Source organism: Chamaea fasciata, unplaced genomic scaffold (genome assembly GCF_029207755.1).
Source record: "Chamaea fasciata isolate MVZ Bird 193981 ecotype frontalis unplaced genomic scaffold, bChaFas1.0.hap1 SCAF_104, whole genome shotgun sequence".
In the NCBI taxonomy this organism is placed as follows: domain Eukaryota; kingdom Metazoa; phylum Chordata; class Aves; order Passeriformes; family Sylviidae; genus Chamaea; species Chamaea fasciata.
The window spans coordinates 73,865-191,940 of record NW_027094189.1 but is presented as its reverse complement, the minus strand read 5'-3'; the positions used below and the strand labels follow the sequence as shown (position 1 = coordinate 191,940).

Genomic DNA, 118,076 nt, shown 5'->3' with positions numbered 1-118,076 from the left:
ACATTATAACGAACTTTTACACCATAACTAACTTTTACACCATACCCAACTTTTACACCATAACCAGCTCAGGGAATGCCGTTGTCTCAGTTTGAAAGCCAGGTGCGTGCCAGGGAAAAGCCGGAGCCTCCCTTGGAATGCGGAATTCAAACCCCGTCCCTCCGAATTGTTGTAATTCATAAAATTAATGAGCTCTCAGGCAGAGACACGGGGCTGGGAATACCGGTTCTTTACCGGTGTGTGTAACCAGGGAAATCACAACAACAACCCCGGCATTCATAATAAACCGGAGCAGGAGCCCAGTAAGAGCTGCCCTCCCCAGCGCCGGCTCCCGGTCCCCCCCGGGATGACCCCGGTCCCCCCCGGGATGTTCCCAATCGCTCCCGGGAGGATCCCGGTTGTCCCCAGCACGGTCCCGGTGGCTCCCGGTCGTGCCCTGTACGGCCCCTTTCACTCCCAGTCACTCCCAGTAAGAGCCCAGGGTGGCCCCAGTCGGTTCCAGTATGAGCCCAGTCACACCTTCTGTGATCCATTCGCTCCCACTGTGGTCCCGGCTGCTCCCAGTGCAAGTCCAGTCACCTCCAGTATGATCCCAGTAACCTCCAGTCACTCCCAGTATGAGTCTGGTTAATCCCAGTCACTCCCAGTATGATCCCAGTCACTCCCAGTATGAGTTTGATTAATCCCAGTCACCCCCAGTAGGATCCCAGGAACCTCCAGTCACTCCCAGTATGAGTCTGGTTAATCCCAGTCACTCCCAGTATAATCCCAGTAACCCCCAGTCACTCCCAGTATGAGTCTGGTTAATCCCAGTCACTCCCAGTATGATCCCAGTCACTCCCAGTATGATCCCAGTAACCTCCAGTCACTCCCAGTATGAGTCTGGTTAATCCCAGTCACTCTCAGTATGATCCCAGTAAGTGCCAGTCACTCCCAGTATGAGTCTGGTTAATCCCAGTCACTCCCAGTATAATCCCAGTAACCCCCAGTCACTCCCAGTATGAGTCTGGTTAATCCCAGTCACCCCCAGTATGATCCCAGTCACTCCCAGTATGATCCCAGTAACCTCCAGTCACTCCCAGTATGAGTCTGGTTAATCCCAGTCACTCCCAGAATGATCCCAGTAAGTCCCAATCACTCCCAGTATGAGTCTGGTTAATCCCAGTGACTCCCAGTATGATCCCAGTAAGTCCCAGTCACTCCCAGTATGAGTTTGGTTAATCCCAGTCACTCCCAGTATGATCCCAGTCACTCCCAGTATGATCCCAGTAACCTCCAGTCACTCCCAGTATGAGTCTGGTTAATCCCAGTCACTCCCAGTATGATCCCAGTAAGTCCCAGTATGAGTTTGATTAATCCCAGTCACCCCCAGTAGGATCCCAGGAACCCCCAGTCACTCCCAGTATGAGTCTGGTTAATCCCAGTCACTCCCAGAATGATCCCAGTAAGTCCCAATCACTCCCAGTATGAGTCTGGTTAATCCCAGTGACTCCCAGTATGATCCCAGTAAGTCCCAGTCACTCCCAGTATGAGTCTGGTTAATCCCAGTCACTCCCAGTATGATCCCAGTAAATCCCAGTATGAGTTTGGTTAATCCCAGTCACTCCCAGTATGAGTCTGGTTAATCCCAGTCACTCCCAGTATGATCCCAGTAAGTCCCAATCACTCCCAGTATGAGTCTGGTTAATCCCAGTGACTCCCAGTATGATCCCAGTAAGTCCCAGTCACTCCCAGTATGAGTTTGGTTAATCCCAGTCACTCCCAGTATGATCCCAGTCACTCCCAGTATGATCCCAGTAACCTCCAGTCACTCCCAGTATGAGTCTGGTTCGATCCCAGTCACTCCCAGTATGATCCCAGTAACCCCCAGTCACTCCCAGTATGAGTTTGGTTAATCCCAGTCACTCCCAGTATGAGTCTGGTTAATCCCAGTCACTCCCAGTATGATCCCAGTAACTCCCAGTATGATCCCAGTAAGCCCCAGTCACTCCCAGTATGAGTCTGGTTAATCCCAGTCACTCCCAGTATGATCCCAGTAAGTCCCAGTATGAGTTTGATTAATCCCAGTCACCCCCAGTAGGATCCCAGGAACCCCCAGTCACTCCCAGTATGATCCCAGTAACCTCCAGTCACTCCCAGTATGAGTCTGGTTTGATCCCAGTCACTCCCAGTATGATCCCACTAAGCCCCAGTCACTCCCAGTATGAGTCCAGTTAATCCCAGTCACCCCCAGTATGATCCCAGTGACTCCCAGATCCTCCCAGTATTACTCCAGTCACTCCAGGTATGACCCTGTCAGTCCCAGTATGATCCCAGTATGATCCCAGTATGATCCCAGTATGATCCCAGTATGGGTCCAGCTGCTCCCAGTACAATCCCAGTTGCCCCCTGCTTTGTTCCAGTTCCTCCTATTCACCCCTATGACGGATCTGGTCACTCCCAGTTTGATTCCAGTCAGTCCCAGGATGATCCAAACCACTCCCAGTGTCTCCCAGTACAACTCAGTTGTCCCCAGCATGCTCCCAGTAACCCTCAGAGTGGTCCCAGTATATCCCAGTATGATCCCTGGTGCCCCAGTTCTGCTCCCAGTGGGTTCTGCTCCCAGTCTGGCCCAGTCCGTCCCAGTCCATCCTAACCTGTCCCAGTCCATCCCAGTCCATCCCAGTCCATCCCAGCCTGTCCCAGTCCATCCCAGTCTATCCCAGTCCATCCCAGTCTGTCCCAGTCCATCCCAGTCCATCCCGGCCTGTCCCAGTCCCTTCCCAGCAGCCGCCGCCGTTTCCCAGATCCTGCCCCCCCGCTCCATTCCCATTCCCTGGGACCCCCCTGCACCCCCCGATCCCCCCGGACACCCCCCGGAGCCCCATTCCCGGGGATCCTCCTCTCCCGGCCCCGGATCCCGTGTCTGTGTCACCCCGGGACCCCCGGAGCCCCATTCCCGGGGATCCTCCTCTCCCGGGCCTGGATCCCGTGTCTGTGTCACCCCGGGACCCCCGGAGCCCCATTCCCGGGGATCCTCCTCTCCCGGCCCCGGATCCCGTGTCTGTGTCAACCCGGGACCCCCGGAGCCCCATTCCCGGGGATCCTCCTCTCCTGGGCCCGGATCCCGTGTCTGTGTCACCCCGGGACCCCCGGAGCCCCATTCCCGGGAATCCTCCTCTCCCGGGCCCGGATCCCGTGTCTGTGTCACCCCGGGACCCCCGGAGCCCCATTCCCGGGGATCCTCCTCTCCTGGCCCCGGATCCCGTGTCTGTGTCACCCCGGGACCCCCGGAGCCCCATTCTCGGGAATCCTCCTCTCCCGGGCCCGGATCCCGTGTCTGTGTCACCCCGGGACCCCCGGAGCCCCATTCCCGGGGATCCTCCTCTCCTGGGCCCGGATCCCGTGTCTGTGTCACCCCGGGACCCCCGGAGCCCCATTCTCGGGAATCCTCCTCTCCCGGGCCCGGATCCCGTGTCTGTGTCACCCTGGGACCCCCGGAGCCCCATTCCCGGGGATCCTCCTCTCCCGGCCCCGGATCCCGTGTCTGTGTCACCCCGGGACCCCCGGAGCCCCATTCCCGGGGATCCTCCTCTCCCGGGCCCGGATCCCGTGTCTGTGTCACCCCGGGACCCCCAGAGCCCCATTCCCGGGGATCCTCCTCTCCCGGGCCCGGATCCCGTGTCTGTCACCCCGGGACCCCCGGAGCCCCATTCCCGGGGATCCTCCTCTCCCGGCCCCGGATCCCGTTTCTGTGTCACCCCGGGACCCCCGGAGCCCCATTCCCGGCCAGCCCGGGGCTCCTCACTCCCAGGCCTCCCTTTCCTGGGAAATCTAAACTGGGCACGGCGCTCTCCGGCCGCTCCGGGATCGGTGATCACTCCGTGAAAAACGCGCCTCGCTTCCCGGCACAATTTTAAAATTTTAACAATAATAAAAATAAGACAATTAGAGACATTAAAAGTTTACAGAGGTCGGGGTGCCCGGCACTCCGCCCGAGGGCACAAAGGATCATCCCGGAAAACACACGGCCTGTTGCGTGTTCATGAATCCCACCCGTGATCCAAACATTCCTTTCGACTTCGGGTGTTTCTGCTTCACTCCAGCTCCTCCCGCCCCTCCTAAACCATCCCGTCCCGCAAATCCATCCTCCCGTGGCCCCACGGAGCCCCGAACTCCCCGAGAACGGAGGAAAGGAATTCTTCCTTTGGGGTTTCGGGGCTCCGTGGCTGTTATCTCTATCCAGACAGGATAACGGGAGGAGTTTGTGGATTCTCTTTCCCTTTCCTCGAGCCAGTTACAAAAAGCATTTTAAATCACAAAGTTTCTAGTTTAGTTTTATCCCGAAGCCTAAAAAGTATAATTAGCACACAAATAAAAGAGAGGATATTAACAGAGCACAGGTTTCCAACACAACACAGAGAGTAATTCCCTTTAAAATGTGATTCGTATTGATCACACCCCGAAGGAACGGGAGAGGAGCCCGGGGGTCCCGCAGGGCGCGGCCCTGGAGGGTCCCAGACGGATCCCCGAGGGATCCCGAGGGGTTCCAGGAGAGGATCCCGGTGACTTCCCTGGAATTCCCCTTCTCCCCTCCCCCCTCCCCGCGCGCCCTCGGCCACTTTCGCTTTCGCGTCCCTGAAACTGCGACACAGCCGCCACCGGGGACGGCGGCGATGGCTGCAGCGCTGGGGCTGGGGGGGCTCCTGGCGACCCTGGCGATCCTGGGGGGCCCTGGGGGCGCCACGAGAGGTGAGTGGGACCCCCCGAAACCGGGACCGCCCCGAACCGCAATTCCCGGGCACCGGGACATCTCTGAACTTCCATTGCCGGGCACGGGAACAGCCCCTGAGCCCCGGTTGGGGTCCTGTGACCCCCCTTGAACCCCTTCCCCGGCACCGGGACCCCCCTGAACCCCGTTATCCGACACCGGGACCCTCCTGAACCCCGTTATCCGACACCGGGACCCCCCTGCACCCCGTTATCCGGGACCGGGACTCCCCTGAACCCCGTTATCCGACACCGGGACCCCCCTGCACCCCGTTATCCGGGACCGGGACCCCCCTGAACCCCGTTATCCGACACCGGGACCCCCCTGAACCCCGTTATCCGACACCGGGACCCCCCTGCACCCCGTTATCCGGGACCGGGACCCCCCTGAACCCCGTTATCCGACACCGGGACCCCCCTGAACCCCGTTATCCGGGACCGGGACCCCCCTGAACCCCCATTTCTGGGCACCAGGACCCCCCTGAACCCCGAATTCCGAGAAGGAAACTCCCCCTGAACCCCCATTCCAGGGCACGGGGACCCCCCTGTTCTCCCTTCTCCAGCACCGGGACCCCCCCGCACCCCGTTATCCGACACCGGAACCCCCCCGCACCCCGTTATCCGACACCGGAATCCCCCCGCACCCCGTTATCCGACACCGGGACGCCCCCGCAGCCCCGTCAGTGCTCTGGGACCCCCCGCAGCCCCTTTTCCGCCATCCCGCATTTCCCAGACCCCCCACCCGCCCTTTTCCTCGGCTTTGGGACCCCCCAGAACTCCCAAATTTCCGTGTCCCCCCAGTTCTCCATTCCCGGCATTTCCTGGAAGGGCATTCCAGGGGCTCCCAGGGGGTCTCAGCGGGGATCCAGATGAATTCCCTGGAATTCCCCTTTCCTCCCGTTTCGCTTTCGCGTCTCCCAAACCGCGATCCCGGGACCCGCCCGCCGCTCCCAGCCCCAGCCCCCCCTTTCCCGTGATCCCGGCCCCCCTGGAGCCCCATTCCCGCCTTTCCCAGCTCCCAGACCCCACTTCCCTCAGCCCCGGGGACCCCCGGAGCCCCTTTGGTGGGCGCAGGGACCCCCTGGATCCCCCGTCCCGCCTCTCCCAGTCCCTTCCTTGAACCTCGGACCCTTCCCGGCTCTCCCGGTTCCGTTTCCCGACCCTCGGACGCCCCCAGACCCCCAATCTCTGCGTCCCCCCAGTTCTCCACCCCCTGTGTGTCCTGCGGGGGGTCCTGGGAGGTCCCGGGGGGTTCAGGGGAGTTCCCAGGGTTTCCTCTGTCCCCTCCCCGCGCTCCCCCCGGTCACTTTCGCGTCTCCCGAGCTGCGGCTCCGGGACCGGCCCGGGGAGCGGTGACTGCCCCCGGCACCGGGACCCCCCTGACCCGCAATTCCTGGGCACGGGGACCCCCCGAGCTTCCATTTCTGGGCGAGCCCCCCGTTCCTGGGCACCGGGACCCCCCTGAACGTTCATTTCGGGGCACCGGGACCCCCCTGAACCTCCGTTTTCAGGGACCGGGAGCCCTTGAACCCGGGAACTCGGGAAGGGACCCCCTGGACCCCAATTCCCGGGGACCGGGACCCCCTGAACCCCCATTCCTGGGCACCGGGACCCCCTGAACCCCCATTCCTGGGCACCGGGACCCCCTGAACCCCATTTCCCGGACACCGGGAGCCCCTGGACCCTGATTTCCCTGCACCAGGACCCCCCCGAGCCCCCCATTCCTGTGAACGGGACCCCCCTGCACCCCCTTACCCGGCACTGGGACCCCCTGCCCCCCTTCCCGCCATCCCGCCCTTCCCAGACCCCAGACCCGCCCTTGTCCTTCACCTTCGCACCCCCGGATCCCCCAAATTTCCGTGTCCCCCCCAGTTCTCCACTCCCGCCGCTGTTAGGGGGGGTCCCGGGGGGGTCCCAGGCGGTTCTCAGAGGGCTCCAGGGGGTCGCAGCGGGGATCCAGAGGGATCCAGAGGAATTCCCAGGAATTCCCCGTCCCCTCCCCCCCCGCGCTCCCTCTTTCCCGCCTCTTCCGCGTCCCAACCTGCGAGACCGGGATCTGCCCGGCGACCGGTGACGTCACTGACAGTGCTGGTCACCATTGGCTAGCCTGGAATAGGGGAGCCAATGGCGGGGCCGCAGGCGGGGCTGGGGGCGGGGCCGGGGCTGGGGCGTGGCCAGATTTCCGAGCAGTGTCCCAGCGGAGCGGAGCGATGGCTGCAGCGCTGGGGCTGGGGGGGCTCCTGGCGATCCTGGCGATCCTGGGGGGCCCTGGGGGCGCCACGAGAGGTGAGTGGGACCCCCCGAAACCGGGACCGCCCCGAACCGCAATTCCCGGGCACCGGGACGTCTCTGAACTTCCATTGCCGGGCACGGGAACAGCCCCTGAGCCCCGGTTGGGGTCCGGTGACCCCCCTTGAACCCCTTCCCCGGCACCGGGACCCCCCTGAACCCCGTTATCCGACACCGGGACCCCCCTGAACCCCGTTATCCGGGACTGGGACCCCCCTGAACCCCGTTATCCGGGACCGGGACCCCCCTGAACCCCGTTATCCGGCACCGGGACCCCCCTGCACCCCGTTATCCGGGACCGGGACCCTCCTGAACCCCGTTATCCGGGACCGGGACCCCCCTTCACCCCGTTATCCGGGACCGGGACCCCCCTGAACTCCGTTATCCGGGACCGGGACCCTCCTGAACCCCCATTTCTGGGCACCAGGACCCTCCTGCACCCCGAATTCCGAGAAGGAAACTCCCCCTGACCCCCCATTCCAGGGCACGGGGACCCCCCTGTTCTCCCTTCTCCAGCACCGGAACCCCCCCGCACCCCGTTATCCGACACCGGAACCCCCCTGAACCCCGTTATCCGGCACCGGGACCCCCCTGAACCCCGTTATCCGGCACCGGGACCCCCCTGAACCCCGTTATCCGGCACCGGGACCCCCCTGAACCACCTTATCTGGCACAGAGACCCCCCTGTACCCCATTTCTGGGCACCGGCCCCCCCTGAACCGCCGTTTTCGGGCCCCGGAACTCCCTTGAACCCCGAATTTTGGGAAGGAAAGTTTTTGGGCACTGGAACGCTCTTAAATCTGAATTTCCGGGCACCGGGATCCCCCCGCACCCCGTTATCCGGCACCGGGACCCCCCCGCAGCCCCTTTTCCGCCTTCCCGCATTTCCCAGACCCCACACCCGCCCTTTTCCTCGGCTTTTGGACCCCCCAGATCTCCCAAATTTCCGTGTCCCCCCAGTTCTCCATTCCCGGCATTTCCTGGAAGGGCATTCCAGGGGCTCCCAGGGGGTCTCAGCGGGGATCCAGATGAATTCCCTGGAATTCCCCTTTCCTCCCGTTTCGCTTTCGCGTCTCCCAAACCGCGATCCCGGGACCCGCCCGCCGCTCCCAGCCCCAGCCCCCCCTTTGCCGTGACCCCGGGCCCCCCTGGAGCCCCATTCCCGCCTTTCCCAGCTCCCAGACCCCACTTTCCTCAGCCGCGGGGACCCCCGGAGCCCCTTTGGTGGGCGCAGGGACCCCCTGGATCCCCCGTCCCGCCTCTCCCGGTCCCTTCCTTGAACCTCGGACCCTTCCCGGCTCTCCCGGTTCCGTTTCCCGACCCTCGGACGCCCCCAGACCCCCCAATCTCTGCGTCCCCCCAGTTCCCCACCCTGTGCCTGGGGGGTCCCAGGGGGTCTGGGAGGTTCCTGGGGCTCGTGGGGGATCCCTGGGGGGATTCTGGGCGCTGGGACCCCCCTGAATTTCCATCCCTGGGCACGGGGACCCCCCTGCACCTCCTTCTGCTCTACACCCCCTTTCCCATCCATCCCACCTTCCCCGATCCCCCTTTTCCTTCACACTGAGACCCCCTGGACCCCCATTCCTGCTTTTCTCGGCCCCCAGCCCCCCTTTCCTCTGCATCACGGACCCCCAAGCCTCCTATTCCCAGGTCTCCCCACCTTGTGACCCGTCTTTCCTTGGCACTGGGGACCCCTGGACCCCATTCGTTCCCCTTTCATTGATCCATGAGCCCTCAACCCCCCAAATCTCCGTGTCCCCCCAGTTCTCCACTCCCTGCGTTACCTGCATGTGGCAGTGTCGGAGCCCGGCCCGGGGGTCCCCCAGTTCATGTCTGTTGGGTTTGTGGATGGGATCCCCATCACACGGTACGACAGCGAGTGGGGCCAGGTGGTGCCACTGACACAGTGGATGAAGGACGGAGCCGAGCCGGGATATTGGGATAGAGAGACCCAGACTGGTGTGCAGAACCAGCACTGGTATGCCACGAACCTGGAGATACTGCGGGACCGGTACAACCAGAGCAGGGGTGAGTGGGGGATCTGTGGGGCTGGGATGGGATCCCTGGGGCTGGGATGGGATCTGTGGGGCTGGGATGGGATCCATGGGGCTGGGATGGCATCCATGGGGCTGGGATGGGATCCATGGGGCTGGGATGGGATCCGTAGGGCTGGGATGGCATCCATGGGGCTGGGATGGGATCCGTGGGGCTGGGATGGGATCTGTGGGGCTGGAATGGGATCCATAAGGCTGGAATGGGATCCATAAGGCTGGAATGGGATCCTTGGGGCTGGGATGGGATCCATGGGGCTGGGATGGGATCCATAAGGCTGGAATGGGATCCATGGGGCTGGGATGGGATCCACGGGGCTGGGATGGGATCGATGGGGCTGGGATGGGATCTGTGGGGCTGGAATGGGATCCATGGGGCTGGGATGGGATCCATGGGGCTGGGATGGGATCTGTGGGGCTGGGATGGGATCCGTGGGACTGGGATGGGATCTGTGGGACTGGAATGGGATCCATAGGGCTGGGATGGGATCTGTGGGGCTGGAATGGGATCCATGGGGCTGGGATGGGATCCATAGGGCTGGGATGGGATCCATGGGGCTGGGATGGGATCTGTGGGGCTGGGATGGGATCCATAGGGCTGGGATGGGATCCATGGGGCTGGAATGGGATCCATGGGGCTGGGATGGGATCCATGGGGCTGGGATGGGATCCATGGGGCTGGGATGGGATCCATGGAGCTGGGATGGGATCCATGGGGCTGGGATGGGATCCGTAGGGCTGGGATGGGATCCGTGGGGCTGGGATGGGATCCGTGGGGCTGGGATGGGATCCGTAGGGCTTGGATGGGATCTGTGGGGCCGGAATGGGATCCATGGGGCTGGGATGGGATCCGTGGGGCTGGGATGGGATCCGTGGGGCTGGGATGGGATCCATGGGGCTCGGATGGGATCTGTGGGGCTGGAATGGGATCCATGGGGCTGGGATGGGATCCATGGGGCTGGAATGGGATCCATGGGGCTGGGATGGGATCTGTGGGGCTGGGATGGGATCTGTGGGGCTGGGATGGGATCCATGGGGCCAGGTTTGGATCCATGGGGCTGGGATGGGATCCCTGGGGGGCTGGGATGGGATCCCTGGGGGGCTGGGATGGGATCTGTGGGGCTGGGATGGGATCCATGGGGCTGGGATGGGATCCATGGGGCTGGGATGGGATCTGTGGGGCTGGAATGGGATCCATAGGGCTGGGATGGGGTCTGTGGGGCTGGGATGGGATCCATGGGGCCAGGTTTGGATCCATGGGGCTGGGATGGGATCCATGGGGCGGGGATGGGATCCATGGGGCTGTGATGGGATCTCTAGGTTTTGGATGTGGATTCACAGGGCTCCAGGAGGCTGAGATGGGGATCCATTAGGATGGTGTGGGGTTTCTTGTGACCCATGGGCTTGCAACGTGGACCCGTGGGGCTGAGATGGGATCCGTGGGGCCAGGTGGGGATCCATGGGGTTGGGATGTGGATCCATGGGGTCCATGGGGCTGGGATTTGGCTCTGGGGGTCTCCATTAGACTCTGGGGCTTCACGGGGCTGGGATGGGATCTGTGGGGCTGGGATGGGATCTGTGGGGCCAGGTTGAGATCCATCCTGTGGGGCTGGAATGTGCATCCATGGGGTCCATGGAGCTGGGATGAGGCTCTGTGGGGCTGGGACACAATTCCATGGGTCTTTGTGGGTACAATCCCCACAGGTCTCCACACATGGTTGCGAGTTAGTGGCTGTGACCTCATGTCTGATGGGAGCGTCCATGGATCCTCCCATTATGGCTACGACGGGCGGGATTTCATCTCCTTTGATCTGGGATCCGGGAGATTCGTGGCGGCCGACAGCGGTGCTGAGATCACCAGGAGGCGCTGGGAACAGGACGGGACCGAGGCTGAGAGACTGACAAATTACCTGGAGAACATCTGCCCAGAATGGCTCCAGAAATACGTCGGATACGGGCAGAAGGAGCTGGAGCGCAAAGGTGGGTGGGAATTTGGGATTTGGGAAGGGTGGATTGGAGAACACGGTAACTCCTGTCAGAATTCCATGGGCAGATCTCACCCCCATCAAATTCCAGTGGGAAATCATGGGTAGACCTCCCCCCCATCCCATTCCAGTGGGAATTCCATGGGAATATGTCATCTCCATCCCATTCGTGAGGGAATTCCACGATCAGATCTCCCCCCCATCAAATTCCAGTGGGAAATCCATGGGTAGACCTCCCCCGTATCCCATTCCCATGGAATTCCACGGGTAGATGTCCTTTTCGTCCCATTCCGGTGGGAATTCCACGGGCAGATCTCACCCCCATCCCATTCCCATGGAATTCCATAGGCAGATCTCACCCCCATCCCATTCCAGTGGGAATTCCATGGGCAGATCTCACCCCCATCCCATTCCCATGGAATTCCACGGATGCACCTCACCGTTATCCCATTCCAGAGCCCCCTGATGTCCATGTGTCCGGAAAAGAGGAACACGGGACGCTGATCTTGTCCTGCCACGCGTACGGATTCTATCCCAAGACCATCGCAGTCAACTGGATGAAGGGGGAGGAAATGTGGGATCAGGAGACGGAGTGGGGCGGGATCGTTCCCAACAGCGACGGCACCTTCCACACCTGGGCCAGGATCGAGGTGTTGCCGCAGGAGCGGGAGCAGTACCGGTGCCGGGTGGAGCATCCTGGAATGCTGGAGCCCGGGATCTTCGCTTGGGGTGAGGCTGGGAATGTGGGGATTGGGAATTGGGAATTCCCAGATGGGGATTCCCCTTCCCCTCCTCACCATCCCGCGTTTCCCAGAGCCGACACCTGGCGGGAATCTCACCGTGGTGGTCGCCGTGTCCGTCATCGCTGTCATCCTCATCCTCATCCTCACTGTCCTCATTGGATTCTTCGTCTGGAAGCGCCAATCCGGTAACACACGGGATGGGGGTCGGGAAGGGGCACGGATCCACCCGGCACCGTCCAGGAATCCTGTGCCGCTGACCCTGATCCCACTGTTTTTCCACAGGGAAGAGGGAGAAGAAGGGATACAACATGGCAGCCGGTGAGTCCCAGTGGCGGATCCAGCTCTGGATCCCCTCTGTGCGGATCCCAGCATGGATCCTGGGGTTAATCCTGGTGTGTGATCCGTGCTGGAATCTCATGGATCTTCTCTTTCTGCAGGAAAAGATTTGGAAACCAAAGGCTTGACCGCAGGTGTGGAGCGGGATCAGGGTGGGATTCCAGAGGGGGATCGGGGCAGGATGGACGGACTGGGATCAGGGAGGGATTCTGGATCAGAGCAGGGGTCCGGAGCGGGATCAGATGGAATTGGAGAGTGGGATCAGGGCTGGATTCTGGAGCGGGATCAGGTGGGATGGATGGGGCACGATTGGTGTGGGATGGGTGGAGCGGGATCAGGGCTGGATTCCGGAAAAGAATCAGGTGGGATGGATGGAGCGGGGTTGGAGCAGGATGGATGGGGCGGGATCAGATTAGAATTCCAGAGAGGGATTGAGGCAGGATTGGGGTGGGATCAGGTGGGATTCGGGATCATCTCCCACTCTCCATGGGCTCCAGCCAGGTCCATCCTTTGCGATGGGGACGGGGACAGGGTGACACCGTGACCCTCTCTCATCCCGGCAGGAATCACCGCCTGAGCGATCCACAGAGCTGGATCCAGCCCCTCCCTCTTCCAAGGAAAACTCAGAGCTGCCGACAGAGCTCATCCCGCTGCTCCCACCCACCCCACAGCTCCTGCCAACGGATCAATTTCCCATTTTCCAATGTTTTAAAGCCAAGAACGACGATTGTTCCCAATGCTTTATTTCTGGTGTGAAATTATCCTGCTTTGGGCAATAAATCCTGCTTGGGCAATTGCGGAATCCCTGGAACCCCTCAGGGGAAAATCCCGGGTCTCGCCTTGGAGGAATACACCGCAGAGTCTGGAAGAGAAGTCTTCTCCCCGCGGTGCCCTGTGACACGGTGTGACCTGCCCCAGGCTGGTCTCCCCTGTGCTCCCAATTCCCGCGGTTTCTCCTTTCCCTGGCCATGGTGCCCCTGGTGACCGTCCCGTTGTCCCCAAAGGTCTCTGCCCTTTGCCCTGCCCTTTGCCCTGTCCCCGTGCCCTCAAACCCTTGGTTCCTGACCTCTGTTCAGGCCTGTGCACAGCTCGTGGCCCGACCTTTGTTCCCGATCTCCCTTCGGCGTGCTGGAATGAACCTTTGCCGGAATTAATCCTGCCAAGGCCCTTCGGCCTCTCCTTGCTGAGCTCAGCCGTGGCGTGTGCGGGGCGTGGGCTTGACCGCCTCGCCTGAATTCCCCCCAGGTGGCTTTTCCACAGGAGATGGTTACTGGGAACCGGGCGGCAGCGACCGCCATCTAAGCCCACAGTGCTACAGGCAATAAATCCCCGTTCCCTCCTCCAGTGTCCGGCAGTTCCTCTCTGGGAGTCAGGAGTGGGAATGGGGATGGTGGGGACAGTGGGGACGGGGATGGGGACACCAGGAGCAGGGTGGGGACACCAGGAGCAGGTTGGGGACACCAAAATCAGGGTGGGGACACCAGGAGCAGAGTGGGGAGAGCAAAATCAGGTTGGGGACACCAGGAGCAGGTTGGGGACACCAAAATCAGGTTCGGGATACCAGGACTGTGATGGGAACACCAGGAACAGGGGTGGGGACACGTGAAGGGGTCAGGGGACACCAGGAACAGGATAAGGACACCAGGAATAAGGGTGGGGACACATGAAGGGGAATGGGGATGCCAGGAGCAGGATGGGGACACCAGGAGCAGGGTGGGGACACCAGGAGCAGGGTGGGGACACATGAAGGGGAATGGGGACACCAGGAGCAGGGTGGGGACACCAAAATCAGGTTGTGGACACCAGGAGCAGGGTGGGGACACCAGGACTGGGATGGGAACACCAGGAGCAGTGTGGGGACACATGAAGGGCAATGGGGACGCCAGGAGCAGGGTGGGGACACCAGGAGCAGTGTGGGGACACCAAAATCAGGCTGGGGACACCGGGACTGGGATGGGAACACCAGGAACAGGGGTGGGGACACATGAAGGGGACAGGGGACGCCAGGAGCAGGGTGGGGACACCAGGAGCAGAGTGGGGACACCAGGGGCAGGGTGGGGACACATGAAGGGGACAGGGGACACCAGGAGCAGGGTGGGGACACCAGGAGCAGGGTGGGGACACATGAAGGGGAGCGGGGACACCAGGAGCAGGATGGGGACACATGGAGGGGAGCGGGGACACCAGGAGCAGGATGGGGACACATGGAGGGGAGCGGGGACACCAGGAGCAGGGTGGGGACACATGGAGGGGAACGGGGACACCAGGAGCAGGGTGGGGACACCAGGAGCAGTGTGGGGATACCAGGAGCAGGATGGGGACACCAGGAGCAGTGTGGGGACACCAGGAGCAGTGTGGGGATACCAGGAGCAGGATGGGGACACCAGGAGCAGGATGGGGACACTAGGAGCAGGGTGGGGACACCAGGAGCAGGGTGGGGACACCAGGAGCAGGATGGGGACACATGGAGGGGAGCGGGGACACCAGGAGCAGGGTGGGGACACCAGGAGCAGGGTGGGGATACCAGGAGCAGGGTGGGGACACCAGGAGCAGGGTGGGGATACCAGGAGCAGGATGGGGACACCAGGAGCAGGGTGGGGACACCAGGAGCAGGATGGGGACACCAGGAGCAGGGTGGGGACACCAGGAGCAGGGTGGGGATACCAGGAGCAGGATGGGGACACCAGGAGCAGGATGGGGACACCAGGAGCAGGGTGGGGACTTGCCGGTCACACCCAGCTCCATCCTCCGGGATTCATTTCCCGCTCTGTGTCCCATCCCCGGGGTGTCCCCAGGAGGGTTTGGCTGTGTCGGGCTCCTGGAGGGGCAGTGGGATGGGGAGTGGGACCTCGTTGTCCCCAAAGGTCCTTGAGTGTCCCGAAATCGGGGCTCGGGATCTCAGAGAGGTTCCCTGGCCGTGAGAGGAGAGTGACCGTGACCCTGCCCGGGTTTGTGTTTTCGGGTCGATTTGTGGCGGTTTTTGGTTGATAAAAAACTGATAAAAAGCCACCCGGGGGTGTGGCCAAGGCTACGTGGGGCGGGGCCTTGGGAGGGGCGGGGCCAGAACGCGGAACTGAAAGGTTGAAAGGGGAGGAGCAATGAGAGGAGAGCGCAGTGGGCGTGTCCAGGAATAAGGGGCGGTGCCTAAAAGGGGGCGTGGTCAACCTCTGGGGTTCATCCTTTCCCCCTCCCACCCAAACCGCACCTGGGCCCCCCAAACCCCACCTGGGACCCCCCAAACCCCACCCGGGACCCCCCAAACCCCACCTGGGACCCCCCAAACCCCACCCGGGACCCCCCCAAACTCCACCTGGGACCCCCCAAACCCCACCTGGGACCCCCAAACCCCACCCGGGACCCCCCAAACCCCACCCGGGACCCCCCCAAACCCCACCTGGGACCCCCCAAACCTCACCTGGGACCCCCCCAAACCGCACCCGGGACCCCCCAAACTCCACCTGGGACCCCCCAAACCTCACCTGGGACCCCCCAAACCCCACCTGGGACCCCTCAACCCCCCCCCCCCCCCGGGACCCTCTAAACCCCCCTGGGATCTTCCCAAAAAACCCAAAACACTGGGGACACGGGGATGGGGACTGGTGGCACTGGGACAGGACTGGGGACACTGGGAGAGGACACTGGGATGGGACTGGGGACACTGGGACAGGACTGGGGACACTGGGATGGCACTGGGGACACTGGGACGGGATTGGGGACACTGGGATGGCACTGGGGACACTGGGAGGGGACACTGGGATGGGACTGGGGGCAGTGGGCTGGAACCGGGTTGGTGACACCGGGACAGAACTGGGGACACTGGGTTGGTGGCACTGGGCTGGAAGTGGTGACACTGGGATGGGACTGGGGACACTGGGACAGCACTGGGGACACTGGGATGGGACTGGGGACACTGGGATGGGACTGGAGACGCTGGGACGGGATTGGGGACACTGGGACGGGGACACTGGGATGGGACTGGGGACACTGGGATGACACTGGGGACACTGGGACAGCACTGGGGACACTGGGATGGCACTGGGGACACTGGGACAGCACTGGGGACGCTGGGATGGCACTGGGGACACTGGGACAGCACTGGGGACGCTGGGATGGCACTGGGGACACTGGGATGGCACTGGGGACACTGGGATGACACTGAGGACAGCGGGCTGGCACCGGGCTGGTGGCACTGGGCTGGAAGCGGTGGCACTGCCGCGTCCCCGGTGCCACCTGCGCGCTGTCCCCGTGTCCCCGCAGTGTCGCTGGGCGTGGCCGTGACCCGGCGGAGGGGGCGGGGCGATGACATCACAACACCACGCCCATTCCCGTGCCGCGACACTTCCCGGTGTGTCGCCGAGTGCCGCTCCAGGCGTGTCCGCACCCCGCCAGTGTCCCCAGAGTGTCCCCAGAGTGTCCCCGGAATGTCCCCGGCGGCCCAGGAGCCCCGCGGGGTGCGACAATCCCGGCGCGGGGGGGGGCGGGAGGGGACGGGGGGGGACACGGCGGGTGGCAGAGGGGATGAGGAGGGTGGCAGGGGGTCCTGGGGGGGGGTTGGACGGTCCTGGAGGGGTTTGGGGGTCCCAGGTGGAGTTTGGGGGGTCCCAGGTGGCGTTTCGGGGCTCCTAGGGGGGTTTTGGGGAGTCCCAGGTGGGATTTGGGGGGATCTCAGGTGGGGTTTGGGGGTCCCAGGTGGGGTTTGGGGGGTCCCAGGTGGAGTTTGGGGGGATCTCAGGTGGGGTTTGGGGGTCCCAGGTGGGGTTTGGGGGGTCCCAGGTGGGGTTTTGGGGGGTCCCAGGTGGAGTTTGGGGGGATCTCAGGTGGGGTTTGGGGGTCCCAGGTGGGTTTTGGGGGGTTCCGGTGGGGTTCTGGGGTCGTGGAGGCGTTTGGGGGGTCCCAGGTGGGGTTTTGGGGGGTCCCAAGTTTGGTTTGGAGGGTCCCGGTGGGGTTTTGGGAGTTCTGGAGGTGTTTGGGGGTCCCAGGTGGCGTTTCGGGGCTCCTAGGGGGGTTTTGGGGAGTCCCAGGTGGGGTTTGGGGGTCCCAGGTGGGGTTTTGGGGAGTCCCAGGTGGGGTTTGGGGGTCCCAGGTGGAGTTTGGAGGTCCCAGGTGGGGTTTTGGGCGTCCTGGTGGTGTTTGGGGGTCCCGGGTGGGGTTTGGGGGTCCCAGGTGGGGTGCGGGGGGTCCTGGGAGGATTGGGGTCAAAGGGGACAGCAGGGGGGTGGCAGGAGTGGAGAGCAGGGGGTGGCAGAGTGGACAAGGGGGTGACAAAGGGACTGAGGGGACAGCAGAGCCCTGCAGGGAGGGGACAAAGGGGACCCCAGGCAGGCACAGGGGCCACCCCAGGAGACCACGATGTCCCCGCCACCTCCCCTGTCCCCTCCCCAGGTGCTGCAGGCCCAGGTGGACGTGGCGGCCGCCCTGGGCGAGCTGGTGGCCGTTGTGACCGCGCCGCGCAGCGACGTGCGGCTGTCCGTGTCCCCGGAATCCCTGCACGCAGCCCTGAGCGAGTTCACCTGGACCCTCCGGGACGCCCTGGAGCACGGCGCGTTCACCTGTGTGGCCCTGCCCGCCCTCGCGGCCACACCGAGGCTCACCTGGGCCGGCGTGAGAGCCGCGCTGCGCGCCTGGCGGGCGTCCGCGTCGCTGCTCTTGAAGAGCTCCGTCCGCCTCATTAAGGAGGTCACCGGGCTCCTGATCACCTGGAAGGTGACGGCCGTGGTGGTGGCCACCGGGCGGGCGGGGGCGGCCACCAGGAGGGGACGCTGGCTGGAGGAGGCCCTGAGGCTGCTGGGGCGCGTGGTGGCCGCGTGCGAGAAACTCAGCGCGTTCCCCTGGGAGCTGCTGTACCGGCTGGGGTACGTCGAGGGCCTCCTGAAGGGGACACAGGAGGCGTCCCCCGCGTCCATCAAGGCCCTGGTGGCGGCAGTGGCCGAGGTGGAGCGGCTTTGTGAGGCCAGCCGCTGCCTGGCCACGCGTGACCTGCCGGCGACACTTTGGGACGTCTACAACCTCCTCTCGAGGCCTGGCCCTGCTGGCCCCAGTGGCCCTGGTGGCCCCGTTAGCTCTGGTGGCCCCATTAGCTCTGGTGGCTCTGTTATCTCTGGTGGCCCCATTAGCTCTGGTGGCCCCGTTATCCCTGGTGGCCCCATTATCCCTGGTGGCCCCATTATCCCTGGTGGCCCTGTTATCCCTGGTGGCCCCGTTATCCCTGGTGGCCCCGTTCGCCCTGGTGGCCCCGTTATCCCTGGTGGCCCCATTATCTCTGGTGGCCCCATTATCTCTGGTGGCCCCATTAGCTCTGGTGGCCCCGTTATCCCTGGTGGCCCCATTATCCCTGGTGGCCCCGTTATCCCTGGTGGCCCCGTTATCTCTGGTGGCCCCGTTATCCCTGGTGGCCCCGTTATCCCTGGTGGCCCCGTTATCTCTGGTGGCCCCGTTATCCCTGGTGGCCCCGTTATCTCTGGTGGCCCCGTTATCTCTGGTGGCCCCGTTATCCCTGGTGGCCCCATTAGCTCTGGTGGCCCCGTTATCTCTGGTGGCCCCGTTCGCCCTGGTGGCCCCGTTATCCCTGGTGGCCCCGTTATCTCTGGTGGCCCCGTTATCTCTGGTGGCCCCGTTATCCCTGGTGGCCCCGTTATCTCTGGTGGCCCCGTTATCCCTGGTGGCCCCGTTATCTCTGGTGGCCTCGTTATCCCTGGTGGCCCCATTAGCTCTGTTGGCCCCATTAGCTCTGGTGGCCCCAGTAGCCCTGGTGACCCCGGTGGCCGCTCGGTGGCCAAGCGGCGACAAGAAGCCATTGAGGACACCCCAGGCCCGTGTAAAAAACAGCGCACAGCGCCATCGTGTGGCGAAACAAGTAACAGCATCTCAATGACAGGAACACCTGAACAACCTGAGGATACCTGGGGAAAACCCGAGCCCTGTGCCGTTTGTGACACCGCCGGCCGCCTCGTAATCCGCCCCCACTTCTTACCCCCAGGGACACGGTGCGAACTGGCGACTTCCAAACTGACATATTCTTTCAAAAACTCTTGCCACAGAGGCATCGCCGTAGGGGTCACTGGTGTTTCAAAAAAAAGACAGGACTTTCTGATTATAGGCAAGGACAGGAAGAGAACTCTTGGACTCACATTATTCCAGCCGTCGTTTCAGCAAATTTTAACGAAGAGCTGAGAGTCTTCGCTCTTGTTCGCAAGGCCCCGGTGGTAATTCAACCAAAAACACCAATAGCTGTTGCTATTGCACTGCCAATGAATAGAAATGAGCGAGCTGGATACGGAGAAATGCCTTCTGAGGGCTTTAGCCCTCATGTCCGTTGGGTAAAACGTGTCACCGGTGAACGGATAGAGCTGACGTGCAGTCTGACACACGTGGGGTCCGGCGAAACGGTGGAGGTTACAGGCATGCTGGACACGGGGGCGTGTGTCACCGTGGTTTCTCCTGAGGTCTGGCCGAGCAACTGGAAGCTGATGGCAGAGGAGCGTCGCCTCAAAGGGTTTGGAGGAACTGCAGTGTGTCATCCGAGTGAATCCGTGATTACTGTCACAGGTCCCACAGGAAAGGCGGCGACCACCCGTCCCTTGGTGGGGAAGGAGCTCTGGGACAGTGTGGGGGAGAGACGTGTTGTGCCAGTGGGAAACTAAAGTAGAAATGGGTTTGTGATGGAAACCACAGCGACGCCTGCCGCTCGTTGTTAGGCTATCAGTATTGGGTTATCGGTATTAGGTTATCAGTATTAAGTTATTATGGAAAACCAATCGGCCCGTCTGGATGGATCAGTGGCGCCTCGAACAGAAAAAATGGAATGCGCTCAAAAAATTAGCGAACGGCTACAAAAAAAAGGCCACATCAAACCCACGGACAGTCCCTGGAATTCCCCAGTTGTTTTCATTCAGAAGAAGACTCGCGTGATTCCTGGAGATCGCTTCACGACTTGAGGAAGATCAACAAAGCGGTAGAGGACGTGAGGCATTTACGACCTGGATTTCCTTCTCTCTCAGTGATTCCGAGAGACTGGCCTCTTGTTGTCATCGGCTTCAAAGTTTGGGGGTTTTTTATCATTCCGGTGGATCCAGAGGATGCTCCTGGATTTTCCTTTTCGGTTCCAGCCATCGACAGAGGAGAACCACTGCAAAGGTACCGCTGGGTGTTTTTGCCGCAAGAGATGAGAAACCGTCCCACAGTTTGCCAATATTTCGTGGCACGAGCTTTGATTCCAGCCCTGACAAAAACACCCGTGGCTTTTGGAGCCGTTCACCTTTAAAAATGACGCCCCATGAGTTTGCAGGAGTCCACGGCCCGTTTGCAGTTGTGGGAAAAGCTGCCAATGGGAACGACTTCACGGTTTGCAGAATTCCCCGGGCGGCTGCGGATCCGTGACGTGGGACTTGTGTCAGTGTCTCCATGGGAGTTCTGAGAGCGGCTCCTCTCCCTGAGAACCGATGAAAGATTATTTTAGAGTGGTGAAACTGACTGAAAATCCCAGGGTTTGTCTCTTTATGGTGTCAGTGGGGAAAGCGAACAGTTGTGGCGGGAGGAGAAGTGTTTTAAAGGTTTCATTTTCATTCGCGTTCCTTTCTTTTAGTGTTTTTTAATTAAACTTTTATACTTTTAAAGATGTGGGCCTGCTTTGCTTTTCTCCTAATCTTATCTCACAGCAGAAGAGAGTAAATGATTCTGGTGGACACTCAAACCACTGCGCCAAAACTGGGAAACAAAAATCCGCGAACGTGAAACCACTACCGTGTGAAAAGAAGAGATCACCTTGACTGGGCTTTGCAAAATTCACAGGATTTGCAGAACGCGTTGTTAAATCACTCAAGTGTTTGTTCCATTCATCGCCCAGGCCGCAAATTCTTGCACGCAAAACCGGATTTAGAGAAAAACCCTTGTCTGAGTGAAGAGCCTTTGAGTGCTGTAACTCTCTTCACGGACGGATCGGGAAAAGCGCACGAATCAGTCCGAGCGTGGCAAAACCAAGCAAATAAAATTTGGGGAATCAGATGATATTCAAACCGTAGAGGGCTCTCCTCAGGTCGTTGAATTGGCCACAACCCCTCCAACCTGCCCCCATTTTACCCGTTTAGCATTTCATTACTCCTTGTAGATTAAATTTCCTTGGTGGCGCCTCATGTCCCATTCTCTGATTACAGAAGGATCGATAAATTCTTCCTTTGGAGCTCTGGGGTCTGTCGCCGTTATCTTCATCCCGATAATCCAAGAATGTGGGGAATTTCCCGATGATAATTCCCGTTCTTTCTGGGTTAGCCACAAAAAGCATCTTGCATCACACGGTTTCTATTTGAATATTGTGCTGCAACCTAGAAATACATGTTCATCACATCACTAAGCCCTGTTAATAGCAGACAATTAAAGAAATTATATTAATACAGCAAAACCTTCCCCCGTTATACACACAGCATTCATTTTAGTTTGTGCGAGAAGCCAATTTTATAATACGCGTTTGTAACACGGTGAATCCTCCTCGCAGCCAGCAACAGCTCCAATTAAGCAACAATTAAGCAATTAAGTCCTCTCCTGATGCCGGAAACGAGAGAGAGCGCATCGGCCCCCAGCCCTGTCGTTTACCTGCCCCCAAGACTCTCGGTATCTTCCCGCTCCGAGAGAAAACTCCCCGAGACAAAAGAATTGTAGCCAGGTGCTACAACTCCTCTCCTTCGGCCACTTTGCCCTTTTGAAGGACCCACAAGTAGCCAGTAGTTAGGTTCCTAGAAACTTATGGGCAAAAACTCTGTAAGTAAAAGAGAAACAAATGTAACCGCCAGCGGCAGAAAAGTGCAGGGAGCCGCCATTTTGTTGTATGGAAAAGTGCAGGGAGCCGCCATTTTGTTGTATGGAAAGGCACAGGGAGCCGCCATTTTGTTGTACAGAAGGTAAAACAATGACATCACACATGACATCATCCAAGTGTTCCTTATCCCCTCTGGGGGATATCTGCTGTTAATGGGCCACCAAGGCACACCAATGACATCACGCATTACATCATCCCAGTGTCCCTTATCTGCTGTAAATGGGCCCTTAAGGCTCACCAATGACATCACGCATTACATCATCCCAGTGTTCCTTATCCCCTCTGGGGGATATCTGTTGTTAATGGGCCACCAAGGCTCACCAATGACATCACGCATTACATCATCCCAGTGTTCCTTATCCCCTCTGGGGGATATCTGCTGTTAATGGGCCACCAAGGCACACCAATGACATCACGCATTACATCATCCCAGTGTTCCTTATCCCCTCTGGGGGATATCTGCTGTTAATGGGCCACCAAGGCTCACCAATGACATCACGCATTACATCATCCCAGTGTTCCTTATCCCCTCCGGGGGATATCTTCTGTTAATGGGCCACCAAGGCTCACCAATGACATCACGCATTACATCATCCCAGTGTTCCTTATCCCCTCTGGGGGATATCTGCTGTTAATGGGCCACCAAGGCTCACCAATGACATCACGCATTACATCATCCCAGTGTTCCTTATCCCCTCTGGGGGATATCTGCTGTTAATGGGCCACCAAGGCTCATCAATGACATCATATGTTACATCATCCCAGTGTCCCTTATCTCCTGTAAATGGGCCCTTAAGGCTCACCAATGACATCACACATTACATCATCCCAGTGTCCCTTATCCCCTCTGGGGGATATCTGCTGTTAATGGGCCACCAAGGCTCACCAATGACATCACGCATTACATCATCCCAGTGTCCCTTATCCCCTCTGGGGGATATCTGCTGTTAATGGGCCACCAAGGTTCACCAATGACATCGCACATTACATCATCCCAATGTTCCTTATCTCCCCTGGGGGTTATCTTCTGTTAATGGGCCATTAAGGCTCACCAATGACATCACACATTACATCATCCCAGTGTCCCTTATCCCCATCCGGGGGTGTATCTTCTGTTAATGGGCCACCAAGGCTCACCAGTGACATCACACATTACATCATCCCACTGGGAGATGCTCCACCCAGTGGGAGGAGCCAAACCGTTCCTACCCAGATAAAAACTGAGACGTAGGAACACCAGGAACCCTGTTTTTCCACTGGATTCCCGAAGGAAGACCGGCCCCATCTCGCCATTACTGGACCCATTTTTAACAGGACCATCTCTACTCACACAGAACCACCTCTGCCACTCCACGAGGGCTCACTGTGGACAGCACCCAACACCCCGACCAACACCTGACTCTGTCAGGGAGTCTACGATTTTTCTGTTCGTTTTGTTTGCTTGTTTTTTGTACTCCTACATTTGTTTTTTTAATACTCCTAGTAAAGAAGTGCTACTCCTATTGCCAAATCGTTGCCTGAAAATCCTTTGAAGGCAAAATTAAAATAATTTGGAACGGGGGCGGGTTACATTCTCCATTCCGAGGGAAACTCCAGCTTTCCCTGGCAGACACCTGTTTAGCCAAACCAAGACACGGTCATCTCATGGTCATGTCATTGTCACCTCATGGCCACCATCATATCAGGGCCACCTCAAGGCCGTGGTTGTGCCATGGCCAACCCATGGTCGTCTCTTGGTCCAAATAATCTCGTGGTCAGGGTTGTGGTTGTGTCGTGGTCATCTCATGGTCATGGTCATCTCATGGTCATGGTCATCTCAAGGCCTTCATCAATTCATGGCCATGGTGGTGTCATGGTCATCTCGCGGTCATCTCATTGTCACAATCATCTTATGGTCATCTCATGGTGACGGCCATTTCCTAATCTACACCATCACATGCTCATGGTCATCTCACTGTAACGGTCATCTCAAGATCATGTCATTGTCACCTCATGGTCATCTCATCACATCACATCAGGGCCACCTCAAGGCCATGGTTGTGCCATGGCCAGCCCATGGTCGTCCCTTGGTGCAAATCATCTCATGGTCAAGGTTGTGGTTGTATCATGGTCATCCCATGGTCATGGTCACAGTTACGGCCATCCCATGTTCATGGTCATCTCAGGGTTGTGCCACTCATGGTCACCCTCATCTCACGGCCATGGGTTGTGTCATGGCCGCGGTCACGGCCAGGGAACCTCTCTGAGATCCCGAGCCCCGATTTCGGGACACTCAAGGACCTTTGGGGACAACGAGGTCCCACTCCCCATCCCACTGCCCCTCCAGGAGCCCGACGCAGCCAAACCCTCCTGGGGACACCTCGGGGATGGGACACAGAGCGGGAAATGAATCCCGGGGGATGGAGCTGGGTGTGACCGGCAAGTCCCCACCCTGCTCCTGGTGTCCCCACCCTGCTCCTGGTGTCCCCATCCTGCTCCTGGTGTCCCCACCCTGCTCCTGGTGTCCCCATTCCCCTTCATGTGTCCCCACCCTGCTCCTGGTGTCCCCAACTTGATTTTGGTGTCCCCAACCTGATATTGGTGTCCCCAATCTGCTCCTGGTGTCCCCACCCTGATTTTGGTGTCCCCACCCTGCTCCTGGTGTCCCCAACCTGATTTTGCTGTCCCCACTCTGCTCCTGGTGTCCCCAACCTGATTTTGGTGTCCCCACCCTGCTCCTGCTGTCCCCATCCCTGTCCCCACTGTCCCCACCATCCCCATTCCCACTCCTGACTCCCAGAGAGGAACTGCCGGACACTGGAGGAGGGAACGGGGATTTATTGCCTGTAGCACTGTGGGCTTAGATGGCGGTCGCTGCCGCCCGGTTCCCAGTAACCATCTCCTGTGGAAAAGCCACCTGGGGGGAATTCAGGCGAGGCGGTCAAGCCCACGCCCCGCACACGCCACGGCTGAGCTCAGCGAGGAGAGGCCGAAGGGCCTTGGCAGGATTAATTCCGGCAAAGGTTCATTCCAGCGCGCCGAAGGGAGATCGGGAACAAAGGTCGGGCCACGAGCTGTGCACAGGCCTGAACAGAGGTCAGGAACCAAGGGTTTGAGGGCACGGGGACAGGGCAAAGGGCAGGGCAAAGGGCAGAGACCTTTGGGGACAACGGGACGGTCACCAGGGGCACCATGGCCAGGGAAAGGAGAAACCGCGGGAATTGGGAGCACAGGGGAGACCAGCCTGGGGCAGGTCACACCGTGTCACAGGGCACTGCGGGGAGAAGACTTCTCTTCCAGACTCTGCGGTGTATTCCTCCGAGGCGAGGCCCGGGATTTTCCCCTGAGGGGTTCCAGGGATTCCGCAATTGCCCAAGCAGGATTTATTGCCCAAAGCAGGATAATTTCACACCAGAAATAAAGCATTGGGAACAATCGTCGTTCTTGGCCTTAAAACATTGGAAAATGGGAAATTGATCCGTTGGCAGGAGCTGTGGGGTGGGTGGGAGCAGCGGGATGAGCTCTGTCGGCAGCTCTGAGTTTTCCTTGGAAGAGGGAGGGGCTGGATCCAGCTCTGTGGATCGCTCAGGCGGTGATTCCTGCCGGGATGAGAGAGGGTCACGGTGTCACCCTGTCCCTGTCCCCATCGCAAAGGATGGACCTGGCTGGAGCCCATGGAGAGCGGGAGATGATCCCGAATCCCACCTGATCCCACCCCAATCCTGCCTCAATCCCTCTCTGGAATGCTAATCTGATCCCACACCATCCATCCTGCTCTATCCCTGCTCCATCCCATCCCAACTGACCCCACACTGGAATCCTGCCTTGATCCAGAATCCCATCAGAACCCACCCCAATCCTGCCCCAATCCTGCTCCATCCATCCCAACGGAACCCATCCCATCCATCCTGCCCCAATTCCTGTCTGGAATCCCAAACTGATCCTGCTCCATCCATCCCACATGATCCCGCTCTATCCTTCCCAACTGATCCCACATTGGAATCCTGCCTTGATCCAGAATCCCATCAGATCCCGCCCCATCCATCCTGCTCTATCCCTGCTCCATCCATCCCACCTGATTCTTTTCCGGAATCCAGCCCTGATCCCGCTCCATCCATCCCACACCAATCCTGCCCCACCCATCCCACCTGATCCCGCTCCAGAATCCAGCCCTGATCCCACCCTCCAATTCCATCTGGTCCCGCTCTGGACCCCTGCTCTGATCCAGAATCCCTCCCTGATCCCAGTCCGTCCATCCTGCCCCGATCCCCCTCTGGAATCCCACCCTGATCCCGCTCCACACCTGCGGTCGAGCCGTTGTTTCCCAAATCGTTTCCTGCAGAAAGAGAAGATCCATGAGAGAGATTCCAACAGGAATCACACACCAGGATCCATGCTGGGATCCGCACAGAGGGGATCCAGAGCTGGATCCGCCACTGGGACTCACCGGCTGCCACGTTGTATCCCTTCTTCTCCCTCTTCCCTGTGGAAAAACAGTGGGATCAGGGTCAGCGGCACAGGATTCCTGGACGGTGCCGGGTGGATCCGTGCCCCTTCCCGACCCCCATCCCGTGTGTTACCGGATTGGCGCATCCAGCCGGGGAATCCAATCAGGACAGTGAGGATGAGGATGGCAGCGATGACGGACACGGCGACCACCACGGTGAGATTCCCACCAGGTGTCGGCTCTGGGAAACGCGGGATGGTGAGGAGGGGAAGGGGAATCCCCATCTGGGAATTCCCAATTCCCAATCCCCACATTCCCAGCCTCACCCCAAGCGAAGATCCCGGGCTCCAGCATTCCGGGATGCTCCACCCGGCACCGGTACTGCTCCCGCTCCTGCGGCAACACCTGGATCCTGGCCCAGGTGTGGAAGGTGCCGTCGCTGTTGGGAACGATCCCGCCCCACTCCGTCTCCTGATCCCACATTTCCTCCCCCTTCATCCAGTTGACTGCGATGGTCTTGGGATAGAATCCGTACGCGTGGCAGGACAAGATCAGCGTCCCGTGTTCCTCTTTTCCGGACACGTGGACATCAGGGGGCTCTGGAATGGGATAACGGTGAGGTGCATCCATGGAATTCCATGGGAATGGGATGGGGGTGAGATCTGCCCATGGAATTCCCACTGGAATGGGATGGGGGTGAGATCTGCCCATGGAATTCCCATTGGCACGGGATGATAGTGACATCTGCCTATGGAATTCCCACAGGAATGGCACAAAAATGACATCTACCCATGGACTTCCATGGGAATGGGATGGGGGTGAGATCTGACCACGAAATTCCCACTGGAATGGGATGGGGGTGAGATCTGCCCATGGAATTCTGACAGGAGTTACCGTGTTCTCCAATCCTCCATTCCCAAATCCCAAATTCCCACCCACCTTTGCGCTCCAGCTCCTTCTGCCCGTATCCGACATATTTCTGGAGCCATTCTGGGCAGATGTTCTCCAGGTAATTTGTCCATTGTTCAGCCTCGGTCCCGTCCTGTTCCCAGCGCCTCCTGGTGACCTCAGCACCGCTGTCGGCCGCCACGAATCTCCCGGATCCCAGATCAAAGGAGATGAAATCCCGCCCGTCGTAGCCATACCGTTCGGATCCACGGACGCTCCCGTCAGACATGAGATCACAGCCATAAACTCGCAACCATGTGTGGAGACCTGTGGGGATTGTAGCCACAGAGACCCATGGAATTGTGTCCCAGCCCCACAGAGCCCCATTCCAGCCCCATGGAACCCCAGAGTCTGATGGAGACACACAGAACTTCATCCCAGCCCCCGGGACCCATGGATCCACATCCCAACCCCACGGATCCCCACCTGGCCCCACAGATCCCATCTCAGCCCCATGGGTCCACGTTGCAAGCCCATGGGTCACAAGAAACCCCACACCATCCTAATGGATCCCCATCTCAGCCTCCTGGAGCCCTGTGAATCCACATCCAAAACCTAGAGATCCCATCCCAGCTCCAAGGATTCCATTCCAGCCCCATGGATCCCATTCCAGCCCCAGAGATCCCATCCCAGCCCCACAGATCCCATCCCAGCCCCAGAGATCCCATCCCAGCCCCACAGATCCCCCACTCACCCCTGCTCTGGTTGTACCGGTCCCGCAGTGTCTCCAGGCCACTGGCAGCCACGTGCTGGCTCTGCACACCGCTCTGGGTCTCTCTATCCCAATATCCCGGCTCAGCTCCGTCCTTCATCCACTGTGTCAGCGGCTCCATCCGGCCCCGCTCGCTGTCGTAGCGCACGAAGGGGATCCCATCCACAAACCCTATTGCCATGAACTGGGGGACCCCCGGGCTGGGCTCCGACACTGCCACATCCAGGTAATGCAGGGAGTGGAGAACTGGGGGGACACGGAGATTTGGAGGGTTGAAGGCTCATGGATCAATGAAAGGGGAATGAATGGGGTCCAGGGGTCCCCAGTGCCAAGGAAAGACGGGTCACAAGGTGGGGAGACCTGGGAATAGGAGGCTCGGAGGTCCGTGATGCAGAGGGAAGGGGGGCTGGGGGCCGAGAAAAGCAGGAATGGGGGTCCAGGGGGTCTCAGAGTCAAAGAAAAAGAGAGATTGGGGAAGGTGAGATGGATGGGAAAGGGGGTGTAGAGAGGAATTAGAGCAAGATAAGGGGGTGCAGGGGGTTCCCAGAGCTCTGACGGGGGTGAGGGGGGGTCCCAGTCCCGGTTAACGGGGTGCAGGGGGGTCCCGGATAACGGGGTGCAGGGGGGTCCCGGTCCCGTATAACGGGGTTCAGGGGGGTCCCGGATAACGGGGTTCAGGGGGGTCCCGGTCCCGTATAACGGGGTTCAGGGGGGTCCCGGTGTCGGCTAACGGGGTGCAGGGGGGTCCCAGTCCGGGATAACGGGGTTCAGGGGGGTCCCGGATAACGGGGTGCAGGGGGGTCCCGGTGTCGGATAACGGGGTTCAGGGGGGTCCCGGATAACGGGGTCCAGGGGGGCCCCGGTCCCGGATAACGGGGTGCAGGGGGGTCCCGGTGTCGGCTAACGGGGTGCAGGGGGGTCCCGGTCCGGGATAACGGGGTTCAGGGGGGTCCCGGATAACGGGGTGCAGGGGGGTCCCGGTGTCGGATAACGGGGTTCAGGGGGGTCCCGGTTTTGGATAACGGGGTTCAGGGGGGTCCCGGTGTCGGATAACGGGGCGCAGGGGGGTCCCGGTGTCGGATAACGGGGTGCAGGGGGGTCCCGGTGCCGGGGAAGGGGTTCAAGGGGAGTCACCGGACCCCAACCGGGGCTCAGGGGCTGTTCCCGTGCCCGGCAATGGAAGTTCAGAGACGTCCCGGTGCCCGGGAATTGCGGTTCGGGGCGGTCCCGGTTTCGGGGGGTCCCACTCACCTCTCGTGGCGCCCCCAGGGCCCCCCAGGATCGCCAGGATCGCCAGGAGCCCCCCCAGCCCCAGCGCTGCAGCCATCGCGCCGCTCCGCTGCGGCCCCGCCCCCACACCCGTTTTCGGCCCCGCCATTGGCTCCCTTATTCCGTGCTGGCCAATGGCGACCCGCATCGTCAGTGACGTCATCGGTCGCCGGGCAGATCCCGGTCTCGCAGGTTGGAACGCGGAAGAGGCGGGACCGAGGGAGGACGGGGAGAGGGGACGGGGAATTCCAGGGAATTCCTCTGGATCCCTCTGGATCCCCGCTGCGACCCCCCTGGAGCCCTCTGAGAGCCGCCTGGGACCCCCCCGGGACCCCCCTTAACAGCGGCGGGAGTGGAGAACTGGGGGGGACACGGAAATTTGGGGGATCCGGGGGTGCGAAGGTGAAGGACAAGGGCGGGTCTGGGGTCTGGGAAGGGCGGGATGGCGGGAAGGGGGGCAGGGGGTCCCAGTGCCGGGTAAGGGGGTGCAGGGGGGTCCCGTTCACAGGAATGGGGGGCTCGGGGGGGTCCTGGTGCAGCGGAATCGGGATTTAAGGGGTCCCGGCCCCTGAAAACGGAGGTTCAGGGGGGTCCCGATGCCCCAAAATGAACGTTCAGGGGGGTCTCCGTGCCCAGGAATGGGGGGCTTGCCCAGAAATGGAAGCGCGGTGGGGTCCCCGTGCAAAGTCGCAGGGGAACCCTGAAATAATGAAAGGAGCCGGGAGAGCAAACGCAGCTCCAATCAATATGATCACTGCTACGTTTCTCCTTTATTCCGTGTAAGGTGGCAGGTTTTATACACTCTATATTGTTTACACTTCCAGACACATTCTCATTGGTACAAGGCCCAGGAAAGAATACAAACACCTATTGTTTATTAAACTGTTTAAGGCAGCTACTATGTCCACACCAATTACTATACTTGTTAACTACTATGAAACCCTTTGACCCTTGCAACACCGTAAGTGAATATTTTTACTGCGACACACACTTGGCGCTAATTTCTATCTGCGCCACAACCTCCCAGGCCTCAGTGCCACGGCCTAGAGGCCTAGCGTATTGCTCAGTCTGGATGATTCAAGTACAGCTCATCTCCTACTGTCAAGCAGTCCTGGAACGGGCAAATCAGACTCTGAAAACCAAGCTGGAAGCGTTGGCTAAAGCAGAAGGTTTTACTAATGCCATTCCCCCAGCAGACCAAGGTCGCCTATTAGCCACGGCCATGTTGGCCCCGAATCAATTCTCCAGGGGAGACGAGGTGAAGAGCCCAATCCAGAAGCACTGGGCAGTGCAGGCACTGGAAGAAGGTCCACCCGTCGTAATCAGGAACCAACTAGGTGACTGGGAGCATGGGTGGAGACTGGTCCTGACAGGGCGAGGCTACGCGGCAGTCAAAAAAGATGGCAAAATTAAGTGGTGTCCCCTTGAATCCGTCAAACCCGAGCCGCACAGTAAATCTAAAGAGAATTGTGAGTTTCTCTTCACAGGAGTGGGTATGTGGGCGTCGCCGTAACCCGTACGTTCCAGCAGCAGAAGAGGAAGACCAGCCGCCGGACACTCCATTGGCATCCAGAACCTCCACGTCGGTAAAACCTAAATGTCGCAGATGCCTCTGTGTGATTTTGATCCTAGGGCTAATGATAACGGTGCAAGCTGAGCCAGAGTCTCATCCTTATCAGCCATTTAGGTGGCTTCTCCGAAACCCTATGCATGGCAGCATTGTTAGAGAGACCATCTCGGTTGGCAGCCCGACCTTTGAAATTACAATTGGAACGGTATTCCCTGAGATAATGGGACCCAAGTCCAGGTCGGTGTGGGGAAGTTATTGGTGTCCCAGCTCGAACCCTGGGAAAAGCTCCTGCAATTACCCAGCATACTGGTTCTGTGGGTACTGGGGATGCGAGACCATCGTGGTGAGTGGCCGATGGAAACCACCCAAAAAAGATGAGTTTTTGAAAGTCGAGTGGGCACCGCAATCATGCCGGCATCCCAAATTCGCACCCGATGCGATACCTTACGAGAGGGGTACATGTACCCACCGGAGAATGGAGATCCTACGGCCAAACCGTACTAGTTGGGCTGTGGGGAAGATGTGGTCGGCGTTCCTTCGCAAGTTCGGCACGGACGTTGGGAAAGTAATACAGATTACTAGACTCCCACCCCAACATCCCACGGTGGTCGGACCAAACAAGGCCCTGGGAGAAAAGGGCGGATGGCAAAACCCTCGGACTGCAGTCGCCAAGAGCCTTACTCCTACCTCGACCCCACCGGGTCGCTTTCCGGCTTACCAACCCCTTTCTCAAAATCTACACGAAGCAACCCCCTTCGGCTTGTTTTACCGTGTAATAAAAGCTACCTTCTCATCCCTAAACCAGACGAAGCCGAACCTCACAGATTCCTGCTGCCTATGCTTTGACTCCAAACCTCCTTTTTACGAAGGTGTTGCCCTCAACGCTTCCTCTTACCTCTCAGATGACCCGAACCCAGCTCACTGCAGATGGGACGCTCCTCGGAGAGGGATCACCCTCACGGATGTTTCAGGGCAAGGAACGTGCATAAGGTAGCGTAGCACTCGCGGGACGGAACAAAACACCGCGCACAGTCACCGCCCACATTGATAAATCAAAAAAATGGGCAATTCCATCTGTCGCAGGAACACGGGTTTGCCGTCGTACAGGAGTCAGTCCTTGTGCGTACCTCAGAGATTCTGATGCCGCTAACGACCTTTGCGTGTTAGTCACTATTGTCCCTAGGGTCCTGTATCACTCGGACGAAGAAACCCGACAGCTCACAGAAGTGCCCACCCGACTTCAAAAGAGAGAGGTAATATCCGGCATCACCATCGCGATGCTGCTCGCGTTGGGAACGACCGGCACCGCCACCGGCGTCGCAGCCCTTGCGACCCAGCGACAAAGTCTGTCCCAGCTGCAGCTGACCATCGACGAAGACCTACAGAGGAGCGAGAGATCCATTTCCTACCTGGAGAAGTCGCTTTCCTCACTTTCGGAAGTAGTCCCGCAGAACAGACGCGGGCTGGGCCTTTTACTAACGCAACCAGGAGGCCTTTGCGCCGCTCTGAAAGAGGAATGTTGCTTTTACGCAGACCATACCGGAGTGGTCAGAGACTATGACAGAGCTCAGAGAGAGACTGACCCAAAGGCAAAAAGACAGACTTACAGCGGGATGGTTCGAGTCATTGTTTACTTCATCTCCCTGGCTAACCGCTCTAATCTCTGCTTTGGTAGGACCGCTTGTTATAATGCTGTTAGCATTGGTTTTCGGTCCGTGCGTTTTGAGTAAGTTGGTTTCCTTTGTTGAAAGTCGCTCGCAAAAAGTTGATGTCCTCCTCGTGGAGCACCAACAGTTAACTTAGACCGCAGTTGCACTAATCGTTTGGAGTTCTCAAATTCTGAGCAGTGTTAATAAGCTTTTACGTGGTTTGAAAAGCTGCAATTAACACAGTTCCCTTCTGACACAGTTCACTCGGTGGCGCACTGAATTTCCCATAAAGGGCGGGGGGAAATGTGGGGATCCAGGCAGGGAGCGGCCGGAAGATCTCGCGGTGTACGGGCAAGATAGGATTCCCCTCCCCCGGAGCACAACCAGTTGTAGCTGCCCAGATCGATTACGTAAGCGGACAGGGCCAATGGCAGGGCAAAGGGCAGAGACCTTTGGGGACAACGGGACGGTCACCAGGGGCACCACGGCCAGGGAAAGGAGAAACCGCGGGAATTGGGAGCACAGGGGAGACCAGCCTGGGGCAGGTCACACCGTGTCACAGGGCACCGCGAGGAGAAGACTTCTCTTCCAGACTCTGCGGTGTATTCCTCCAAGGCGAGGCCCGGGATTTTCCCCTGAGGGGTTCCCGGGATTCCGCAATTGCCCAAGCAGGATTTACTGCCCAAAGCAGGATAATTTCACACCAGAAATAAAGCATTGGGAACAATCGTCGTTCTTGGCTTTAAAACATTGGAAAATGGGAAATTGATCCGTTGGCAGGAGCTGTGGGGTGGGTGGGAGCAGCGGGATGAGCTCTGTCGGCAGCTCTGAGTTTTCCTTGGAAGAGGGAGGGGCTGGATCCAGCTCTGTGGATCGCTCAGGCGGTGATTCCTGCCGGGATGAGAGAGGGTCACGGTGTCACCCTGTCCCCGTCCCCATTGCAAAGGATGGACCTGGCTGGAACCCATCGAGAGCGGGAGATGATCCCGAATCCCACCTGATCCTGCCTTAATCCTGCTCCATCCATCCCAATGGATCCCATCCCATTCATCCTGTCCCAATCCCTGTCTGGAATCCCAAACTGATCCTGCTCCATCCATCCCACATGATCCTGCTCCATCCTTCCCAACTGATCCCACACTGGAATCCTGCCTTGATCCAGAATCCCATCAGATCCCGCCCCATCCCTCCTGCCCCTGTCCCGCTCCATCCATCCCACCTGATCCCATTCCATCCATCCTGCTCCAACCCCGCTCCATCCATCCTGCTCCAACCCCGCTCCATCCATCCCACCTGATTCTTTTCCGGAATCCAGCCCTGATCCCGCTCCACCCATCCCACACCAATCCTGCCCCATCCATCCCACCTGATCCCGCTCCAGAATCCAGCCCTGATCCCACTCTCCAATTCCATCTGATCCCACTCCGGACCCCTGCTCTGATCCAGAATCCCTCCCTGATCCAAGTCCGTCCATCCTGCCCCGATCCCCCTCTGGAATCCCACCCTGATCCCGCTCCACACCTGCGGTCGAGCCGTTGTTTCCCAAATCGTTTCCTGCAGAAAGAGAAGATCCATGAGAGAGATTCCAACAGGAATCACACACCAGGATCCATCCTGGGATCCGCACAGAGGGGATCCAGAGCTGGATCCGCCATTGGGACTCACCGGCTGCCACGTTGTATCCCTTCCTCTCCCTCTTCCCTGTGGAAAAACAGTGGGATCAGGGTCAGCGGCACAGGATTCCTGGACGGTGCCGGGTGGATCCGTGCCCCTTCCCGACCCCCATCCCGTGTGTTACCGGATTGGCGCATCCAGACGAGGAATCCAATGAGGACAGTGAGGATGAGGATGAGGATGACAGCGATGACGGACACGGCGACCACCACGGTGAGATTCCCGCCAGGTGTCGGCTCTGGGAAACGCGGGATGGTGAGGAGGGGAAGGGGAATCCCCATCTGGGAATTCCCAATTCCCAGTTCCCACATTCCCAGCCTCACCCCAAGCAAAGATCCCGGGCTCCAGCATTCCGGGATGCTCCACCCGGCACCGGTACTGCTCCCGCTCCTGCGGCAACACCTGGATCCTGGCCCAGGTGTGGAAGGTGCCGTCGCTGTTGGGAACGATCCCGCCCCACTCCGTCTCCTGATCCCACATTTCCTCCCCCTTCATCCAGTTGACTGCGATGGTCTTGGGATAGAATCCGTACGCGTGGCAGGACAAGATCAGCGTCCCGTGTTCCTCTTTTCCGGACACATGGACATCAGGGGGCTCTGGAATGGGATAACGGTGAGGTGCATCCGTGGAATTCCATGGGAATGGGGTGGGGGGAGATCTGCCCATGGAATTCCCACTGGAATGGGATGGGGGTGAGATCTGCCCATGGAATTCCCACAGGAATGGCACAAAAATGACATCTACCCATGGAATTCCATGGGAATGGGATGGGGGGGGAGGTCTACCCATGAATTTCCCACTGGAATTTGATGGGGGGGAGATCTGACCACGAAATTCCCACTGGAATGGGATGGGGGTGACATATTCCCATGGAATTCTGACAGGAGTTACCGTGTTCTCCAATCCTCCCTTCCCAAATCCCAAATTCCCACCCACCTTTGCGCTCCAGCTCCTTCTGCCCATATCTGACGTATTTCCGGAGCCATTCTGGGCAGATGTGCTTCAGATAATTTGTCTCCCTCTCCGCCACGGTCCTGTCCTGTTCCCAGCGCCTCCTGGTGACCTCAGCACCGCTGTCGGCCGGCACGAATCTCCCGGATCCCAGATCAAGGGAGATGAAATCCCGCCCGTCGTAGCCATACCGGACAGACCCACGGACACTCCCATCGGACAGGAGGTCACAGCCGTAAACATGCAACCATGTGTGGAGACCTGTGGGGATTGTAGCCACAGAGACCCATGGAATTGTGTCCCAGCCCCACAGAGCCCCATTCCAGCCCCATGGAGCCCCAGAGTCTGATGGAGACACACAGAGCCAAATCCCAGCCCCTCAGACCCCATGGATCAACATCCCAACTCCATGGGATGGAACTGTAGAGATCCCAACCTGGCCCCACAGATCCCATCCCAGGCCCACAGATCGCATGCCAGACCTAAGGAAATCCAGAATCTGATGGAGACTCACAGAGCTTCATCCCAGCCCCCTGGACCCCATGGATACAGATCCCAACCTCAGGGATCCCAACCTGGCCCCACAGATCCCATCTCAGCCCCATGGACCCCTGCCCCAACCCAATGGATCACAAGAAATTCCATTCCATCCTAACGGATCCCCATCTCAGCCCCTTGGAGGCCTGTGAATCCACATCCAAGACCTATAAATCCCATTCCAACCCCACAGATCCCATTCCAGCCCCATAGATCCCATCCCACCTCTACAGATCCCCCACTCACCCCTGCTCTGGTTGTACCGGTCCCGCAGTATCTCCAGGCCACTGGCATACACGTGCTGGCTCCTCTCACTGATCTGTGTCACGCTATCCCAATATCCCTGCTCGGCTCCGTCCTTCATCCACTGTGTCAGTGGCTCTGCCCGGCCCCGCTCGCTGTCGTACCGTGTGATGGGGATCCCATCCACAAACCCAACAGACATGAACTGGGGGACCCCCGGGCCGGGCTCCGACACTGCCACTTGCAGGTAACGCAGGGAGTGGAGAACTGGGGGGACACGGAGATTTGGGGGGTTGAGGGCTCATGGATCAATGAAAGGGGAACGAATGGGGTCCAGGGGTCCCCAGTGCCAAGGAAAGACGGGTCACAAGGTGGGGAGACCTGGGAATAGGAGGCTCGGGGATCCGTGATGCAGAGGAAAGGGGGGCTGGGGGCCGAGAAAAGCAGGAATGGGGGTCCAGGGGGTCTCAGTGTGAAGGAAAAGGGGGATCGGGGGATTGGGGAAGGTGGGATAGATGAGAAAGGGGGTGCAGACGGGGATTGGTGCAGGACAAGAGAGTGCAGGAGAGTCCCAGTGCCCAGGAATGGAAATTTGCGGAGAACTCAGAATCTCCCCCAGGGATCCTCCAGGAGCCCCAGGGACCCTCCTGGACGCCCTGGGATCCCCCATGAACAGGGCTGAGAACTGGGGGACGCAGAGATTGGGGGGTCTGGGGGCGTCCGAGGGTCGGGAAACGGAACCGGGAGAGCCGGGAAGGGTCCGAGGTTCAAGGAAGGGACTGGGAGAGGCGGGACGGGGGATCCAGGGGGTCCCTGCGCCCACCAAAGGGGCTCCGGGGGTCCCCGGGGCTGAGGGAAGTGGGGTCTGGGAGCTGGGAAAGGCGGGAATGGCGCTCCAGGGGGGCCCGGGGTCACGGGAAAGGGGGGGCTGGGGCTGGGAGCGGCGGGCGGGTCCCGGGATCGCGGTTGGGGAGACGCGAAAGCGAAACGGGAGGAAAGGGGAATTCCAGGGAATTCATCTGGATCCCCGCTGAGACCCCCTGGGACACCCGGGACCCTCTGGCACCCCGTTTGGGGGAGCGGCGGGAACAGAAAACGGGGGAGACACGGAAATTTGGGAGATCTGGGGGTCCCAAAGCCGAGGAAAAGGGCGGGTGTGGGGTCTGGGAAATGCGGGAAGGCGGAAAAGGGGCTGCGGGGGGGTCCCGGTGCCGGGAAACGGCGTGCAGGGGGGTCCCAGTCCCGGAAATTCAGATTTAAGAGCGTTCCAGTGCCCAAAAACTTTCCTTCCCAAAATTCGGGGTTCAAGGGGGTTCCGGGGCCCGAAAGCGGCGGTTCAGGGGGGGGCGGTGCCCAGAAATGGGGTACAGGGGGGGTCTCTGTGCCAGATAAGGTGGTTCAGGGGGGTCCCGGTGCCGGATAACGGGGTTCAGGGGGGTCCCGGTGCCGGATAACGGGGTGCGGGGGGATTCCGGTGTCGGATAACGGGGTTCAGGGGGGTCCCGGTGCTGGAGAAGGGAGAACAGGGGGGTCCCCGTGCCCAGGAATGGGGGTTCAGGGGGAGTTTCCTTCTCGGAATTCGGGGTGCAGGAGGGTCCTGGTGCCCAGAAATGGGGGTTCAGGAGGGTCCCGGTGTCGGATAACGGGGTTCAGGGGGGTCCCGGTGTCGGATAAGGGGGTTCAGGGGGGTCCCGGTCCCGGATAACGGGGTTCAGGGGGGTCTCGGTGCCGGGGAAGGGGATGGAGGGGGGTCACAGGACCCCAACCGGGGTTCAGGGGCTGTTCCCGTGCCCGGCAATGGAAGTTCAGAGATGTCCCGGTGCCCGGGAATTGCGGTTCGGGGCGGTCCCGGTTTCGGGGGGTCCCACTCACCTCTCGTGGCGCCCCCAGGGCCCCCCAGGATCGCCAGGATCGCCAGGAGCCCCCCCAGCCCCAGCGCTGCAGCCATCGCGCCGCTCCGCTGCGGCCCCGCCCCCACAGCCGTTTTCGGCCCCGCCATTGGCTCCCTTATTCCGTGCTGGCCAATGGTAACCAGCATCGTCAGTGACGTCACCGGTCGCCGGGCAGATCCCGGTCTCGCAGGTTGGGACGCGGAAGAGGCGGGAAAGAGGGAGCGCGGGGGGGAGGGGACGGGGAATTCCAGGGAATTCCTCTGGATCCCTCTGGATCCCCGCTGCGACCCCCCCGGAGCCCTCTGAGAACCGCCTGGGACCCCCCCGGGACCCCCCTTAACAGCGGCGGGAGTGGAGAACTGGGGGGGACACGGAAATTTGGGGGATCCGGGGGTGCGAAGGTGAAGGACAAGGGCGGGTCTGGGGTCTGGGAAGGGCGGGATGGCGGGAAGGGGGGCAGGGGGTCCCAGTGCCGGGTAAGGGGGTCCAGGGGGGTCCTGGTGCAGCGAAATCGGGGTCCAGGGGGTCCCGGTGCCCGGGAAATGGGGTTCAGGGGGTCCCGGTGCCCAGGAATGGGGGTTCAGGGGGTCCCGGTGCCCAGGAATGGGGGTTCAGGGGGTCCCTTCCCGAGTTCCCGGGTTCAAGGGCTCCCGGTCCCTGAAAACGGAGGTTCAGGGGGGTCCCGGTGCCCCGAAATGAACGTTCAGGGGGGTCCCGGTGCCCAGGAACGGGGGGCTCGCCCAGAAATGGAAGCTCGGGGGGTCCCCGTGCCCAGGAATTGCGGGTCAGGGGGGGTCCCGGTGCCGGGGGCAGTCACCGCTCCCCGGGCCGGTCCCGGAGCCGCAGCTCGGGAGACGCGAAAGTGACCGGGGGGAGCGCGGGGAGGGGACAGAGGAAACCCTGGGAACTCCCCTGAACCCCCCGGGACCTCCCAGGACCCCCCGCAGGACACACAGGGGGTGGAGAACTGGGGGGACGCAGAGATTGGGGGTCTGGGGGCGTCCGAGGGTCGGGAAACGGAACCGGGAGAGCCGGGAAGGGTCCGAGGTTCAAGGAAGGGACTGGGAGAGGCGGGACGGGGGATCCAGGGGGTCCCTGCGCCCACCAAAGGGGCTCCGGGGGTCCCCGGGGCTGAGGGAAGTGGGGTCTGGGAGCTGGGAAAGGCGGGAATGGCGCTCCAGGGGGGCCCGGGGTCACGGGAAAGGGGGGGCTGGGGCTGGGAGCGGCGGGCGGGTCCCGGGATCGCGGTTTGGGAGACGCGAAAGCGAAACGGGAGGAAAGGGGAATTCCAGGGAATTCATCTGGATCCCCGCTGAGACCCCCTGGGAGCCCCTGGAATGCCCTTCCAGGAAGCGCCGGGAATGGAGAACAGGGGGGACACGGAAATTTGGGAGATCTGGGGGGTCCAAAAGCCGAGGAAAAGGGCGGGTGTGGGGTCTGGGAAATGCGGGATGGCGGAAAAGGGGCTGCGGGGGGGTCCCAGAGCACTGACGGGGCTGCGGGGGGGTCCCGGTGTCGGATAACGGGGTGCGGGGGGATTCCGGTGTCGGATAACGGGGTGCGGGGGGGTTCCGGTGTCGGATAACGGGGTGTGGGGGGGTTCCGGTGCTGGAGAAGGGAGAACAGGGGGGTCCCCGTGCCCTGGAATGGGGGTTCAGGGGGAGTTTCCTTCTCGGAATTCGGGGTTCAGGGGGGTCCTGGTGCCCAGAAATGGGGGTTCAGGGGGGTCCCAGTCCCGGATAACGGGGCGCAGGGGGGTCCCGGTGTCGGATAACGGGGTGCAGGGGGGTCCCGGTCCCGGATAACGGGGTGCAGGGGGGTCCCGGTGTCGGATAACGGGGTGCAGGGGGGTCCCGGTCCCGGATAACGGGGTTCAGGGGGGTCCCGGTGTCGGATAACGGGGTGCAGGGGGCTCCCGGTGTCGGATAACGGGGTTCAGGCGGGTCCCGGTGCCGGATAAGGGGGTTCAGGGGGGTCCCGGTGTCGGATAACGGGGCGCAGGGGGGTCCCAGTCCCGGATAAAGGGGTTCAGGGGGGTCCCGGTGTCGGATAACGGGGTTCAGGGGGGTCCCGGTGCCGGATAACGGGGTTCAGGGGGGTCCCGGTGCCGGGGAAGGGGTTCAAGGGGGGTCACAGGACCCCAACCGGGGCTCAGGGGCTGTTCCCGTGCCCGGCAATGGAAGTTCAGAGATGTCCCGGTGCCCGGGAATTGCGGTTCGGGGCGGTCCCGGTTTCGGGGGGTCCCACTCACCTCTCGTGGCGCCCCCAGGGCCCCCCAGGATCGCCAGGATCGCCAGGAGCCCCCCCAGCCCCAGGGCGGGAACCATCGCGCCGCTCCGCTGCGGCCCCGCCCCCACAGCCGTTTTCGGCCCCGCCATTGGCTCCCCTATTCCGTGCTGGCCAATGGTGACCAGCACTGTCAGTGACGTCACCGGACGCCGGGCAGATCCCGGTCTCGCAGGTTGGGACGCGGAAGAGGCGGGAAAGAGGGAGCGCGGGGGAGAGGGGACGGGGAATTCCGGGGAATTCCTCTGGATCCCCGCTGCGACCCCCCTGGAGCCCTCTGAGAACCGCCTGGGACCCCCCCGGGACCACCCTTAACAGCGGCGGGAGTGGAGAACTGGGGGGGACACGGAAATTTGGGGGATCCGGGGGTGCGAAGGTGAAGGACAAGGGCGGGTCTGGGGTCTGGGAAGGGCGGGATGGCGGGAAGGGGGGCAGGGGGTCCCAGTGCCGGGTAAGGGGGTCCAGGGGGGTCCCGTTCACAGGAATGGGGGGCTCGGGGGGGTCCTGGTGCAGCGAAATCAGGGTCCAGGGGCTCCCGGTGCCCGGGAAATGGGGTTCAGGGGGTCCCGGTGCCCAGGAATGGGGGTTCAGGGGGTCCCGGTGTCCGGGAAATGGGGTCCAGGGGGTCCCTTCCCGAGTTCCCGGGTTCAAGGGCTCCCGGCCCCTGAAAACGGAGGTTCAGGGGGGTCCCGGTGCCCCGAAATGAACGTTCAGGGGGGTCCCGGTGCCCAGGAACGGGGGGCTCGCCCAGAAATGGAAGCTCGGGGGGTCCCCGTGCCCAGGAATTGCGGGTCAGGGGGGTCCCGGTGCCGGGGGCAGTCACCGCTCCCCGGGCCGGTCCCGGAGCCGCAGCTCGGGAGACGCGAAAGTGACCGGGGGGAGCGCGGGGAGGGGACAGAGAAAACCCTGGGAACTCCCCTGAACCCCCCGGGACCTCCCAGGACCCCCCGCAGGACACACAGGGGGTGGAGAACTGGGGGGACGCAGAGATTGGGGGGTCTGGGGGCGTCCGAGGGTCGGGAAACGGAACCGGGAGAGCCGGGAAGGGTCCGAGGTTCAAGGAAGGGACTGGGAGAGGCGGGACGGGGGATCCAGGGGGTCCCTGCGCCCACCAAAGGGGCTCCGGGGGTCCCCGCGGCTGAGGGAAGTGGGGTCTGGGAGTTGGGAAAGGCGGGAATGGGGCTCCAGGGGGGCCCGGGGTCACGGGAAAGGGGGGGCTGGGGCTGGGAGCGGCGGGCGGGTCCCGGGATCGCGGTTTGGGAGACGCGAAAGCGAAACGGGAGGAAAGGGGAATTCCAGGGAATTCATCTGGATCCCCGCTGAGACCCCCTGGGAGCCCCTGGAATGCCCTTCCAGGAAATGCCGGGAATGGAGAACTGGGGGGACACGGAAATTTGGGAGATCTGGGGGTCCCAAAGCCGAGGAAAAGGGCGGGTGTGGGGTCTGGGAATAGCGCCGTGCCCAGCCCTGATATCCCAGGAAAGGGAGGCCTGGGGGTGAGGAGCCCCGGGCTGGCCGGGAATGGGGCTCCGGGGGTCCCGGGGTGACAGACACGGGATCCGGGCCCGGGAGAGGAGGATTCCCGGGAATGGGGCTCCGGGGGTCCCGGGGTGACAGACACGGGATCCGGGCCCGGGATAGGAGGATCCCCGGGAATGGGGCTCCGGGGGGTGTCCGGGGGGATCGGGGGGTGCAGGGGGGTCCCAGGGAATGGGAATGGAGCGGGGGGGGCAGGATCTGGGAAACGGTGGCGGCTGCTGGGAAGGGACTGGGACAGGCTGGGATGGACTGGGATGGACTGGGACGGACTGGGATGGACTGGGACGGACTGGGATAGACTGGGACAGACTGGGATGGACTGGGATGAACTGGGACAGACTGGGATGGACTGGGACGGACTGGGATGGACTGGGACAGGCTGGGATGGACTGGGATGGACTGGGACAGGTTAGGATGGACTGGGATGGACTGGGCCAGACTGGGAGCAGAACCCACTGGGAGCAGAACTGGGGCACCAGGGATCAGACTGGGATATACTGGGACCACTCTGAGGGTTACTGGGAGCATGCTGGGGACAACTGAGCTATACTGGGAGACACTGGGAGTGGTTTGGATCATCCTGGGACTGACTGGAATCAAACTGGGAGTGACCAGATCCGTAGTAGGGGTGAATAGGAGGAACTGGAACAAAGCAGGGGGCAACTGGGATTGTACTGGGAGCAGCTGGACCCATACTGGGATCATACTGGGATCATACTGGGATCATACTGGGACTGACAGGGTCATACCTGGAGTGACTGGAGTAATACTGGGAGGATCGGGGAGTCACTGGGATCATACTGGGGGTGACTGGGATTAACTGGACTCATACTGGGAGTGACTGGGGCTTAGTGGGATCATACTGGGAGTGACTGGGATCAAACCAGACTCATACTGGGAGTGACTGGAGGTTACTGGGATCATACTGGGAGTGACTGGGATCGAACCAGACTCATACTGGGAGTGACTAGGGCTTACTGGGATCATACCGGGAGTGACTGGGATCGAACCAGACTCATACTGGGAGTGACTGGGATTAACCAAACTCATACTGGGAGTGACTGGGGGTTACTGGGATCATTCTGGGAGTGACTGGGATTAACCAGACTCATACTGGGAGTGACTGGGGGTTCCTGGGATCCTACTGGGGGTGACTGGGATTAATCAAACTCATACTGGGACTTACTGGGATCATACTGGGAGTGACTGGGATTAACCAGACTCATACTGGGAGTGACTGGGGCTTACTGGGATCATACTGGGAGTCACTGGGATTAACCAGACTCATACTGGGAGTGACTGGGGCTTACTGGGATCATACTGGGAGTCACTGGGATTAACCAGACTCATACTGGGAGTGACTGGAGGTTACTGGGATCATACTGGAGGTGACTGGACTTGCACTGGGAGCAGCCGGGACCACAGTGGGGGCGAATGGATCACAGAAGGTGTGACTGGGCTCATACTGGAACCGACTGGGGCCACCCTGGGCTCTTACTGGGAGTGACTGGGAGTGAAAGGGGCCGTACAGGGCACGACCAGGAGCCACCGGGACCGTGCTGGGGACAACCGGGATCCTCCCGGGAGCGATTGGGAACATCCCGGGGGGGACCGGGGTCATCCCGGGGGGGACCGGGAGCCGGCGCTGGGGAGGGCAGCTCTTACTGGGCTCCTGCTCCGGTTTATTATGAATGCCGGGGTTGTTGTTGTGATTTCCCTGGTTACACACACCGGTAAAGAACCGGTATTCCCAGCCCCGTGTCTCTGCCTGAGAGCTCATTAATTTTATGAATTATAACAATTCGGAGGGACGGGGTTTGAATTCCGCATTCCAAGGGAGGCTCCGGCTTTTCCCTGGCACGCACCTGGCTTTCAAACTGAGACAACGGCATTCCCTGAGCTGGTTATGGTGTAAAAGTTGGGTATAGTGTAAAAGTTAGTTATGGTGTAAAAGTTCGTTATAATGTAAAAGTTCGTTATAATGTAAAAGTTAGTTATAATATAAAAGTTAGTTATAATGTAAGAGTTCATTATAATGTAAAAGTTATTTATAATGTAAAAGTTAGTTGTGGTGTAAAAGTTAGTTATAATATAAAAGTCAGTTATAATGTAAAAGTTCGTTATAATATAAAAGTTAGTTATAGTGTTAAAGCAGGTTATAATATAAAAGCTCGTTATAATAAAGAAGAAATAGTTGCGACAGTTATAATATAAAAGCATTTCAGCGTTGCGCAGTCTCTACTTTAATATTTCGCTAAGGCCTGGGGTATAAAATGGATTTATTACGGTGCCATTGCTGTCGGCCATACGGTGCACACATAAACTGAGAGATGATGTCATGCCGAAAAGCCGCCGAGAGGAATTATAAATTGCACCGTATCAAAATCCTTGTCATCAATAACGACGTGCAAAAGGTGACGCATGAATGCGAAAGCCGATATTGAATTGTCGTTGGTATTTTCATTTCTGTTGTCATTTCTAACGCGGGTCTGCTGCTTCTCCTGCAGGCACTGAGGGGGCTCATTCACCCCCCGCGTCCCTGAGTGTCCCCAAGTGTCCCCGTGCGTCCCTGAGTGTCCCCAGTGATGTCACCCCAGGAATTCCCACCGGGATTTGCGACAGCTGCCATGAAAATTTCCAGAAAATTCCCCAAATTTGTCTCCAATCCCACACGGTGAGGGGTGCGGGGACAAGCGACACCAGCGATTTTCCCGATGACCTCACTGCCCCTACGATGTCACAGCAGTGACCTCACTGTTCCCCCAGCAGCCTCGGGATGTCCTCGATGGCTCTTTGGGACTGCCTGGCCACCGCGCGGCCAAAGGGGCCACCAGGGCCACCACAGGGCCTCGAGAGGAGGTCATGGATGTCCCCAAGTGTCCCCAGCAGGTGATCCTTGGCCAGGCGGGCGCTGGCCTCCCACAGCCATTCTGTCCCACACAGGAGCTTGGCCTCGGCCAGCGCGGCCTCGGGGTCATCGGAGGACAACCTCCTCTGTCCACTCCTCGCTGCCCTCAAGCCAGTCCTCCAGGTCCCAGGGGAACCTGGTGCCTTTGTCACACGCCACCAAGAAGCGCCTCAGCAGCTCCCGGGCCTCCATCACCCTCTGTCCCCTACTGGTGGCCACCTCCACCTGTCCTGTGGCCACCACGGTCCCTTCCCTGGCCTCGGGGCGTCGTGTGCGGCCACCGCCGAGGGCAGGGACACTGACGGCCGCGGGGTTGCGGCCACCAGGCTGTCCCCAGCTGTCCCCTGGCCAGGGCGGGTCTTGTCCCGCAGGTCCCCGGCCAGGCCGGTGGCGGTGGCCTTGGCAGGGTCCTCGTTGGTGGCCCTGGCAGTGTCCTCGCCCTCCGAGGTGCTGAAGATTTCCACTGCGTCCCAGTACAGCTGGCCCCAACTCTCTTGGAGCATGTTCACCGGCTCCCGCCAGGCTCTGTGCGCGGTTGTCACATCGGCCCGGGTGGGCCTCGGGGTGACCTCGAGGGTGGCGCAGGAAGGTGACAGCGACGTTGTCCAGGGTGTCCCGCAGGGTGCAGGCCAATCCCCACAGGTCTGCGTGCAGGGACTCTGGGTACAGGAGCGGCCACGCGTCCTCGTGTGACGCGGTCACGGTGGCCGCCAGCTCGCCCGGGATGGCCACCACGGCCACCAGCGCCTCCAGATCCTGGGGAGGGAACAGGGACCTCGTGGCTTCCTGGGGTGGCCCCTTTGCCCTGCCAGGGTCCCCTTTGTCCCCTCCCTGGAGGGCTCAGCTGTCCCCTCTGTCCCTTTGTCACCCCCTCATCCACTCCTGCCACTTCCCTGCCACCCCCTGCTGTCCCCTCCTGCCACCCTCGGTGCCCTTCACCCCTGTGTCACCTCCCATGCCGTCCTGTCCCCTCCTGCCACCACGTGTCTCCCCCCTTGTCCCCTCCTGCCCTCCTGGGAGGGGATTGTGGCAGCGTGCGTGGGTCGGTGTGTGCTGGGCACAGTCTGGGGACACTCTGGGGACACTCCGGGGGGTGAACAGGACCCGGTGACAGTCGCAGACACGCGGGGATGTGGCGCGGCCGGGAGCAAACAGGAAGAGGAAACCGGAATAAGGGATATTATCGGCCCAGTGTCACCACAGCGATGTCACCAGCCCCGTGTCCCCAGTGTCATCCCAGTGTCCCCAGTGCCACCCATGGCATTACCCAGTGTCCCCAGTCTCCTCCCAGTGTCCCCATCCCGGGGCAGGGGAAGGTCTGAAATGGTCTGAACTGGTTCATACTGGTCTATACTGGTCTGAACTGGTTTATACCACTCCATACTGGTCCATACTGGTCCATACTGTTTTAAACTCGCACACAGCCTCACACAGCACCATCAGCCCCACGGCCAGCCCGTGCCCGGCCCAGAGCCCAACTCATCCAAACTGTTCTGTACTGGTTTATACTGGTCTGTACTGGTCCATACTGGCCTATACTGGTCCATACTGGTCTATACTGGTTCATACTGTTCCATAGTGATCCATACTGGTTTATACTGGTCTATACTGGTCCATACAGATCTCTACCAGTTTTTACACAGACCATCCAATCCCATAGTTTCCTTTCAGGCCCCGCCCCTTTCCACGCCCCATTCCTTCCTGCCACTCCCAGGCCACGCCCTCTCCTCTCCCCATTGGCCGCCGCTCCTGCAGCCCCGCCTTTTTCCTCACGCTCCCATTCCCAACTCCCGCCCCCTCTCCTCTCTGCTGCTCACCATAGGCCGCTTTGTGCGGTCCCGCCCCTCCGTGGGCGTGGCCACAACAGCAATCGGCGTTCATTGAAAGGCGGCTGGCAGCGGCGACCCCGGGGGGTGGAGCCAGCCCGGCCCCGGCGGGGGGACTCGGGGGGTCCGGGGGGGTCCCTGGGGTCCCGGAGCACGAGGATGATGATGATGATGGCCGAGGGTCCCGGTGCTTGGGGGAGGGGCTGGTCCTGGTGCAGGGGGGTCCCGGTGCCCGGGGGGGTCCCCGGTGGGTGCCCGAGGGTGGCGTGTGACACGGAGAGAGACACTGGGGACACCAGGGACCCTTGCACGGGGGCGGGGCCGGTCCCGGTGACACACGAGGGGTGCTTGGTGGCTCGAGGGGCGGGGACACTCGAGTGTCCTCAAGTCTCCCCGGTGTCACCACTGCCCCCGTGACATCACATCGGTGACATCACTGTCCTCCAGCAGCCTTGGGATGTCCTCAACGGCTCTTTGGCATCGCTCGGTCACCACGCGGCCATGGGGGCCACCAGGGCCACCGGAGCCGCCATAACGACTCGAGAGGAGGTCATGGATTTCCCCAAGCGTCACCAACAGGTGACACGTGGTCAGGCGGGCGCTGGCCTCAGACAGCAGCTTGGCCTTGGCCACTATGTCCGCCAAGGCCTTGGGGACATCGGGGGACATCTCCTCCAGGGCGGCCTCGATGTGCCCAAGCCCATCCAGCAGCTCCAAGGGGAGCACCCTGACTTTATAACACGCGACCTCCAAGTGCCACAGCAGCTCCCGGGCCTCCTCCACCCGCTTTTCCTTCCTGGTGGCCATCCCCGCCTGCCCGGTGGCCACCACGGCCCCTTCCCTGGCCTCGGTGGCCGCCGCCACGGGGGGGTCATGTGCGGCCACCGCCGAGGGCGGGGACACAGACGGCCGCGGGGGCCGCGGCCACCAGGCCGTCCCCAGCTGTCCCCCGGCCGGGTGGGGCCTCGTCCCGCAGTTCCCCAGCCTGGGTGGTGGTGGCGGTGGCCGCGCCGGTGGCCGCGATCTCCCAGGTATTGCGGAGCTCATTGGCCTTCCACTGCAGCACGTACCAGTTCGCCTCGAGCTGGCGCAATGAGCTGCGCCAGGCTCTGACCGTGGCTGCCGCATCGGCCCGGGTGGCCCCCGAGGTGGCCTCGAGAGCGGCCACGGCCTGGGGCAGGGAGGTGACACCGCGCTGGCCCAAGAGGTTGGCACTGTGGTGGTCCAGGTTGTCCCGGAGGGTCCAGGTGAATTCCCTCAGATTTTTGTGCAGGGACTCTGGGTACAGGAGCGGCCACGCGCGCCTGCGTGGCGCGGTCACGGTGGCCGCCAGCTCACCCAGGGTGGCCACCACGGCCACCAGAGCCTCCAGCGCCTGGGGAGGGGACACCTAGGGAGGGGACGGGGGAGGTGGCGGGTCCTCATGGTACTTGTGGTTGCCTGCGGTGGCCCCTGTGCCCTCCCAGGGTCCCCCTTGTCCCCTCCTTGGAGGGCTCAGCTGTCGCCTCTGTCCCTTTGTCACGCCCTTGTCCCCCCTGCCACACCCCGCTGTCCCTCCCCGCCACCACCCTCGCTTCCCTCCACCCCTCTGCTGCCTCCTCCCTTCCTCCCTCGCCTTCCTGTCCCCTTTGCGGCCCCCTGTCCCCCCTGGCCCCTTCCACGCCCCAGCGCCCCTGGGATTGTCTCACCTGTCGAGTGCTCATGGCTGCTGGGGACATTCTGGGGACACTCCCGGGACACTCCAGGCAGCAAACAGGACCCGGTGACAGTCGCAGACACGCGGGGATGTGGCGCGGCCGGGAGCAAACAGGAAGAGGAAACAGGAAGAAGAGATATTATCGGCCCAGTGTCACCACAGTGATGTCACCAGCCCAGTGTCCCCAGTGTCACCCCGGTGTCCTCACCCCCACTGTCACTGTGCCAGTGCCACCACCTCAGTGAGTCCCAGGGTCATCCCAGTGTCCCCAGTGCCACCCATGGCATCACCCAGTGTCCCCAGTCCCCTCCCAGTGTCCCCATCCTGGGGCAGGGGAAGGTCTGAACTGGCCTGAACTGGTTCATACTGGTCTAAACTGGTTCAATACTGGTCCATACTGCTCTAGAGTGGGTCATACTGGCCCATACTGGTTTATACTGGTCTATACTGGTCCATACGGATCTCTACCGGTTTTTACACCGACCGTTCAAACCTTTCGTTTCCTGTAAGGCCCCGCCCCTTTCCACGCCCCGTTCCTTCCCACCACACCAGGCCACGCCCCTTCATCTCCCCATTGGCCGGCGCTCCTGAGGCCCCGCCTTCTTCCTCACGCTCCCATTCCCAACTCCCGCCCCCTCCCCTCTCTGCCGCTCACCATAGGCCGCTCTGTGCGGTCCCGCCCCTCCATGAGCGTGGCCACAACAGCAATCGGCGTTCATTGAAAGGCGGCTGGCAGCGGCGACCCCGGGGGGTGGAGCCAGCCCGGCCCCACCGGGGGGACTCGGGGGGTCCGGGGGGGTCCCATGGATTGAGGGGGCCTGGTGAGTGGGGGAGCCCGGTAAATTGGGGGGATCCCTGGTGATAACGGGGGGTCCCGGCTGATAACGGGGGACGGGGACACAGGACGGAGCCCCAAGAGACCCCCCGGTGCTGCGGACCCCCCTGTGCCCCCCAGTCCCGCCCGGGCCCCCCCAGTCCCGGCGCTGTTCCCGGGGGGTGAAAGGGAAGGGGCCGAACCCCCGGCATGGGTGGGGGGCCCCGCCTCACTTGGCTTTGGTTTCTTCTTCCCGACTCTGGGGAAAAACCACTTTGGGAGTTTTCTGCCAGGAATCTCCCCCCTCCTCCACTCAGCCCAAGGGCCTGGGGGGTTTTCCCTTTTGGGGAGAAATCAAAGCCATGCACTTCATGCTCATAATTAGGGCCAGGAGAACTCACGGCTTTCCTCGGAGCCGGTCCCGGGAACACGCGGGGCTGGGAAAGGCGGGCCGGGAGGTGCGGAGAAGTTGTTTGTGTTTCCAGCTCAACCCCGACTCGGGCCCGGGCCCGTCCCAGCGCTGCTCCTCATCTGCGGCTTTCCCCTCACACAGCCCGGGGGCGGGGCCTGAGAGCGCGGGGCGGGTGCGGGCCGTGTGCAGAGCCCGCCCCTAGCTCGCTGCCATTGGCGGATTGTGCCGTCACTCCAAAATCTCGCGCGCCGATTGGGCCGAGCGGGGCCAAGCCCGGCCCTGGGGCCGCCCCCCGGGCAGCCGTTGACCGGCAGAGGCGCCATTGGCGGAGCGTGTGTGCGGGCCCGGGAGCGGCGGCAGCGGCCGGAGCCCGGTGAGGCGGCGGCGGAGCTCGGAGGCGGCCCCAGCGCGGGTGGGAGCCGCGCTCGGTTCTGCCGGGGCTCGGGGCCGGCTGCGGGCGGAGGGGGCGGCAGGGGGCTCTGGCGGGTTCCTTGTGCCGTGTCGGCGCCGTGTTCCCCGTGGCCTGAGGGCGCTGCGGGAGCGGCTGCCCGCGGTCTCCTTCCCGCCGCTGCCTCGGCAGGAGCCGGTGCCGGAGCAGCGCTGCCTCGTCCCGCATCCTGCGGGGAGGACGGAGGTGGCCGCCCTGTCCCCGGGGCTGTGCGGGAAAATTCCCGTGGCCAGAGGTTTGTGTCCCCAGGGGAGACCGAGGAGTCCTGTAAAAGTGACTTTATTCCTGAACAAAGGGAGAGGCCGTGCGGCGTTTGCCGTGGGGTCTCTCCAGTTGTTGTCGTACGCGGGCTCCTTTTTATCCTGATTTTCCCTTCTGCATCTCCCTGTCCCTTTGCCCAGTGGCGAAGGTCCTTGGAAAGTTCCGAGTTCCCGATCCGCCTCCTGCATGTCCTCGTTAATGTGCACCCCCCTTTTGTAGAACATCCGATACTCGTGGCTCTGTTCACTCTTTGTTCTTCTCCACGTTCAGGAATTTCGCAGGACCTTGGCTGAGCAGCAGTCCGTGTCAGTAACATTTTCTGAAACTGGTGGTTCCTTTGTTACCTGTTTCACCACTTTTCTGTTGTCATCTATTTGCCAACAGCAGCTTGAGTCATTTAATTTTCCACCCTGTCCTCCTCCTTCTGCTAATGGATAATCTGATCCCATCCCACGGTGAGATGTTGCATTCTTCGTTTGAGTGGATTGGTGGGCCAGGCTGAGGAGCTGGATCTGTCTGGTTGGTTATTATTTCGAGGCCAGGTTGTAATCTAATTCTGTCATTGAAATGATCAGTGGGTTCTCTGGCCCCTGATCTGAATTGGTTCGGGTTCCCTGGGGCTGGTCCATGGTGTTGCAGGATTTGTTCTGATGGCCGTTCATCTTTTCCCCATTTTTGGGTGCTCCCTCCAGCCAGGGCTGCAACAATTGATCTCTTTTCTCTAATTAAATCATTGAATACTTGGATTCCCAAGTGATTTCTCTGAACCTGTGGTAGCACAAACACCCCAGTGGTCTAATGCTCCCTGTGTGACACAGACAGTGTGAGCACATGTTGGAGTGGGGAGAGGGATGATTCCCCCCACTTCTTTTAGTGAAGTTTTCACAACATTCTCCATTTGCTGTTTCCCTTTGCAGCTGAAGCAATTTGTGTTGCAGAGTCAGATCTCCTCCCTGTGGGCTCTGCCTTTGGCTGTGCCAATTCCATCTGTGCCAGCAGGCAGAGCTTGGGGTGAGGGACAGAGGGAATGAGCCCAATTCCTCCCCCGGGCAAGAAGAGCCTGGTGCATTGTCCACACTTTTCCCCAGCAGTGTTAATTTGCATTTCTAAAGCTCCTCTCCTGGCTGCCTGGAAGGAAGCTTCTCTTGCAGAGCAGCCTTTGGATGACTCACGTGTGGTCCCCCCAGAGTCTGTCTTTTCTTTATTTGTTTCTAACAACATTCTTTTAACTGTTTATGGGAAAAGGGTCACCTTCAAAGCTCTTCTAGTTTTGCAAAATGCAACCGAAAGGTGGACACCGAAAAACCCCTACCAAAATTTTTCCATCTTTAAGAGCCGCGCACAGACATACCCAGAAACATTGCACAGCAATCAAGTTTTTTCTACTTCTTTTCCTAAAACTAAAAATTGATTCTCACACCCCTGGCCCAATCCTAACTGACAATATATACGTATGGTTATTACGGAAGATTTTTCCAATAATGTAATCTTGTCACTGAAACTGCGGGAAATACAAACATTCTCCAACAGTATCTTCAGTGTTAGAGAGTCAAGGCATTACTTGATCATAGCCAGGATGTGCAACAGAAATCATTTCATCCACACACAGCCCGGGTTTGCAGAGAAAATCATTCCATGACACGTGAGGTTTACTGGACTTTCCCTAAACTTTAAACAGTCTGAACCCATAGAAATCCATTGGATTTATGTTCATTGCTTCCAAGCTGTGAAGTTCTGAGTATTTGGTTTCCTACTGGAGCCGGATTTCTTTGCCTCTGCTGTTAATTAGGTCGGCACTCCTGGATTTCCTTACCAGCCTTTTCCAGACCAGGTGTCTCCAGCTATTCCAGGGGCAGTGTCTGGGGTAGATGTTGGTTGCTGTTTGCTGATGGTCGTTGATGTTTTGTTGCTGGTCGTTATCTCTGTGGGTGTCTTTTGGGCTATTCCCAGTCTGTTGAGATGTTAAACTCATCTCTGTTGAGTGGTGTAACATCCCTTTAAAAAAAATCTTCTAAAATTCCTTTCCCCAGGGCAAAGGCAAACCAGGCCTGAGTAGAGAAATTCAAAACCCCCTAAATTTAAAGTCGGTATATTTTCCCACAATGTAATCCCTTCCAGCCCAGTGTGTGAGTGTGATTGAGAGCCAGAGTGGAATTCTCCCGTTGTCTTCCCCAGCCCTGTGGCGAGTGCCGGCACAGAAACCACTGAAGCTCCAGCAGTGGCAGCAAGGCTTGGCCCCCAGTGTGTGGAGATGCCCCAGGAGGTGCCCAGGCAGACGATTCCAGCAGAGGATCTGTGGGCAGGCACAGGGGCTTCCCCCGCTGTGGAGCCCTGGCTGCTGCTCCGGTGCCTTCAGTGCGGGGTCAGTCGTGGCCTGTTTAACATCCACAGACAATTCCAATTCCTTTTGGGAGTCTGGGAGAGCCATGGCTGGGGCATCAATCATTTGGGGATTTTTTCATTTTCTCATGTTTTATTCTCTTTCTCATGTCCACACCGCAACATTGAGGCTGTCTGGGGTTACAAAGTCACACAATGTTCTGGCTAGAACAGAGAATCCTCAATCCAGGTCCCATTAATGCTTGTCCCAGCTCCTTTTTAGTCCTGGGTAACGTTACTTCTGAGATTCCCTGGACCCTCCCTTGGTCAATTCACCACAAACCTTCTATCAAAATATGTCCCAAATATTTAAATTTTTTCTCCACCATTTGCGGGTTTTTTTCACATACTCAAAGTTTCTTTTTACCCTGAAAATGGAGCCATTCCACAGAGGCTTCTTCTGCCACTTCGTGTCCTCCTGACTGGAGCAAGTCATCCTCATCCTGCATTACCCCAGTCTCTTGGGGTGAGGTAAATTCTTTTGATATTTTCTGCAAGGCTTGCCCAAATAGGGCTGGTGCTTCTGTGCATCCCTGCAGAAGGACCGTCCATGTCTTTCCCATTTTCCCTTCTCCCTCTTGTTCCCGCTCAAAGGCCAAATCCTGTTCAGCATCCCGTGTCAGTGGGCATCCCCAGAAATCATCTTTGACATCAAGTCCTGAACGGCAGCAGTGTGAGGAGGGAACCTGGTTCCAGCTGGTGTAAGGATCTGAGACTGTGGGGTGCCTGGGTTTGATCATCTCATTTCTTCTTCTTAGGTCCTGCACCATTCTGTGGATTCCATCTGATTTCTTGGTTGGCAGCATAGGAGGAGCATTCTAGGGAGAGATGCCTGGCTCCCAAAGCCCTGCCTTGAACAGGGGCTGGATAACAGGCTTGTCTTGGTTTGGGAAGACAGGTATCTGCCAGGTAATAAAAAAAACCAACTGCAGTTTCCTTTGGGATGGAGAGTGTAAACCCCGCCCCCTTTTATTCTTTTTCAATTATAAATTACAATCAGAGGCTCTTAGGCAAAGATTCGGGAAACAGGAATAGCAGTTCTTTACTAGTATGTATTACAAAGCAAACAGACACAAAAAACCCCCACCAAACAACTGCAGCATTAATAACGAACGAAAACAGTACCAAGAACTGAATTATTAAAAAAATATGAAAATCGCCCTAATGCCGATATCCAACTGTGACGGACAAAAGACTCTCTAACGGTTTAAAGTTAGGAAGTGTATGTTTAATGACGACGCCGGGCAGCGTGCGGGATAGCTCCCAAACACACGCGCCCCTACAGAAGATCACAGGGTCCTTCTATGTACAGAAGGATTGAATACGCAAAACACAAATGTATATTCATGACTTTAGTTCATCCCATTCCCCGCTTCGTATGGTAATTAGCCAAAAGCTATTAAGCATGCGTGGTTTGTTCTTTGAAATGGGTCGGTGGTCTTTTTTATGGGGCAGGGTCTCAGGATGATGAAGTAAGTGAGTCTTCTTCGCTTTGACTTTTTAACCTTTTAGTGTTGTGTGACAACTGAATCCTGTTTTCCCAGGAGTATTTGATTTATGAATTCATTGTCCTTCTTGAAGCCTATTGATTAGTCAGAATACACAAACATAAGTTGACAGGCCTCGTGATTTATCAGTTCCTTAAATCCGGCTTCTGCTTATCAAAAGGGAAGTCTATCTGTCTTACTTCAGCAATATCTGGTTTAACTAAAATCTTTAATTCTTCAAAATTAATGTTTTCACCCGAACGCTGGAAAAAGAAGAGCCCGCAGCTGCCTCAAGCTCCGTTTTCTACCTGCGTTATCTCCCCCTTCCACCTTTGTCCACCTCTTTGTTTCCGTTAAGTACTCTCAAGTATCCAGCACTTGGTCTCCTTGGTAACTTGTGGGGAAAAAATTCTTTAGAGAAAGAAGGAACAAACCCAACCCCCAGCAAGGCTGTAAGCCCTTCCTTCCCTCCCTGGAACAGGGGATTGCTTTTAGACACCACTTGTCCTGGTTGCTGCAGAGTCGTTTGGAGAGGCTGGGTGTCTGATTTTCCCTCTTTCCCTGGCGCTGCCCACACTTGTGGGTTCACTTCAGCACAGGCCTTGCCAGACATTTGACACAAAGGTACAAGAGAACTGGCCTGTGTTTCACCTTTTACACTATTGATTTGCATTTCCAATAGAGCCATCAAATCCCTCCCCAGTAAATTACAGTCACAATTAGGAGCAAATAACAATTCCTGCATTTCAAACCCATCCCCCACATCTGCCGATAGTGGTTGACTAAAACACATCTGCTCATCTTTCCCACTTGTCCCCCGAGTAACCAAAGACATTTTTGGGATTTTCCCCCCTTAGGTCTAAGATCCAGAGTGGATGGAGAGGCCCCTGTGTGTATGAGGAAAGGCCTCGTGTGGATGCAGCCCCAGCCTGAATGTTGTCAAGGGCTGCAGTGTGGTGGGTCCCTGGTGGAATGGGAGCTCTGGCAGCCCCAGGAATCCATGTCCATGCAGGGCTGGACTTGCTCCTGCTGAGGGTGCTGCCGTGTGTGCCTGCGGTGTCCTTGTGGCCTGCAGATGGAACCTTGCTTCCTTGCCAGGGGCTGTTTGGGTGGGCTCTCCCCCGCCGAGGAGGGCAATGCCTGTGCCAGGTGCTTGTGGCCGAGCCCGTCCCCTCGGTGCTGGGGCCCCCTTGGGCGCTGGGGTTCATCCCTCCGGGGCTGTAGAAACTCTGCCATGGCCTTTGCCTCCAGCTTGGCCTTTTCCTCCTCCCTTCTTGCCTTCACCTGCTGTGCCTTTGTGCCCAAGTGCTCCAGGGGCTTCTTGTGCCGCTCCTGCAGCCCCCCTGAGTGCCTGTGGGTGCTCCTCCTCTGACCGCTGCTGAGCTTTCTGCAGAGTCATTCCTTTCTCCAGAGACCCAAACAAAATCCTTAAAGGAGAATCTCGATCCATCCACATTTCCCAGCTGTTCCTTCCTTCCTGCTGAGCCCCGGCTGCCCCACAGCTCCCCACAGGCCCCCAGCCCGTGCTCCCGGTGCCGCACCTCTGCGCCCGCTGCTGCCGCTCCCCAGCACGGAGAAACCCCCTGGGATCCTGACCTCCTTGTTTTCCTCTCCTGGAAACCGGGGGCACAAAGGATCTGCAGCAGCTGGCCAAGTTTGAGGATAAGACCCTGCTGGAAAACGTCCCGGTCCTCAGTATTTCTCTCTTCCTCCTCTTTTCCATCCTCCTTTTTCTGACCACAGAGATTCCTCCTGCTGCTTCTTGCCTTGACCAAATTCCTTCACACTCCTCCCTAACCCTTCCCAGCACACCAACGCCATCCATGCCCTGTTGTCTAAATCCCTTCTCGACCTCCCTTATTGCCCCTCTGGGTGTCCATGTCCTTAATTACCTCTGGGAGAACGATGCCTTGGGAAGGCTGACCTGTAACAGGGACTGCACAGAGCTAGAGAATAAAGTCGATTTTTATTGAAAGCTCTTTAGGGTACACCTTGGGCAGGGCAGGAGCCTGACCAGGGCTACACTCCAGGGGGACGTAGAATGGTCACAAAACGGACGACTGGTCACAAGGTCCTAAATTTTGTTAAGTTTGGGCCATTTGCATATTGGAGCCCAGTTGTCCAACCACAGCCTCAGGTCGTGCGGTGTCGTGCTCCTCGTTTGTCTCTTTAGTCCACCGTGTTTTATGCATTTGGGCTTGAAAGTTGTGCTTGTTGTCCTTGGTCTTCAGCAGGAAAAGGATTTGTTTTGTGTACCTACTCTGTGATGAGAGCTTAGCAGCACTTAATCTGAGGCTCAGAACTACACCCCTATGCAGCGCAGAATCTGAAAAACATGAAAGGTAAAACTCTGGGCAAACTACCTCCGCATTCTCCCAAAGGGACCCTTCAGAGTTATTTTGCGATCGTCATCCCTTTTGCCAGGACGCCTTCCTGGCTTTCCCTTTTCCACCCTCCATGGATGCCCTGCCATGTTCACTCCCTGAATATCCCAGTGTCCTCACTGATGAGATTTTCAGTGCTGTCTCCCTGCCGACTCTTCACAGACCCCCCTGATCTCTCACTGCTGATCTGTCTCCTGATCATCCCCTCCTCAACATTCACCCCACTTCTGTATAGGTAACGATAGTCACAGCTTGGTTCGTTCTTTGTTCTTCTTGTCGAAGTTGATGAATTTAGCAGGACCTTGGCTGAGCAGCAGTCTGTGTGGTCAGTTAATAACATTTTCTGGAAGTGATGGCTTCTTCTGTCCCTTCCATATGTCCGAGTGCCTGGCCCTATCCCCAAGCAGATTCGCAGCATCTGTTTGTAAGGCACTTTCCTCTTCTCCCTTTCATGGGGGTTCCCCGTTTGCGGGACATCCCCCCTGGAGCAGGGTGTCCCCCGTTGCTGCAGCCCCACCCCTCGGGCAGGCTCAGCCAATGGGAGCGCGCGGCGCTGATGACTCACCAGTTGCCAGGCAGACCCGCAGGTCCCAGCGGTGCCCCCCTGGACCCCACGTGCGCCCCGCCCTCGGCCGCAGCGCCCCCGCGAGGGGAATTTGGGGAGGTGGGAGGGGGAGGTTTTGCGAGGGGCTGAATCTTTGTATTGTAGATGAAATTTTGTCTGAGTCTCGATGTGTGGGGAGTTTTTGATCTGTGTGTTGATGTTTGGAGGACTTTTGTGCTGAATCTTGGTGTTTTGGAGGTTCTTACAGACACAAGGTGCCCGCTGACTTTTTGAGAATAACTTGGGCAAGGAGGAACCCCCAGCCTAAGGTGCTCTCCTCTTGTTTTCTCCCCAAACCAGGATTTGTCATTCCCAAGGAGTGCCCAGATGGAGAAGGAGGAAAAGCCCCGGAGATCCCGCAGGAGGAGGGGCTGCACACCCAGCCCAGGGAGCTGCGAGGAGGAAAGACCCGCCCTGTGCCAGGAGGGCGGCCGGAGATCCAGCCGGAGCTCAGAGCTGGTGGAGAAGCCTCATGGAGGGGAGAAGCCCCACAAGTGCATGGAATGTGGGAAGGGTTTCAGCTACAGCTGCCACCTGCTCCGGCACCAGAGGATCCACAGTGGGGAACAGCCCTACGAGTGTGGGAAGTGTGGGAAGAGCTTCAGAGAGGTCTCTGATCTCCTCCGGCACCGGGTGATCCACAGTGGAGAAAAACCCTACGAGTGTGGGAAATGTGGGAAGAGCTTCAGAGACGTCTCTGATCTCCACCGACACCGGCTGATCCACACTGGGGAAAGATCCTACAAGTGTGGGGAATGTGGGAAGAGTTTCTACCAGAAGGGCAATCTTATGCAACACCAGAGGACCCACACTGGGGAAAAGCCCTACGAGTGTGTGGAGTGTGGGAAGAGCTTCAGACGCAGCTCGGATCTCATTCAGCACCGGGTGATCCACACCGGGGATCGGCCCTACACCTGCTTGGAATGTGGGAAGAGCTTTGGATGGAGCTCCAGCCTGAAAAAACACCAGCGCATCCACACCGGGAAGAGGCCCTACGAGTGTCCCGAGTGTGGGAAGAGGTTTCAGACCAGCTCCAGTCTCCTCAGACATCAACGGATTCACACGGAGGAGAGGCCCTTCCGCTGCCCCGACTGCGGGAAGGGCTTCAAGCGCAACTCACACCTCAGTGTCCACCGGCGCGTCCACACCGGGGAGAGGCCCTACGAGTGTCCTGAGTGTGGGAAGAGGTTTAAGATGAGCTCCGCTCTCCTCGTCCATCAGCGGATTCACACGGATGAGAAGCCCTTCCGCTGCCCCGACTGCGGGAAGGGCTTCAAGCGCAACCCTGACCTCACTGTCCACCGGCGCATCCACACCGGGGAGAGGCCCTTCGAGTGTCCTGAGTGTGGGAAGAGCTTCTCCAGTAGCTCTCACTTGACCCAACACCAACGGAGGCAGCACTAAGGGAAGCCCTGCGAGTGCCCCGAGTGCGGGAAGAGCTTCGTGCGCTGCTCCAGCTCCATCCCCCATGGGAGGATCGGCGTTGGATGATCCCCAGTGACCCCCGTTGGGCAGAGCCCTGGTGATCCGTGGTCCTGGTGATCCGTGTTGGGAAGACACCTGGCTGGGGGGCATCCACATCTTCCTGTCTCTTCATGGGCACCTTGATGGATGCAGGGGCAGGAACATCCATCGGGACACGGACCGACACTGGGAATTCCTTGGGGAGAGCGGATTTGTTGACTTTCAACCCCAGAAAATCTTTTGTGTTCAATCCTGTCTTCTGGGGGCATCAAGGAATACTGGATGGTCTTGGAGATCTTTTCCAACCTCAGGGATTCCATAATTTTGATTTCCTGTTGCCCAAGGGCATCTTGTGCAGCCACATGGTGATGATGTGGGGCCAAGACCAAGATTTTGGAGACAGTGGGGTGGGAACCCCTCCAAAAATGGTTCTTCCCTCCCAGCCAAGCACGTGGATCCTCAGCCGGCATGGACAGGGAAATCCTTTTCTTTTGGCCTTGATTTGCTTTTCATTTCTCTTCATCCGTTTAAAATATCCAACAGTGGGGTAAAAACAGAGACATTGAACTGAGACGTGGTTGGGATGATGGGGGGACGTCGACATGGTGGGACATAGATATTGAGAGTGACATGTGGATGGACACATGGACACATGGACACATGGACACATGGACACATGGGCATGGACATGGCCATTCTTGGGGACACGGGGGGAACACGGGCACAGATGGAGACGTGGGGGACAATGACAGGGATGGAAACACGGTGGGGAGACAGCCATGGGTGAGGACATGGTGGGACATGGCCAGTGGCATGTGGGGACATGGCCATGGCCGGTGCCATGGGGGGACTTGCAGGGGCTGTGGGGGATGCTGGGTTTGAGGGAGTTGAGGGTTCCTGGGAGAGCCTTGGGGCTTGCTGAGGGCTTTGGGGACCCCAGGCAGGTGCAAGGTGTGAATAGAACTGAACACAGAGAATAGAATAAAATACAAGAAAAGAACCACACCAAGGGTTCTGCGCCGCCCGTGTCACGGAAGAACTGAACCAGGAGCGGCGAGAAGCGGCGGCAGTAGAGAATAGAATAAAAAAATAACAAAAACCCACACCGGCAGTGGCCACTCCCCGGCAGTAAAAGAGCAGAACCGAGGGCTGGTCGGGGCAGCACCGAGGGGTCTCGGCCGCCCCGTGTCACTGAAGGAGCCGCAGCGAGGGACGGGCGGGGCGTGGCCCCATCGAACCCCTCCAGCTGCGGGACCAGCGGTGACCCCGCGGGACCGCGCCGGGGCCGGGCGGAGGCGGCAGCCAGAGCCGGGGAAGCGGCTTCGAGCGGCGGAGACGAGCGGGGTGTTCCCAACCAGCTCCGCTCAGCCACACGGCACGGGCTTGCTGCACTTGGGTATTAAACACGACAAATCTGAGGAGGTGGACAGCCCTAGAACACAGGACTTTTCCCTCGGGAACTTGGAGCTGCCCACGAGGGATAAAGGATTCCCTGCACACACCGATGCCCCGGCAGCGGCTCTGCCCCGCCAAGACCGGGGCTGTGTTTGGGAGAGGTAGGATGGCTGGGATGGGGCCTGCAATGACACAGCCGCATGTTGGGATGAAGAGCTTGGGGCGATCGGGTTACTGAGGAGGTTTTGGGGCACCTTCCAGTCCTGAGAAATGAGTTACTGGGAGGAGGGAGACACCTGGCTCTGAGATTGGAGTGGGGCCGTATTAGGGATGGATGTGGGGAGCCCGTATGTTGGGGATGAGATTTCTTTCTTTTTTACTTATAGAATTTTTCCCCATGAGTTGTTAGAAGATTAACTATTGGGTACTTACGGCTACTTAAACTAACTTCTGTGTACAGAACAAAGGGACCGAAGGAGAGCAGTTGTAGCACCTGGCTACGATTTTTTTTTTGTCTCTGGGAGTTTCTCTCGAGGGGGAAGAGACCGCGAGTTTTGGGGGCAGGGAAAGGACGGGGGCTGGGGGCAGCTATGGCTGTCTCTTGCTCTCGGCTTTTGGAGAGACGATGGCCGGGCTGCTCCTTGCTGCAGGAGGAGTTCACTGTAACCACCAAGTCTGGTCCTGGGAAATCTACCACCATCTGCTCGTGTGCCCAGGAATTCTGAGCTCACCTCCTCCTGTCCTGCTGGAGCTGGGCCAGCCCTGCCCCTCCAACCCCGCTTCTTCAGCTCTGCTTTGAGGCTTTTGGCTACGCTGTGGGCTCGCACCCCCAGCCTGCCGAGACCTTCTGTGGCTTCAGCCACAATTCCAGAGTTCCTGATCCATCCCTTCCATCCCCTCAGCCACAGCTCCGCAGTTCCTGATCCATCCCTTCCATCCCCTCAGCCACAGCTCCGCAGTTCCTCATCCATCCCTTCCATCCCTTCACCCACAGCTCCGCAGTTCCTGATCCATCCCTTCCATCCCTTCACCCACAGCTCCGCAGTTTCTTATCCATCCCTTCCATCCCTTCAGCCACAGCTCCGCAGTTTCTGATCCATCCCTTCCATCCCTTCAGCCACAGCTCCGCAGTTTCTGATCCATCCCTTCCATCCCTTCACCCACAGCTCCGCAGTTCCTGATCCATCCCATCCATCCCTTCAGCCACAGCTCCGCAGTTCCTGATCCATCCCTTCCATCCCTTCCCGTCTCGGACACAGCCGCCATTCCCGAGCCCGCCCCACAGCGCCCCCTGCAGCCGCGGGGGGATCATCGCAGCTGCCCCGCCCACCGGGAGCCACCAGCGCCCCTGCTGGCTGTGCCCGGAACTGCCCCAAAGGGGAAAGTGCCGCGCTCAGGGAAGCTGTTCCTGGGTTCCTGCTCCTGTTTATTATTAATGCCGGGGTTGTTGTTGTTTGCCTGGTTATACAGACCAGAACTGTTATCCTATCCCCGTAATGCTGGCTAAAAACCCCTTAATTTTATAAATTATAACAATTCGGAGGGAGGGGGTTTGAATTCCGCATTCCAAGGGAGGCTCCGGCTTTCCCTGGCACGCACCTCGCTTTCAAACTGAGACAACGACATTCCTTGAGCTGGTTATGGTGTAAAAGTTGGTTATAATGTAAAAGTTTGTTATACTAGAAAAGTTAATTATAACACAAAAGTCAGTTATAAGAGTTATAATATAAAAGCATTTCAGCGTTGCGCAGTCTCTAATTAATTTCGCTAAGGCCTGGGGTATAAAATGGATTTATTACGGTGCCATTGCTGTCGGCCATACGGTGCACACATAAACTGAGAGATGATGTCATGCCGAAAAGCCGCCGAGAGGAATTATAAATTGCACCGTATCAAAATCCTTGTCATCAATAACAACGTGCAAAAGGTGACACATGAATGCGAAAGGCGATATTGAATTGTCATTGATATTGTCATTTCTAACCCGGGTCTGCTGCTTGTCCTGCAAGGCACCAAAGGGGCTCATCCACGCCCTATCCCCATGTCCCTGTGAGTCCCCTGAGTGTCCCCAAGTGTCCCCAGTGACGTCTGCCCAGGAATTCCCATCAGCATTTGGGACAGTTTCAATCGAAATTCCCGGAAAATTCCCCAAATTTGTCTCAAATACCGTGCAGGGAGGGGGGAGAGGATCCGTGACACCAGCGATGTCCCCGATGGCGTCACCACCCCGATGACGGGACGTCGCTGTGCCCGCAGCAGCCTCGGGATGTCCTCGATGGCTCTTTGGCACCGCTCGGCCACGGGGGCCATCGTGTGTCGAGTTTTCGGGGTGTCCTCACTGAAGACAACGGCGATGGGCAGTTGTGAAAGCAAAGTCCTTTATTGCACGATTAATCAGCCTCATGGAGGCCGAGGTCGTCACAGACTGAGCCAGTGAAGTCCCCGTGTCCCCAGCAGGAGCGGTGGCATCTTATCACAGCAGCGTGCAGGAAGCCTTCTAACAGAAAGTTTCACGAAGAACATCAAGAACATAAAGTTTCTGATACATTCTCACATGAGGCCAGCGTGTAATGAGCCCCATGAAGATGCATCAAGCCTGAGGGTCGGCCTGCAACCTCCCAGAGTGGCTTCATAACATTTGCCAGACGGCTCTTCAAGTGCGTTTGGTAACGTAAAGGTTTTAACAAAGAAAGGTTTTAACAAAAGATAAAACATTTTACAAACGATAAAATGACAAACAACACAGAAACAAAAGGCGAGCACAGGTGTCGGAGAAGCCTCTGACCCCTGGCCAGGACACATTAAAAAGCGCCTGAGCACCTCTGAGCTCATTCTCAAGTATAGGATGAGTAAGGAGGGACAATTTGCCTTGCTGCCAATAGCAGCAGCCACAGGTCCTGAGAAACATCTCCAAAGCCCAACCAGTGCCCCTGTGCTGGCACTGGGCTGATGTCCATGAGAAGGGCACACAACTTTCCAGCTTGGCTGCCTTCTAAGTTCAAAGGTAAACTGAAACTTTTTTCCTTAAATAGAATCATTTGCTTGGGTGTGGAAATGCATTCCCACAAGTTTCTGAGTCCCAAGCAGAAGCAGCAACAGCAGCAGCGGCAGCACCTGTAGTGTGTGTCCCCTGAGTCTTATCAGTGTGCATATATTTATATATGCATATAGATATCTACTGTCTTATCAGTAGCAGCCGCAGAAACAACAACAGTGGCATTTGTGATTGGTCTTCCCTGAACTTTAAAGCAGCGCGTTTTATTCTATTGGTTTCTACCAATCAGGTAGAAACACGAGTCCAGTATTGCCTTGTTGGGCCTGGCCTAAGCTAAGATTGATGTGCGACAATATTTGCAATTTCTTACACAAATTCTGCACATGTAGCTCTGTCTGTTCTGTCTGGGCATGTTTCAGCAGGGCTACATTATTTTTGTTAGGATTAGAATTAAACCAACCTTGCAGAAGGCAATGTCACTTGAACTTTAAACTAGACTTTAGGTCTCTTTCTTGCTGATTTCGTCTCTTATTTGCTAAGGCACTTAAAAACCCTCTATTTATTTAAAACTAAACTTGCATTTGTACCTCATGTCCGTGTGGACTGACGTGTGACTGAACTAAAGAAGTATGATTACACCAATTAATCTCATTTTTGTACACAGAGTGGTAAGGACAAACATCCTTGACCAAAAATTGATCTTTCCCTGTACAGTTTAATTTGGCATGAAAACATCATGTTTACAGAACCAAAAGTCTTCGGTACTTCAGGTTCACGAGATGCCGTGGGAAGGTGAGGAACCCACCAGTTCCATGCATCTACCGGGGACCAGAAATCCCATGTGGATGATCCTGCAATTGTACCTTGAATGGCTCTGTCAGTTTTCTCTGGAGCTGGCCAAGCATCCACTGGCACACCAACCAGACAGGTGGGAAATGGCTTTTCTGGGTTGTATTGGACAGACATACGGTATCTGAACCTGATGCACTGGCTAAAGTCACCCAGACGTTTGTTTTAGGTTGACTGAGTGGCAAATTTGCATCACTAAAAGCAAGTAAATTACTAAAAGCAAGTAAATTACTAAAAGCAAGCACGCAAAAAAGCGTAACATTTGATTGAACCCCAGATTTCCCTTAAACCATTCTCTAACAAAGGGATTCTACAACACCACTGCTCCCCAAGTGTTGGTCTTTGGTTGATCGACAGGTAAGGTTGCATTGATGAAGGCAAACAAAATAAGATATAAACACGATCCCTGATTTAACTTAATGCTTTTTGATTTAAGGCACTTCCTTTTTCATTTTTAATTTCCAGGCACATCTTTCAGGACGTTCCCTTTTTTGGTTCATCCACAAATTTCACCCGGGACCGGCCAGATATAAGGCACTGAATTATTTTGTTTGCATTCAACTCTCCAAATTTGAATCTCTTTTGATTCTCTCAAAAATTCCCTCCTCCATTCCTCCCGAAGAATGGGAAGATGGGGGCTGCTTTCTTCACCGTGACCCACTCCAACGAAAAATCCAACGGCCTTGTGCTTTGTTTGGGATTCTAGATCACACCACGATGTTCACCACGCTTGTGCCAACAGAGCTCTACGATACCAACGATTCCCACACCTTTTACACGAACACAAACCCCAGGGTTGACAGTTCTTGCACGTGGGACAAAAGATGTCTGCCATCAGCTACAGTCTCCGTGCAGCTCACGTCTGCGTGCTGCTTCTCTGCTCTTGGAGCTGTCAGCGTGTTCCTGTGCTTGATTTGGCTTCCCGTTCTCCGCTGGAATCCACCCGGGCCCTGGACCTGCACAAACACAACTACTTCTTCACCTTCAATTCATGTGTTTGGGTGGTTTCTTTGATTGGGTAATAAAGCCCACATTGTGGACCATGGGGTCATTGAGTCAAAAATAGAAATAATTTGAGTGTCACTTTTTCATTGGATGATTTGTCCTTGAAAAGAGCGGGTACGGAAAAACACAGGGAGCGGCCATTTCGTTGTACGGAAGGTCTTTGCAGGGAGCCACCATTTTTCTGTGCGGGCGGGCGTGCCGCACATGCGCAGTAGCGCTGCAGGAAGTTGTTGAAATTCCCGCGGTGTTCAAACCCGTTTCGTTCAGGAGGGCTGCTGTTCGGAGTGGGCAGCCCGCTGTCAGCACCGGGGGGGTCGCTACGAGCCCAGGTAAGTTACGGGAGGATTGAAGGGGCCCCTCACGGGTTCACTGGGAACGGGCGTGGGGCTGTTCTCGGGTTCGGCGAGGTCGGAGCCGGCTGCAGGTCCTTTGCATCTCTTTGTGGTAAAACCGTCCAGTGATACCTTTGCAGTGATTCTCCTCTACTGATGGCTGGAACCGAAAAGGAAAATCCAGGAGCATCCTCTGGATGCAGTGGAATGGTGAAAAAACAATCTGTTAAGTCGATGACAACAAGAGGCCAGTCTCTCGGAATCACTGAGAGAGAAGGAAATCCAGGTCGGAAATGCCTCATGTCCTCTATCATTTTGTTCCTCAAGTCATGAAGCAATCTCCAGGAATCAGAGAAGTCTTCTTCTGAATGACAAACACCGGGGAATCCCAGGAGCTGTGTGTGGGTTTGATGTGGCCTTTTTGTAGCTGTTCCCTCACTAGTTTTTTGAGGGCATTCAAGAGGCCACAGATCTATGCAAACAGGCTGATTGGTTTTCCACGATAACGGAATAACGGTAACTTAATGATGAGTGGCAGGCGTCGCTGTGGTTTCCATTACGAATCCAATTCCATCTTTGCTCTCCACTGGAACATCACGTCTCTCCCCCACACTGTTGAGTTATCCCACACCACGTAGGGCCGGATGTCTGCTGTCTTTCCTTCGGGACCCGTGACAGTAATCTCGGATTTACTTTGCTTACACTCCGTAGCTCCTCCAAACCCCGTGAGGAGACACTCGGGCGGCCCCAGATTCCAATCGCTCGGCCAATGTCCATGAGAAATCGCGGTGACATCCGCCCCCGTGTCCAGCACGCCTGTGATCTGGACTGTTTCACCAGACTCCATGTGTGTCAGACTGCACTCCAGCTCCGGCTGTTCCTTGGTGATTTGTTTCACCCAGCGGTCATTAGGCGCCGGGTTAAAGCCGTCACAAGGTAATTCTCGGTATCCAGCTCGCTCATTTCTATTCATTGGCAGTGCAATAGCAACAGCTATTGGTGTTTTTGGTTCAATCACCACCGGGGCCTTGTGAGCAAGAGCTAAAACCTTCAGCTCCTCGTTACAATTTGCCGAGACGACAGCTGGAAGAACCGAAAGTCCAACAGTTTCCGTACTGCCCTTGCCTATGATTAGAAAGTCTTGTCTTTGTGGTGAAGTACCAGGAACTCTTACGGGAATCCATTCGTGGTAACAGTCTTTTACAAAACGTACCGATTTGGACGTTGCCAGTTCACACCGTGTCCCTGGGGGTAATAAATCGGGGTGTTTTGGGAGATGGTTGGCCGTGTCACAAACTGCACCTGGCTCGGGTTTTCCCCGAGTACCCTCAGGCTGTTCAGGTGTTCCTGTGGTTGAGCTGCCGTTACTTGTTTCGCCCCACGACGGCGCTCTGCGCTGTTCTTGGCGCGGCCCCGGGGTGTCCTCGGCGGCTTCTCGGCGCAACCTCGGGATGTCCTCGATGGCTTTTTGGCACAGTCTGGCCACCAAGCGCGCACCGGGGCCACCGGAGCTAAGGGGGCCACCGGAGCCGCCATAGGGACGCAAGAGGAGGTCGTGGATGTCCCCAACCGCCCGCAGCAGGTGATCTGTAGCCAGGCGGGCGCTGGCCTTAGACAGCCGCTTGGCCTTGGTCAGCGAGGCCACCAAGTCCTCGAGGACATCGAGGGACGTCTCCTCTCTCATCCACGCTATTAACTCGATGCGCCAGATCCGGTCGGGCAGCTCAAAGGTGAGGCTCTCGGCTTTGGAACATGCCGACGTCAAGCGGCCCAGCAGATTCCGGACCTCCCCGGCCCACTGTCCCGTCCTGGTGGGGCAGGCCACCGGGGGTTGCTGGGTTGTGTCCACCAGGTTGTCCCCAGCTGTCCTCCTGCTGGCAATACTGTCACACAGATCCATGACCATGTCAGTTAAGCTGTAGGTGGCCTTGCCCTTCAAGGCACCAGGGAGATCCAAGGCCTCCCCAACCACCCGGTGCCAGCTCTCCCTCAGCGCGTCCACCGACTCCCGCCAGGCTCTGACCGTGGCTCTCACATCGGCCCAGGTGGCCCCCGAGGTGGCCCCGAGTGCGCTCAGGGCGTGGCCCAGGGAGGTGACAGCGAGGTAACCCAGGGAAGTGACTTCATGGAGGCTCAGGGTGTCCTGGAGGGTGCAGGTGAACGTCCTCAGGGCTGCGTGCAGGTACTCCGGGGACACGAACGGCCACACGTCCCCGCGTGGCGTGGTGACGGCGGCCACCAGCTCGCCCAGGGTGGCCACCACGTCCACCTGCGCCTCCAGCATCTGGGAAGGGGACAGGGGAGGTGGCGGGGACCTCGTGGCACTTGTGGCCTCCTGGGGAACCCCTTGGAAGCCTTCGTGGAGGGCTCAGCTGTCCCTTTGTCACTCTCTCGTCCCCTCTGTCACCCGCTGCTGTCCCCCTTGACCCCGATCCTCCAGGCGCCCCCTAAACCACACCTGGGACCCCTCGAACTGCACCTGGGACCCCACAAAATCTGGCCAAGACCCTCCAAACCTCACCTGTGATCGTCCAAAACCCCTCCAGGACCCTTCAAACCCCACCTGTGACCCTCAAAACCACTCCAGGACCCTTCAAACCCCACCTGTGACCCTCAAAACCACGCCAGGACCCCCCAACCCCCTCCAGTACCCCCCAAACCCCACTTGGGATCCCCCAAACGCCACCTGGGATCCCCTAAAACCCCTTCAGAACCCCCCAAACGCCACCTGGGACCCCCAAACCCCACCTGGGACCCCCAAAACCCACCTGGGATCCCCCAAAACCCCCCAGGACCCCCCAAACCCCACCTGGGACCCCCAAAAACCCCTCCCCAAGACCCCCGAAACCTCCCAGGACCCCCCAAACCCCACCTGCGACCCCCAAACGCCACCTGGGATCCCCCAAAACCCCTCCAGGACCCCCAAACCCCATCTGGGACCCCCAAACCCCACCTGGGACCCCCCAAACCCCACCTGGGACCCCCAAACGCCACCTGGGATCCCCTAAAACCCCTTCAGGACCCCCCAAACCCCACCTGGGATCCCCCAAACCCCATCTGGGACCCCCAAACCCCACCTGAGACCCCCAAACCCCACCTGGGATCCCCCAAACGCCACCTGGGATCCCCCAAACCCCACCTGGGACCCCCCAAACCCCACCTGAGACCCCCAAACCCCACCTGGGATCCCCCAAACGCCACCTGGGATCCCCCAAACCCCACCTGGGACCCCCCAAACTCCACCTGGGACCCCCCAAACCTCACCTGGGACCCCCAAACGCCACCTGAGATCCCCCAAAACCCCTCCAGGACTCCCACAACCCTGCTCGGACCCCCTGCCACCCCCCCCCATCCCCTCTGCCACTCCCGGTGTCCCCCCTGTCCCCTCCCCCACCCCGCGCCGGCATTTTCGCACCTCCCAGGGATCCATGACGACTGGGGACACTCCGGGGACACTCCGGGGACACTCCCGGGGGGGCGGGGGGAGAACAGGCCCGGAGTGGCACTCGGCGACACGCCGGAAATGTCGCGCTGCAATGGGACGATGTGACGTCACTGCCGGACACAGCCCCCTCCTCCTCCTCCCCCCTCCCCTCCCCTCCCCTCCCCCCCCGGCAGGACACCGCGGCCACCGCGGGCCGAGAGCGGGGACACTGCGGGGACACTGCGGGGACACCGCACAGGTGGCACCGGGGACGGGGCAGTGCCACCAGTTCCAGCCCAGTGCCACCAGCCCAGCGCCACCAGTTCTGTCCCACTGTCACCACCCGAGTGCCACCAGCCCAGTGTCCCCAACCCAGTTCCATCCCAGTGTCCCCAACCCAGTTCCATCCCAGTGTCACCAACCCAGTGCCACCAGTTCTGTCCCACTGTCACCACCCGAGTGCCACCAGCCCAGTGTCCCCAACCCAGTTCCATCCCAGTGTCCTCAACCCAGTTCCATCCAAGTGTCCCCAACCCAGTGCCACCAGTTCTGTCCCGCTGTCACCACCCGAGTGCCACCAGCCCAGTGTCACCAGCCCAGTTCCATCCCAGTGTCCCCAACCCAGTTCCATCCCAGTGTCCCCAGCCCAGTTCCATCCCAATGTCCCTAACCCAGTTCCATCCCAGTGTCCCCAACCCAGTGTCCTCAACCCAGTTCCATCCCAGTGTCCCCAACCCAGTTCCATCCCAGTGTCACCAACCCAGCGCCACCAGTTCTGTCCCACTGTCACCACCCGAGTGCCACCAGCCCAGTTCCATCCCAGTGTCACCAACCCAGTTCCATCCCAGTGTCCCCAACCCAGTGCCACCAGTTCCATTACAGTGTCACAAGTGGTTTGGAGGTTCCGGGGGGGCAGTTTGGGGCTCCCAGGTGGGAATTCCAAAGGATTTGCGGATTCCCAGTTGAGAACAGGGGCCGGGGGCTTGGGGGGGGGGGGGGGCCCGTGGTGAGTTGGGGGCGTCCCATGGATTGGGGGGTCCAGGTAAATTGGGGGGATCCCTGGTGATGACGGGGGGACACCCTCCTGTCCCACTCCCGTTATCAGCCGGGACCCCCCAAGGGACCCCCCGGTGCTGGGGACCCCCCTGTGCCCCCCAGTCCCGCCCGGGCCCCCCCAGTCCCGGCGCTGTTCCCGGGGGGTGAAAGGGAAGGGGCCGAACCCCCGGCATGGGTGGGGGGCCCCGCCTCACTTGGCTTTGGTTTCTTCTTCCCGACTCTGGGGAAAAACCACTTTGGGAGTTTTCTGCCAGAAATCTCCCCCCTCCTCCACTCAGCCCAAGGGCCTGGGGGGTTTTCCCTTTTGGGGGGAAATCAAAGCCATGCGCTGATGCTCCTAATTATGGCCAGGAGAAGTGACGGCTTTCCTCGGAGCCGGTCCCGGGAACACGCCGGGCTGGGAAAGGCGGGCCGGGAGGTGCGGAGAAGTTTGTTTGTGTTTCCAGCTCAATCCCGACTCGGGCCCGGGCCCGTCCCAGCGCTGTTCCTCATCTGCGGCTTTCCCCTCACACAGCCCGGGGGCGGGGCCTGAGAGCGCGGGGCGGGGGTGGGCCGTGTGCAGAGCCCGCCCTTGACGCGCTTCCATTGGTGGATTATGCCGTCACACAAAATTCTCACGCGCCGATTGGGCCGAGCGGGGCCAAGCCCGGCCCTGGGGCCGCCCCCCGGGCGGGCGTGGCTCGGCAGAGGCGCCATTGGCGGAGCGTGTGTGCGGGCCCGGGAGCGGCGGCAGCGGCCGGAGCCCGGTGAGGCGGCGGCGGAGCTCGGAGGCGGCCCCAGCGCGGGTGGGAGCCGCGCTCGGTTCTGCCGGGGCTCGGGGCCGGCTGCGGGCGGAGGGGGCGGCAGGGGGCTCTGGCGGGTTCCTTGTGCCGTGTCGGCGCCGTGTTCCCCGTGGCCTGAGGGCGCTGCGGGAGCGGCTGCCCGCGGTCTCCTTCCCGCCGCTGCCTCGGCAGGAGCCGGTGCCGGAGCAGCGCTGCCTCGTCCCGCTTCCTGCGGGGAGGACGGAGGTGGCCGCCCTGTCCCCGGGGCTGTGCGGGAAAATTCCCGTGGCCAGAGGTTTGTGTCCCCGGAGGAGACCGAGGAGTCCTGTAAAAGTGACTTTATTCCCGAACAAAGGGAGAGGCCGTGCGGCGTTTGCCGCGGGGTCTCTCCAGTTGTTGTCCGCGGGCTCCTTTTTATCCTGATTTTCCCTTCTGCATCTCCCTGTCCCTTTGCCCAGTGGCGAAGGTCCTTGGAAGGTTCCGAGTTCCCGATCCGCCTCCTGCATGTCCTCGTTAATGTGCACCCCCTTTTGTAGAACATCCGATACTCGTGGCTCTGTTCACTCTTTGTTCTTCTCCACGTTCAGGAATTTCGCAGGACCCTGGCTGAGCAGCAGTCCGTGTCAGTAACATTTTCTGAAACTGGTGGTTCCTTTGTTACCTGTTTCACCACTTTTCTGTTGTCATCTCTTTTCCAACAGCAGCTTGAGTCATTTTAATTTTCCACCCTGTCCTCCTCCTTCTGCTAATGGATAATCTGATCCCATCCCACGGTGAGATGTTGCATTCTTCGTTTGAGTGGATTGGTGGGCCAGGCTGAGGAGCTGGATCTGTCTGGTTGGTTATTATTTTGTGGACGTCTTGTAATCTAATTCTGCCATTGAAATGATCAGTGGGTTCTCTGGCCCCTGATCTGAATTGGTTCGGGATCACTGGGGCTGGTCCGTGGTGTTGCAGGATTTGTTCTGATGGCCGTTCATCTTTTCCCATTTTTGGGTGCTCCCTCCAGCCAGGGCTGCATCAATTGATCTCTTTTCTCTGATTAAATCCTCACACACTTGGATTCCCAAGTGATTTCTCTGAACTTGTGGTAGCACAAACACCCCAGTGGTCTAATGCTCCCTGTGTGACACAGACAGTGAGAGCACATGTTGGAGTGGGGAGAGGGATGATTCCCCCCCACTTCTTTTAGTGAAGTTTTCACAACATTCTCCATTTGCTGTTTCCCTTTGCAGCTGAAGCAATTTGTGTTGCAGAGTCAGATCTCCTCACTGTGGGCTCTGCCTTTGGCTGTGCCAATTCCATCTGTGCCAGCAGGCAGAGCTTGGGGTGAGGGACAGAGGGAATGAGCCCAATTCCTCCCCCGGGCAAGAAGAGCCTGGTGCATTGTCCACACTTTTCCCCAGCAGTGTTAATTTGCATTTCTAAAGCTCCTCTCCTGGCTGCCTGGAAGGAAGCTTCTCTTGCAGAGCAGCCTTTGGATGACTCACGTGTGGTCCCCCCAGAGTCTGTCTTTTCTTTATTTGTTTCTAACAACATTCTTTTAACTGTTTATGGGAAAAGGGTCACCTTCAAAGCTCTTCTAGTTTTGCAAAATGCAACCGAAAGGTGGACACCGAAAAACCCCTACCAAAATTTTTCCATCTTTAAGAGCCGCGCACACAGACATACCCAGAAACATTGCACAGCAATCAAGTTTTTTCTACTTCTTTTCCTAAAACTAAAAATTGATTCTCACACCCCTGGCCCAATCCTAACTGACAATATATAAGTATGGTTATTACGGAAGATTTTTCCAATAATGTAATCTTGTCACTGAAACTGCGGGAAATACAAACATTCTCCAACAGTATCTTCAGTGTTAGAGAGTCAAGGCATTACTTGATCATAGCCAGGATGTGCAACAGAAATCATTTCATCCACACACAGCCCGGGTTTGCAGAGAAAATCATTCCATGACACGTGAGGTTTACTGGACTTTCCCTAAACTTTAAACAGTCTGAACCCATAGAAATCCATTGGATTTATGTTCATTGCTTCCAAACTGTGAAGTTCTGAGTATTTGGTTTCCTACTGGAGCCGGATTTCTTTGCCTCTGCTGTTAATTAGGTCGGCACTCCTGGATTTCCTTACCAGCCTTTTCCAGACCAGGTGTCTCCAGCTATTCCAGGGGCAGTGTCTGGGGTAGATGTTGGTTGCTGTTTGCTGATGGTCGTTGATGTTTTGTTGCTGGTCGTTATCTCTGTGGGTGTCTTTTGGGCTATTCCCAGTCTGTTGAGATGTTAAACTCATCTCTGTTGAGTGGTGTAACATCCCTTTAAAAAAAATCTTCTAAAATTCCTTTCCCCAGGGCAAAGGCAAACCAAGCCTGAGTAGAGAAATTCAAAACCCCCTAAATTTAAAGCCGGTATGTTTTCCCACAATGTAATCCCTTCCAGCCCAGTGTGTGAGTGTGATTGAGAGCCAGAGTGGAATTCTCCCGTTGTCTTCCCCAGCCCTGTGGCGAGTGCAGGCACAGAAACCACTGAAGCTCCAGCAGTGGCAGCAAGGCTTGGCCCCCAGTGTGTGGAGATGCCCCAGGAGGTGCCCAGGCAGACGATTCCAGCAGAGGATCTGTGGGCAGGCACAGGGGCTTCCCCCGCTGTGGAGCCCTGGCTGCTGCTCCGGTGCCTTCAGTGCGGGGTCAGTCGTGGCCTGTTTGACATCCACAGACAATTCCGATTCCTTTGGGGAGTCTGGGAGAGCCATGGCTGGGGCATCCATCATTTTGTTTCTTTATGTCTCATGTTTTATTCTCTTTCTCATGTCTATACCGCAACTTTGAGGCTGTCTGGGGTTACAAAGTCACACAATGTTCTGGCTAGAACAGAGAATCCTCAATCCAGGTCCCATTAATGCTTGTCCCAGCTCCTTTTTAGTCCTGGGTAACGTTACTTCTGAGATTCCCTGGACCCTCCCTTGGTCAATTCACCACAAACCTTCTATCAAAATATGTCCCAAATATTTAAATTTTTTCTCCACCATTTGCGGGTTTTTTTCACATACTCAAAGTTTCTTTTTACCCTGAAAATGGAGCCATTCCACAGAGGCTTCTTCTGCCACTTCGTGTCCTCCTGACTGGAGCGAGTCATCCTCATCCTGCATTACCCCAGTCTCTTGGGGTGAGGTAAATTCTTTTGATATTTTCTGCAAGGCTTGCCCAAATAGGGCTGGTGCTTCTGTGCATCCCTGCAGAAGGACCGTCCATGTCTTTCCCATTTTCCCTTCTCCCTCTTGTTCCCGCTCAAAGGCCAAATCCTGTTCAGCATCCCGTGTCAGTGGGCATCCCCAGAAATCATCTTTGACATCAAGTCCTGAATGGCAGCAGTGTGAGGAGGGAACCTGGTTCCAGCTGGTGTAAGGATCTGAGACTGTGGGGTGCCTGGGTTTGATCATCTCATTTCTTCTTCTTAGGTCCTGCACCATTCTGTGGATTCCATCTGATTTCTTGGTTGGCAGCATAGGAGGAGCATTCTAGGGAGAGATGCCTGGCTCCCAAAGCCCTGCCTTGAACAGGGGCTGGATAACAGGCTTGTCTTGGTTTGGGAAGACAGGTATCTGCCAGGTAATAAAAAAAACCAACTGCAGTTTCCTTTGGGATGGAGAGTGTAAACCCCGCCCCCTTTTATTCTTTTTCAATTATAAATTACAATCAGAGGCTCTTAGGCAAAGATTCGGGAAACAGGAATAGCAGTTCTTTACTAGTATGTATTACAAAGGAAACAGACACAAAAAACCCCCCACCAAACAACTGCAGCATTAATAACAAACGAAAACAGTACCAAGAACTGAATTATTAAAAAAATATGAATATCGCCCTAATGCCGATATCCAACTATGACGGACAAAAGACTCTCTAACGGTTTAAAGTTAGGAAGTGTACGTTTAATGACGACGCCGGGCAGCGTGCGGGATAGCTCCCAAACACACGCGCCCCTACAGAAGATCACAGGGTCTTTTTATGTACAGAAGGATTGAATACGCAAAACACAAATGTATATTCATGACTTTAGTTCATCCCATTCCCCGCTTCGTATGGTAATTAGCCAAAAGCTATTAAGCATGCGTGGTTTGTTCTTTGAAATGGGTCAGTGGTCTTTTTTATGGGGCAGGGTCTCAGAATGATGAAGTGAGTGAGTCTTCTTCGCTTTGACTTTTTAACCTTTTAGTGTTGTGTGACAACTGAATCCTGTTTTCCCAGGAGTATCTGATTTATGAATTCATTGTCCTTCTTGAAGCCTATTGATTAGTCAGAATACACAAACGTAAGTTGACAGGCCTCGTGATTTATCAGTTCCTTAAATCCGGCTTCTGCTTATCAAAAGGGAAGTCTATCTGTCTTACTTCAGCAATATCTGGTTTAACTAAAATCTTTAACTCTTCAAAATTAATGTTTCACCCGAACGCTGGAAAAAGAAAAGCCGGCAGCTGCCTCAAGCTCCGTCTTCTACCTGCGTTATCTCCCCCTTCCACCTTTGTCCACCTCTTTGTTTCCGTTAAGTACTCTCAAGTATCCAGCACTTGGTCTCCTTGGTAACTTGTGGGGAAAAAATTCTTTAGAGAAAGAAGGAACAAACCCAACCCCCAGCAAGGCTGTAAGCCCTTCCTTCCCTCCCTGGAACAGGGGATTGCTTTTAGACACCACTTGTCCTGGTTGCTGCAGAGTCGTTTGGAGAGGCTGGGTGTCTGATTTTCCCTCTTTCCCTGGCGCTGCCCACACTTGTGGGTTCACTTCAGCACAGGCCTTGCCAGACATTTGACACAAAGGTACAAGAGAACTGGCCTGTGTTTCACCTTTTACAGTATTAATTTGCATTTCCAAAATAGCCATCAAATCCCTCCCCAGTAAATTACAGTCACAATTAGGAGCAAATAACAATTTCTGCATTTCAAACCCATCCCCCACAGCTGCTGATAGTCGTTGACTAAAACACATCTGCTCATCTTTCCCACTTGTCCCCCGAATAATCAAAGACATTTTTGGGATTTTCCCCCCTTAGGTCTAAGATCCAGAGTGGATGGAGAGGCCCCTGTGTGTGTGAGGAAAGGCCTCGTGTGGATGCAGCCCCAGCCTGAATGTTGTCAAGGGCTGCAGTGTGGTGGGTCCCTGGTGGAATGGGAGCTCTGGCAGCCCCAGGAATCCATGTCCATGCAGGGGTGGACTTGCTCCTGCTGAGGGTGCTGCTGTGTGTGCCTGCAGTGTCCTTGTGGCCTGCAGATGGAACCCTGCTTCCTTGCCAGGGGCTGTTTGGGTGGGCTCTCCCCCGCCGAGGAGGGCAATGCCTGTGCCAGGTGCTTGTGGCCGAGCCCGTCCCCTCGGTGCTGGGGCCCCCTTGGGCGCTGGGGTTCATCCCTCAGGGGCTGTAGAAACTCTGCCATGGCCTTTGCCTCCAGCTTGGCCTTTTCCTCCTCCCTTCTTGCCTTCACCTGCTGTGCCTTTGTGCCCAAGTGCTCCAGGGGCTTCTTGTGCCGCTCCTGCAGCCCCCCTGAGTGCCTGTGGGTGCTCCTCCTCTGACCGCTGCTGAGCTTTCTGCAGAGTCATTCCTTTCTCCAGAGACCCAAACAAAATCCTTAAAGGAGAATCTCGATCCTTCCACATTTCCCGGCTGTTCCTTCCTTCCTGCTGAGCCCCGGCTGCCCCACAGCTCCCCACAGGCCCCCCAGCCCGTGCTCCCGGTGCCGCACCTCTGCGCCCGCTGCTGCCGCCCCCCAGCACGGAGAAACCCCCTGGGATCCTGACCTCCTTGTTTTCCTCTCCTGGAAACCGGGGGCACAAAGGATCTGCAGCAGCTGGCCAAGTTTGAGGATAAGACCCTGCTGGAAAACGTCCCGGTCCTCAGTATTTCTCTCTTCCTCCTCTTTTCCATCCTCCTTTTTCTGACCACAGAGATTCCTCCTGCTGCTTCTTGCCTTGACCAAATTCCTTCACACTCCTCCCTAACCCTTCCCAGCACACCAACGCCATCCATCCCCTGTTGTCTAAATCCCTTCTCGACCTCCCTTATTGCCCCTCTGGGTGTCCATGTCCTTAATTACCTCTGGGAGAACGATGCCTTGGGAAGGCTGACCTGTAACAGGGACTGCACAGAGCTAGAGAATAAAGTCGATTTTTATTGAAAGCTCTTTAGGGTACACCTTGGGCAGGGCAGGAGCCTGACCAGGGCTACACTCCAGGGGGACGTAGAATGGTCACAAAATGGACGACTGGTCACAAGGTCCTAAATTTTGTTAAGTTTGGGCCATTTGCATATTGGAGCCCAGTTGTCCAACCACAGCCTCAGGTCGTGCGGTGTCGTGCTCCTCGTTTGTCTCTTTAGTCCACCGTGTTTTATGCATTTGGGCTTGAAAGTTGTGCTTGTTGTCCTTGGTCTTCAGCAGGAGAAGGATTTGTTTTGTGTACCTACTCTGTGATGAGAGCTTAGCAGCACTTAATCTGAGGCTCAGAACTACACCCCTATGCAGCGCAGAATCTGAAAAACATGAAAGGTAAAACTCTGGGCAAACTACCTCCGCATTCTCCCAAAGGGACCCTTCAGAGTTATTTTGCGATCGTCATCCCTTTTGCCAGGACGCCTTCCTGGCTTTCCCTTTTCCACCCTCCATGGGTGCCCTGCCATGTTCACTCCCTGAAGATCCCAGTGTCCTCACTGATGAGATTTTCAGTGCTCTCTCCCTGCCGACTCTTCACAGACCCCCCTGATCTCTCACTGCTGATCTGTCTCCTGATCATCCCCTCCTCAACATTCACCCCACTTCTGTATAGGTAACGATAGTCACAGCTTGGTTCGTTCTTTGTTCTTCTTGTCGAAGTTGATGAATTTAGCAGGACCTTGGCTGAGCAGCAGTCTGTGTGGTCAGTTAATAACATTTTCTGGAAGTGATGCCTTCTTCTGTCCCTTCCATATGTCCGAGTGCCTGGCCCTATCCCCAAGCAGATTCGCAGCATCTGTTTGTAAAGACACTTTCCTCTTCTCCCTTTCATGGGGGTTCCCCGTTTGCGGGACATCCCCCCTGGAGCAGGGTGTCCCCCGTTGCTGCAGCCCCACCCCTCGGGCAGGCTCCGCCAATGGGAGCGCGCGGCGCTGATGACTCACCAGTTGCCAGGCGGACCCGCAGGTCCCAGCGGTGCCCCCCTGGACCCCACGTGCGCCCCGCCCTCGGCCCCAGCGCCCTCGCGAGGGGAATTTGGGGAGGTGGGCGGGGGAGGTTTTGCGAGGGGCTGAATCTTTGTATTGTAGATGAAATTTTGTCTGAGTCTCGATGTGTGGGGAATTTTTGATCTGTGTGTTGATGTTTGGAGGACTTGTAGGCTGAATCTTGGTGTTTTGGAGGTTCTTACAGACACAGGGTACCCACGGACTTTTTGAGAATAACTTGGGCAAGGAGGAACCCCCAGCCTAAGGTGCTCTCCTCTTGTTTTCTCCCCAAACCAGGATTTGTCATTCCCAAGGAGTGCCCAGATGGAGAAGGAGGAAAAGCCCCGGAGATCCCGCAGGAGGAGGGGCTGCACACCCAGCCCAGGGAGCTGCGAGGAGGAAAGACCCGCCCTGTGCCAAGAGGGCGGCTGGAGATCCAGCCGGAGCTCAGAGCTGGTGGAGAAGCCTCATGGAGGGGAGAAGCCCCACAAGTGCCTGGAATGTGGGAAGGGTTTCAGCTACAACTCCAGCCTGATCCGACACCAGAGGATCCACACTGGGGAACGGCCCTACGAGTGTGGGAAGTGTGGGAAGAGCTTCAGGCACAGGTCCCACGTGATCCAGCACCAGAGGATCCACACTGGGGAAAGACCCTACGAGTGTGGGGAATGTGGGAAGAGCTTCAGGCACAGGTCCCACGTGATCCAGCACCAGCTGATCCACACTGGGGAACGGCCCTACAAGTGTGGGGAATGTGGGAAGAGCTTCAGATCCAGCTCTGATCTCCTCCGGCACCGGGTGATCCACACTGGGGAAAAACCCTACGAGTGTGGGGAATGTGGGAAGAGCTTCAGAGATGTCTCTGATCTCCACCGGCACCGGGTGATCCACAGTGGGGAAAGATCCCACGAGTGTGGGGAATGTGGGAAGAGCTTCTACCTAAAGAGCAATCTTATGCAACACCAGAGGACCCACAGTGGGGAAAAGCCCTACGAGTGTGTGGAGTGTGGGAAGAGCTTCAGAGGCAGCTCGAATCTCATTCAGCACCAGGTGATCCACACCGGGGATCGGCCCTACACCTGCTTGGAATGTGGGAAGAGCTTTGGATGGAGCTCCAGCCTGATAAAACACCAGCGCGTCCACACCAGGGAGAGGCCCTACGAGTGTCCCGAGTGTGGGAAGAGTTTTCAGACCAGCTCCACTCTCCTCGTACATCAGCGGATTCACCGAGAGGAGAGGCCCTTCCGCTGCCCCGACTGCGGGAAGGGCTTCAAGCGCAACACACACCTCAGTGTCCACCGGCGCATCCACAGCACGGAGAGGCCCTACGAGTGTCCCGAGTGTGGGAAGAGGTTTCAGACCAGCTCCAGGCTCCTCGTCCATCAGCGGATTCACACGGATGAGAAGCCCTTCCGCTGCCCCGACTGCGGGAAGGGCTTCAAGCAAAACTCACACCTCAGTGTCCACCGACGCGTCCACACCGGGGAGAGGCCCTTCGAGTGTCCTCAGTGTGAGAAGAAGTTTAAGATGAGCTGCACTCTCCTCGTCCATCAGCGGGTTCACACGGAGGAGAGGCCCTTCCGCTGCCCCGACTGCGGGAAGGGCTTCAAGCGCAACACACACCTCATTGTCCACCAGCGCGTCCACACCGGGGAGAGGCCCTACGAGTGTCCCGAGTGTGGGAAGAGGTTTAAGATGAGCTCCGCTCTCCTCGTACATCAGCGGCTTCACACGGATGAGAGGCCCTTCCGCTGCCCCGACTGCGGGAAGGGCTTCAAGCGCAACCCTGACCTCACTGTCCACCGGCGCATCCACACCGGGGAGAGGCCCTTCGAGTGTCCTGAGTGTGGGAAGAGCTTCTCCAGTAGCTCTCACTTGACCCAACACCAACGGAGGCAGCACTAAGGGAAGCCCTGCGAGTGCCCCGAGCGCGGGAAGAGCTTCGTGCGCTGCTCCAGCTCCATCCCCCATGGGAGGATCGGCGTTGGATGATCCCCAGTGACCCCTGTTGGGCAGAGCCCTGGTGATCCGTGGTCCTGGTGATCCGTGTTGGGAAGACACCTGGCTGGGGGGCATCCACATCTTCCTGTCTCTTCATGGGCACCTTGATGGATGCAGGGGCAGGAACATGCATCGGGACACGGACCGACACTGGGAATTCCTTGGGGAGAGCGGATTTGTTGACTTTCAACCCCAGAAAATCTTTTGTGTTCAATCCTGTCTTCTGGGGGCATCAAGGAATACTGGATGGTCTTGGAGATCTTTTCCAACCTCAGGGATTCCATAATTTTGATTTCCTGTTGCCCAAGGGCATCTTGTGCAGCCACATGGTGATGATGTGGGGCCAAGACCAAGATTTTGGAGACAGTGGGGTGGGAACCCCTCCAAAAATGGTTCTTCCCTCCCAGCCAAGCACGTGGATCCTCAGCCGGCATGGACAGGGAAATCCTTTTCTTTTGGCCTTGATTTGCTTTTCATTTCTCTTCATCCGTTTAAAATATCCAACAGTGGGGTAAAAACAGAGACATTGAACTGAGACGTGGTTGGGATGATGGGGGGACGTCGACATGGTGGGACATAGATATTGAGAGTGACATGTGGATGGACACATGGACACATGGACACATGGACACATGGACACATGGGCATGGACATGGCCATTCGTGGGGACACGGGGGGAACACGGGCACAGATGGAGACGTGGGGGACAATGACAGGGATGGAAACACGGTGGGGAGACAGCCATGGGTGAGGACATGGTGGGACATGGCCAGTGGCATGTGGGGACATGGCCATGGCCGGTGCCATGGGGGGACTTGCAGGGGCTGTGGGGGATGCTGGGTTTGAGGGAGTTGAGGGTTCCTGGGAGGGCCTTGGGGCTTGCTGAGGGCTTTGGGGACCCCAGGCGGGTGCAAGGTGTGAATAGAACTGAACACAGAGAATAGAATAAAATACAAGAAAAGAACCACACCAAGGGTTCTGCGTCGCCCGTGTCACGGAAGAACTGAACCAAGAGCGGCGAGAAGCGGCGGCAGTAGAGAATAGAATAAAAAAATAACAAAAACCCACACCGGCAGTGGCCACTCCCCGGCAGTAAAAGAGCAGAACCGAGGGCTGGTCGGGGCAGCACCGAGGGGTCTCGGCCGCCCCGTGTCACTGAAGGAGCCGCAGCGAGGGACGGGCGGGGCGCGGCCCCATCGAACCCCTCCAGCTGCGGGACCAGCGGTGACCCCGCGGGACCGCGCCGGGGCCGGGTGGAGGCGGCAGCCGGAGCCGGGGAAGCGGCTTCGAGCGGCGGAGACGAGCGGGGTGTTCCCAATCAGCTCCGCTCAGCCACAGGGCACGGGCTTGCTGCACTTGGGTATTAAACACGACAAATCTGAGGAGGTGGACAGCCCTAGAACACAGGACTTTTCCCTCGGGAACTTGGAGCTGCCCACGAGGGATAAAGGATTCCCTGCACACACCGATGCCCCGGCAGCGGCTCTGCCCCGCCAAGAACGGGGCTGTGTTTGGGAGAGGTAGGATGGCTGGGATGGGGCCTGCAATGACACAGCCGCATGTTGGGATGAAGAGCCTGGGGCGATCGGGTTACTGAGGAGGTTTTGGGGCACCTTCCAGTCCTGAGAAATGAGTTACTGGGAGGAGGGAGACACCTGGCTCTGACATTGGAGTGGGGCCGTATTAGGGATGGATGTGGGGAGCCCGTATGTTGGGGATGAGATTTCTTTCTTTTTTACTTATAGAATTTTTCCCCATGAGTTGCTAGAAGATTAACTATTGGGTAGTTACGGGTACTGAAACTAACTTCTGTGTACAGAACAAAGGGACCGAAGGAGAGCAGTTGTAGCACCTGGCTACGATTTTTTTTTTGTCTCTGGGAGTTTCTCTCGAGGGGGAAGAGACCGTGAGTTTTGGGGGCAGGGAAAGGACGGGGGCTGGGGGCAGCTATGGCTGTCTCTTGCTCTCGGCTTTTGGAGAGACGATGGCCAGGCTGCTCCTTGCTGTAGGAGGAGTTCACTGTAACCACCAAGTCTGGTCCTGGGAAATCTACCACCATCTGCTCGTGTGCCCAGGAATTCTGAGCTCACCTCCTCCTGTCCTGCTGGAGCTGGGCCAGCCCTGCCCCTCCAACCCCGCTTCTTCAGCTCTGCTTTGAGGCTTTTGGCTACGCTGTGGGCTCGCACCCCCTGCCTGCCGAGACCTTCTGTGGCTTCAGCCACAATTCCAGAGTTCCTGATCCATCCCTTCCATCCCCTCAGCCACAGCTCCGCAGTTTCTGATCCATCCCTTCCATCCCTTCAGCCACAGCTCCGCAGTTCCTGATCCATCCCTTCCATCCCTTCCCGTCTCGGACACAGCCGCCATTCCCGAGCCCGCCCCACAGCGCCCCCTGCAGCCGCGGGGGGATCATCGCACCTGCCCCGCCCACTGGGAGCCACCAGCGCCCCTGCTGGCTGTGCCCGGAACTGCCCCAAAGGGGAAAGTGCCGCGCTCAGGGAAGCTGTTCCTGGGTTCCTGCTCCTGTTTATTATTAATGCTGGGGTCGGTGTTTGTTTGCCTGGTTATACAGACCAGAACTGTTATCCTATCCCCGTAATGCTGGCTAAAAACCCCTTAATTTTATAAATTTTAACAATTCGGAGGGAGGGGGTTTGAATTCCGCATTCCAAGGGAGGCTCCGGCTTTCCCTGGCACGCACCTCGCTTTCAAACTGAGACAACGACATTCCTTGAGCTGGTTATGGTGTAAAAGTTGGTTATAATGTAAAAGTTTGTTATACTAGAAAAGTTAATTATAACACAAAAGTCAGTTATAAGAGTTATAATATAAAAGCATTTCAGCGTTGCGCAGTCTCTAATTAATTTCGCTAAGGCCTGGGGTATAAAATGGATTTATTACGGTGCCATTGCTGTCGGCCATACGGTGCACACATAAACTGAGAGATGATGTCATGCCGAAAAGCCGCCGAGAGGAATTATAAATTGCACCGTATCAAAATCCTTGTCATCAATAACAACGTGCAAAAGGTGACACATGAATGCGAAAGGCGATATTGAATTGTCATTGATATTGTCATTTCTAACCCGGGTCTGCTGCTTGTCCTGCAAGGCACCAAAGGGGCTCATCCACGCCCTATCCCCATGTCCCTGTGAGTCCCCTGAGTGTCCCCAAGTGTCCCCAGTGACGTCTGCCCAGGAATTCCCATCAGCATTTGGGACAGTTTCAATCGAAATTCCCGGAAAATTCCCCAAATTTGTCTCAAATACCGTGCAGGGAGGGGGGAGAGGATCCGTGACACCAGCGATGTCCCCAGTGGCGTCACCACCCCGATGACGGGACGTCGCTGTGCCCGCAGCAGCCTCGGGATGTCCTCGATGGCTCTTTGGCACCGCTCGGCCACCGGGGCCATCGTGTGTCGAGTTTTCGGGGTGTCCTCACTGAAGACAATGGCGATGGGCAGTTGTGAAAGCAAAGTCCTTTATTGCACGATTAATCAGCCTCATGGAGGCCGAGGTCGTCACAGACTGAGCCAGTGAAGTCCCCGTGTCCCCAGCAGGAGCGGTGGCATCTTATCACAGCAGTGTGCAGGAAGCCTTCTAACAGAAAGTTTCACGAAGAACATCAAGAACATAAAGTTTCTGATACATTCTCACATGAGGCCAGCGTGTAATGAGCCCCATGAAGATGCATCAAGCCTGAGGGTCGGCCTGCAACCTCCCAGAGTGGCTTCATAACATTTGCCAGGCGGCTCTTCAAGTGCGTTTGGTAACGTAAAGGTTTTAACAAAGAAAGGTTTTAACAAAAGATAAAACATTTTACAAACGATAAAATGACAAACAATACAGAAACAAAAGGCGAGCACAGGTGTCGGAGAAGCCTCTGACCCCTGGCCAGGACACATTAAAAAGCGCCTGAGCACCTCTGAGCTCATTCTCAAGTATAGGATGATTAAGGAGGGGCAATTTGCCTTGCTGCCAATAGCAGCAGCCACAGGTCCTGAGAAACATCTCCAAAGCCCAGCCAGTGCCCCTGTGCTGGCACTGGGCTGATGTCCATGAGAAGGGCACACAACTTTCCAGCTTGGCTGCCTTCTAAGTTCAAAGGTAAACTGAAACTTTTTTACTTAAATAGAATCATTTGCTTGGGTGTGGAAATGCATTCCCACAAGTTTCTGAGTCCCAAGCAGAAGCAGCAGCAGCGGCAGCACCTGTAGTCTGTGTCCCCTGAGTCTTATCAGTGTGCATATATTTATATATACATATAGATATCTACTGTGTTATCAGTAGCAGCCGCAGAAACAACAACAACAGTGGCATTTGTGATTGGTCTTCCCTGAGCTTTAAAGCAGCGCATTTTATTCTATTGGTTTCTACCAATCAGGTAGAAACACGAGTCCAGTATTGCCTTGTTGGGCCTGGCCTAAGCTAAGATTGATGTGCGACAATATTTGCAATTTCTTACACAAATTCTGCACATGTAGCCCTGTCTGTTCTGTCTGGGCATGTTTCAGCAGGGCTACATTATTTTTGTTAGGATTAGAATTAAACCAACCTTGCAGAAGGCAATGTCATTTGAACTTTAAACTAGACTTTAGGTCTCTTTCTTGCTAACTGATTTCGTCTCTTATTTGCTAAGGCACTTAAGAACCCTCTATTTATTTAAAACTAAACTTGCATTTGTACCTCATGTCCGTGTGGACTGATGTGTGACTGAACTAAAGAAGTGTGATTACACCAATTAATCTCATTTTTCTATAGAAAGTGGTAAGGACAAACATCCTTGACCAAAAATTGATCTTTCCCTGTATAGTTTAATTTGGCATGAAAACATCATGTTTACAGAACCAAAAGTCTTCGGTACTTCAGGTTCACGAGATGCCGTGGGAAGGTGAGGAACCCACCAGTTCCATGCATCTACCGGGGACCAGAAATCCCATGTGGATGATCCTGCAATTGTACCTTGAATGGCTCTGTCAGTTTTCTCTGGAGCTGGCCAAGCATCCACTGGCACACCAACCAGACAGGTGGGAAATGGCTTTTCTGGGTTGTATTGGACAGACATACGGTATCTGAACCTGATGCACTGGCTAAAGTCACCCAGACGTTTGTTTTAGGTTGACTGAGTGGCAAATTTGCATCACTAAAAGCAAGTAAATTACTAAAAGCAAGTAAATTACTAAAAGCAAGCACGCAAAAAAACGTAACATTTGATTGAACCCCAGATTTCCCTTAAACTATTCTCTAACAAAGGGATTCTACAACACCACTGCTCCCCAAGTGTTGGTCTTTGGTTGATCGACAGGTAAGGTTGCATTGATGAAGGCAAACAAAATAAGATATAAACACGATCCCTGATTTAACTTAATGCTTTTTGATTTAAGGCACTTCCTTTTTCATTTTTAATTTCCAGGCACATCTTTCAGCACGTTCCCTTTTTTGGTTCATCCACAAATTTCACCCGGGACCGGCCAGATATAAGGCACTGAATTATTTTGTTTGCATTCAACTCTCCAAATTTGAATCTCTTTTGATTCTCTCAAAAATTCCCTCCTCCATTCCTCCCGAAGAATGGGAAGATGGGGGCTGCTTTCTTCACCGTGACCCACTGCAACGAAAAATCCAACGGCCTTGTGCTTTGTTTGGGATTCTAGATCACACCACGATGTTCACCACGCTTGTGCCAACAGAGCTCTACGATACCAACGATTCCCACACCTTTTACACGAACACAAACCCCAGGGTTGACAGTTCTTGCACGTGGGACAAAAGATGTCTGCCATCAGCTACAGTCTCCGTGCAGCTCACGTCTGCGTGCTGCTTCTCTGCTCTTGGAGCTGTCAGCGTGTTCCTGTGCTTGATTTGGCTTCCCGTTCTCCGCTGGAATCCACCCGGGCCCTGGACCTGCACAAACACAACTACTTCTTCACCTTCAATTCATGTGTTTGGGTGGTTTCTTTGATTGGGTAATAAAGCCCACATTGTGGACCATGGGGTCATTGAGTCAAAAATAGAAATAATTTGAGTGTCACTTTTTCATTGGATGATTTGTCCTTGAAAAGAGCGGGTACGGAAAAACACAGGGAGCGGCCATTTTATTGTACGGAAGGTCTTTGCAGGGAGCCACCATTTTTCTGTGCGGGCGGGCGTGCCGCACATGCGCAGTAGCGCTGCAGGAAGTTGTTGAAATTCCCGCGGTGTTCAAACCCGTTTCGTTCAGGAGGGCTGCTGTTCGGAGTGGGCAGCCCGCTGTCAGCACCGGGGGGGTCGCTACGAGCCCAGGTAAGTTACGGGAGGATTGAAGGGGCCCCTCACGGGTTCACTGGGAACGGGCGTGGGGCTGTTCTCGGGTTCGGCGAGGTCGGAGCCGGCTGCAGGTCCTTTGCATCTCTTTGTGGTAAAACCGTCCAGTGATACCTTTGCAGTGATTCTCCTCTACTGATGGCTGGAACCGAAAAGGAAAATCCAGGAGCATCCTCTGGATGCAGTGGAATGGTGAAAAAACAATCTGTTAAGTCGATGACAACAAGAGGCCAGTCTCTCGGAATCACTGAGAGAGAAGGAAATCCAGGTCGGAAATGCCCCATGTCCTCTATCATTTTGTTCCTCAAGTCATGAAGCAATCTCCAGGAATCAGAGAAGTCTTCTTCTGAATGACAAACACCGGGGAATCCCAGGAGCTGTGTGTGGGTTTGATGTGGCCTTTTTGTAGCTGTTCCCTCACTAGTTTTTTGAGGGCATTCAAGAGGCCACAGATCTATGCAAACAGGCTGATTGGTTTTCCACGATAACGGAATAACGGTAACTTAATGATGAGTGGCAGGCGTCGCTGTGGTTTCCATTACGAATCCAATTCCATCTTTGCTCTCCACTGGAACATCACGTCTCTCCCCCACACTGTTGAGTTATCCCACACCACGTAGGGCCGGATGTCTGCTGTCTTTCCTTCGGGACCCGTGACAGTAATCTCGGATTTACTTTGCTTACACTCCGTAGCTCCTCCAAACCCCGTGAGGAGACACTCGGGCGGCCCCAGATTCCAATCGCTCGGCCAATGTCCATGAGAAATCGCGGTGACATCCGCCCCCGTGTCCAGCACGCCTGTGATCTGGACTGTTTCACCAGACTCCATGTGTGTCAGACTGCACTCCAGCTCCGGCTGTTCCTTGGTGATTTGTTTCACCCAGCGGTCATTAGGCGCCGGGTTAAAGCCGTCACAAGGTAATTCTCGGTATCCAGCTCGCTCATTTCTATTCATTGGCAGTGCAATAGCAACAGCTATTGGTGTTTTTGGTTCAATCACCACCGGGGCCTTGTGAGCAAGAGCTAAAACCTTCAGCTCCTCGTTACAATTTGCCGAGACGACAGCTGGAAGAACCGAAAGTCCAACAGTTTCCGTACTGCCCTTGCCTATGATTAGAAAGTCTTGTCTTTGTGGTGAAGTACCAGGAACTCTTACGGGAATCCATTCGTGGTAACAGTCTTTTACAAAACGTACCGATTTGGACGTTGCCAGTTCACACCGTGTCCCTGGGGGTAATAAATCGGGGTGTTTTGGGAGATGGTTGGCCGTGTCACAAACTGCACCTGGCTCGGGTTTTCCCCGAGTACCCTCAGGCTGTTCAGGTGTTCCTGTGGTTGAGCTGCCGTTACTTGTTTCGCCCCATGACGGCGCTCTGCGCTGTTCTTGGCGCGGCCCCGGGGTGTCCTCGGCGGCTTCTCGGCGCAACCTCGGGATGTCCTCGATGGCTTTTTGGCACAGTCTGGCCACCAAGCGCGCACCGGGGCCACCGGAGCTAAGGGGGCCACCGGAGCCGCCATAGGGACGCAAGAGGAGGTCGTGGATGTCCCCAACCGCCCGCAGCAGGTGATCTGTAGCCAGGCGGGCGCTGGCCTTAGACAGCCGCTTGGCCTTGGTCAGCGAGGCCACCAAGTCCTCGAGGACATCGAGGGACGTCTCCTCTCTCATCCACGCTATTAACTCGATGCGCCAGATCCGGTCGGGCAGCTCAAAGGTGAGGCTCTCGGCTTTGGAACATGCCGACGTCAAGCGGCCCAGCAGATTCCGGACCTCCCCGGCCCACTGTCCCGTCCTGGTGGGGCAGGCCACCGGGGGTTGCTGGGTTGTGTCCACCAGGTTGTCCCCAGCTGTCCTCCTGCTGGCAATACTGTCACACAGATCCATGACCATGTCAGTTAAGCTGTAGGTGGCCTTGCCCTTCAAGGCACCAGGGAGATCCAAGGCCTCCCCAACCACCCGGTGCCAGCTCTCCCTCAGCGCGTCCACCGACTCCCGCCAGGCTCTGACCGTGGCTCTCACATCGGCCCAGGTGGCCCCCGAGGTGGCCCCGAGTGCGCTCAGGGCGTGGCCCAGGGAGGTGACAGCGAGGTAACCCAGGGAAGTGACTTCATGGAGGCTCAGGGTGTCCTGGAGGGTGCAGGTGAACGTCCTCAGGGCTGCGTGCAGGTACTCCGGGGACACGAACGGCCACACGTCCCCGCGTGGCGTGGTGACGGCGGCCACCAGCTCGCCCAGGGTGGCCACCACGTCCACCTGCGCCTCCAGCATCTGGGAAGGGGACAGGGGAGGTGGCGGGGACCTCGTGGCACTTGTGGCCTCCTGGGGAACCCCTTGGAAGCCTTCGTGGAGGGCTCAGCTGTCCCTTTGTCACTCTCTCGTCCCCTCTGTCACCCGCTGCTGTCCCCCTTGACCCCGATCCTCCAGGCGCCCCCTAAACCACACCTGGGACCCCTCGAACTGCACCTGGGACCCCACAAAATCTGGCCAAGACCCTCCAAACCTCACCTGTGATCGTCCAAAACCCCTCCAGGACCCTTCAAACCCCACCTGTGACCCTCAAAACCACTCCAGGACCCTTCAAACCCCACCTGTGACCCTCAAAACCACGCCAGGACCCCCCAACCCCCTCCAGTACCCCCCAAACCCCACTTGGGATCCCCCAAACGCCACCTGGGATCCCCTAAAACCCCTTCAGAACCCCCCAAACGCCACCTGGGACCCCCAAACCCCACCTGGGACCCCCAAAACCCACCTGGGATCCCCCAAAACCCCCCAGGACCCCCCAAACCCCACCTGGGACCCCCAAAAACCCCTCCCCAAGACCCCCGAAACCTCCCAGGACCCCCCAAACCCCACCTGCGACCCCCAAACGCCACCTGGGATCCCCCAAAACCCCTCCAGGACCCCCAAACCCCATCTGGGACCCCCAAACCCCACCTGGGACCCCCCAAACCCCACCTGGGACCCCCAAACGCCACCTGGGATCCCCTAAAACCCCTTCAGGACCCCCCAAACCCCACCTGGGATCCCCCAAACCCCATCTGGGACCCCCAAACCCCACCTGAGACCCCCAAACCCCACCTGGGATCCCCCAAACGCCACCTGGGATCCCCCAAACCCCACCTGGGACCCCCCAAACCCCACCTGAGACCCCCAAACCCCACCTGGGATCCCCCAAACGCCACCTGGGATCCCCCAAACCCCACCTGGGACCCCCCAAACTCCACCTGGGACCCCCCAAACCTCACCTGGGACCCCCAAACGCCACCTGAGATCCCCCAAAACCCCTCCAGGACTCCCACAACCCTGCTCGGACCCCCTGCCACCCCCCCCCATCCCCTCTGCCACTCCCGGTGTCCCCCCTGTCCCCTCCCCCACCCCGCGCCGGCATTTTCGCACCTCCCAGGGATCCATGACGACTGGGGACACTCCGGGGACACTCCGGGGACACTCCCGGGGGGGCGGGGGGAGAACAGGCCCGGAGTGGCACTCGGCGACACGCCGGAAAAGTCGCGCTGCAATGGGACGATGTGACGTCACTGCCGGACACAGCCCCCTCCCCCTCCTCCCCCATCCCCTCCCCTCCCCCCCCGGCAGGACACCGCGGCCACCGCGGGCCGAGAGCGGGGACACTGCGGGGACACTGCGGGGACACCGCACAGGTGGCACCGGGGACGGGGCAGTGCCACCAGTTCCAGCCCAGTGCCACCAGCCCAGCGCCACCAGTTCTGTCCCACTGTCACCACCCGAGTGCCACCAGCCCAGTGTCCCCAACCCAGTTCCATCCCAGTGTCCCCAACCCAGTTCCATCCCAGTGTCCCCAACCCAGTGCCACCAGTTCTGTCCCGCTGTCACCACCCGAGTGCCACCAGCCCAGTGTCACCAGCCCAGTTCCATCCCAGTGTCCCCAACCCAGTTCCATCCCAGTGTCCCCAGCCCAGTTCCATCCCAATGTCCCTAACCCAGTTCCATCCCAGTGTCCCCAACCCAGTGTCCTCAACCCAGTTCCATCCCAGTGTCCCCAACCCACTTCCATCCCAGTGTCACCAACCCACTTCCATCCCAGTGTCACCAGCCCACTTCCAGCCCAGTGTCACCAACCCAGTTCCATCCCAGTGTCACCAACCCAGTTCCATCCCAGTGTCCCCACCCAGTGCCACCAGTTCTGTCCCACTGTCACCACCCGAGTGCCACCAGCCCAGTTCCATTCCAGTGCCACCAGCCCAGTTCCATCCCAGTGTCACCAACCCACTTCCATCCCAGTGTCACCAGCCCACTTCCATCCCAGTGTCACCAACCCACTTCCATCCCAGTGTCACCAACCCAGTTCCATCCCAGTGTCCCCAACCCAGTGCCACCAGTTCCATTACAGTGTCACAAGTGGTTTGGAGGTTCCGGGGGGGCAGTTTGGGGCTCCCAGGTGGGAATTCCAAAGGATTTGCGGATTCCCAGTTGAGAACACGGGCCGGGGGCTTGGGGGGGGGGGGGGGCCCGTGGTGAGTTGGGGGCGTCCCATGGATTGGGGGGTCCAGGTAAATTGGGGGGATCCCTGGTGATGACGGGGGGACACCCTCCTGTCCCACTCCCGTTATCAGCCGGGACCCCCCAAGGGACCCCCCGGTGCTGGGGACCCCCCTGTGCCCCCCAGTCCCGCCCGGGCCCCCCCAGTCCCGGCGCTGTTCCCGGGGGGTGAAAGGGAAGGGGCCGAACCCCCGGCATGGGTGGGGGGCCCCGCCTCACTTGGCTTTGGTTTCTTCTTCCCGACTCTGGGGAAAAACGACTTTGGGAGTTTTCTGCCAGGAATCTCCCCCCTCCTCCACTCAGCCCAAGGGCCTGGGGGGTTTTCCCTTTTGGGGAGAAATCAAAGCCATGCGCTGATGCTCCTAATTATGGCCAGGAGAAGTGACGGCTTTCCTCGGAGCCGGTGCCGGCGAACACGCGGGGCTGGGAAAGGCGGGCCGGGAGGTGCGGAGAAGTTTGTTTGTGTTTCCAGCTCAATCCCGACTCGGGCCCGGGCCCGTCCCAGCGCTGTTCCTCATCTGCGGCTTTCCCCTCACACAGCCCGGGGGCGGGGCCTGAGAGCGCGGGGCGGGTGCGGGCCGTGTGCAGAGCCCGCCCCTAGCTCGCTGCCATTGGCGGATTGTGCCGTCACTCCAAAATCTCGCGCGCCGATTGGGCCGAGCGGGGCCAAGCCCGGCCCCGGGGCCGCCCCCCGGGCAGCCGTTGACCGGCAGAGGCGCCATTGGCGGAGCGTGTGTGCGGGCCCGGGAGCGGCGGCAGCGGCCGGAGCCCGGTGAGGCGGCGGCGGAGCTCGGAGGCGGCCCCAGCGCGGGTGGGAGCCGCGCTCGGTTCTGCCGGGGCTCGGGGCCGGCTGCGGGCGGAGGGGGCGGCAGGGGGCTCTGGCGGGTTCCTTGTGCCGTGTCGGCGCCGTGTTCCCCGTGGCCTGAGGGCGCTGCGGGAGCGGCTGCCCGCGGTCTCCTTCCCGCCGCTGCCTCGGCAGGAGCCGGTGCCGGAGCAGCGCTGCCTCGTCCCGCTTCCTGCGGGTAGGACGGAGGTGGCCGCCCTGTCCCCGGGGCTGTGCGGGAAAATTCCCGTGGCCAGAGGTTTGTGTCCCCAGAGGAGACCGAGGAGTCCTGTAAAAGTGACTTTATTCCTGAACAAAGGGAGAGGCCGTGCGGCGTTTGCCGTGGGGTCTCTCCAGTTGTTGTCGTACGCGGGCTCCTTTTTATCCTGATTTTCCCTTCTGCATCTCCCTGTCCCTTTGCCCAGTGGCGAAGGTCCTCGGAAGGTTCCGAGTTCCCGATCCGCCTCCTGCATGTCCTCGTTAATGTGCACCCCCCTTTTGTAGAACATCCGATACTCGTGGCTCTGTTCACTCTTTGTTCTTCTCCACGTTCAGGAATTTCGCAGGACCTTGGCTGAGCAGCAGTCCGTGTCAGTAACATTTTCTGAAACTGGTGGTTCCTTTGTTACCTGTTTCACCACTTTTCTGTTGTCATCTATTTGCCAACAGCAGCTTGAGTCATTTAATTTTCCACCCTGTCCTCCTCCTTCTGCTAATGGATAATCTGATCCCATCCCACGGTGAGATGTTGCATTCTTCGTTTGAGTGGATTGGTGGGCCAGGCTGAGGAGCTGGATCTGTCTGGTTGGTTATTATTTCGAGGCCAGGTTGTAATCTAATTCTGCCATTGAAATGATCAGTGGGTTCTCTGGCCCCTGATCTGAATTGGTTCGGGTTCCCTGGGGCTGGTCCATGGTGTTGCAGGATTTGTTCTGATGGCCGTTCATCTTTTCCCATTTTTGGGTGCTCCCTCCAGCCAGGGCTGCATCAATTGATCTCTTTTCTCTGATTAAATCCTCACACACTTGGATTCCCAAGTGATTTCTCTGAACTTGTGGTAGCACAAACACCCCAGTGGTCTAATGCTCCCTGTGTGACACAGACAGTGAGAGCACATGTTGGAGTGGGGAGAGGGATGATTCCCCCCACTTCTTTTAGTGAAGTTTTCACAACATTCTCCATTTGCTGTTTCCCTTTGCAGCTGAAGCAATTTGTGTTGCAGAGTCAGATCTCCTCACTGTGGGCTCTGCCTTTGGCTGTGCCAATTCCATCTGTGCCAGCAGGCAGAGCTTGGGGTGAGGGACAGAGGGAATGAGCCCAATTCCTCCCCCGGGCAAGAAGAGCCTGGTGCATTGTCCACACTTTTCCCCAGCAGTGTTAATTTGCATTTCTAAAGCTCCTCTCCTGGCTGCCTGGAAGGAAGCTTCTCTTGCAGAGCAGCCTTTGGATGACTCACGTGTGGTCCCCCCAGAGTCTGTCTTTTCTTTATTTGTTTCTAACAACATTCTTTTAACTGTTTATGGGAAAAGGGTCACCTTCAAAGCTCTTCTAGTTTTGCAAAATGCAACCGAAAGGTGGACACCGAAAAACCCCTACCAAAATTTTTCCATCTTTAAGAGCCGCGCACAGACATACCCAGAAACATTGCACAGCAATCAAGTTTTTTCTACTTCTTTTCCTAAAACTAAAAATTGATTCTCACACCCCTGGCCCAATCCTAACTGACAATATATACGTATGGTTATTACGGAAGATTTTTCCAATAATGTAATCTTGTCACTGAAACTGCGGGAAATACAAACATTCTCCAACAGTATCTTCAGTGTTAGAGAGTCAAGGCATTACTTGATCATAGCCAGGATGTGCAACAGAAATCATTTCATCCACACACAGCCCGGGTTTGCAGAGAAAATCATTCCATGACACGTGAGGTTTACTGGACTTTCCCTAAACTTTAAGCAGTCTGAACCCATAGAAATCCATTGGATTTATGTTCATTGCTTCCAAGCTGTGAAGTTCTCAGTATTTGGTTTCCTACTGGAGCCGGATTTCTTTGCCTCTGCTGTTAATTAGGTCGGCACTCCTGGATTTCCTTACCAGCCTTTTCCAGACCAGGTGTCTCCAGCTATTCCAGGGGCAGTGTCTGCGGTAGATGTTGTTGCTGTTTGCTGATGGTCGTTGATGTTTTGTTGCTGGTCGTTATCTCTGTGGGTGTCTTTTGGGCTATTCCCAGTCTGTTGAGATGTTAAACTCATCTCTGTTGAGTGGTGTAACATCCCTTTAAAAAAAAATCTTCTAAAATTCCTTTCCCCAGGGCAAAGGCAAACCAAGCCTGAGTAGAGAAATTCAAAACCCCCTAAATTTAAAGCCGGTATGTTTTCCCACAATGTAATCCCTTCCAGCCCAGTGTGTGAGTGTGACTGAGAGCCAGAGTGGAATTCTCCCGTTGTCTTCCCCAGCCCTGTGGCGGGTGCAGGCACAGAAACCACTGAAGCTCCAGCAGTGGCAGCAAGGCTTGGCCCCCAGTGTGTGGAGATGCCCCAGGAGGTGCCCAGGCAGACGATTCCAGCAGAGGATCTGTGGGCAGGCACAGGGGCTTCCCCCGCTGTGGAGCCCTGGCTGCTGCTCCGGTGCCTTCAGTGCGGGGTCAGTCGTGGCCTGTTTAACATCCACAGACAATTCCAATTCCTTTTGGGAGTCTGGGAGAGCCATGGCTGGGGCATCAATCATTTGGGGATTTTTTCATTTTCTCATGTTTTATTCTCTTTCTCATGTCCACACCGCAACATTGAGGCTGTCTGGGGTTACAAAGTCACACAATGTTCTGGCTAGAACAGAGAATCCTCAATCCAGGTCCCATTAATGCTCGTCCCAGCTCCTTTTTAGTCCTGGGTAACGTTACTTCTGAGATTCCCTGGACCCTCCCTTGGTCAATTCACCACAAACCTTCTATCAAAATATGTCCCAAATATTTAAATTTTTTCTCCACCATTTGCGGGTTTTTTTCACATGCTCAAAGTTTCTTTTTACCCTGAAAATGGAGCCATTCCACAGAGGCTTCTTCTGCCACTTCGTGTCCTCCTGACTGGAGCGAGTCATCCTCATCCTGCATTATCCCTGTCCCTGGGGGTGAGGTAAATTCTTTTGATATTTTTTCTGCAAGGCTTGCCCAAATAGGGCTGGTGCTTCTGTGCATCCCTGCAGAAGGACCGTCCATGTCTTTCCCATTTTCCCTTCTCCCTCTTGTTCCCACTCAAAGGCCAAATCCTGTTCAGCATCCTGTGTCAGTGGGCATCCCCCAAAGCATCTTTGACATCAAGTCCTGAATGGCAGCAGTGTGAGGAGGGAACCTGGTTCCAGATGGTGTAAGGATCTGAGACTGTGGGGTGCCTGGGTTTGATCATCTCATTTCTTCTTCTTAGGTCCTGCACCATTCTGTGGATTCCATCTGATTTCTTGGTTGGCAGCATAGGAGGAGCATTCTAGGGAGAGATGCCTGGCTCCCAAAGCCCTGCCTTGAACAGGGGCTGGATAACAGGCTTGTCTTGGTTTGGGAAGACAGGTATCTGCCAGGTAATAAAAAAAACCAACTGCAGTTTCCTTTGGGATGGAGAGTGTAAACCCCGCCCCCTTTTATTCTTTTTCAATTATAAATTACAATCAGAGGCTCTTAGGCAAAGATTCAGGAAACAGGAATAGCAGTTCTTTACTAGTATGTATTACAAAGCAAACAGACACAAAAAACCCCCCACCAAACAACTGCAGCATTAATAACAAACGAAAACAGTACCAAGAACTGAATTATTAAAAAAATATGAAAATCGCCCTAATGCCGATATCCAACTGTGACGGACAAAAGACTCTCTAACGGTTTAAAGTTAGGAAGTGTATGTTTAATGACGACGCCGGGCAGCGTGCGGGATAGCTCCCAAACACACGCGCCCCTACAGAAGATCACAGGGTCTTTTTATGTACAGAAGGATTGAATACGCAAAACACAAATGTATATTCATGACTTTAGTACATCCCATTCCCCGCTTCGTATGGTAATTAGCCAAAAGCTATTAAGCATGCGTGGTTTGTTCTTTGAAATGGGTCGGTGGTCTTTTTTATGGGGCAGGGTCTCAGGATGATGAAGTAAGTGAGTCTTCTTTGCTTTGACTTTTTAACCTTTTAGTGTTGTGTGACAACTGAATCCTGTTTTCCCAGGAGTATTTGATTTATGAATTCATTGTCCTTCTTGAAGCCTATTGATTAGTCAGAATACACAAACATAAGTTGACAGGCCTCGTGATTTATCAGTTCCTTAAATCCGGCTTCTGCTTATCAAAAGGGAAGTCTATCTGTCTTACTTCAGCAATATCTGGTTTAACTAAAATCTTTAATTCTTCAAAATTAATGTTTTCACCCGAACGCCGAACGCCGGAAAAAGAAGAGCCCGCAGCTGCCTCAAGCTCCGTTTTCTACCTGCGTTATCTCCCCCTTCCACCTTTGTCCACCTCTTTGTTTCCGTTAAGTACTCTCAAGTATCCAGCACTTGGTCTCCTTGGTAACTTGTGGGGAAAAAATTCTTTAGAGAAAGAAGGAACAAACCCAACCCCCAGCAAGGCTGTAAGCCCTTCCTTCCCTCCCTGGAACAGGGGATTGCTTTTAGACACCACTTGTCCTGGTTGCTGCAGAGTCGTTTGGAGAGGCTGGGTGTCTGATTTTCCCTCTTTCCCTGGCGCTGCCCACACTTGTGGGTTCACTTCAGCACAGGCCTTGCCAGACATTTGACACAAAGGTACAAGAGAACTGGCCTGTGTTTCACCTTTTACACTATTGATTTGCATTTCCAATAGAGCCATCAAATACCTCCCCAGTAAATTACAGTCACAATTAGGAGCAAATAACAATTCCTGCATTTCAAACCCATCCCCCACATCTGCCGATAGTGGTTGACTAAAACACATCTGCTCATCTTTCCCACTTGTCCCCCGAGTAACCAAAGACATTTTTGGGATTTTCCCCCCTTAGGTCTAAGATCCAGAGTGGATGGAGAGGCCCCTGTGTGTATGAGGAAAGGCCTCGTGTGGATGCAGCCCCAGCCTGAATGTTGTCAAGGGCTGCAGTGTGGTGGGTCCCTGGTGGAATGGGAGCTCTGGCAGCCCCAGGAATCCATGTCCATGCAGGGGTGGACTTGCTCCTGCTGAGGGTGCTGCCGTGTGTGCCTGCAGTGTCCTTGTGGCCTGCAGATGGAACCCTGCTTCCTTGCCAGGGGCTGTTTGGGTGGGCTCTCCCCCGCTGAGGAGGGCAATGCCTGTGCCAGGTGCTTGTGGCCGAGCCCGTCCCCTCGGTGCTGGGGCCCCCTTGGGCGCTGGGGTTCATCCCTCAGGGGCTGTAGAAACTCTGCCATGGCCTTTGCCTTCAGCTTGGCCTTTTCCTCCTCCCTTCTTGCCTTCACCTGCTGTGCCTTTGTGCCCAAGTGCTCCAGGGGCTTCTTGTGCCGCTCCTGCAGCCCCCCTGAGTGCCTGTGGGTGCTCCTCCTCTGACCGCTGCTGAGCTTTCTGCAGAGTCATTCCTTTCTCCAGAGACCCAAACAAAATCCTTAAAGGAGAATCTCGATCCATCCACATTTCCCAGCTGTTCCTTCCTTCCTGCTGAGCCCCGGCTGCCCCACAGCTCCCCACAGGCCCCCAGCCCGTGCTCCCGGTGCCGCACCTCTGCGCCCGCTGCTGCCGCCCCCCAGCACGGAGAAACCCCCTGGGATCCTGACCTCCTTGTTTTCCTCTCCTGGAAACCGGGGGCACAAAGGATCTGCAGCAGCTGGCCAAGTTTGAGGATAAGACCCTGCTGGAAAACGTCCCGGTCCTCAGTATTTCTCTCTTCCTCCTCTTTTCCATCCTCCTTTTTCTGACCACAGAGATTCCTCCTGCTGCTTCTTGCCTTGACCAAATTCCTTCACACTCCTCCCTAACCCTTCCCAGCACACCAACGCCATCCATGCCCTGTTGTCTAAATCCCTTCTCGACCTCCCTTATTGCCCCTCTGGGTGTCCATGTCCTTAATTACCTCTGGGAGAACGATGCCTTGGGAAGGCTGACCTGTAACAGGGACTGCACAGAGCTAGAGAATAAAGTCGATTTTTATTGAAAGCTCTTTAGGGTACACCTTGGGCAGGGCAGGAGCCTGACCAGGGCTACACTCCAGGGGGACGTAGAATGGTCACAAAACGGACGACTGGTCACAAGGTCCTAAATTTTGTTAAGTTTGGGCCATTTGCATATTGGAGCCCAGTTGTCCAACCACAGCCTCAGGTCGTGAGGTGTCGTGCTCCTCGTTTGTCTCTTTAGTCCACCGTGTTTTATGCATTTGGGCTTGAAAGTTGTGCTTGTTGTCCTTGGTCTTCAGCAGGAGAAGGATTTGTTTTGTGTACCTACTCTGTGATGAGAGCTTAGCAGCACTTAATCTGAGGCTCAGAACTACACCCCTATGCAGCGCAGAATCTGAAAAACATGAAAGGTAAAACTCTGGGCAAACTACCTCAGCATTCTCCCAAGGGACCCTTCAGAGTTATTTTGCGATCGTCATCCCTTTTGCCAGGACGCCTTCCTGGCTTTCCCTTTTCCACCCTCCATGGATGCCCTGCCATGTTCACTCCCTGAATATCCCAGTGTCCTCACTGATGAGATTTTCAGTGCTGTCTCCCTGCCGACTCTTCACAGACCCCCCTGATCTCTCACTGCTGATCTGTCTCCTGATCATCCCCTCCTCAACATTCACCCCACTTCTGTATAGGTAACGATAGTCACAGCTTGGTTCGTTCTTTGTTCTTCTTGTCGAAGTTGATGAATTTAGCAGGACCTTGGCTGAGCAGCAGTCTGTGTGGTCAGGTAATAACATTTTCTGGAAGTGATGGCTTCTTCTGTCCCTTCCATATGTCCGAGTGCCTGGCCCTATCCCCAAGCAGATTCGCAGCATCTGTTTGTAAAGACACTTTCCTCTTCTCCCTTTCATGGGGGTTCCCCGTTTGCGGGACATCCCCGCTGGAGCAGGGTGTCCCCCGTTGCTGCAGCCCCACCCCTCGGGCAGGCTCCGCCAATGGGAGCGCGCGGCGCTGATGACTCACCAGTTGCCAGGCAGACCCGCAGGTCCCAGCGGTGCCCCCCTGGACCCCACGTGCGCCCCGCCCTCGGCCGCAGCGCCCCCGCGAGGGGAATTTGGGGAGGTGGGTGGGGGAGGTTTTGCGAGGGGCTGAATCTTTGTATTGTAGATGAAATTTTGTCTGAGTCTCGATGTGTGGGGAATTTTTGATCTGTGTGTTGATGTTTGGAGGACTTTTGTGCTGAATCTTGGTGTTTTGGAGGTTTTCACAGACACAAGGTGCCCGCTGACTTTTTGAGAATAACTTGGGCAAGGAGGAACCCCCAGCCTAAGGTGCTCTCCTCTTGTTTTCTCCCCAAACCAGGATTTGTCATTCCCAAGGAGTGCCCAGATGGAGAAGGAGGAAAAGCCCCGGAGATCCCGCAGGAGGAGGGGCTGCACACCCAGCCCAGGGAGCTGCGAGGAGGAAAGACCCGCCCTGTGCCAAGAGGGCGGCTGGAGATCCAGCCGGAGCTCAGAGCTGGTGGAGAAGCCTCATGGAGGGGAGAAGCCCCACAAGTGCCTGGAATGTGGGAAGGGTTTCAGCTACAGCTGCCACCTGCTCCGGCACCAGAGGATCCACAGTGGGGAACAGCCCTACGAGTGTGGGAAGTGTGGGAAGAGCTTCAGAGAGGTCTCTGATCTCCTCCGGCACCGGGTGATCCACAGTGGAGAAAAACCCTACGAGTGTGGGAAATGTGGGAAGAGCTTCAGAGACGTCTCTGATCTCCACCGACACCGGCTGATCCACACTGGGGAAAGATCCTACAAGTGTGGGGAATGTGGGAAGAGTTTCTACCAGAAGGGCAATCTTATGCAACACCAGAGGACCCACAGTGGGGAAAAGCCCTACGAGTGTGCAGAGTGTGGGAAGAGCTTCAGACGCAGCTCGGATCTCATTCAGCACCGGGTGATCCACACCGGGGATCGGCCCTACACCTGCTTGGAATGTGGGAAGAGCTTTGGATGGAGCTCCAGCCTGAAAAAACACCAGCGCATCCACACCGGGAAGAGGCCCTACGAGTGTCCCGAGTGTGGGAAGAGGTTTCAGACCAGCTCCAGTCTCCTCAGACATCAACGGATTCACACGGAGGAGAGGCCCTTCCGCTGCCCCGACTGCGGGAAGGGCTTCAAGCGCAACTCACACCTCAGTGTCCACCAGCGCGTCCACACCGGGGAGAGGCCCTACGAGTGTCCCGAGTGTGGGAAGAGGTTTAAGATGAGCTCCGCTCTCCTCGTCCATCAGCGGATTCACACGGATGAGAAGCCCTTCCGCTGCCCCGACTGCGGGAAGGGCTTCAAGCGCAACCCTGACCTCACTGTCCACCGGCGCATCCACACCGGGGAGAGGCCCTTCGAGTGTCCTGAGTGTGGGAAGAGCTTCTCCAGTAGCTCTCACTTGACCCAACACCAACGGAGGCAGCACTAAGGGAAGCCCTGCGAGTGCCCCGAGTGCGGGAAGAGCTTCGTGCGCTGCTCCAGCTCCATCCCCCATGGGAGGATCAGCGTTGGATGATCCCCAGTGACCCCTGTTGGGCAGAGCCCTGGTGATCCGTGGTCCTGGTGATCCGTGTTGGGAAGACACCTGGCTGGGGGGCATCCACATCTTCCTGTCTCTTCATGGGCACCTTGATGGATGCAGGGGCAGGAACATCCATCGGGACATGGACCGACACTGGGAATTCCTTGGGGAGAGCGGATTTGTTGACTTTCAACCCCAGAAAATCTTTTGTGTTCAATCCTGTCTTCTGGGGGCATCAAGGAATACTGGATGGTCTTGGAGATCTTTTCCAACCTCAGGGATTCCATAATTTTGATTTCCTGTTGCCCAAGGGCATCTTGTGCAGCCACATGGTGATGATGTGGGGCCAAGACCAAGATTTTGGAGGCAGTGAGGTGGGAACCCCTCCAAAAAAGGTTCTTCCCTCCCACCCAAGAATGTGGATCCTCAGCCGGCATGGACAGGGAAATCCTTTTCTTCTGGCCTTGATTTGCTTTTCTTTTCTCTTCATCCGTTTAAAATATCCAACAGTGGGGTAAAAACAGAGACATTGAACTGAGACGTGGTTGGGATGATGGGGGGACGTCGACATGGTGGGACATAGATCTTGAGAGTGACATGTGGACGGACACATGGACACATGGACACATGGACACATGGACACATGGACACATGGACACATGAGCATGGACGTGGCCATTCGTGGGGACGTGGGGGACAATGACAGGGATGGAAACACGGTGGGGAGACAGCCATGGGTGAGGACATGGTGGGACATGGCCAGTGGCATGTGGGGACATGGCCATGGCCGGTGCCATGGGGGGAACTTGCAGGGGCTGTGGGGGATGCTGGGTTTGAGGGAGTTGAGGGTTCCTGGGAGAGCCTTGGGGCTTGCTGAGGGCTTTGGGGACCCCAGGCAGGTGCAAGGTGTGAATAGAACTGAACACAGAGAATAGAATAAAATACAAGAAAAGAACCACACCAAGGGTTCTGCGTCGCCCGTGTCACGGAAGAACTGAACCAAGAGCGGCGAGAAGCGGCGGCAGTAGAGAATAGAATAAAAAAATAACAAAAACCCACACCGGCAGTGGCCACTCCCCGGCAGTAAAAGAGCAGAACCGAGGGCTGGTCGGGGCGGCACTGAGGGGTCTCGGCCGCCCCGTGTCACTGAAGGAGCCGCAGCGAGGGACGGGCGGGGCGCGGCCCCATCGAACCCCTCCAGCTGCGGGACCAGCGGTGACCCCGCGGGACCGCGCCGGGGCCGGGTGGAGGCGGCAGCCGGAGCCGGGGAAGCGGCTTCGAGCGGCGGAGACGAGCGGGGCGTTCCCAACCAGCTCCGCTCAGCCACAGGGCACGGGCTTGCTGCACTTGGGTATTAAACACGACAAATCTGAGGAGGTGGACAGCCCTAGAACACAGGACTTTTCCCTCGGGAACTTGGAGCTGCCCACGAGGGATAAAGGATTCCCTGCACACACCGATGCCCCGGCAGCGGCTCTGCCCCGCCAAGAACGGGGCTGTGTTTGGGAGAGGTAGGATGGCTGGGATGGGGCCTGCAATGACACAGCCGCATGTTGGGATGAAGAGCTTGGGGCGATCGGGTTACTGAGGAGGTTTTGGGGCACCTTCCAGTCCTGAGAAATGAGTTACTGGGAGGAGGGAGACACCTGGCTCTGACATTGGAGTGGGGCCGTATTAGGGATGGATGTGGGGAGCCCGTATGTTGGGGATGAGATTTCTTTCTTTTTTACTTATAGAATTTTTCCCCATGAGTTGCTAGAAGATTAACTATTGGGTACTTACGGGTACTTAAACTAACTTCTGTGTACAGAACAAAGGGACCGAAGGAGAGCAGTTGTAGCACCTGGCTACGATTTTTTTTTTGTCTCTGGGAGTTTCTCTCGAGGGGGAAGAGACCGTGAGTTTTGGGGGCAGGGAAAGGACGGGGGCTGGGGGCAGCTATGGCTGTCTCTTGCTCTCGGCTTTTGGAGAGACGATGGCCAGGCTGCTCCTTGCTGTAGGAGGAGTTCACTGTAACCACCAAGTCTGGTCCTGGGAAATCTACCACCATCTGCTCGTGTGCCCAGGAATTCTGAGCTCACCTCCTCCTGTCCTGCTGGAGCTGGGCCAGCCCTGCCCCTCCAACCCCGCTTCTTCAGCTCTGCTTTGAGGCTTTTGGCTACGCTGTGGGCTCGCACCCCCTGCCTGCCGAGACCTTCTGTGGCTTCAGCCACAATTCCAGAGTTCCTGATCCATCCCTTCCATCCCCTCAGCCACAGCTCCGCAGTTTCTGATCCATCCCTTCCATCCCTTCAGCCACAGCTCCGCAGTTCCTGATCCATCCCTTCCATCCCTTCCCGTCTCGGACACAGCCGCCATTCCCGAGCCCGCCCCACAGCGCCCCCTGCAGCCGCGGGGGGATCACCGCAGCTGCCCCGCCCACTGGGAGCCACCAGCGCCCCTGCTGGCTGTGCCCGGAACTGCCCCAAAGGGGAAAGTGCCGCGCTCAGGGAAGCTGTTCCTGGGTTCCTGCTCCTGTTTATTATTAATGCTGGGGTCGGTGTTTGTTTGCCTGGTTATACAGACCAGAACTGTTATCCTATCCCCGTAATGCTGGCTAAAAACCCCTTAATTTTATAAATTTTAACAATTCGGAGGGAGGGGGTTTGAATTCCGCATTCCAAGGGAGGCTCCGGCTTTCCCTGGCACGCACCTGGCTTTCAAACTGAGACAACGGCATTCCCTGAGCTGGTTATGGTGTAAAAGTTGCTTATAATGTAAAAGTTTGTTATACTAGAAAAGTTAATTATAACATAAAAGTCAGTTATAAGAGTTATAATATAAAAGCATTTCAGCGTTGCGCAGTCTCTACTTTAATATTTCGCTAAGGCCTGGGGTATAAAATGGATTTATTACGGTGCCATTGCTGTCGGCCATACGGTGCACACATAAACTGAGAGATGATGTCATGCCGAAAAGCCGCCGAGAGGAATTATAAATTGCACCGTATCAAAATCCTTGTCATCAATAACAACGTGCAAAAGGTGACGCATGAATGCGAAAGGCGATATTGAATTGTCATTGATATTGTCATTTCTAACCCGGGTCTGCTGCTTGTCCTGCAAGGCACCAAAGGGGCTCATCCACGCCCTACCCCCATGTCCCTGTGAGTCCCCTGAGTGTCCCCAAGTGTCCCCAGTGACGTCTGCCCAGGAATTCCCATCAGCATTTGGGACAGTTTCAATCGAAATTCCCGGAAAATTCCCCAAATTTGTCTCAAATACCGTGCAGGGAGGGGGGAGAGGATCCGTGACACCAGCGATGTCCCCAGTGGCGTCACCACCCCGATGACGGGACGTCGCTGTGCCCGCAGCAGCCTCGGGATGTCCTCGATGGCTCTTTGGCACCGCTCGGCCACCGGGGCCATCGTGTGTCGAGTTTTCGGGGTGTCCTCACTGAAGACAACGGCGATGGGCAGTTGGAAAAGCAAAGTCATTTATTGCACGATTAATCAGCCTCATGGAGGCCGAGGTCGTCACAGACTGAGCCAGTGAAGTCCCCGTGTCCCCAGCAGGAGCGGTGGCATCTTATCACAGCAGTGTGCAGGAAGCCTTCTAACAGAAAGTTTCACGAAGAACATCAAGAACATAAAGTTTCTGATACATTCTCACATGAGGCCAGCGTGTAATGAGCCCCATGAAGATGCATCAAGCCTGAGGGTCGGCCTGCAACCTCCCAGAGTGGCTTCATAACATTTGCCAGGCGGCTCTTCAAGTGCGTTTGGTAACGTAAAGGTTTTAACAAAGAAAGGTTTTAACAAAAGATAAAACATTTTACAAACGATAAAATGACAAACAACACAGAAACAAAAGGCGAGCACAGGTGTCAGAGAAGCCTCTGACCCCTGGCCAGGACACATTAAAAAGCGCCTGAGCACCTCTGAGCTCATTCTCAAGTATAGGATGATTAAGGAGGGACAATTTGCCTTGCTGCCAATAGCAGCAGCCACAGGCCCTGAGAAACATCTCCAAAGCCCAACCAGTGCCCCTGTGCTGGCACTGGGCTGATGTCCATGAGAAGGGCACACAACTTTCCAGCTTGGCTTCCTTCTAAGTTCAAAGGTAAACTGAAACTTTTTTACTTAAATAGAATCATTTGCTTGGGTGTGGAAATGCATTCCCACAAGTTTCTGAGTCCCAAGCAGAAGCAGCAGCAGCGGCAGCACCTGTAGTCTGTGTCCCCTGAGTCTTATCAGTGTGCATATATTTATATATACATATAGATATCTACTGTCTTATCAGTAGCAGCCGCAGAAACAACAACAGTGGCATTTGTGATTGGTCTTCCCTGAGCTTTAAAGCAGCACATTTTATTCTACTGGTTTCTACCAATCAGGTAGAAACACGAGTCCAGTATTGCCTTGTTGGGCCTGGCCTAAGCTAAGATTGATGTGCGACAATATTTGCAATTTCTTACACAAATTCTGCACATGTCGCCCTGTCTGTTCTGTCTGGGCATGTTTCAGCAGGGCTACATTATTTTTGTTAGGATTAGAATTAAACCAACCTTGCAGAAGGCAATGTCATTTGAACTTTAAACTAGACCTTAGGTCTTTTTCTTGCTAACTGATTTCGTCTCTTATTTGCTAAGGCACTTAAGAACCCTCTATTTATTTAAAACTAAACTTGCATTTGTACCTCATGTCCGTGTGGACTGACGTGTGACTGAACTAAAGAAGTATGATTACACCAATTAATCTCATTTTTCTATAGAAAGTGGTAAGGACAAACATCCTTGACCAAAAATTGATCTTTCCCTGTACAGTTTAATTTGGCATGAAAACATCATGTTTACAGAACCAAAAGTCTTCGGTACTTCAGGTTCACGAGATGCCGCGGGAAGGTGAGGAACCCACCAGTTCCATGCATCTACCGGGGACCAGAAATCCCATGTGGATGATCCTGCAATTGTACCTTGAATGGCTCTGTCAGTTTTCTCTGGAGCTGGCCGAGCATCCACTGGCACACCAACCAGACAGGTGGGAAATGGCTTTTCTGGGTTGTATTGGACAGACATACGGTATCTGAACCTGATGCACTGGCTAAAGTCACCCAGACGTTTGTTTTAGGTTGACTGAGTGGCAAATTTGCATCACTAAAAGCAAGTAAATTACTAAAAGCAAGTAAATTACTAAAAGCAAGCACGCAAAAAAACGTAACATTTGATTGAACCCCAGATTTCCCTTAAACTATTCTCTAACAAAGGGATTCAACAACACCACTGATCCCCAAGTGTTGGTCTTTGGTTGATCGACAGGTAAGGTTGCGTTGATGAAGGCAAACAAAATAAGATATAAACACGATCCCTGATTTAACTTAATGCTTTTTGATTTAAGGCACTTCCTTTTTCATTTTTAATTTCCAGGCACATCTTTCAGCACGTTCCCTTTTTTGGTTCATCCACAAATTTCACCCGGGACCGGCCAGATATAAGGCACTGAATTATTTTGTTTGCATTCAACTCTCCAAATTTGAATCTCTTTTGATTCTCTCAAAAATTCCCTCCTCCATTCCTCCCGAAGAATGGGAAGATGGGGGCTGCTTTCTTCACCGTGACCCACTGCAACGAAAAATCCAACGGCCTTGTGCTTTGTTTGGGATTCTAGATCACACCACGATGTTCACCACGCTTGTGCCAACAGAGCTCTACGATACCAACGATTCCCACACCTTTTACACGAACACAAACCCCAGGGTTGACAGTTCTTGCACGTGGGACAGAAGATGTCTGCCATCAGCTACAGTCTCCGTGCAGCTCACGTCTGCGTGCTGCTTCTCTGCTCTTGGAGCTGTCAGCGTGTTCCTGTGCTTGATTTGGCTCCACGTTCTCCGCTGGAATCCACCCGGGCCCTGGACCTGCACAAACACAACACTTCTTCACCTTCAATTCATGTGTTTGGGTGGTTTCTTTGATTGGGTAATAAAGCCCACATTGTGGACCATGGGGTCATTGAGTCAAAAATAGAAATAATTTGAGTGTCATTTTCTCATTGGATGATTTGTCCTTGAAAAGCACAGGTAGAGATAGAGAGAGACTCTCCATTTTGTGCTTAGCTAGTTAGTGTACAGAACTCACGGCTTGTGAGGCTGTAATGCAGATAAGAATGAATAAAATCCTGAGCCCGAACACCAAAACTGCGTCTCCCGTGCTCCAATCCTGGCGCTGGCAGAGGCTGAAAAGAAGCCGGCACCTCGACACGGCTGCTCCCCGCGGCAGGCTCACGCCGATGGTGGGGGTGCTGAAAGCCTCTTTGGCCGCGCTCCGGGGCCACCCGCCCCCATGGCTGGTGACTCCTGCTCTGGGGGGTCACAGGGACCCCCGCCGGCGGCACCCCGGGGCCGCGCACCTCCGGGGCCGGCCGCAGCCGCGGCACCTCCGCCGCCGGTGTTCCGGGGCCGCCCGACCCTGCAGCGGGCACGGCGGCCAGAGATGGCGCTGTAGATGGAGGCTGAGTCTCGGTGGTTACAAAATGGCGCCGGCGGCAGTGCGCATGCTCCGTGTGGGGCGCCGCCATCTTGTTGCGCGGAAAATCACAGGGAGCGGCCATTTTGTTGTACGGAAGGTCTTTGCAGGGAGCCGCCATTTTTCTGTGCGGGCGGCTGTGCCGCACATGCGCAGTAGCGCTGCAGGAAGTTGTTGAAATTCCCGCGGTGTTCAAACCCGTTTCGTTCAGGAGGGCTGCTGTTCGGAGTGGGCAGCCCGCTGTCAGCTCCGGGGGGGTCGCTACGAGCCCAGGTAAGTTACGGGAGGATTGAAGGGGCCCCTCACGGGTTCACTGGGAACGGGCGTGGGGCTGTTCTCGGGTTCGGCGGGGTCGGAGCCGGCTGCAGGTCGTTTGCATCTCTTTGTGGTAAAACCATCCAGTGGTACCTTTGCAATGGTTCTCCTCTGTTGATGGCTGGAACCGAAAAGGCAAATCGAGGAGCATCCTCTGGATGCAGCGAAAAAACAAACTTTTAAGTCAATGACAACAAGAGGCCAGTCTCTTGGAATCACTGAGAGAGAAGGAAATCCAGGTTGTAAATGCCTCACGTCTTCTATCACTTGGTTGATCATCCTCAAGTCATGAAGCAATCTCCAGGAATCAGAGAAGTCTTCTTCTGAATGACAAACACCGGGGAATCCCAGGAGCTGTGTGTGGGTTTGATGTGGCCATTTTGTAGCTGTTCCCTCACTAATTTTTTGAGGGCTTTCAAGAGGCCACAGATCTATCCAAACAGGCTGATTGGTTTTCCACGATAACGGAATAACGGGAACTTAATGATGAGTGGCAGGCGTCGCTGTGGTTTCCATTACGAATCCAATTCCATCTTTGCTCTCCACTGGAACATCACGTCTCTCCCCCACACTGTTGAGTTATCCCACACCACGTAGGGCCGGATGTCTGCTGTCTTTCCTTCGGGACCCGTGACAGTAATCTCGGATTTACTTTGCTTACACTCCGTAGCTCCTCCAAACCCCGTGAGGAGACACTCGGGCGGCCCCAGATTCCAATCGCTCGGCCAATGTCCATGAGAAATCGCGGTGACATCCGCCCCTGTGTCCAGCATGCCTGTGATCTGGACTGTTTCACCAGACTCCATGTGTGTCAGACTGCACTCCAGCTCCGGCTGTTCCTTGGTGATTTGTTTCACCCAGCGGTCATTAGGCACCGGGTTAAAGCCCTCACAAGGTATTTCTCGGTATCCAGCTCGCTCATTTCTATTCATTGGCAGTGCAATAGCAATAGCTATTGGTGTTTTTGGTTCAATTACTAGTGGAGCCTCATGAAAAAGAGCTAAAACCTTCAGCTCTTCGTCACAATTTGCTGAAACAACAGCTGGAATAACTGAAAGTCCAAGGGTTTTATTACTGTCCTTGCCTATAATTAGAAAGTCTTGTCTATGTTTTGAAATACCAGTTACTCCTATGTGAATGCATTCACGGCAAGTGTCTTTTATAAAACGTACCAATTTGGACGTTGCCAGTTCACACCGTGTCCCTGGGGGTAATACATCGGGGTGTTTTGGGAGACGGCTGGCGGTTTCACAAACTGCACCTGGCTCGGGTTTTCCCCAGGTACCCTCAGGTTGTTCAGGTGTTCCTGCCATTGAGCTGCTGTTACTTGTTTCACCACACGATGGCGCTGTGCGCTGTTTTTTGCACGGCATCGGGGTGTCCTCGATGGCTTCTTGTCGCCGCTTGGCCACCGAGCGGCCACCGGGGTCACCAGGGCTACTGGGGCCACCAGGGCTATTGGGGCCATCAGAGCTAACGGTGCCACTAGGGCTACTGGGGCCACAAGGGCCATCAGAGCCAGCAGGGCTAACTGGCCCACTAGAGTCACCAGGGCCACCAGAGCTGCCAGGGCTAATGGAGCTGCCAAAGGGACTCAAAAGGAGATCGTGGATGTCCCCAAGTGTCCCAAGGAGGTGATCCCTGGCCAGGCGGGCGCTGCCCTCCCACAGCCACTCGAACTTGTTCACCTCATCCACCAAGATCCTGGGGACATTGCAGGACACTTCCTGTGTCCGCTTCAGGGCGTCCTCAATGCTCTTGAGACACTCTTGCAGCTTCCTGGGGAGCTCGCTGGCTGTCACACACACACCCACAAAGCGCACCAGCAGCCCCAGGGCGTCCTTGACCCGCCATCCCCTCCTGGGCCCTTCCCTGGTCCCAGTCGCCACTGCCGAGATCCAGGTCATCCACAGGAGCCACAATGAAGCCATCAGGTTGTCCCTAGCTGTCCTGCAGTTGGCGGGCCTGTCCCGTAGGTCCCAGACCGGGTCGGTTTTGGGGATCTCCACATGGAAGGTGACGTAGATCTCCTCGGCCTTGTCAGCCAAGCAGACCCAGCTCTTGTAGAGCACGTCCACCCGCTCCTGCCAGGCGCTGACCGCGGCTCTCACATCAGCCCAGGTGTCCCCCGTGGTAGCCAGGGCCTGGCTCAGGGAGGTGACACCGCGCTGGCCCAGGGAGGTAACGTTGCCATGGTCCAGGGTGTCACGGAGGCGCCGGCTGAACGTCCTCAGCTCTTCGTGCAGGGACCCTGGGTACAAGGCCAGCAGCATGTCCCCGTCCGGCCCGGCCATGGTGGCCGCCAGCTCGCCCAGGACGGCCACCACGGACACCAGCGCATCCAGCACCTCGGGAGGACAGAGCTAGGGAGGGAACAGGGGAGGTGGCATTGACCTCTTGGCAGTTGTGGCCTCCTGGGGTGGCCCCTGTGCCCGCTCGGGGTCCCCTTTGTCCCCTCCCTGAAGGGCTCAGCTGTCCCCTCTGTCCCTTGGTCAGCCCCTCATCCCCTCCGCCACCTCCTGCAACCGCCTGCTCTCCCCCTTTGCCCCCAATCCCCCCAGGACCCTCCAAACTCCAGCTGGGACCCCCAAACCTCTCCAGGACCCTCCAAACCCCACCTGGGACCCCCCCCAAAACTCCCCCAGGACCCCCACATCCCCCCCCCAGGACTCCCCAAAACCCTCCCCAGGAGCCCCCAACCCCCTCCAAGACCCTCCAGACTCCACCTGGGGAGCCCCAAAGACCCGCCAAGACCCTCATTTCGCCCCCAGGACCCCCCAAGCCCCCTCTGAACACTCCAAGCCTCCCAGGACCCTCCAAACCCCACCTGGGATTGCCCAACCCCCCCCCAGGACTCTCCAACCCCTTCCCAGGACCCCCTGCCACCCCTCTCATGCCCTCTGCCATACCCCGTGTCCCCTTCCCCCGTCCCCTACCGTCATCATGCGCCAGAATTGTACCAACGTGCGGTCATCCCGTGAGAACGGGCCGAGGAAGCCGCCGGGACTCTCCCGGAAGCCGAACATGCCCGGAGCGGCCCCGGGGGGACGGGCCCGGAGCGGCCCCGGGGGGACGGGCCCGGAGCGGCACCCGGTGACAGAGCCGGGGGGACGGGCCCGGAGCGGCACCCGGTGACGGCCCCGGGGGGACGGGCCCGGAGCGGCACCCGGTGACAGCCCCGGGGAAACGGGCCCGGAGCGGCACCCGGTGACAGAGCCGGAAATGGCGCCGCCGCCGCCGCCAAGAGCGCCGCCGTGTGACGTCACGCGCAGCCACGCCCCCTCCGCTCCCGCCGCCGCGCCGCCCGGCAGGACACGCCCACCGCGGGCAGGGCCGGGGGCACGTGACCGTCACCAGGGACAGGGCGGTGCCACCGGTGCCACCCCAGTGTCACCTCCCAGTGTCCCCAGTGTCACCTCCCAGTGCCCCCAGTGCCACCGGTGCCACCCCAGTGTCACCTCCCAGTGCCTCCAGTGTCACCTCCCAGTGCCCCCAGTGCCACCGGTGCCACCCCAGTGTCACCCCCCAGTGTCCCCAGTGTCACCTCCCAGTGCCCCCAGTGCCACCGGTGCCACCCCAGTGTCACCTCCCTGTGCCCCCAAGTGTCCCCAGTCCCATCCCAGTGTCACCTCCCAGTGTCCCCAGTGCCACCTCCCTGTGCTCTCAGTGTCCCCAGTGCCACCGCTCCCATCCCAATGTCACCTCCCAGTGTCCCCAGTGTCACCGCTCCACCCCAGTGTCACCTCCCTGTGCCCCCAGTGTCACCTCCCAGTGTCCCCAGTGCCACCGCTCCACCCCAGTGTCACCTCCCTGTGTCCCCAGTGCCACCGGTGCCACCCCAGTGTCACCTCCCTGTGTCCCCAGTGTCACCTCCCTGTGTCCCCAGTGCCACCGCTCCATCCCAGTGTCACCTCCCTGTGCCCCCAGTGTCACCTCCCTGTGTCCCCAGTGTCACCGCTCCACCCCAGTGTCACCTCCCAGTGTCCCCAGTGCCACCGCTCCCATCCCAGTGTCACCTCCCTGTGCCCCCAGTGTCACCTCCCTGTGTCCCCAGTGTCACCGCTCCACCCCAGTGTCACCTCCCAGTGTCCCCAGTGCCACCGCTCCCATCCCAGTGTCCCCTCCCAGTGCCCCCAGTGTCCCCAGTCCCATCCCAGTGTCCCCAATGTCCCATCCCAGTGTCCCATCCCAGTGCCCCCAGTCTCCCCAGTCCCATCCCAGTCCCCTCCCAGTGTCCCCAGTGTGACCAGTCCCATCCCAGTGTCCCCAGTCCCATCCCAGTGTCCCCTCCCTGTGTCCCCAGTGTCCCCTCCCAGTGTCCCCAGTGTGACCAGTCCCCTCCCAGTGTCCCCAGTGTGACCAGTCCCATCCCAGTGTCCCCAGTCCCATCCCAGTGACCCATCCCTGTGTCCCCAGTGTCCCCTCCCAGTGTCCCCAGTGTCCCCTCCCAGTGTCCCCAGTGTTTTGGGAAGGTCCCGGGGGGGGTTGGGCTCTCCTGGGGGGATTTTGGGGGGTCCCAGGTGAGAATTCCAAAGGATTTGGGGTTTCCCAGGTGGGCTCGCGGGGCCCGAGGGGGGCGGGGCCTGCTGAGTGGGGGGTGTCCCATGGGTGGGGGAGGGGCGGTGAGTGGGGAGGGGCAGGAAAATTGGGGGGAGGGGTCAGGATGAACCCTCAGGGTTTGACCACGCCTCCCCTAAAGCCCCGCCCTGTGATTCCAGCCCCGCCCCTTCCTCCCGGACACGCCCACCCTGTTGAGCCGCACCTTTCGATTCCAGTTCCGCGTTCTGGCCACGCCCCCTCCCAAGGCCCCGCCCCAAGAGGAGCCTTGGCCACGCCCCCGGGTGGATTTTTATCCATTTTTCTCAACCAAAAATCGCCACAAATTGACCCAAAAATACAAACCCGGAGGGGGGAGGGGCGGGGGGGTCACAGACACACCTGTGATGTCATAGAGGGGAGGGGCCAGATGGGGTTTGGGGAGTTCCAGGTGAGTTTTGGGGGGATCCAGGTGGTTTTGGGGGTCCCGGGTGGGGTTTGGGGAGTTCCAGGTGGGTTTTGGGTGGGTTCAGGTGGTTTCTGGGGGCTCCAGGTGTTTTTTTGGGTATCCGAGTGTCTTTGGAGGGATCCAAGTGTCCATGAGGAGACTCCAGGTGGATTTTGGGGATCCAGGTGTCCTTGGGGGGGTTTCAGGTGTCCCAGGGGTGATCCAGGTGTCGCTGAGGGGGGTCCTGGTGGGTTCTGGGGAGGATCCAGGTGTTCCTGAGTGGGCCCAGGTGGGTTTTGGGGGCATCCAGGTGCTTTTCAGGGGGATCCAGGTGTTTTGGGGGGAGATCCAGGTGACTTTGGGGGGATCCAGGTGGGAGGGATCCAGGTCTGGGTGGGATGCGGTTATCCAGGTGTGATGTCACTTAGGCATGACGTCATCCACCTACCCAGGTGTAACATCACCTGTCCCCACCCCTCCCATCCTGCCCAGGTGTGACGTCACCCCCGCCAGGTGTGATGTCATCCAGGTGTGTGACCTCCAGGGTCACCTGGGTGTGACGTCACCCTCGTAGCGAGCTGTGCCCTCCCCCCCACCTCCCCACCCACCCCAGGTGCGACGTCACCAACCCCACCAGGTGTGATTTCACCTGCCCAGGTGTGACACCGCCTGTGCCCAGGTGTGACATCACGCACCCAGGTGTGACAGGTGTGCCCAGTGTCATTCTGTCCCTGTCCCTTCCCCCCTGTCCCGTTCCCCGGTGCCCGACAAAGCTGTCCCTGCACCTGCCCAGGTGTGACCTCACCTGTGCCCAGGTGTCACAGGTGTGACCTCACCTGTGCCCAGGTGTCACTGTGTCCCTGTCCCCTGCCCCCTCCCCCGTGTCCCTGTCCCCGCACAGGTGCCCCGGTGCCTGACAAAGCTGTCCCTGCACCTGCCCAGGTGTGACCTCACCTGTGCCCAGGTGTCACTGTGTCCCTGTCCCCTGTCCCCTCCCCCGTGTCCCCGTCCCCGCACAGGTGCCCCGGTGCCTGACAAAGCTGTCCCTGCACGCACCCAGGTGTGACCTCACCTGTGCCCAGGTGTCACTGTGTCCCTGTCCCCTGTCCCCTCCCCCGTGTCCCCGTCCCCGCACAGGTGCCCCGGTGCCTGACAAAGCTGTCCCTCCACATGAAGCGGCGCTCGCAGGCCGGGCAGGTGTAGGGCCGCAGCCCCGTGTGCGTTTTCATGTGCTCGCTCAGGTGATGTTTCATCTTGAAGCGCTTGCGGCACTCGGGGCAGGTGAAGGGCCGCAGGTCCAGGTGCATGTTGACGTGGCGCTGGCGCATGCTGCGGTGCGAGAACGCCTTCCCGCAGTGGCACACGAACAGCCGCGGGCCCTCGGCGGAGCCGCACCAGCTCACCTGGTCCGCAGGTGAGGGCTCGGCCCCGCCCCCTCGCGGGGCCCGGGGGGGTCTCCTGGGGGTCCCGGGCGGGATTCCCCCGGTTCCGCTCGAAATTCCTTCGTTTTCGTGTGAAACTCCGCCGCTCCCGCGCAAAGTTCCCTCGTTTTCGTCCGGAACTCTGCCAGTTCCGGGCGAAATCCCCTCGTTTTCCTGCAAAATCCCCTCGCTTCCGGGCAAAATCCCGCCACTTCTGGGGAAAATTCCCGCGTTTTCATGCGAAATTCGGCCGGTTCCGGGTAAAATTCCCGCGTTTTCTTCTGAAATTCTGCCGGTTCCGTGCAAAATTCCCACGTTTTTGTGTGAAGTTCTGCCGGTTCTGGGTAAAATTCCTGCATTTTCGTGTGAAATTCTGCCGGCTCCGGTCACAATTCCCACGTTTTCGTATGAAATTCCACCGGTTCCGGTCAAAATTCCCTCGGCCTCACGCGAAATTTTGCTGGTTCTGTACAAAATTTTCTCGTTTCCGTGCAAAGTTCCACCGGTTCCGGCCAAAATTCCCTCGTTTTCGCGCGAAATTCCGCCAGTTCTGGGGAAAATTCCCGCATTTTCACGTGAAATTCCGCCCGTTCCGGCCAAAATTCCCTCGTTTTCGTGCGAAATCCTGCCGGTTCTGTGCAGGATCCCCTCGGTTCCGTGCGAGACTCCTCCAACTCCTTCGCCCCCACGCGAAATCCCAGCAGTTCCGCCCAAAATTCCCTCGTTTCCGTGCGAGGTCCCGTGGATCCCCTCGCTGCCCCAGGTGCCCCGGCTGCTCCCGGGCTCCATTCCCGGATTTTCCTGACCCTTCCCAAGTCCCATTCCCAGATTTTCCCAGCCCTTCCCAGCCCCCATTCCCGATTTTCCCATTCCCGAATTTCCCATTCCCGGGTTTCCCATTCCCGGGTTTCCCATTCCCGGATTTTCCCGGCCCCTCCCGGAGCCCCCCGGGTTCCCCCCCTCATTCCCGCCGGGAATCCTCTCATCCTCCCGGGGCTCCTCCTCATCCTCCTCGCAGGTGAGCACCAGGTCCTCCTGCAGCCACTCCCGCTTGACCAAAACCCCGAAGTTTCGGGGCAAAACCCCTTCATCCTCCTCCTCCTCCTCCTCCTCCTCGCTCCCCATCTTTGGGAACTTTTCCTCCTCTTCCTCGCTGCCCAGTTTTGGGAATTTTTCCTCCTCCTCGCTGCCCAGTTTGGGGAATTTTGGGGCCGGCGCGAGGCAGTTGGTGCTGCTGGGGGATTGGCCGTCGCTGGAGCGCGGCCGCGAGGAGGACGACGATGAAGACGAGGATGACGATGACGACGAAGGAGCCGCCCGGAACTCCCGCAGCAGCTCGGCGCACTTGTCCACGATGTGCCACATCTGCAGCACGCTGCCCACCGTCAGGAAATTCACCACGTCCCCCGGGGCCATGGAGAGGCGCCCGGTGTAGGCGCAGCCCAGCACCAGCGCGAAGGCCGCGGGGTCCATCACGCTGGGCAGCTCGATGGAGTCCAGGTTCTTCAGGAGCAGCTGGTCGTGGAAGAAAGGAGAGGAGGCGGCCAGGACGGCGCGGTGGGCGCGGAATTCCCGGCCCTGCACTCGGATGGAGACGTCGCAGAGCTTCCCCTCCAGGCGCTGCCGGTTCAGGTTGGAGAGCAGCGCCGGCGGCACCTGCGGGAACTCCAGGTGCAGCAGCGAGGAGGAGGAGGACGAGGAGGAGGAAGGGGGGGAGGAAGGGGGGGGGAGGGGGGGGAGCAGGGCCGGGGCATGGCGGAGGAGGGGGAGGGGCTGTGGGGGTAGGGGGAAAAAAAAATTAAAATATTTTTATAAGCCCCCGGGGAACGAGGCAGTTCTGGGCCGAGATCCCCGAGTTCCGGCCCGAATCCCATTGATTCCGGCAAAAAATCCCATCGATTGCAACACAAGTCCCATAATTCTGATCGAAATCCCTTAATCCCTCAATTCCGGCCCAAATCCCATTCATTCCAACACCAATCCCTCAATTCTACCCCAAATCCCCGAGTGCTGCATCGAATCCCCGAGCTCTGCATCGAATCCCTGAGTTCTGCATCGAATCCCCGAGTCCTGCATCGAATCCCTGACTCCTGCATCGAATCTGAGTCCTGCATCGAATCCCCGAGTCCTGCATCGAATCCCCGAGTCCTGCATCGAATCCCTGACTCCTGCATCGAATCCCTGAGTCCTGCATCGAATCCCCGAGTCCTGCATCGAATCCCCGACTCCTGCATCGAATCCCCGAGTCCTGCATCGAATCCCCGACTCCTGCATCGATTCCCCGACTCCTGCATCGAATCCCTGAGTTCCAGCCCAAATCCCGTTAACTGCCACACAAATCCCATAGTTCCGCCCCAAAATCCCATCGATTCCCGTGGAATCCTCCCGTTTTCGAAGCAGCTGAAATCTGATCTTACCTTCCTTATCTCCTCCCTCGACTCCTCCCCTGCAACTCCCGATCAAACCCCACCACCGTGCCGCCGCCGCGGTTCTCTCTCTTTCCGCCTTCTCCTCCCTCGCCGGCTCGGGGCGGGGAGGGAATAAAACCGACTCGTCGTGCTCAACAAACCGGAGATTTGTTTCCTCTGTCTCCCTGCCGGCGGCTGCACCTCGCCGGGCACGGTGATCACTGTGCAGGACCAGGCGAGACCCCCACCTCCCATGGGGGAAAAACGCTTACGGGGAGGGGAGGCACCCAGCGAGGGGACGGCGAGACGAAACTAACATCCACCAGCACAAGTCTTCCCGTTCTTCCTGGGAGGGAGTTCCAGCAAAAACCGCCACGCTGGGGATTTCCGCCGACTCTCCCGACGCGTTTGTCGCGACTTATGGACGGTGAAGCCACTTACGGATGATTTCCACGCGGAGCGTCGGCGCCCTAAATCCTCCCTCCTGTGAACCCCCACGTTTCTCAGCTCCCGTGAAGCCGCCCAGATCTTTCCTTAGCCTTTGCTCCTAGAGCGTGGCACGGAGTGGAGACCGCCAGGATGGCTCGGAGCTGCTGCCGCCTCTCCGTCACCCCTGTCCCCCTTTCCCTGAAGGCAGGAAAAGGTCGGAACCCGTCCAGAGGTGACGCGGGAGCGCTCCCGGCCTCCCGCCGTCCCGTGTCCTCCTTCGCCCCCCTGTCTTTCCACATCCCCCGTTCCCTGCCCGGGAAGGCGGCGGCTGCGCCGTCCCAGGCGCTCCTTCTATAAACGAGCGGGTTTTGAGATCCTCTTGTGTTTTTTTGGGGTTTTTTTTTTGTTTTGAGACACTCGTAACAGCGGTACCAGAGCCGAGGCCGGACACTGAGGAGCGTGGCCCTGGTGAAAGAGGAGATCGCGGAACTGCGCCGTCGGGGAAAGATGAACGAGGGAAAGCTTATACATGTGATTGCTCAGCGAAAGGTTCTGAAAATATAAAACCTGCAACCGAAAGGGAAAACGAAAGCTTCCTTTGAGTTTTGGTTCCTGTAAAACCTCCAAACACCAGCCCGGCCAGCCGAAGGAGAATCCCTTGGGATGGAACGACGCCTTTCTGCTGGCTGAGGGATCCAAAGGTCAATGGAGCCAAACAGAAAAGTCTAGAGAGCGGTTTCCAGAGTTTCAAACACGACACGGGCGGTAACGTGGGAGTTCTTACAGGCTGCGCGCAGATCCTGCGGGATTCCGTGTCCCGTACTGGTTGCTCGCCGCAAATTGGAATATTCGACACAAAAGGAGTCGGGACGCATCGCAACCAAGACCTCGCTCCCTTCGCTCTCAGCTCTTCCCCTCTTGTTCTTTCTCCCTCTCCCTCTGGCATTCAACACGCCTTTCAACCGATTTACACAGGGAGGAGTTGCTCCGAGAGAAAACTCCCCGAGGCAAAAGAAGAGGCGCAGCCAGGTGCTCCAACTCCTCTCCTGGGGCCGCCGTGCTCTCTTTACCCACGAGTAGCCCCAAGTTGGTTTGCCAGCAACTTTTGGGGAAAAAAAATATCTGTGAGCAAAAAAGAAATCAAACCGCCAACAGCAGGAAAGCGCCGGGAGCCGCCATGTTGTCGCGCGGAAGGTTCTTTGAAGGGAGCCGCCATTTTGTGGCACGGAAAAGCGCAGGGAGCCGCCATTTTGTGGCATGGAAAAGTGCAAGGGGCCGCCATTTTCTGCTATGGAAAGTCTTTGAAGGGAGCCGCCATTTTGTGCTATGGAAAGTAGTTGAAGGGAGCCGCCATTTTATGGCATGGAAAAGCGCTGGGAGCCGCCATTTTGTCGTGCGGAAAGTCTTTGAAGGGAGCCGCCATTTTGTGGAATGGAAAAGCGCAGGGAGCCGCCATTTTATGGTACACACGGAGGCGCCATTTTGTGGCATGGAAAAGCACCGGGAGGCGCCATTTTGTTGTACGGAAGGTTCTTTGAAGGGAGCCGCCATTTTGCGGCACGGAAAAGCGCGGTGAGCCGCCACTTTGCAGTACGGAAAAGCACAAGGAGCCGTCACTTTGTTGGCCCAGGGGGACATCCGCATGGCTGGGGAGCCACACGCGGGGCCACGGGACCCCAGAAAAGGTTTGCTGGGACACGGGGTCGGTCATGGCCCAGTGTCACCTGTACCCCCCTGGACACGCGGTGCTGCAGTTTCCCCCGGGAACCAGTCCTGACACAACGGGTCCTGCTCGCTGCTGGGACGGGCTCGTCCTGCTCAGAACTGACCTGTCGGGACTTGTTCCTGTCCTGTACCTGTTCCCTCAAAACGCCGGCTTGTTCTACCCCCCGACGGATCTCAAAAAAACTGTCAAGACCCCTGAGTTAACCAGAGACTTTGAGATCTCCCCCACGAGGGAAGAAGACGGATCTATTGGCCGGACCACGAGGATTTCATCTCTCTGTTGGTGTCTCTTACTGCCCCCCGCCCCTTTCTCTCACTCTATCCTTTATTTCCTTTCTAATCCTTCTGTCGCATTTGCTGTGGGCACTCAATAAAGGCGAATTTGTTTTGATGAATACCGAAATCCCGTCTCTGTTGTTTCTGCACTCTGAGATCGGTTAACGAACCATCACGAGCCCGGCTTGCATTAGCGGATGGTGACGCCAAATAAACTGAGGCTGGGTTCAAGAGTTCCTCTTTCCCCGCGTCTGGTGACCAGCTGAGATCGTGGGCAGCTGGAGAGGGGCCATGGCAGGACCGAAAATGGACCCAGCATGGAGCCAAGATGAACCCAGAACGGACAGCAAATGGACTCGGGACGGACCCAGGCTAAACCCAAACAAACCTAAAATG

General features: G+C 57.4%; 11 protein-coding genes across 17 annotated transcripts; 4 read left to right on the top strand and 7 right to left on the bottom strand.

Annotated features, from left to right (window-relative positions):
* Positions 1–6,934: 6,934 nt before the first annotated feature.
* Positions 6,935–13,493, top strand: LOC136304521 (class I histocompatibility antigen, F10 alpha chain-like). Its single transcript, XM_066208041.1, has 8 exons — positions 6,935–7,035; positions 8,803–9,066; positions 10,794–11,069; positions 11,531–11,803; positions 11,889–12,002; positions 12,100–12,135; positions 12,255–12,287; positions 12,717–13,493. Exons 1-8 carry the CDS (start codon positions 6,960–6,962, stop codon positions 12,728–12,730), a joined length of 1,086 nt encoding a protein of 361 aa, XP_066064138.1. The 5' UTR covers positions 6,935–6,959; the 3' UTR covers positions 12,731–13,493.
* An 11,269-nt stretch (positions 13,494–24,762) lies between these two features.
* On the bottom strand, positions 24,763–29,384 carry LOC136304508 (class I histocompatibility antigen, F10 alpha chain-like). The gene is made up of 8 exons (XM_066208019.1): positions 29,299–29,384; positions 28,030–28,293; positions 27,327–27,602; positions 26,714–26,986; positions 26,521–26,628; positions 26,388–26,423; positions 26,244–26,276; positions 24,763–25,539 (listed from the first exon to the last, which is right to left on the bottom strand). The coding sequence occupies exons 1-8, from the start codon at positions 29,372–29,374 to the stop codon at positions 25,526–25,528; spliced, it is 1,080 nt and encodes a 359-aa protein (XP_066064116.1). The 5' UTR covers positions 29,375–29,384; the 3' UTR covers positions 24,763–25,525.
* Positions 29,385–32,500: 3,116 nt separating this feature from the next.
* Positions 32,501–37,918, bottom strand: LOC136304518 (class I histocompatibility antigen, F10 alpha chain-like). 2 transcript variants are annotated; one of them, XM_066208035.1, is made up of 8 exons: positions 37,813–37,918; positions 35,944–36,207; positions 35,146–35,421; positions 34,533–34,805; positions 34,334–34,447; positions 34,201–34,236; positions 34,058–34,089; positions 32,501–33,430 (listed from the first exon to the last, which is right to left on the bottom strand). In XM_066208035.1, the coding sequence occupies exons 1-8, from the start codon at positions 37,886–37,888 to the stop codon at positions 33,413–33,415; spliced, it is 1,089 nt and encodes a 362-aa protein (XP_066064132.1). In that variant the 5' UTR covers positions 37,889–37,918; the 3' UTR covers positions 32,501–33,412. The 2 variants fall into 2 exon arrangements, with proteins under 2 accessions (XP_066064132.1, XP_066064133.1); XM_066208036.1 differs by having other exon boundaries at positions 32,501–33,426; positions 34,057–34,089; positions 37,813–37,916.
* A 5,820-nt stretch (positions 37,919–43,738) lies between these two features.
* On the bottom strand, positions 43,739–48,587 carry LOC136304512 (uncharacterized). 4 transcript variants are annotated; one of them, XM_066208026.1, is made up of 3 exons: positions 48,080–48,587; positions 46,383–47,781; positions 43,739–45,321 (listed from the first exon to the last, which is right to left on the bottom strand). In XM_066208026.1, exons 1-2 carry the CDS (start codon positions 48,107–48,109, stop codon positions 47,263–47,265), a joined length of 549 nt encoding a protein of 182 aa, XP_066064123.1. In that variant the 5' UTR covers positions 48,110–48,587; the 3' UTR covers positions 43,739–45,321; positions 46,383–47,262. The 4 variants fall into 4 exon arrangements, with proteins under 4 accessions (XP_066064123.1, XP_066064120.1, XP_066064121.1 ...); XM_066208023.1 differs by lacking the exon at positions 48,080–48,587 and having other exon boundaries at positions 43,740–45,321; positions 46,383–47,919; XM_066208024.1 differs by lacking the exon at positions 46,383–47,781 and having other exon boundaries at positions 43,746–45,321.
* Positions 48,588–49,637: 1,050 nt separating this feature from the next.
* LOC136304517 (zinc finger protein 551-like) lies at positions 49,638–60,224 on the top strand. Its single transcript, XM_066208034.1, has 3 exons — positions 49,638–49,686; positions 53,160–53,310; positions 57,177–60,224. Exons 2-3 carry the CDS (start codon positions 53,230–53,232, stop codon positions 58,278–58,280), a joined length of 1,185 nt encoding a protein of 394 aa, XP_066064131.1. The 5' UTR covers positions 49,638–49,686; positions 53,160–53,229; the 3' UTR covers positions 58,281–60,224.
* A 62-nt stretch (positions 60,225–60,286) lies between these two features.
* On the bottom strand, positions 60,287–68,440 carry LOC136304513 (uncharacterized). The gene is made up of 2 exons (XM_066208027.1): positions 68,332–68,440; positions 60,287–67,200 (listed from the first exon to the last, which is right to left on the bottom strand). The coding sequence occupies exons 1-2, from the start codon at positions 68,344–68,346 to the stop codon at positions 65,473–65,475; spliced, it is 1,743 nt and encodes a 580-aa protein (XP_066064124.1). The 5' UTR covers positions 68,347–68,440; the 3' UTR covers positions 60,287–65,472.
* Positions 68,441–70,076: 1,636 nt separating this feature from the next.
* Positions 70,077–80,488, top strand: LOC136304515 (zinc finger protein 420-like). Of its 3 annotated transcripts, XM_066208032.1 has the most exons (4): positions 70,096–70,142; positions 73,611–73,761; positions 74,398–74,461; positions 77,630–80,488. In XM_066208032.1, the coding sequence occupies exon 4, from the start codon at positions 77,657–77,659 to the stop codon at positions 79,235–79,237; it is 1,581 nt and encodes a 526-aa protein (XP_066064129.1). In that variant the 5' UTR covers positions 70,096–70,142; positions 73,611–73,761; positions 74,398–74,461; positions 77,630–77,656; the 3' UTR covers positions 79,238–80,488. The 3 variants fall into 3 exon arrangements, with proteins under 3 accessions (XP_066064127.1, XP_066064128.1, XP_066064129.1); XM_066208030.1 differs by lacking the exons at positions 73,611–73,761; positions 74,398–74,461 and having other exon boundaries at positions 70,077–70,142; XM_066208031.1 differs by lacking the exons at positions 73,611–73,761; positions 74,398–74,461 and having other exon boundaries at positions 70,092–70,181.
* Positions 80,489–81,572: 1,084 nt separating this feature from the next.
* LOC136304514 (uncharacterized) lies at positions 81,573–89,121 on the bottom strand. Its single transcript, XM_066208029.1, has 2 exons — positions 89,033–89,121; positions 81,573–87,901 (listed from the first exon to the last, which is right to left on the bottom strand). The coding sequence occupies exons 1-2, from the start codon at positions 89,045–89,047 to the stop codon at positions 86,174–86,176; spliced, it is 1,743 nt and encodes a 580-aa protein (XP_066064126.1). The 5' UTR covers positions 89,048–89,121; the 3' UTR covers positions 81,573–86,173.
* Positions 89,122–90,877: 1,756 nt separating this feature from the next.
* On the top strand, positions 90,878–101,770 carry LOC136304516 (zinc finger protein with KRAB and SCAN domains 7-like). Its single transcript, XM_066208033.1, has 3 exons — positions 90,878–90,926; positions 94,400–94,550; positions 98,425–101,770. The coding sequence occupies exons 2-3, from the start codon at positions 94,470–94,472 to the stop codon at positions 99,526–99,528; spliced, it is 1,185 nt and encodes a 394-aa protein (XP_066064130.1). The 5' UTR covers positions 90,878–90,926; positions 94,400–94,469; the 3' UTR covers positions 99,529–101,770.
* Positions 101,771–106,225: 4,455 nt separating this feature from the next.
* Positions 106,226–109,463, bottom strand: LOC136304510 (uncharacterized). The gene is made up of 2 exons (XM_066208021.1): positions 109,374–109,463; positions 106,226–108,800 (listed from the first exon to the last, which is right to left on the bottom strand). The coding sequence occupies exons 1-2, from the start codon at positions 109,461–109,463 to the stop codon at positions 106,953–106,955; spliced, it is 1,938 nt and encodes a 645-aa protein (XP_066064118.1). The 3' UTR covers positions 106,226–106,952.
* A 3,043-nt stretch (positions 109,464–112,506) lies between these two features.
* On the bottom strand, positions 112,507–114,651 carry LOC136304522 (zinc finger and BTB domain-containing protein 22-like; the record flags this gene model as incomplete). The annotated part of the gene is made up of 1 exon (XM_066208042.1): positions 112,507–114,651. A coding segment is annotated over one exon (2,145 nt), but the record flags the coding sequence as incomplete, so codon positions are not given.
* Positions 114,652–118,076: the final 3,425 nt, after the last annotated feature.

Coding starts and splice junctions, on each gene's coding strand:
- LOC136304521 (XM_066208041.1), top strand. CDS start 6,960: ATGGCTGCAGCGCTGGGGCTGGGGGGGCTCCTGGCGATCCTGGCGATC. Junction 11,804..11,888: donor GCCCGGGATCTTCGCTTGGG/GTGAGGCTGGGA, acceptor CGCGTTTCCCAG/AGCCGACACCTGGCGGGAAT. Junction 12,136..12,254: donor GGGATACAACATGGCAGCCG/GTGAGTCCCAGT, acceptor CTCTTTCTGCAG/GAAAAGATTTGGAAACCAAA.
- LOC136304508 (XM_066208019.1), bottom strand. CDS start 29,374: ATGGCTGCAGCGCTGGGGCTGGGGGGGCTCCTGGCGATCCTGGCGATC. Junction 27,603..28,029: donor CCGGTACAACCAGAGCAGGG/GTGAGTGGGGGA, acceptor CAATCCCCACAG/GTCTCCACACATGGTTGCGA. Junction 26,629..26,713: donor GCCCGGGATCTTCGCTTGGG/GTGAGGCTGGGA, acceptor CGCGTTTCCCAG/AGCCGACACCTGGTGGGAAT.
- LOC136304518 (XM_066208035.1), bottom strand. CDS start 37,888: ATGGCTGCAGCGCTGGGGCTGGGGGGGCTCCTGGCGATCCTGGCGATC. Junction 34,806..35,145: donor GAAGGAGCTGGAGCGCAAAG/GTGGGTGGGAAT, acceptor ATCCCATTCCAG/AGCCCCCTGATGTCCATGTG. Junction 34,237..34,333: donor CGTCTGGATGCGCCAATCCG/GTAACACACGGG, acceptor GTTTTTCCACAG/GGAAGAGGGAGAGGAAGGGA.
- LOC136304512 (XM_066208023.1), bottom strand. CDS start 47,519: ATGCGGCAGCCACGGTCAGAGCCTGGCGCAGCTCATTGCGCCAGCTCG.
- LOC136304517 (XM_066208034.1), top strand. CDS start 53,230: ATGCCTGGCTCCCAAAGCCCTGCCTTGAACAGGGGCTGGATAACAGGC. Junction 53,311..57,176: donor GGAAGACAGGTATCTGCCAG/GTAATAAAAAAA, acceptor TCCCCAAACCAG/GATTTGTCATTCCCAAGGAG.
- LOC136304515 (XM_066208030.1), top strand. CDS start 77,657: ATGGAGAAGGAGGAAAAGCCCCGGAGATCCCGCAGGAGGAGGGGCTGC.
- LOC136304516 (XM_066208033.1), top strand. CDS start 94,470: ATGCCTGGCTCCCAAAGCCCTGCCTTGAACAGGGGCTGGATAACAGGC. Junction 94,551..98,424: donor GGAAGACAGGTATCTGCCAG/GTAATAAAAAAA, acceptor TCCCCAAACCAG/GATTTGTCATTCCCAAGGAG.
- LOC136304510 (XM_066208021.1), bottom strand. CDS start 109,463: ATGTTCGGCTTCCGGGAGAGTCCCGGCGGCTTCCTCGGCCCGTTCTCA. Junction 108,801..109,373: donor AATTCTGGCGCATGATGACG/GTAGGGGACGGG, acceptor TTCCCTCCCTAG/CTCTGTCCTCCCGAGGTGCT.